This window comes from Lycium barbarum, chromosome 6 (genome assembly GCF_019175385.1).
Source record: "Lycium barbarum isolate Lr01 chromosome 6, ASM1917538v2, whole genome shotgun sequence".
NCBI classification, from domain to species: domain Eukaryota; kingdom Viridiplantae; phylum Streptophyta; class Magnoliopsida; order Solanales; family Solanaceae; genus Lycium; species Lycium barbarum.
Window position 1 is genome coordinate 124,801,119 of NC_083342.1, and position 121,896 is coordinate 124,923,014.

Sequence of the window (121,896 nt, forward strand, 5' to 3'; positions counted from 1 at the left end):
GGGGTAGTCCAACTTATTTTTTTTGGCTTATAAGCTGTTTTCAGCTTATAAGCTGCTTTAGATAAACTAAGTCAAATGTGTCCAATTATTTTTTTGAGCTTATTTTAAGCATAAAGTGACTTTAAGCTGGCCAGCCAAACACTCAAAAAAGCTGAAAACAGCTTATAAGCTAACTTATAAGCCAATCCAAACGGGCTCTTACACATTTTCTGCATGTGATAATTATTGTAAAAACAAATACATTTTTAACATAAAACTTGTTACTAAGTCTTTGGTCTTCACAATCACTAGGAGATATGTCCTTGTAATTTGAGTGTTAACTAATAATAATGGTTTTAATGTATTTGAAATGAAAGCTAACTCTCTGGAATGACGTCCTGTGGTAAAGAGCTTATACCACAAGAGCGAATGATGATAATTGATACAAATAAAGACTATTCAAGTGTGAAGTTTGATCATCAAAGGTATTTCTCATTATTTGAATTAATATATTCATAAGCTAAAAAAGTAATTTATAGACTCCAAAGAATTTTTGGACCCACCATGCTTAATTCAGGAACAAGCAAAACAATATAATAACTTAAAAGGTACTATAAAAGGTTAAACTTTAAATCAATATTCCCTTAATGGTTATATATCCTTTTAACAGTGACCAGGTTTTGAAATTTTTTAAGAAGAAAATCATGGTAGTTGTGGTTTTATTGTGATGGTAATGTTTCAAAATATTCCACTGACAAATCACTATGATGAGAATAAATGCAAGAAACGTGTGAACTCTCTTCTCCTTAAATAAGAATCCTAAATATTCTAAACTTTTATATTCCCCTGTTGAAGCAAGAAAAATAGCAAATTCTCTTTTGCTTATAATATACATACATACATACCATATTAATATACGTGCGATTTTCTGCAAGTGATGTTAGTCAAAGGCGGAGTCAGGATTTGAAGCCTGTGAGTTCGGGATTCTAATTTATTTAAGTTACTGGGTTCTAACGTTACAATTTATGCATATTCAATAAATTTTTCAAGACAAATGCAGAGTTTCAACCAAAGTTACTGAATTCAGTTGAACCCGTAAATAGTATGTTGGCTCCGCCTCTGAATTGTTATTTTAGTTTGTTATTTCGTACAAATGGCTTGTATGTGTGGGTTTGAGCTGGAATGTTTGCAGAGGTTATGAGGCCTATTATAGTCCCAAAATAATATCTAATATAATTTCCAAGTGCTATCGATCTATCATAGATGTACAATAACAAATGTTTTTTGCGAAGTGGTATGTATTTCTATATATACAGACACAATTATATCTTAACTAGACGGCTTATGCCCGTGCTGCGCACAGGCCCAACACTTTAGATTATAGTGCATCTATGTGTATGTAGTTGTCTTTGAATACTGATTATATATATTATGTTCAAAATACGATTAATATAACATTGTAGTTTGTGCTCCGTATTTAAAATTTTATTATATTAATGTTTGCTACGAATACAAAATCGGCAAATTTATTAATATTTTTTAAAAGAGAAGACTTGTTTAAAAAGAAACTATTTTCCTCTCTTTGAGATAAAACAATAGCAATATTTAAGCATCAGTTGATACTTTCAATTTTAATTCGATTAATTTAAAGGTGTAAAATACTTATTATTTTTTATGAAATTTTGATTTGGATAATTCTAATTCAAATTATTAAATTAATTTTACATGTTTAAAACGAAACAAAGTAGAAATTGATTTTCTATTTAAACGAAGAAATACTATTTTTTAATTTTTGGTAAATATTCTCGGTTTAGCTCATTTTACTTGTCATGTTGTCTTTTGCATGGTTTTTTAAGAAAACTTCGATTAGAATTATAATTTGACCAATTTACCTTATTCATTATTTGATCTCCATTTGTTTTTTTTTTTACGACATTAATCTCTTTTCACATTTATTAGAGTAAGAATAAAAATAAAAAGTTATTAAATTCTATCTTATTTTAAAATATAAATATTTTAAGTATATTTATTTTAGTAAACATAACAAATAAATGACATGGCGGAATAGCAAATACAACAGTTTAATATCTAGATTAGATCTCAGGCTAATATAAAAAAAGAAAGAAAATTGTATGGTTTGACTACTTAACCTTTTGAAGAAAAACAATTTCATTTGCTCCCACTAATGGATTGTTGAAGAAAAGCAATTTCATTTGCTCCCACTAATGGATTGATACGCACGTGGCAATGAATCCATCATTATTGACTTAATGAGACACTTTGGAAATTACATGAATATTGTTTAATTTTTTAATATGGAGTGCACTTTTTTTTTTTTTTGCATTATTAATTTGCACTATTTTTATGCATATATATATATATACTATCTTCAAAACACGATTAATATAACATTGTAGTTTGTACTCCGTATTTAAAACTTTATTACATTAGTGTTTACTACGAATACAAAGTCTGCATTTTTTTTTTTTGACATTTTTTTTTTTTTAATATGTGGTTCACTTTTTTTTTTTTTATATTGCTTGATTTTGTTAATATGGGGTCCATTTTTTTTTACTGTGAGTTTGGAGATGGTGGGTTCCACTTTTTTTTATATATATATATTGCTTGATGTTGTTTAGTATAAGGTCCACCCTTTATGGGGTGCACTTTTTTTTTTTGACATTATTAATTTTTACTATTTTTATGCATATAATATATATACATATACTATGTTCAAAACACGATTAATATAACATTGTAGTTTGTGCTCCGTATCTAAAACTTTATTATATTAGTGTTTGCTACGAATACAAAGTCAGCACTTTTTTTAATATAGGGTTTACTTTTTTTTTTTTTTTTGATATTGCTTGATTTTGATAATATGGGGTCCACTTTTTTTTTTTTTTCCCATGAGTTTAGAGATGGTGAGTTTCACTTTTTTTTTTATTGCTCGGTGTTATTTAGTATGGGGCCCACCTTTTTTTTTTTAAGGGAAACAGACGACGAAGCATGGGTCTAAACCCATGCTTTATATAGTTTCTTCTTTTATTTTTATTTTTAATTTTTATATTGCTTGATGTTGTTTAGTATGGGACCCATCTTTTTTGACATTATTAGTTTGCACTATTTTTATGCATATAATATATACATATATACACTATGTTCCCCAGACCCCACATAGTGGATTATACTGGGTTTGTTGTTGTTGTTGTTGTTGTATATATACACTATGTTCAAAACATGATTAATATAACATTGTAGTTTGTGCTCCGTATCTAAAACTTTATTATATTAGTGTTTGCTACGAATACAAAGTCTGCACTTTTTTTTTTGACATTGTTTGATTTTTTAATATGGGATTCACTTTTTTTTACATTGCTTGATTTTGTCAATATGGGATATTATGTTCAAAATACGATTAATATAATATTGTAGTTTGAGCTCCGTATTTAAAACTTTATTATATTAGTGTTTGCTACGCATACGCACGTGGCAATGAATCCATCATTATTGACTTAATGAGATACTTTGGAAATTACATGAATATTGTTTGATTTTTTTATATGTGGTGCACTTTTTTTTGGGACATTATTAATTTACACTATTTTTATGCATATATATATATACTATGTTCAAAACACGATTAATATAACATTGTAGTTTGTACTCCGTATCTAAAAATTTATTATATTAGTGTTTACTATTAATACAAAGTCTGCATTTTTTTTCTTTTGATATTGCTTGATTTTGTTAATATGGGGTCCACTTTTTTTACCGTCAGTTTAGAGATGGTGGGTTCCACTTTTTTTTTTTATATTACTTGATGTTGTTTAGTATGGGTCCACCCTTTATGGGGTGCATTTTTTTTTTTGACATTATTAGTTTGTACTATTTTTATGCATGTAATATATATACATATACTATGTCCAAAACACGATTAATATAACATTGTAGTTTGTGCTCCGTATCTAAAACTTTATTATATTAGTGTTTGCTACGAATACAAAGTCTGCACTTTTTTTTAACATTATATTTTTTTTAATAAGGGGTTCACTTTTTTTTTTTTTTTGATATTGCTTGATTTTGATAATATGGGGTCCACTTTTTTTTTCCCATGAGTTTGGAGATGTGAGCTCCACTTTTTTTTCTTCCTTTTTTTTTATTGCTTGGTGTTATTTAGTATGGGGCCCGCCTTTTTTTTAAGGGACAACGGACGACGAAGCATGGGTCTAAATCCATGCTTTATATAGTTTCTTTTTATTTTTTTATTTTTTTATATTGCTTGGTGTTGTTTAGTATGGGCCCCACCCTTTTGGACATTATTAGTTTGCACTATTTTTATGCATATAATATATATTACTACTATATAGAAGCATGGGTCTCAACCCAATGTTCAAAACACGATTAATATAACATTGTAGTTTGTGATCTGTATCTAAAACTTTATTATATTAGTATTTGCTACGAATACAAAGTCTGCACTTTTTTTTTTTTGACATTGTTTGTTTTTTTAATATGGGATTCACTTTTTTTTTTATATTGCTTGATTTTGTCAATATGGGATACTATGTTCAAAACACGATTAATATAACATTGTAGTTTGTGCTCCGTATTTAAAACTTTATTATATTAGTGTTTGCTATGAATACAAAGTTTGCAAAAAAAATTTTGACATTGTTTATTTTTTTAATATGGGATTCACTTTTTTTTTTATATTGCTTGATTTTGTTAATATGGGGTCCATTTTTTTTTCCCGTGAGTTTGAAAATGGTGGGTTTCACTTTTTTTTTTTTAAATATTGGTTGGTGTTTTTTTTTTTTTTTTATATTGATTGGTGTTTAATATGGGACCACACTTTTTTTTAATGCTTAACGGACGACAAAGCATGTGTTGAGACCCATGCTTCTATATAGTAGTAATTTATTTTTATTTTTTATATTACTTGGTGTTGTTTAGTATGGGGCCCACCCTTTTGGACATTATTAGTTTGCACTATTTTTATGCATATAATATATATTACTACTATATAGAAGCATGGGTCTCAACCCAATGTTCAAACACGATTAATATAACATTGTAGTTTGTGTTCCGTATCTAAAACTTTATTATATTAATGTTTGCTACGAATACAAAGTCTACACTTTTTTTTTTGACATTGTTTATTTTTTTAATATGGGATTCACCTTTTTTTTTTATATTGCTTGATTTTGTCAATATGGGATACTATGTTCAAAACACGATTAATATAATATTGTAGTTTGTGCTCCGTATTTAAAACTTTATTATATTAGTGTTTGCTACGAATACAAAGTCAGCACTTTTTTTTTGACATTGTTTGTTTTTTAAATATGAGATTCATTTTTTTTATATTGCTTGATTTTGTTAATATGGGGTCCACTTTTTTTACCCGTGAGTTTGGAGATGGTGGGTTCCACTTTTTTTACTTTTTTTTTTTTTAATATTGGTTGGTGTTTAATATGGGACCAGACTTTTTTTTTTTTTAATGCTTAACGGACTACGGCTTCTATATAGTAGTAATTTACATATATTAAGGAGATCAAATTTTAAATATTTTAATATCTACTGAATTATATGTTTAAATTTAATAAGATCTTTTTCTAGAGGGGTACATAGATGAGGGTTAAGATGTTATAACTTCGAATTGTATCAATTGTTTACGCGCCAACAAGCTTAAATTAAATAAAACTACATAAATTTGTTGTTTGACTACGTGTAACTTTGTAAATGAATTATTAAAAGGTGATTTATCGATCACAAACCAATGCAATCAATGAAAAAGAAAAATTACTATAACCCACAGATTAAGAAATTATCAACAGATGATAGAGACAACAATTAGTGACTTTTGAGCCAATGCAAAAGTAGCAGCAAAAAGTCGAGCCAATGTGACAAGTTGACAGAAACTAAACGTTTTTCTGCGCGGATTGCCCTTCCCTTGGGTGGTCTTTAATTTTGATGGTTTTTTATTTTTATACTTCGCTTAATACTTTAAGTTTTGGGTTCGAATTCAAATTCAGTAAAAAAAAATTATAAAGCAGAGGTTTAAAATCGCAAGACAGAATTTTATCTTCAAAACTCCGCCTTAAGATAGAATTTTGCCTGAAAATCTGTCTTAAAGTAGAGTTTTGAAGGTAAAATTCTGCCTTAAGGCAGAGTTAATTCTACCTTGCAAATTCAAATCTCTATCTTGTGATTTTTTTAAAAAAATTTGACTGAGTAGGGAATTCGAACCCCAAATCCAGAGATTCTAAAGAAGGACCAAAAGTTAAAGATCACCCGGAGCATTTCTGCTAATTGCCCTAAAATAATTAAATAGGAGTAATAAAAAAAGAACACGATTACCTTGTGGGCGTTCTAATAAACAAATGCGACAAATGGGTACGTATGGGGCCTGGCGATGAAAATATTCATCAAAAGCCAAAAAAAACATCTCGTGGCTTCTTCTTTTTGCCGTTCTCTTTTTAGGACTATAGCTAATACCGGGTGTGTTTGCTTCTTGTTTTTATAGCTACCTGTCAGCCATTTTGTATTAAGAAAATCAAAATATCCAAGTAGTTATAATATACGGAAAAGGGTCAAAATTACTCCTGAACTTTGAAAAATAGTTTATTCATACCCTTCGTTATATTTTAGGGCCAATTATACCCTTACAGTTATACTATGGGGTCAATTATACCCTTATGTCTAACGGCTGCCACGTGGCATCATCTCAGCCCTTCAAAATTATTTTACCCTCAAATAATTTTTTACCCACTAAAATAACTCAAAACGACCCGAATTTTTTTTTTCCAGCAAAAATAATACGGAATTATTTTTCCAGAAAAAATATAAAAAAATTCCGTATTATTTTTGCTGGAAAAAAAAATTCGGGTCGTTTTGAGTTATTTTAGTGGGTAAAAAATTATTTGAGGGTAAAATAATTTTGAAGGGCTGAGATGATGCCACGTGGCAGCCGTTAGACATAAGGGTATAATTGACCCCATAGTATAACGGTAAGGGTATAATTGGCCCTAAAGTATAACGAAGGGTATGGATGAACTATTTTTTAAAGTTCAGGGGTAATTTTGGCCCTTTTCCGTATAATATATGATGATGTCTTTCACGTAACTAAGGAAATAATTTATATTCCAAAAAGTTAATTATTTCATACGCAGTTCCATCGCCATTGCTAACCAGTACTCTCTCTTAATAATAAAGGATGACGACAATTAATAGTAAAAATGTATAAGCATACAATTATATCGAGTTTGAAAAGCAAATAAAAGAGTATAACAATTTTTTGAAATGTAAAAAAGGGACAAAGTTACTTCGTGAGATACCAAATCAAGTTTGAATTTGTATAAAGCTATGTCGGTTTATATTTTCTTATGCATTATTTTACGTGTAACGTAATGTTAAATAGGAATACTTGTATTAACAGTATAAAAACATAATAATATATTTAAAAACTAATAGCCCTTAAAATATGTCACTATACATAACATTTCATGCATTATTTTGAAGTGCAAAATAATCTGTATCTACGTTACAAATTTACAACTATTCACATTATGAGTATTTCCTTGTTATTATTTACCTTATAAAAAATTTTGACATTATACTTTCTACTAGTTTTCATGAGGCCCGGGCTTAATTCAAGATATAAAAATAGTTATTTTAAATAAAGAAGTACTATTTCTACAGCACGTTAAACATGTCTTGGCGATAATCTTCATAATTACTAAAGTTCTTAATCACATAATTGGTTAATTTTAAATTAAAAATTATTTATGAGCAAGGAAGTTTGGCCAAAGAATTAAAAATACCAAAAATCACAAGTAATTCGATATTTCATAAAATAATATGATTTAACATATGTAAATAATTACAATTCGACAAAGATCATAAATTGAAAATATTATCATTTTTATGAATTTGTGAGTATATCATTTCTTAGTTATAGATAAAAATAAATCTATTTTGATATTTATTGAGTTTTAATTTCACTCATAATTTCATATGGCAAGAGCTTTCGCAAAATTCATTTTTCATCTTGTAGAATCATCCAATACAACAAAAAATTTCAATGACTTCAAGTTTATACGATAATATTTATAACCCTGGCTTAGAGTTTTTACACAAACTTACTTAATAATGATATTAATAAATAATAATTAAAGTACCCCTCAGGTTTATTTTATTTTCATGCTTATTTTTTGCACGCTCCTTAAAAATATACCCTCTCTGTTCCATTTTAATTATTTATTTTAGCTTTTTTTATGCTCATTAAAAAATACAAAGTATTATTTATTAAGTTATACGATTTATTAGATGCTTTTTGAAAAGTGAGAAATGTTAAAATGAATTATAAGGGTAAATTTCTAAATTCATTGAACTTGAAAACTCAGAAAATGTTCCAAATTGATAACTTAAGATGGAAGTGACAGTGGGACCCATATATTCTACCTTTTTCAAACCAGCAAATTCCTTGGTAAAACTCAGGCACAACACGTGTACAACTACACACCCAAAAGCAAAATTACAAACTTAACCCCGTAAGGACGACCAAACATTTGGGGTTCTCGTTCATATACAATACTCCCTCCGGATAAAAAAAAAATAGTTCATTTAGCCATTTGCACACCTCTTAAGAAAATACTAATTTCTAAACAAAAAATAGATAATTTGACTAAACTACCCCTAATTAAATAGGCATTGGGATTTGATCATATAACACTTAATAGGGGCAAATATGAAAAAACAAGATTAATTCTTTTTTGATTTGCTAAGTGAACTCTTTTTTTATCCAAAAAAAAGCTAAGTGGATTCTTTTTTTTGATCCGGAGGGAGTATGTTTCAATTTGTTTGAACCTATTTTCTTTTTAGTCCGTGTCAAAATAAATGACCTCTTTCCTAATTTGGAAACAAATTCACTTTATGAATGATTTGCAGCCACACAAATTTTCAAGACTATTTTAAATCACAAATTTCAAAAGTCTTCCCTCTTTTTTAAATGTCATATCAGGTCAAATAAGTTCATATAAATTGAAACGGAATGGTAATAACTATCCCAATGAATCAGGCGACCCTATTATAAAAGTGCTCTAACTTGATAATAATGACAAGGGATGGGATGCGCATTACTTGAGCGCGATGAGACGTTAATGGTGGTCCCTAACACTAGTTTAAATTCTTTTATGCCATATTAGGAACTGCCTATGGCATTTTTCACTTATCTATCATGTAGGATATGTACAATCTATTCTCGACTCTCCCAAACGAGAGTCCGAAACCAAAATGACTTCAAAAAAAAGTGTTTTTGAACTAAAATATTTTAACAAAAAAAAAAGCGATAAAATTGTCTTTAGAGCAGTATTTTACTGCGCTAAACCATATTATTCCTCCCCTTTAACGCAGTAAAATACTGCGCTATAGGACCCCTATTTTCCGCCTCTTATTATATTTTCACACTTTTTTACGTACTTTAGCAGCATATTAATCAAGCTTTGAGACTCTGAAACTTCAATATTTTATATAAAAGTCTACTTATTTTTGTGCGATTAATAAGGTAGGCTCAATACATCTAAGGATACTCAAAAGTTCGGATTGTCATTTTAGTGGTTGAAAAGTGCTCGAACTCCATTTTTATTTGAAGGCTTGGTGTCATTAGCTTTAAGTATTTTATGATTTAGGGTTTAGATTTAAGTGTATTATTTTTTAGTCAAAATTGAAGCATTCATATCAATCTTAAAATAATTAAATTGCATCATTCGTAACAATATGAAAATACTTAAACTTGTTCATTAATAACAAACCCAAACTTTTTAAAATACAATCATCAAAGAAAGAAAAAAACTTAAAAAACATTCATCAATTAATGCCCTTGAATTGATCTTCCGCCACCACCACGAGATGTGCCACCACTACTATATCTGCCACCACCACAAAAGTTTCCTCCACCGTGAGAGGTACTTTCACCGTGAGATGTAGTTTGACCACCATGCCGTAACGGCCACTTGCGCTTATCATGATCAACATAATTGCAAAATCAGCATTTTTGAGTGTATCTCCCTGGTAGAACATCCATTTCATTATGAATACGGGAGTATGCTTTCTTTTTGAATTTACGGATAAATGCTTTATTTGCAACCATTGAAAATAGATCCAGTGGCCAATAACTCTCACTACCAAGTGGGTAGAACCTTCCAGCATACGTTTTTGCATAATTTTGAATTGTTATATTCCTCAGCCATGTACGGGGAGGTGTTCTTTCCCATTGCGATAAAACACTTGAAGGCATGAGAACATGGCATGTGATATGATTGCTACTTGCCGCATGTACATGCTCTTAGAATCTCAAAATTGTGTGGACGTTACCTCTTTTACCTTGGTTCACACTTGTTGTGAGTTTAAATATGCGCTCTGCATAGTTATACTCCATCCGGTCGTGTTGCTGAGCCTTAAATTTGTGGTACTCGAACAGTTTTGACGATTTTGGCATCCATCTTAGACCTTCTGCCGCAAGTGCTTTGGCCTCATTTGATCTATTGACGAATCGCTCCACAACCAGCTTAAAAGTCATTCTCACCTTTGCGGTGACGGGTAGTCCCCGTGCAGATTTCAACAAGCCATTGAATGACTCAGAGCTGTTTGTTGTCAGCATACCCTATTTCCTACCTTGATCCTGGTGTAATGTCCATTTATCTTTATCAATTGCATTCAACCAGTGGAAGGCTTCCTCATCCGCCCGCCTAATCTCCATCTGTAGGTGAAACTTTTTCTCCTGATGCTCTGTTGCAACTGCCCACATCCAATTGCAAAGTACTGGGCTTCGATATGCCTTTTGGAAGTTTTTCTTCAAATGCCTTAAACAATAACGATGGTAGGCAAAGGCAGTTGTCACCCATGCAAATTAAACATATTGTGCAATATGCCAGCATTTCTGTCTGAGATCACACATATTCCCATGCGATCCTTAATAACGTGTTGCCTCAAGTGGTCCAAAAACATATCTCACATACTAATGCTCTCATTAGCTGCAATTGCAAAAGCTAGAGGGAATATAGCTTCATTTGCATCTATTCCAACTGCAATTAGCAGCTTTATGTCGTATACCCCGTACACATGTACTACCGGGAGGAGGCTCGTACCGAGTGTATAATGGCTCTCCATCTACCCGCAATCCAAAGAGGACCTCCACATCCTGAAGTGTAATCATGGCCTCACCGGTGCGAAGATGGAAGGTATGTGTCTCCTGCCTCCACCACTCAACCATGGCCGTAATAAGCGCCTAATCATGCTATACCCGACCAACTGCCACGCAACGATAGATGTCACCCTGAAACAATATCTCTAAGACGCGGGGGTGTGCAGGGCACTGGTGTAAAAGAGTCCACGCTCTTTGCAGCCTACGGGGACGGAGCCTAGTTGATATCCCTATAGTACCAGCCCATAATAACTCTGACCTATGATTGTCTTGCAAAGACAATACTGATCTATCATCGGGCCCCGGGTGATCATCAGGCCCTGGGGGAACATTCGGATCCATGAAAGAGTCTGGTCTGTACAAACTAAATTAGTCATTATTCTTGAAATTAAAGAGAAATTATATTAACTAATTAATAATTTGTAGGGAATATGTGAATTATGTGGTATTATATCTTGTGAATAATTAACATGGGATAAAAAAATTCACAAATAAATAAAGTAACAATGGCATAATTAACATAATAGGAGATTACTAAATTTTGGGGGTATGTAGTCTCTATGTACGTGCGTTGCACGAATATTTCTTGTCGATTTTTATAATATTATTTATATTCTATTGATAAGCAACTTGAAAAAATAATATCTACTTATTATCTTGAATACAATATTTATTTTGAATGTATAAAAATCAAATATTAACTTCCTCGCACGATTCTGAATATTTGATTTGGTAATTTTTTTATCAATCTTTATTAGATAGTCTTTTCCAAAAATTATTTTCACTCTCCAACCAAATATTGGAAGAAAATAATTATTTTCATCATAACTTTATGTTATATCCCGTATTTTTGCATATTCGGGAAATTCGAAATAATGTTGACTTGTAAGAAATAAGGCTATGTTTTTATCTTATTTAATACAAGTGTGATGTTCATGAAATATTGATGTGGAAATATGGAAGAAGGCCGAGGGCAAAATTAGGAATTTTGGAAATTAGTTTCGGGAATTACAAAATAGGGCCCATAATTAATTGGGCTAGAAAAAAAAATAAGAGAGAATGAGGCCCAAGAGTATAGTGATGGCCGGCCATGGGCATTAAATAGCCCAAGCCCATAATTAAGTCATCCATGTAGCAAATAAATAAAGGGCCCTTCATCATTTTAGTTAGAAGTTTCAAGAAAGCAACAAAAAAAAAAAAGAGAGAGAGAGAGAGTGAGCAGGAGGCCATTCGGCCAAAGCTAGAAAAAAAATAAATCAAGTCCTTCAACTTTGATCTAAAAATATCTTTCTTCTTGAATTCCTATTAAGTTGGAAACCCTCTTCAATGTGATACAACTTTGGAAGCAAAAGAGTACTTTTTTTTCGAAGAGGGGAATTTGGAAAAGGTAAGATTCTACTCTTTTTAGCTTAGAAGAATTTTATATATATGTGGGAATGAATGTAGAGCATAAAAATCTTGTGTTATGGGTATGTGTGTGTGGCCGAAAATGGGTGGATGGAGAGAAATGATTAAAAATTTATTTATTATGTTAATTGTGTTGTAATGGCCTTTTTATGCAAATGGGAGAATTCTAGTTTAAGTTGGCATGAAAATTGTTGTTAAGTTGTTATGGGAAATTTTGTGATTTTATTGTAAATTTATGTAATTATGGAAATAGAGTTGTTAAGGTGTAAATTGTGGTTGTTGTTGATGAAATGGGAAGATGAAAAATGTGTTGTGAATGTTGTGTCAAAGGTTGGAGATTTCGGATGAATTCTAGTCTTGGTGGAATTTTGTATACTTTGTAAAATGGTATGAAATGCGTTGGAAATGCTTTTGAATGATCTTGAATTGGTAATGAATGTGTATGTGTCGATATTGGCTTGAAAAATTTGTAGTTGAATTGAATGTCGATGAATTATGTTGAAAGGAAGGTTACTAGTGTTGAAATGCATTTTAAATGGTTTTTGATGTTATTGGTTTGGTTGTTGGTATGGTTGTTGATGAATTTGACCGAGTTTAATTCTCAGGGATGTTGAATTTACAGGGGAGGTGCTGCCGAAATTTCGGTAGACAAATACTAATTAAAATTAAAAATTCTAAGTACTAGTAGCTAATTTTTGGAAATTGATAATATTATTGTAGATATTGGAGAGCCCGAGACTTGAGTCGGGATTTGTTTGGCAAGTGATCGAGATTTGGTAGTGAGCGATCGAGGTATGTAAGGCTTAGCGTTCTTCCTTTTTGGCATGACCCTTATGAAATAAATGAATGACATATGGCATGACCCTTATGCATGATTTTTATTTGCATGATATATATATACATATACTTTATGTACAGATTTTGATATACCCATTTTGTACCCATGTTCTGTACTCCTCACTTCGGTTATGATTCGGATTTCTGTATTTCATGCTTTGCATAGTCAGTACAATTTTGTACTGACCCCCTTTCCTCGGGGGCTGCGTTTCATGCCCGCAGGTACGGATGTTCGTTTTGGTGATCCTCCAGTATAGGATACATATTCCGCCACTTGGACCACTCCTTTTGATTCGGAGCTCATATTTTTGGTACATATCTTCTGTTATATATATTCTGTATATATTTGACTATTTGGGTACGGCGGGTCCCTGTCCCGTCATATGTTCTGTTATGTTTTGTAGAGGCCTATAGTCATATGTGTGGGTCATGGGTCATGTTTGTTCGTTTGTGATTATGATTTGCGTCTTAATGCGGCCCCGCTTACTATTATGGCCAAAACGGCCCATTTGATATATATATATATATATATATATATATATATATATGTGTGTGTGTGTGTGTGTGTGTGTGCATATTTGGGCGATGTCTATTCCGCCAGCCTACTGGATTTGATATGATGTTTACGTACGGGCGACCGCTTAAGATGATAATTATTTTCAGTATTTGCTTACAGTAACGTACGTTCAGTTGGAATGGAATTTTGATATGTTGATCTGGTATGTAAGTCCGTTTGGGTGTCCAAATAGGGCACCAGTCGCGGCCCACGGGGCTGGGTCGTGACACTTTCGTCATATTAAATGTGCATTAAATTTAATATGTGATAGTAAGGACACGGGGTTTTGAATTATGTTATGGCAAAGACTTTTAAGTTAGTTAGTTTGAGAATCAAAATTCAGCAGTAAGATTTGTTTAGAACTCTATTTTGAATATGTGATATATTTTTAGTTGACCAGATAGCCAACACAAATTTTCCTACAAACTTTAGATTTTATCGTTAACGTATGTATTTATGAAATTCATAATAATTTTTATTTTTGTGAACATAAATATTAAAAAAAGAACTTTAACTATTCTTTTTTAGATAATCTTTTTTTATTTAACATATATATTCATGCTTTTAAAACAATATAGATTTAACAATTCATAATCAATTAACAAAATAATAATTCATTAACAATTAACAAAATATCAATTCATAATCAACATTTAACAACTAATTAATTCATAATCAATATTTAACAAATAATCAATTAACAAAATAATAATCATTAACAATTAACAATTAACAATTCATAAATAATTAACAACTCATAAACATATAACAAATTAACAATTCATAAACAGTTAACAAATTAACAATTCATAAACATTTAACAAATAATGAGTTAGCCCAAAAAAAAAAAAAAGGAAACAGTGGCCATAGCCACTGCCCAGCTCGATCAAACAAAAAAAAAAAAACGAAATTGATTTATTTTTTTTGAAAATTAACGACGATTAAATGTTAGATATGCGTAGAATATAATGTATATAACAAACTAATAACAAAAGTTCACATTAAAAAACCTTAATCGAAGATTTTTGTGAGGTTGTGTTAATCGAGTTGTACGCCGCTTTTTTCCAAAATTCGAGCTTAGAATCTTGCTCTTTGACTTGAATATACCGAGAATCTAAACTTTTCCGACGAAAATGAATAGAAAACGACATATTTTGATGTGGGGACCACCTTAAAATCGCCTCCAATGCGGTTTTGATTTTTTTTTTTTGCCACTGGAGTACTAGTGGTGGAACCCGATGGCGTATTTTACTGCGCTATAGGTGAGAGAAATATATTGTTTAGCGCAGTATTAAAGCAGTTAACGGCTCCGTCACGGTTAACTGCTTTAGCGCAGTATTTTACTGCGCTAAAAGTACTTTTATACCTTTTTTTTTTTTTTTTTTGTATTTTAGTTCACTTGGATTTTTATTGAGTCATTTTGGTTCCTGACTCCCCAAAGGATGAAAGATAACAAATGTACTTCATGTTTTTAAATGTATCCTATTTAATCCTTAATACTTTATTACATTAAGGAACACTACGTAGACGTTTGGACATGCGATATAAAATCATAGTTTGAAATTATGAGATGACATCGGGGTTTGGACATGCATTTCATCTTATAGTTTCAAACCATGGTTTCAAAATTTTTAAATATAAATGTTGATCCATAAGTTTATATTTTGTAAAAAAAAGACCCATAAGTTTTTAGATATTTTTAACAATTACTCTCACCAATTATTTACCAACCTTTATTTATGTCTATCATGTGGGAGGATTATATTAAAGAGTAATTACATTATTATTCATGTTAAATTTTCTTTTTTATTTAACTAAAGTTTGATCAATTGATGTTGTATTTTTAGAAATGCCTTCTAGTAGCGTATTGATTTTGTTATGAACTATGACTTGCTCATTTGGTATTGTATAAGAATTGAGAATATTTTGATAGTTTTCACAACTTGTGGAGTTTTTATATCTATAAGAAAAAAAATACAACTTAAGAAATCCAAATTTCATGTCCAAACATGATTTCGAATCATGGTTTCATCTCATGGTTTAAAATCTTTCAAACCATGTACAGACGACTCCTAAAGTACGTCATAAACATGTATTAAGATTCCTTTGAATGAATATTGCAAGGATGGCATTTGAATTTTCTTCCAAATTCAAATTTTAATTAATATGTTATGTTAAGAAATTAAAGACAAGTCCTCATTTGTACATGGGGTTTATGTAAAAAATATTCAAATTATAAGTCTATTTCAACAAAAAAATATCAGTTGTCAAGTAACTTTTACTATGATTGAAGAAATTCTTAGCATTATGTACAAATGAATGTAGCTGTTAAGTTAGTCTTTGATATCCATGTTCTATGTTTGCACTAAATCATGAGAAAAATAGTAATTAATTATTGTTTAGTGATAAGAATGTATATGAAGGCATGTGTCACACGCGCGCGCACACACATATATATAATTTTTTATCATCTTTGATTTCATAAATTTTTTTCTGAGATATATTTGCATAGGAACAAAAGTTACACTTGCAATTTTTATAAAATTTATTACATTTAATGTGCTCAAACAAACAAGTAATAATTTTACATAATCGATTTATTTTTATATTGACCGCGCATTGTGCTGGTACATATATTGGTATTATTGTTTGTGACATTGGTTAATTATTTTGTTTTTTAGGAGTAATATTTAACATCAATTTGAAATAGGAAAATGACATAAGGTACCTAGTTAAGACTCTTTATTACAAAACATAACGATAGTTTTCCTTATTTACAAAACACAACAACAAATTTACAAAATATAACGAATTTTCATTTTCCATACTTTTTTATTTATTTATTTTTATTTTTTAATTTTTTTATTATAATTTTTTTTTTTGCTCAAGGTCTAAAAAATTCACTCAAACTTTCGTGTATGAAAAATGTATGAAATGTATATATGTGAGCAAAATGTTTCATACATAACATTTTGAGCGAACTTTTTAAGTCTTGAGCGAGATATACGCATTCATACAAAAAATTTTGAGGGATTTTTTTAAGCCTTAAATATTATATGAAAGTTGTACCAATGTTATTGTAGTTGTATTAATTTTTCGGAAACATAACTTGAACTTTATACACGAAAGATGTGAGCAAAATTCTAAGCCTCGAGCGAGATATACATATTTCATACACAATTTTGAGCAAATTTTTTAAGTTTTGAACCAGATATACACTTTTGATACATTTTCATACAGTTTTCATGAGCAAACTTTTAAGCTTGGAGCGAGATATACTCATGTCATATATTTTTCATACACCAAATTTTGAGTCATTTTTTTAGCCATGAGCAGGGAAAAATGATTTTTAATTTTAAGAAAATTATTAAAAAAAAATTGGAATGAAAATTATACATTTTGTAAGAAATATATTGTTATGTTTTGTAAACAGAAAATTTCTGTTATATTTTATAAATACTTTTTTATTATGTATATATAGGTCAATCGCCCATTTGAAAATAGCTTCCATCAGATCAATTCGACTGGTGAGCTTCCTTTCGGCCCAAAATAGCTTGGGCTTTATTTCAAACTTCCTTTTGGAAGTATAAAAATGAGCGGGCTTTACTCGAGAGAGGCTGGCAATGGGCAATTTGCAAGATTGTCATTCGCTGGGGGTGGTCTTCATTTTTAGACCTCAAAATGGTGGTCTTTAAATTGTGGCCTTCAGACGGAATTTACATAGCAAAGGCAGAATTTCTGCATGTGCGTTGCAAATTGGCAGAATTTTGCTGGACAGATTTGCAAAATTCTGCGACAGAATTTTGCAAAGTCTGCCTCGTGAAATTCTGCATCGCGATTTTTTTTTTTTACTGAGCTGGGGTTCGAACTCACAATATCGGGGTGTTAAGCGAGGGGTAAAACTTAAATACTACCAATTTGAAAGACAAAAATTAAAGACCACCCCAAATAAAGGCCAATCCGCGCAAAAAAAAAAAAAAAAGTAGCAATCAGATTGAGTGCACCAGTATCCACTTCTATAGCTATTATTGAGAAAAATATACAATATTTGCAACGTTTTAAAATGTAGCCACTTCCCTGATACTTCTTATGTGTTTTTGTTTTCCGCATACTTTTTTATGTTCCTGTTAACGTTTTTTTTTTTTTGAAATACGCAAACGTATTAGACCGTGCAGGCTGCAACCACTATACATGAAACATGTTTGCCATTGGGTCATCTGCCTGGTGAATTACGAGAGATTTAAAAGTTTGTTACAGCAATAGAAAAATTAAAATACGACATTCGCCAAACTTGGGTGGTTCTTCTTGCCACTATTAAATTAAAGTTTTGTATAAATTTGAATCGAGAACTAGGGGTGTCAATGATACGGTTCAGATGGTTAGTTTATAAAATTTATATCATACTGATTTTTTGATTATTTTATTTTGTATAACTAAAAATAGACTTTTCGAAACCTTTCCATCATCTCATTTTTTTTTTTTTGATATTGATACGGTTCAGTATTAAAAAAATACAAAAATATAAAAGTCATTAGTAAAAGATAGAACATGCTAACATGTATACTTGTGTGTGACTTTGGCAGAAACTCTCTAGGCAATTTTAGTGTTTGAAAATGATGAATCAAGAAAAACATGAAAGACAACAAAAATAAAGACTCATCACCCTATTTTACGGTAACGTAAAACAATGTCAAACAAAGACCAAAAATATAATTTTGATCACACGAGCGAGAAGAAATTAATCAAGATAAAACTCAAGAACCGAGTCTACTCAGAAGACTAAGTATCCAATAAGGAAAATTTAAATCATACCGAAGGAAAGATATCTAATATCTTATATCTTGCTATCCAAGATTGTTGGATTACTATGTAACTTATTAGTTGCTACTTGAAATGTCACAACTAATTTAGTTTTGATATGAGTATTATAATAGGTTTCAGTAATAAGACTTTGGGGTATTAATTATGTTGTCGGATTGTAGTAGTTTCTATCACCTAGGGTCTAAATCCAAAAAATTATTTTATTATTTTTAAATTAATATATAAAATATATTTTACACATGTATGGGTTAGATATTTTCTCAATTAATTTTTATAAATCTATCTAATTATTTGGTACAATTACAAATGTACATAAAAATTATCAATTTTATTAAAATAAATCTAAAAATCGATTTGATACGGTGCGGTCGGTTAAGTTGATTTTTAGAAAATACCAAAGTATTGAGTAGAATGATAATTAGATAACAGACGACGCCGTTGTTCTAACAAAATAGACGAAATCTCTTAAACGTGCGCCGCGGTATAAAAAGGTATCATCACATACCTGCGCAAATTAGGGTTCTTCCTCACTTTTAAACATTTGTCTTGTCAAAACTCGAAACGGATAATTAATCAATCACAAAGCTATTACGCGCGTATTTATAGATGCAAATACATTCGCCAACTTGATGGAGTTTCCACTTGAGACAAACATTTATGAAACGATTTATTAATTTCTCTGATTATTATGTAAGTAATCATCAACAAGTTCTCCTGTTTGAATTTTTTTTAATAGATGAAAATCGTGGTTCTTTGATCAATGCTTAACTGCATTACATGTTGAATTTTTAAAGCCTTAATTGCAAACGATTTTAACATAAAATTAGAGTTTTTGCCTTACTTGGAAGTATGTAAAAGTTGAGCAGTTTTGGTTGTAGATTTTGAGCTTTTATTAGGTTTACATTGTGCTTTACACCACTACCTTTGTGAATAGATGTATCTCTTTAAAGGGTGATATTTTGAGGATCAAGTTAGTTGGAGTGTGATTGTTGGTTGGCTATTTTCAAATATACCAATTTGCTTGAGATATTAGAAGTTCTTTTGGCGCGCCAATTTACGTTGTGGCAACCGCGTACATAGATATCAATGTGCATACATACATTTGTAGATATGTGTGTGTGTGTGTGTGTGTATGTAGTTAAAGTGGGGGCCTATACTCCTGACCTTTTGTCCTCTAGAAATACTTGAGGTCAGTAGAGATTAACTCTTAATTTATATGAATCCAGACGGAGAGTCAAAAGTAACTTCTTTGTTGGTTTTTGAGTGGAGTTAATGGTGAATACCAATATTTAGAATGTCAAGGTATATGTAATATTATCTGTAGAAAGTGGTCTTTTTGGTATTCGTTTGTTTATGCGTATGAATGTCTACATGTATCATTTTCTGCCACGACATGTCCATATTAGCTGCGATGTTAATCTTTTACAAAATGAACTTTGGGTTGTTCTATTAGTGTTTTTTTTTTTTTTTGGCTTCTGATTTGATTGAGTGCCTCTTCTATATTTACTTAAGCGAGGTCTATGTATCTGTATTATTGGTAACGTGATTTGGTACTGCATATCTATTGTAACATATTAAATGCAACCATTTTGTTGAAGTCTTACAATATTTGTATGACTTAAAAAATTAGACATGGTTCTAGGTTTGTAGTGAGCAGTCTCTTGACAAGTTTATAATGTCTGAAGAGGCTGAGCAGATGATGGTGCTTTATGGCGATCCCTCGGATCAGAGATCTCTATCTTTGGATGATACAAGCAGCACTGAAGAATCACCCGATCAAACAAGGCTGTCTCTGGAGACCACTAATGATGCAGTTCCATACATAGGACAAAGATTTCCCACTCATGATGCTGCTTATGAATTCTATGCTGAATTTGCTAAAGGCTGTGGCTTTTCAATCAGGCGTCACCGCACAGAAGGTAAAGATGGTGTGGGCAAAGGACTTACAAGACGGTATTTTGTTTGCCATCGTGCAGGCAACACTCCTGTCAAAGCCGCTAATGATAATAAGCCTCAGAGGAACAGAAAATCCTCCCGCTGTGGATGCCAAGCATATATGCGGATAAGCAAGACAACTGACATAGGAATGCCTGAATGGAGAGTGACTGGTTTCATGAACCACCATAATCATGAACTTCTAGAGCCAAACCAAGTACGCTTTCTTCCTGCATATCGCAGCATATCAGATGCAGACAAGAGCCGTATTCTAATGTTTGCAAAAACTGGAATTTCAGTGCAGCAAATGATGAGACTTATGGAGCTAGAGAAGGGTATGGAACCAGGCTATTTGCCATTTACTGAGAAGGATGTCAGAAATTTGCTTCAATCATTCAGGAAGGTGGATCCTGAGGATGAAAGCATAGACTTGTTGAGAATGTGTAGAAACATTAAGGAAAAAGATCCCAATTTCAAGTATGATTTTTCACTAGATTCCAACAACAGATTGGAAAATATTGCATGGTCATATGCCTCATCCATCCAGTCATATGAAGTTTTTGGTGATGCTGTGGTCTTTGATACAACTCATCGATTGACTGCTTTTGACATGCCACTTGGGATATGGGTTGGAGTGAACAACTATGGTATGCCATGCTTCTTTGGTTGTGTTCTTCTTCGAGAGGAAACTATGAGATCCTACTCTTGGGCTTTGAAGGTAAAAGCAGTGGAATATACAATTTCATGCAGCTGATTTCTGAACCATTGGCCAACTTGGAGGCCTTTACCTACCCCTCAGATCCCTACCCCTCTTTAAAAACCCTAACTCCCCCACCCTCTCCAGAAAAGGGAAAAAGGCAAAGCGAAAAATTAATTAAAAGAATAACATGGAATAAAGCTAGCATATTTTACGCATATGGTATCTGGATATCTAATATTAACTGTCCGATCCAAATTCATGTTATGATTCATAATGTGCCTGGTCACATGTTCCATGCTTCTAGGTAAGCAGCAGTTAGTAACTGCTAGATCATACTCTATAAATACTACAACTGCAATAACTACAATTCAATCCCAAGCAAGTTGGGTTCAACGATATGAATCCTCATTGGATATGTCGCTCCATTTATGCTCATCTTAGAGCCATATTATACATAAATAATAGTATTAGTAATAATAATATCAATGAAGTATGAGATTTTCTCTATATTTTTTTATAACCAAGAAATCCCGAGGGTCAGTTGCACACGGGTCAAAGCTGGTGGATAATAGGCAGTTCTCTATATTTCCTAGTAGTATATAAATCTCAGATAGAACTAAATGATTCCTAGAAAACATAAGTCCTAAAGTAAATGTACTAATGTGACTAAAATATAGCCCTAACTAATAGGTATTGCCTTTATAGATATTTTTCAGTTATTGCCTTTATAGATATTTTTCTTCCCTTTCCAAGCTATTGTAGGTCTTTCGAGACAATTTTCTTAGAGTGATTTTAGGTCTACCTCGTCCCCTCTTTTAACACATTTACTCACCATTGTTCCGCACCTACAAACCTATCCTGGAGGTGCACTACTCGCACCTTCTGCCGTATGTTATCATTTTTAATCTTGTATGACTGCACATTCATCTTAGCATTCGCACCTCAACAACACTTGTCTTGTGAATATGTTGGACCGGCCCAACATTCACTCCCATATAATATTTTTGGTCTTATATTCAAGGAAATTCAAATATATGTGGACTTGAAATAATGGAACTGCGTCTTGGAAGGCCAGGAATGTTAATAGTTTCTATTAGGAAAATGGTTCCTGTAATAGTTTCTTTTTTTGGCAGATCAGATAATATTGATATTGCTTTATTATCTCAGTTAATACTTTTAAGCTTTTATGGTACACACATCTTGACTTAGGAATATTTCAATGCCTCTCAGACTACTCGTTCCTGCTTCAATAGATGGAGAAGAAAATTTTGGAAAAAAGAGGAGAATATGCAAGTTAAATATGAAAATGGTGTGTATATATGACTATATTAACAATTTTTCAGAATCTCTGTTGATACTTTCTTTGTTTTCAAATGTGTAAGACATTCTTGGCGTTCATGAATGGGAAGGCTCCACAAACAGTACTAACTGATCAAAATATGTGTCTCAAAGAGGCAATTAACTTGGAGATGCCCACAACTAAGCATGCCCTTTGCATTTGGCTTATCGTGGCAAAGTTTCCGTCATGGTTTAATGCTGTTTTAGGAGAGCGCTACAATGACTGGAAGGCTGAGTTTAACCGGCTCTATAATTTGGAATCTGTGGAGGACTTTGAGTTGGGTTGGAGAGACATGATGAACACATTCGGACTGCATACAAACAGGCATATTGCCAGTCTATTTGCCTTGAGATCACTGTGGGCGCTGCCATACCTTAGGAGCCACACCTTTGCTGGCATGACCACAGCAGGCCACTCAAAGTCAATCAATGCTTTTATCCAACGGTTTCTGAGTGCACAAACCCGGCTAGCACATTTTGTCGAACAAGTATGTTATCTAGACCTTAATTGTGCTGCTTTTTATTTACTGGTAGTGCTATAATGTTCTTAAAAGTGCTAAATAAATGCTTTTGACCACTTCAAGGCCAGATGAAGGTTAGGGACTTGATATCCTAGGTGAAGCTTGATATCTGCTACAGCCCCAAAGTTACTCATAATGTTAAAATTGGCAGGATATAGAAGCACTCATTGTTGCTGTGCTCTTGTTTCCTCCCACCCTCCCCTTGAGTTATTGTAGGTTAGGAATTTAGTATAGTTTTATACACCTTTTATTTTTTTTAAAAGGTTTTATACACACATTACTTGTTGTGGTGTATAGGATACTTGAGGTGATTACTGAATGCAACAGATGGTTCAATACTTTGAAAAACTTGACGTGATTACTGCAACCACTCAAGGTGGTGATGATTGGTTCATTATATGTTTTTACTAAAAGTTTCTGCTTTACATCCCGTTTCACTGTCTTGTCATTGGTTATCACAAAAAAGAAAAGTTTCTGATTTACATAGTTTGGATTATCAGGTGGCTGTTACAGTTGATTTTAAGGATCAAACTGGAGAGCAGCAGACTATGCAGCAAAATCTACAAAATATATGCCTTAAAACAGGTGCTCCCATGGAAGCACACGCTGCTACAGTTCTGACACCATTTGCGTTCTCTAAGCTTCAAGAACAACTTGTTTTGGCTGCCCATTATGCATCATTTCAGATGGAAGATGGTTTCCTCGTCCGCCACCACACAAAACTTGAGGGTGGACGGAAAGTTTACTGGGTTCCAAGAGAGGGCATCATAAGCTGCAGCTGCCACCAATTTGAGTTCTCTGGAATACTTTGTCGCCATGCTCTCCGTGTTCTGTCCACAGGAAACTGCTTTCAAATACCAGAAAGATATCTGCCACACCGGTGGCGAAGAATCAGTACACCATCAACAAAAGCTCTTCAAAATACTCACAATGACCACATGGAAAGGGTTCAATTATTGCAGAGTATGGTTTCTACTCTAGTAACCGAATCAGCAAAGTCAAGGGAACGTCTTGACATTGCAACAGAGAACGTTTCAATCCTTCTATCGAGGATAAGAGAACAGCCAATTTGTTCACAAGGTGTCAGAGAGTTATCCTCAAATCAGAGAAATCTTTGATTATAGTTAAATACTTTTGATTACATCCAGAATTTTTGTAGAAAATAGGGACAAAAGAGATGAAACAGGGGAAATTTGTCTAGCTAGTGTGTAAAGAGTTGAGAGCTGGCTTGATACCCTTTATATGACAGATTTGCAGATTGTGTTTTCCAAAATCTGATAAACCGATATGTAAAGTTTTGTGCTCCAGGGAAAACATGAAAAAGGCAATATATTTATTAACTTTATATGCTGCTTTTGCATTGAAGGGGAAAGAAAAAGACTAAGAATCAGATTTTTCTTGTTCTGTGCATGTATTGGGTTTTTTTCTATAATTATTTAGTTATCCAATACTCACTGATTCGACTGGTTTTTCATTAATATGCATTTATTAGCTGTTACTCTTTTCTTGTGTGCAAAGTAAGTTGTGTCGTCTTGCTAAACCACACAATTTCTGTTGCTTTTTCATATTTCTTCTCTTTTTGTTTGAAGGTGTTTATAACCTTAGCTTTTTAAAATTAGCTTATTTTGAAAAGTGCTTTTTAAAAATATATTTTTGTTGAGAAGGGAGTTTGTGTTTGGGGCAATTAATTTAAAGGGGAAATTTCACTTATAAATAATTTATGGGTCAAAATTACATATTCATAGCTCATATTTTAAATTACAAACCTACAGCCCAACGGTTCATGGCCCAACTTGAATATTCACTTTTATACAACAATATACAACTTTATACACCTATTGTAGACAATGTATACACTTTATATAAAACTGTATAATAATGTTTAAGACTAGTATACAATATTATACAACAATATATAACTTTGTATATTTACTGTAGACAATGTATAAACTTTGTATAAAAGTGTATAATAATGTATAAGACTAATAAAAAAATGAAGAGGAAAAAAATGGCTATGGCGAGTAATTAAAAAAAGATGGGCTAAAACGGATAAATATTTTACCATAATTGGCATATAGTGTAAAATCCCCTAATTTAAAAGCATTTTTGAACAGTGTTTGATCAAGTTTTAAAAAGTGTTTCTATCTTCTATGTGTATTTTCTCAAAAATGCTTTTTAAAAAAAAAAAATTTTGGGGAAAAATTACTTTTTTAGCTTCTTCTACTTCCATAAGCAATTATTTGCTTTTGATCAAATACTCACTTTTTAGAAAAAAAATAAGCACTTTTGAACTCCAACAAACTTGATCAAACGAGCTATCAAGTAGACCCTCGGCACAACAACCAGCAACAAGTAAGGTTTAATACTGTATTACTTTAATACTTAAACTGTTTTAAAAAAGTAAGTGAATCAACATTCATAGATTCAATGAGATATTAATTTGTTTTAATTTTGCTATTAATTGTAGGGAAATAAAGTAAAGGAGTAAAACATTCCACATCAGAAAGAAACCAAATTCCCAAATACTATACAAATAGTCAAAGATAAAATTAAGGGCAAACGGAAAAGAGAGTCGGATCCCTAGTTTTATCTGCTCCTCCGATCAGGTAATTCTTATTTTGCCTTTTTTCAATACGTATTAGATATTAATTTGAGTGATTTGTTTGTGATAAGAGTTTTGAGATTGTTAGGGTTTTGAGTTGTACTAGAATATAAAGACTCTCTTTTGATAAACACAGTGAGGTCTTAGATCAGTGCAGCTGATAAAAATAATACTCTATTATATTACAACCATAAGCGCAATTCAAACCTGTGTAGACAAAAGCAACAAGTATTGATATGATGCAGCTAATTCCCCTTGAGGTAATTTATGATTTTCCTAGGTCAACCAATATATGATTTTCAAGGAATTAAGAGTAGGGAAATGTTTTCCAATAAATGGACGCGTTGAGTGGAAGACTGTGGGTACCTTTCGTGATTATTTTGGGGAGAGGGAGTTACACTTTCACTGTGATCTTTTAGATATTTGAGAAGGTTTGATCGACTGGACTAGTTGATTTGCCTGATGTCGCTTTAATAATTGGTTACATTGTTGATCAATGCAAAGTAAGGTTTGGTTGGGTGCAGAAATTTTGGTGCAATAGTTGTAGTTAAAATGAAGATAAGTAGAGAAAAAGACAGAATATGAAGTGCATTTACAGGCTCTTTTGGATGTGGAGCATATGGTGCGATGGGCTAGTTAAATCAGCAGAAAAGTAAAGAGTAGTTGACTTGGTTGGTGGTCAGAAGGGCCTGTTTGACACAAGAAGTATTAAAGAAAAACGGACAGATCATGGTCACTTTTCTTTAATGTCACTACAAAATGGACCATGCCTGAGAACACCGCAGATTTGTTGAGCTGCTAGATTAGAAGAGGAGGAAGGAAGAGCCAAAAGAAATGGTGGGGTAATAGTCCGACACTACATTTGGTGGGCAGTGTGGAAGGAAAGGAATAGTAGAAGCTTTGAAGATAGGTCCAATTCCATTCACATAGTTAAATGGAATTGTATTGTATCTTTTTACTTTTGGTGTAAAGAAAAAGATATAGGGGAAATAGATCTTGTAGATTTCTTAGGCTCTCTGTAAGTATTCTCTTTCCCTTTTTTTTTATTTTTTATTTTTTATTTTGTTTCCTGATGGTTGCCAGTATTTCCTTAATGCTGAGGAATACAACATTACCATTTTCCCAAAAAAAGGTAAAGAGTAGTTGCAAATAAGAAAGAAAATGTGAAATGCTTTTACAGAAGTGTCATGCATTGTTATAGAGGTTTCTGTTACTTGATCTCAAATGCTATTTGGTCGAAAGAAATCTAAGATACTTCGAGGGAAAAAGGAGATGTACTAGATTATTAGACTTTACACAAGATATTTTTCTTTTGTTGTTGTACGTTTAACTATCCTCCACCATTTCACTATGATCCATTATTTCTCAAGAAGTTTCCAGTACTTGACTTTTATTTGTAGCAAGTTACTTTTTTTTTTTCCCCTTAAATGCAGACTTGTTTCACTGATGATTTATTTTTTTGTCCTATTGTTTCTTGTTCTTTGTATATTTTTCTTAATTCATGGAGAAGGGGAAATATTTATTTGGAAAATTCTCTTACTTCTATAGGTTTTGAACTCAAGGGAAGAAGATGCATCCGCCTTTGACTCTGCATAGGCACCCTTTATGTGCTGATGTAAGTTCCTTGCATTGTTAAAATTAGAATCAGAGTTCATCTTGTGCTTCTGAAGCACTGATTGCTCATTTTACTATGTTAATCTATGGTCAGATACTTGCACTGGTGTTTGTTCCCTTCTCTCTCTCTCTTGTTTGAAATTGATTTTAATGGCTGTTCCTTTGCATGTGTTTATTCGCATTGACATGTAGTCTCAACGTTGTGGTGTATATCATAATTGTTGATTATTTCATTCTTTTTATTGGCAAACATCAAGAAATAATTGTCAAAACATCTCAAATACACTATAAAGAGGGCTATGCCTCTGTGTTGCAGATAATTGAAGAGTTTCAGAAGTGTCATACAGACCACCCACTAGGGAAATTCCTGGGGCAATGCACAGATCTGAAAATAAAGCTTGACAGGTGCTTCAGGCAGGAAGTAAGGTTTCTTGCTTTACCTAATATGAAATTGTATGTTTTTGAAAATATCATCTTCAATGTAATTCATGTATGAGCCACTAAAAGAAATGAGATGCCCTTCTGCAGAAAGCTATAAAGAGGAAAGCAAATTTTGAACAGAGCAAGAAGTTGAAGGAGAGGCTCCAGGCTTACAGGAAGGAAACTGCTGACCTGCAATCATGATGGTAATAAGAGTTTTTTTTTTTCAAGACACTGTTGTGCACTATTCCAACACATGAAGGAAAGTTTAACGGTTGGGGTTTATCGGAGAAAGATTGGTGAATAGAATTGTCATTTGTCTATTCTGATGTTTTCATCGATCTCCATTATTTATGTTAGTTGAAGTGGAATAAGATGTATAGACACAAGAATTGATAAATTATAGAAGCAACTGATCAGACCATTCTATCTGGGTGCCTGGAAAATGTCAAAAATCAAAGTAGTGAACTGATTGCGTGAACTGAATGAAGGTTCGTGCTAGTGGGAAGTAGCAGGTACCTGTGGAATTAGTCGAGGTGTACGCAAGCTGATCCTGCACTCGGTTATAAAAATTAATAGAAGTGCAGTAGTTTGGTTCTTTTGAGTTTTATCTTACCTTTTTGTTATCTACTTTTGAGGTTTGGTAAGACGGTAATATGGGAAAGAAAACGATGAAAAAGTCTTACATGAGAATAAATATAGATCTTGTTTGGATATTTTAAGATGAAGTCAATGCGAAGGGGAAAAGAATGCAGAAAATCAATAATGCCTTTTTTCCTGAATGATGGAGAACCGGTACCTTAAATGAATTGTTCTACTACAAGTTGTAAGCCAAGTTTCTTTCGGAACTTGGATCCTGTAGTGCATACGTTTCTGCTGGATGACCAATGTGGTCTTTAAATGGACTCTTGCTGTTATTTAAATGTAAGTAGCACTATTTCTATACCTATCAAAAATAAAAATGTGAGTAGTGCTCTACCTGCTGTGACACACAAAGGGAGAAAAAAAGATACTTTAAAATAGAAAGGGGGAGGCAAAGTGATTGTGCTGTTAAAGAGAAATGATTGTATTCCTAGAGTAATATGAAAAGAAAAGTTTAGACTTCCAGATTTGTTAGAAGTTCACAACTACTAGGAGGGGGGATTAGCACCAGTTCTGAAATAGGCATTGATATAAAAGCAAATATAAGACGCCAAAATTGGGACATATATTTATACGCAATCACCCCCATCGTAAAAAATTAAAGGGCACCATAGTCGAGCTGTCCAAAAAGGGCTGGCCTAGCTCATCCGGGCTAGCCCACGCGGGCTTTGGGATTTGATGGGTCAGGCTGGGCTAGCCCATCATTTTGATGGCCTTAAAACAACAAGCCCAACTCTTTACTACGTGGGCTGCGGGCTTGGTCGGGTCAGCCCACCTTTTTTTAAAAAAATCATAATTTTTTAATTTAAATTCTAATTTAAAAATGCTAACATAAATATTTACAAGACAATATTACATGGTGTTACTACTTGCTAATCAAGTCTCAAATCCGCAAATAAAGTGATTCTAATAATGCTTATTAAGTTTGGCTTCAAGTACATATTTGATTGTATGGCTCCGGTATAAAATCTTTATTATTCTATGCAAATATTTTGGGTACAACTAACCAAGAAAACGATCTTGTAGGACCAAACCTACTGCGAAAATGAATAACTTTTGACATTGTTACCACATAACATATTTATAACTGATATCTCTTGAACCAAATTGAGATATTAATAGCAAACTAAACAGTTAATGAGTATCAATACAACTACCTAAATAGGAATATTAACCTAGCTCTATTCCAATACATCTCAATAAAACGCAAAAAAAAAAAAAAAAAAAAAAAAAAAAATCCATCCATTTAAAGTAAAATAAACTTCTCAAAGAAACTTTCATGGCACTCAACATATCTAACAACAACACATCTGAATCTGCTTGTGACAAGGTTGTCTTAACATCTTCACATACTTTCTATTTTTTTAATTAAAATTTTTATTAGACCCACGGGCCAGCCCAACCCACACGCGCTCAAGCCCACGGGCCAGCGGGCTTACTTGGGCCTGGCTAAAAAGCCTCGTTCTTAAATGGGCTCCAAAAATTCAAGCCCAACCCTATCAAATCACTGGCTGGGTTGGGTCGGCCCACGGGCCTTAGCCCCATATTGAGTTCATATAGGACAAGTCGTGTGGGGCTCTTTGGTGGAGATAATATCTCAGATGGTCACCCAACTATGACTAGTTCACTCAACTTTATTTTCTAGTTAGAAAGTCAAGTTCACTCATAAAGTTACTCAATTTTATTTTCTAACCAAAAAGGCACTCAACTTTGTTTTCTAATCAAAAAGTCACTCAACTATGACTACTTCACTCAGAAAGTCACTCAACCAAAATATAAAAAAAGTACTCATTTTAACCATTTTATTGACCTGACCCGCTAAAAATATATTGACAAAGAACTTTTATTTTACCCTCATGGCAAAAATAAATATTTCAACATAAAGATGTTTTCAGCGAAAAAATCGAAATTAGGAATAAAGGCATGAAGCAGCGGACAAAAAGCATTCAATATTGAACAGCGATACTTATTAATTCACTCCCTGCTGGCTGCTAGTCTATATCAAATCCTACAATCCTAATGGGAGGCCAAACTTTGTTAATCAAATTTAAAAAATTAAATGCGGCTTTGAGGGTAAAATAGAAGGTCTCCGTAAATATATTTTTAGTGGGTGGGTCAATAAAATAGTTAAAATCAATTTTTTTTTTATTTATTACAATTTTAGCTTTAAATAAAAACTTCATGTTAATAAAATTTAATTTAAAAAATCACTTAAATATGTTGGGTGACTTTGTAGGTGAAACACCAATAGTTGAGTGACTTTCTGAGTGAATTAGTCATAGTAGTGACTTTCTGATCAAAAAACAAAGTTGAGTGACTTTCTGGTTAGAAAACAAAGTTGAGTGACTTTTGGGTGAACTAGTCATAGTTGAGTGACCATTTGAGATATTATCTCCTTTGGTGGTATCACATGTCTACAGAGAAACTTTCATGGGTTAAACTCATCTTCCTTTTTAAACTTTAAGGTTCAATAGGTCAAACTTAACCCATCATTTTGACATTTTTCTCACAGGATAGATATATATTAAAAAATCACTACAGTAATATACATGAATTTCTAAACCACAATTTCAAGAATGCGATGGGTTCATTGACAGGAAGGTAAAGGCTTAACTCATCAATAAGGGCAGATACAATTATTTAGTTGTGGGTTTATCTGAACCTAACACTTTTCGGTTGAATCTTGAATTCACTTTTGCTTATCAAGTTTAAATCTTGGATTTACTAAGATAAAAAAACGACTAGCTCATTTACCACCCGAAGGCGGTTAAGAGAATATCTTTTTCTCATGTCAAAAGAAAGACCGATATGTCCTTTTGCCAAATATTGTTATATAAAAAGAACCATTTGAAATAGCTGAAGCACATTTGAATTTTGAAGTCACATCGGGGGCGTCAGGTGGACTAAGAAAAGAGCACATTGTAAGAATAATTCTTTCTTTGATTAATAGTAAGTTGGTAACTTTTCTAGATTATATCAATTTCAATATTTGCTTTTGTAGTGCATGTTTGATGTTGTGTAAACTGTCTTTAAAAAATAACTAATATGCAATTATCACTTGTCGCTCCTAATTAAGAAAACAAGATATTTTGTCTAGGATTTTGACCACGACTATTTCAATTACCATTTGTCCCTCTTAATTAATAAAGTAAGATATTTTGTCCAGGATTTTGACCACGTGTTATGTTCGAACTCTCATTATGGCTTGAAAATTTAAAAAAAAAAACTATTATTCAAGTGGAAAGGGGTCGAGAGCCAATGCATTACCTGTCAAGCACGGATATTCATATACGCTATTGACCCTCGAAAATTTATCGGTATAGAAAGATTATAAGAAAGTAAAATATGAAAAGAAAATGCTAAATGATTAACGACTATTCCAATTATCACTTGTCTCTATTAATTATGAAAGTAAGATATTATGTCGTGTTATTTGTTGGTTAGACGCTCGTTAGGGTTCGTAACCAAAAAAAAAATGTTATTCAACTAGAAAGGGGTCGAAGCAGATGCATTACATGTCGAGCTCTAATATGCATTTGCGCCATTGAACCTCGAAAATTTGTTGGTATAGAACGGATATAAGTTCCTAATTAAGAAAGCAAGGTATCCTATCCAAAGTTTTTACCGGGTGTTATGCGTGAGTTAGACGCTCATCAGAGCCGGCTCAACGTCCTGAGTGGCCTAAAGCCAAATCTAGATGAGAGGCCCTAACTTTTATTTTAAAAAAGCTTCTTATATATTTTTATTATGAAGTCTATTTTTCTAACTGGTGTAATGAACACGGGTAACAAATATATTAGTTTTTCTTCCCCTTTTTAGTTAAAATCATACCTTTTTACTTTTAAATACTACTCTCTCCGTTCCAATTTATGTGATACATTTCACTTTTTGAGAGTCAATTTGACTAAATTTTGAAGCTAAATTTGGTTAGATTAACTCAATATTTTAAGATAAAATTTATATATTTGGAAACTACATGAAAAGTACTATAAGTTACAACTTTTTTCATATAAATTTGGTGAAAAAATACATCTTAAAATATTAGTCAAAGTTCATGCAATTTGAATTTTGGGAAGGAAAAAGTATCACATACATTAGGACAGAGGGGGTAAGTTTTATTTAAAAATAATATTCATAAATCTATTATCAGTGAAAAATGGGGGCCCCAAAATTAGGCATTACTTTGGCTGCCATGCCCTTCAGCCGGCACTGCCGCTCATTATAACTCGTAACAAGAAAAAGTGTTATTTAAGTGGAAGGGATCGAGAGCGGATGCATTACATGTCGAGATCGATATTCATATGTGCCATTAATCCTCGAGAATTTGTTGGTATAGAAAAGATATAAGAAAGTACAATAAGGAAAGAAGATGCTAAATGATTGGCGACTATTCCAAATATCACTTGTCCCTCCTAATTAAGAAAGTAAGATATTCTATCCATGATTTTGACCACGTGTATGTTATGTGTGCGTTGGACGCTCATTAGGTCTCGTAACAAAAAAAGTTATTCTTGTGGAAAGGGATCAAGAGCAGAGTCATTGGGTGTCGAGATAGGATATGCATATGCGCCATTGACCTTCGAATATTTGTTGGTTAGAAAATATATAAGAAAGTAAGATATGGAAAGAAAATGCTAAATGATTAGCGACTATTCCAAATATCACTCGTCCCTCCTAATTAAGAAGAGAAAATACACAAATACCCCCCCCCCCCCAACGTATACTCAGATTAATTATGACACACCCAACTTTTGCGGGCGACCTATTACCCCCACTTGCCTTATTTTTTCTGTATTTTTATACCCTTTTTCGGCTGACGTGACAAAAAAAAATTTGATGCCCAATTGCACAGTGGAGAGTGTTGCACACTCTCCGCTACATTGGCGCCATGTCAGTGCCACGTCACTGCCACATTGGTGCCACTTTTTCTTTCTTTTTTTCATTTGATTTTTCTTTTATTAATTGTATTTACACTAATTAACCATTAAACCCTCCATTAATTTTATCTTCTTCTTCTTCATTTCAAGAAATCAATCAACCCATTTTCTTCCTCCATTAACACACACATTCAATTTCATCACCAATCATAAAAAGCTTATTTTCAAGAAATCAACCAACCCATATTCTTCCTCTATTAACACACACACATTTAACCCATTTTCTTCCTCCATTAACACACATTCAATTTCATCATCAATCACAAAGAGCTTATTTTCAAGAAATCAACCAACCCATAATCTTCCTCCATTAACACACAAGAAATCAATCAACCCATTTTCTTCCTCGATTAACACACACATTCAATTTTATCATCAATCATACATATCTTTTCAAGAAATCAACCAACCCATTTTCTTCCTCCATCAACACACACGCATTCAACCCATTTTCTTCCTCCATTAACACATACATATTCTTCGTGTTCGGTAAATTCTGGGCAGCAGCCATGTTCATCACGTTCTTCATACAACTGCTCTGTAAATCCACCCCAAATACACTTCAATCTCAACCAAACAGCCCAAAATTTCAGTTTTCGAACTCCGGTCGTCGAGGCAGTTCTTTTGAGATATTACCCACTCAAAATGGAGCTCGTTTGCGACAACCCAAAAATTCGAACTTGAAGCTTTAAGCTTCAACAATGGCGGACAGCTGTGTTCTTTATGTTTCCAAACTTTATTTCGATGATTAAATACGTTTTCAGCAGCAAGGTTTGAAACCTCAAACACCCACCAATGGAGACCGTTGTTCACAATAGATTCAAATGGGTTGAATGTGTGTATCTTAATGGAGGAATAAAATGGGTTGGTTAATTTCTTGAAAAGATATTTATGATTGATGATAAAATTGGATGTGTGTGTGTTAATGAAGGAAGACAATGGGTTGATTGAATTCTTGAAATGAAGAAGAAGATAATGGATTGAATGATTGATTTCTTGAAATTGAATGGGTTGTGTTAATGGATTGATTTCTTGAAATTTAGAAAGTTCCAACGTGGCGCCGATGTGGCACTGGCGTGGCGTCGATGTGGCGGAGAGTGTGCAACTCTCTCCACTGTGCAACTAGTCTAATTTTTTTTGCCACGTCAGCCGAAAAAGGGTACAAAAATACAGAAAAATAAGGTCGGGGGGGGGGGGGGGGCAATAGGTCGCCCGCAAAGGTTGGGTGCTCATAATTAATCCGAGTATATGTTGGGGGGTATTTGTGTATTTTCTCAATTAAGAAAGCAAGATATTATGTCCAGGGTTTGACCAGATGTTTTTTTTTCTTTCAAATTAAAACCCGAAGGAGTTATTTTTATTAATCAAAGTAAAGAGGTCCAAACATCAAAATAAGAAAGTGCAGAAAAGGAAAAAATAAAGAAGAAATAAATGTTGAAGCAACAAATAATATTTGCAAGTTTCCAAAATGAATTGTCGCTTTTCTCTCTTCCATGTCGGTCGTCAATGGCGATTTTCACAGTTGTTTTTCGATCTCCTCTCATTGTTGCTTGTTCATGGTAGATCGATCTCCACTCCGTCATTTGAAGCTTGTATTTATTGTTCTTTAATGGAAAAGGTAAGTTCACCTCCTCGAACTGTTCATCTGAGTTCCATTTTTGTGCCTTTGTACCAGAAAAAAATGCCCCGTTGTGTTGATTTCCTTCAGTATTTCCTTGCTTGTGATGTTGCATGGTGATTTGAGGTTGTTCATCTGTTAGAAATTTTCTTTTTTGACGTTCAGCCTCTCATGTTTCTTTTATCGCTCATGTGCTTGTGTAATACTCTCATTTTGACCAGGTGTTACGCGTGGTTTAGACGCTCAATATGGCCGTAACAAAAAAATGTTATTTAAGTGGAAGAGGTCGAGAGCGGACGCATTATATGTCGAGCTCGGATATGCATATGTGCCATCCATCCTCGAGAATTTGTCGGTATAGAAAATATATAAGAAAGTAAAATATGGAAGAAAATGCTAAATGCCTGGCGACTATTCCAAATATCACTTGTCCCTCCTAATTAAGAAAGTAAGATGTTTTGTCCAGAATTAGAGCACGTGCACGTTATGTGCGGGTTAGATGCTCATATGGCTCGTAACAAAAAAACGGTTATTCCTTTTGAAAGGGATCGAGAGCGGATGCATTAGGTGTCGAACTCAGATATGCATATGCGTTGTTGACCCTAAAAAATTTGTCGGTATAGAAAAGATATAAGAAAGTAAAAATGGAAAGAAAATGTCAAATGATTAGCGACTATTCCAAATATCACTCGCCCTCCTAATTAAGAAAACAAGATATTATGTCCTGGGTTTTGACCATGTGGTTTTTTCAAATTAAAACCCGGTGGAGTTATTTTTATTAATCAAAAGTAAAAGGGTCCAAACAGCAAAAGAAAAAAGTGCAAAAAGAGAAAAAAAACAAAGAAGAAAATAAATGTTGAAGCAACAAATAATAGTTGCAAGTTTACAAAATGAATCGCCGCTTTTCTCTCTTCCATGTCGGTCGTCAATGGCGATTTTCACAACTGTTCTTCGATCTCCTCTCATTGTTGCTTGTTCATGGTAGATCGATCTCCACTCTGTCATTTGAAGCTCGTATTTGTTGTTCTTAAATGGAAAAGGTAAGTTCACCTCCTTCTTTCTCGAACTGTTCATCTGAGTTTCATTTCAGTGCCTTTTTACCTGGAAAAATGCCCCGTTCTGTTGATTTCCTTCGGTATTTCCTTGCTTGTGATGTTGCATGGTGATCTGAGGTTGTTCATCTGTTAGGATTTTTCTTTTTTGATGTTCAACCTCTCATGTTTCTTTTATCGCCCACGTGCTTGTGTAATACTATCATTTTGACCAGGTGTTACGCGTGGTTTAGACGCTCATTATGGTTCGTAACAAAAAAAAGTTATTTAAGTTGAAGAGGTCGAGAGCGGAAAAATTATATGTTGAGTTCGGATATGCATATGTGTCATTCATCCTCGAGAATTTGTCGGTATAAAAAAGATATAAGAAAGTAAAATAAGGAAAGAAAATGCAAAATGATTGGCGACTATTCCAAATATAACTTGTCCCTCCTAATTAAGAAAGTAAGATATTCTGCCCAGAATTTTGAGCACGTGCATGTTATGTGCGGGTTGGATGCTTGTATGGCTCCTAACAAAAAAATTTGTTCTTCATGTGGAAAGGGATCGAGAGTGAACGCATTGTCACACCACATTTTAACCCGGTTAAATTTAGGTTGTATGACGTATTGGTGATTCCTATTTATTTTGTTTTAAGGAGTCGCCACCTAATTAATTTAACGGTGAATTAGGACACCTAGAGGTTAACTAAGGCAAAGTTAAAACTAAACCTCAATTAATAGTCTGCTTAACCAATGTGATTCTAGGTAAGGGCTCTATATTATCCTAAAGGGAAGGGGTTAGGCATCCTTTAGAATCCGTTAACTTACGGTTATCCGGCCAACTTAGGTTAATTAATTGAGAGTAAAATATAATGTTTAAATTTTAAAAATGGAAAATAGCATTAGTGAAAATAATATTTACAGAAAATATAATATAAAAGAAAACTTAAAATGTCATTTTTTTAAATAGGACTGATAAATATTGCTAAGACTTTAAATGAAAGTAATAATGATGTCGTTTGAAATAATACTTGTAGAAAATATGATGTATTGCATAAAAGAAGATTTTAAAGGCTATTTAAAATAAAAACTTAGACATGCTAAAACTCTTGAATGAAAATGTAATAATGTTCTTGAAAATAAGACTTGCAAAAATATAACTCGCTATAGCAGAACGTGAACTTTAGACAAAATTTGTATTATATCAATATGGTGATGTAAAATACCTAAACTTATTTTCTTTAAAATGTGATGGATAGGGTATGAGTTTTCGTTCTTTTGTATTAACTATATTGGGCTAAAGTATGTAGATTATTGGATAAACTTTGAAAAAATATCCATAGAATGTATTTGAACTTATATTCGTTTATTAGTGACGTTTTGGAATTTCTGAGATACTGAGCATAAAATATGATTCTTTTCACTCAATATATGAGGTCATGCTATTTTGCAAATCAATTATGCTAAATAAAATAAATATTAGACATTATAAATAGTTTTAACATAAAAGGTGAAAAAAGAGAGGGAATAAATTTTAGTCTTCCTTAAACTAACTACCCATTACTAAAACCAAATCTACTAATTCATTAGGATTCATCTAAGTTAAGAAAATAAAATAAGATAAGGTTAGTCATACAAAGCAAATAAAAATACACAGCAATAAAATAAGAGAGAGAAAGAAAAAAAATGAAATGGATCCGGCCCATTTTAAGGCCCAACTGCTGGAACTGTTCACGTGATTGGGCTTAGGCCCAGTGAGTTTTCTTTATGTTGCTGCTACGGATTAATCATGCTATTGGACTTTGGCCCAAAAACTCATTTCTTTCTTTTGGATATAGGCTGCGGACAGAACTGGACAGAGGGAGGAATAGGGTTTCATTGGGCCTGGCCCCAACACCGAATGCGGAAGATGACGAATCTTGGACTCGTACGCGATAGACATGCATAAAAAAAGAAAAGGATTAATATAATGAAGATATGCAAGACACGCTAAAAAAAGAAAACAAGTAATCGAAACAAAATAGACCATTACGTAAATAATAAACAAGAGTAGGACCTTGACGTGCCAATATAATAGAGCAATCTCAACAGACGACTGATTTATATGTGTATATATGTATATATGTATATATTATGTATATACATATACATAATCAAACACCCCACACTTGCAAATGCTCATACATATACGGACTTAAACAAGGATAAACTCATCACAGCATCCATATAGAACTAAACTTTATTCCATTATTATTAAACACATTTTTAAGTATCAGCAGCTAACAGATGCACCAGCAACAGATCAACAAACCAAACAACAAGATAGTGACCCTTTTCATTTCAACAACTCATACATTTAAGGGGACACCAATATCACTGAGGCGAATTTCAATTCAAATCAATTTCTGGTTTATCAGAACCCACACTGAAGATGACAGGACACAAAGGTTACAAACATAGATCTCAAAGAAAAAATATACTTCAACCAAAATACACTTAGTTCTAATTTCAAGACTGGGAGTAACAGTCCACTCAACTGGTAAAACTAACATAACAAACAGTTGGTTTGCCTAATATATTTATAGAAAGGGATTATTTACTCTTGAATGTATTTAATCTTCAGAGATAAAACTAAAAAATGAGCAGCTAGACTGTTCGAGCAGCTAACTATTTTACCATTTAGACAATTGAACCAATTGGTAAAAGACATCTGAGATGGCACCTGAGGTAAATCAGTTCAGAAACTAAACTTTGTTTAGGCAAAATAAGGACATAAACTGACTTTCAAGTTTGAGTTATTTTGTAGTCTTTTACCAGAAGCCAGCAAGTACATTTCTTATTCTTTTCTTTAATCTCAACAATTTATAACACCTGACAGTATACAGCAAGTATAGCAAAACCAATTTTACTTTCCCCATGACAATTTGATATTTCAAATAACAACAAAGGGACTTAGACTTAAAAAAAAAAAAGGGAACTGATAACCATCTTATACCAAAAGAATATGATGTATTATATTTTTATGTCTTAATGTAAAGATAGTAGCCTCATTTTGTGAAAAACTTTGACATGGTTCATCAGTGATGTAACAAGTTTAAGAGATTTCTTAAAGAGAACTAAATCAGACATCATGATGCTACACTCAATTCTAGATATTATAATGATGGGTCAATGACCAACACTAAGTGACCAACCAGGACAAGAAGTCTTAAAGCCATTTTTTGCTAAAGGGGGGAAATAAAGTTCAGAATTCACATACTAACAGGGGCAGAGTCAACTTCGAATACCTTTACCCATTTAAAAGAATGTATTTTGGGATATTTAGACACTAAAACCAAATAGAAAATTAACAACACAGGCCACAGAGTCATTAAAAGGAGCATTCGAAGGCCTTGATCAGTTTAATAACTCAAGTCACATGTCTTTGACCTTCATGGGCACAGCCAAAAAGACTTACATCAAACTGGTACACAATTCATCATCATGGGTTTAACATGCAACAAAACTTAAATTTCCTAAAAGCCAAACATCATTCGAAATAACAGCTCTATATTGACTAGCAACCAGACATATGCATGCTTAAAGATTACTTTATACTTCCAAAATACCAAACAGCTACTGACAAGTCACATAGGGATCAGGTAAACCATCAAACATACTACATAAGTATTTTCAACGATTCTGACTAAACAAGATATTCAAGCTAGCACAATATGATCAAATTAATCACTTACACAAGTAAACCAATATGCTAACAGGATCGTAATAGGAGTATAGCAAATGCCTGAGAAAGCGATAGGCAGAAATAGAACCAATCATGTACTTAATGAAATTTAAGACTAATAACATCTAAATCATGCCATGCAGTAACTAAACTAAACAACACATAAAACATGCTAACTTAATACATAATCGACCACAAATAACCAAAGAGACAGAACCAAAAATGCAAAAGTGAGAAAAAAGGGGAATTACCAACCTTTTTGGGGTGCAGCGAAGTGAGGCTTTGAGTCTCCGATCTACTTCGAAACATTTCGAAATTCGAAATCGTGTGTGCTCAAATTTGAACGAACACTCGAAGCAAGAACAAAACCAGATTTGATATTTTGTACCGATATCGAGAAAATTGAAAATCGATGTTTTAAAAGAAGAACTGGAGCAATCAAAGACTCGTTTTTTCAAGGGAAAATTTGATGATTCGAGGACTTTGATTCTTTGGGGAATTTCGCGATTCCAAGGTTTTCAGACTTGGGGAATTCCCTGAACTGAAAATTCTCCTCTCAGTTTTTTTGGGGGGTTTTCTTGAACCCGAAAATCTTTTCCCCGGGTTCTAGGGGAATTTCATGAATCGAAAAAACCTCCCTTAAACTAGACGATTCAATCCCATTTTATAGGGCTTTTTGAATCCAAAAAAAACTATGATAAAAGGAATGGAGGGAGAAGAGGAGCGGGGAACAGAGCATGGTGGGGAACAGAGGGAAGTGGGAGCGGGTGTAGGCGGCGGTGGTGGGGAACAGGAACAAGTGGGGGGAGCGGAGAAGAGGCGAAAGAGAGAGAAAGGAGAGAAAACGATGGGGGTGGCGGCTTGAAGGAGAAAAAATGAAGGAAACCCTAAGTGAAATGGGCGGGTCGGGTCGGTGATTTAATGGACTGGGTTGGCTGAAATATGGGCTGGTTTGGCTAAAATATGGGCTGGGCAAAATTAAAAGAGTGGGCTGGTCCGAAAATGTTGGTTAATTATTTGGGCTGGGGTGAATTAAGTTGGGCTAGTAAATTAAAATGACACCAGGTAAATTAAAATGTGGACTGGTTTTGTGAATTGGTCCGAAAATAGTATGAGTTGATTGGGCTACTAAATTTAAATAAAATACCTATTTAAATAAACTTGTGTTAAAATATTACTTAATATAAAATATGCAATTATTGGTGCTCAGATAAAAATGGCGTTGTAATAGCCGTGCAATAATATTTCGAAAATCCACAGTAAATAAACACTATTATTTAGTTATGCAAAGATAAATGCGATGCATGTGCGTAAGCTGGCAAAAATGTTGAAATGATAAAATTGTGAATTATAATAATAATAATAATAATAATAATAATAATAATAATAGTAACTGTAATAGAATAATAAAATGTGAGTATTAATAAGAGGCTAATAATTATAGTAAAATATAAATATATATTTTTTAATTTTCCCAAAATATTAGAAGCGTAAATAGGTATTTCGGAGGAGAGGCGGGACAAAATTGGGTGTCAACACGCATTAGGTGTCGGGCTCGAATATGCATATGCGCCATTGACCCTAGAAAATTTGTCGGTATAGAAAAGATATAAAAAAGTAAAAATGGAAAGAAAATGCCAAATGACTAGCGACTATTCCAAATATCACTCGTCCCTCCTAATTAAGAAAACAAGATATTATGTCCTGGGTTTTGACCATGTGTTTTTTTTTTCAAATTAAAACCCGAGGGGGTTATTTTTCTTAATCAAAAGCAACCTTGTCCAAACAGCAAAAGAAGTGCAGAAAAGAAAAAAACAAAGAAGAAAATAAATGTTGAAGAAACAAATAATATTTCCAAGTTTACAAAATGAATCGTCGCTTTTCTCTCTTCCATGTCGGTCGTCAATGGCGATTTTCACAACTGTTCTTCGATCTCTTGTCATTGTTGCTTGTTCATGGTAGATCGATCTCCACTCCGTCATTTGAAGCTCATATTTTTTGTTCTTTAGCGGAAAAGTTAAGCTCACCTCCTTCTTTCTTGATCTGTTCATCTGAGCTCCATTTCTGTGCCTTTGTACCTGAAAAAATACCCTATTGTGTTGATTTCCTTCAGTATTTCTTTGCTTGTGCTGTTGCATGATGATTTAAGGTTGTTCATCTGTTATGATTTTTTTTTTGATGTTCAACCTCTCATGTTTCTTTTATCGCCCACGTGCTTGTGTAATACTCCCATTTTCCTAGGTGTTACGTGTGGTTAAGATGCTCATTATGGCTCGTAACAAAAAAATGTTATTTAAGTGGAAGAGGTCGAGAGCGGACACATTGTATGTTGAGTTTGGATATGCATATGTGTCATTCATCCTCGAGAATTTGTCGGTATAGAAAAGATATAAGAAAGTAAAATAAGGAAAGAAAATGCTAAATGATTGGCGACTATTCCAAATATCACTTGTCCCTCCTAATTAAGAAAGTAAGATGTTTTGTCCAGAATTTCGAGCACGTGCATGTTATGTGCGGGTTGGATGCTCATATGGCTCGTAACAACAAAAAAAATTGTTATTCATGTGGAAAGGGATCGAGAGTGGATGCATTAGGTGTTGGGCTCGGATATGCATATGCGCCATTGACCCTCGAAAATTTGTCGGTATAGAAAAGATATAAAAAGTAAAAATGTAAAGAAAATGCCAAATGATTAGCGACTATTCCAAATATCACTCGTCCCTCCTAATTAAGAAAATAAGATATTATGTCCTGGGTTTTGAGCATGTGTTTTTTTCAAATTAAAATCCGAAGGGGTTATTTTTCTTAATCAAAAGTAACCCTATCCAAATAGCAAAGGAAAAAAAATGCAGAAAAAAAAAAACAAAGAAGAAAATGAATGTTGAAACAACAAATAATATTTGCAAGTTTACAAAATGAATCGCTGCTTTTCTCCCTTCCATTTCGGTCGTCAATGGCGATTTTCACAACTGTTCTTCGATCTCCTCTCATTGTTGCTTGTTCATGGTAGATCGATCCCCACTCTATCATTTGAAGCTCGTACTTTAATGGAAAAGGTAAGTTCACCTCCTCCTTTCTCGATCTGTTCTTCTGAGCTCCATTTTTTCTGCCTTTGTACCTGAAAAAAATGCCCTGTTGTGTTAATTTCCTTCAGTATTTCCTTGCTTGTGATGTTGCATGATAATTTGAGGTTGTTCATCTGTCAGGATTTTTCTTTTTTGCTGTTCAATCTTTCATGTTTCTTTTATCACCCTTTGCTTGTGTAATACTATCATTTTGACCAGGTGCTCGTAACTAAAAAATGTTAGCTAAGTGGAAGGGGTCGAGAGCGGATGCATTACATGTCGAGATCGGATATGCATATATGCCATTCATCCTCGAGAATTTGTCGGTATAGAAAAGATATAAGAAAGTAAAATATAGAAGAAAATGCTAAATAATTGGTGACTATTCCAAATATCACTTGTCCCTCCTAATTAAGAAAGTAAGATATTCTGTCCGGAATTTTGAGCACGTGCATGTTATGTGCGGAGTGGATGCTCATTATGGCTCGTAACAAAAGAAACTGTTATTCAAGTTGAAAGGGACCGAGAGCTGATGTATTACCTGTCAAGCTCGGATATGCATATGCGCCATTGACCCTCGAAAATTTGTCGAACAAAAAAGATGTAAGAAAGTAAAATATGAAAGAAAATGCTAAACGATTGGCAACTATTGAAGCAGACTTTCAAACCGAGGGAGTTTTTTTGTATTATCATGGGAATACATTTTTAAGTATCTGTCATATTAATTATTAGTTAATCAACACATTAATGTCATTTTTACTACTCAAAATGACTATCAAAATGTTCAATTTTGCTACAAACATATTTTTCAAAAGTTATACACATTAATAGTGTAATAATTATATACACAATCAATATAAATATTTATTATTATGAGTAAATTGATATGTAAATATTTATCTAGAACCTCAACGCTACGACAAAAAAACATTTACACTATGTTCTACACTTATAATCTTCAAAAAACCTACATAACTGATTATTCTAAAGCGCTGCGACAAGAAACATTTACACTATGTTGTACACTCATAATCTTCAAAAACATACAAAATTGACTATTCTTAAACGCTAAGACTAAAAACATTTACACTATGTTGTACATTCATAATCTTCAAAAACATAAAAAAACTGACTATTCTTAAACGCTATGACAAAAGAGCATTTACAATATGTTATACACTCATAATCTTAAAAAACATATAGAACTGATTATTGTTAAACGCTACGACAAAAAACATTTACTATATGTTCTACACTCATAATCTTGAAAAACATACAGAACTGACTATTCTTAAACACTACGACAAAAAACTTTTGTAATATATTCTACACTCATAATCTTCAAAAAACATATAAATCTGATTATTCTTAAACGCTATGGAAAAAAAAACATTTACAATATGTTCTGCAGTCATAATCTTCAGAAAACATACAACACTGATTATTCTTAAATGCTACGGACAAAAAAACATTTACAATATGTTCTACACTAATAATTTTTAAAAAAACATGCAAAAATTATTATTCTTAATGCATTGATAAACAAATAGTACTCCATTATACTAAATAGTACTCCATTATACTCCGTCTAGTCATTTTTATTTGACCTGTATTAACTTGGCACACCCTCTTAAGGAGCCATTTTCACTATATCACCCTTAATTATTATTAAGCCATCTAATGACTGAAATGAATCAAACATACTTTAAAAGTTGTGCAATCACTAATAATTGATTGAAGTTTTCAACTTAATAATTAATATTCCCTCTGTTTCAATTTATGTGAATCTATTTTCTTTTTAGTCTGTGCCAAAATGAATGACCTATTTCCTAATTTAGAAATAAATTCACTTTATGAATGATTTACAACCACACAAATATTCAAGACTTATTTTGAACCACAAGTTTCAAAAGTCTTCTCTCTTTCTTAAACGTCATGTCCAGTCAAATAGGTTCACATAAATTGAAACGGAAGAAATAATAAGGATAAAATAAGTATGAAATAATAAATTATCTCAAGTAAAAGTGAACATTTAATTTTAGTAAACAAGCAAAAATGGAGAGAGGAAATACTATTTTACAAGACCAACAAATGTAAGGAAGTTCCAGGGTGTGAACTTTATTCAATTGTCACTATTCTAACTTTTTATTTTTCAATTAGCTACACACACAAAAAAAAAAAAGGTATGAAAAATCAAAGTTAGAACATTCACCGTAAAGGCCGCCACGGTCAGGTTGCCAAGTAGACTCGGATTATTCCAAACCTATTGGCTCGTAATCATCCAGCTGTATACAGCCTGTTATTTTTATTTCATTTTCTTTATTTCTCTTATGTCGCATTAAACTTTACTCCTTACATTACATTATAATTATAATAATCTGAATATATAATAATATAATAATAATTTCCATTTCTGGGTTTTGGTTTATTCGCTGGCGACAGCCTGTTTCCAACAAAGCTCCCTCTTCCCCCACACACCCCACCCCCCCGTTGTATCTTTACCCCCATTTTTCCCTTCACTCTTCTCTTCCAATCAATCCTCTCTCTCTTTTTGTCTCTCTGCTTAATTTTTTTTTTTTTGAAGATTCAGAATTTAAGCTCTCCAGATCAAGCTTCTCCTTCCTGTAAGCTTTTTGTTGATCTAATTTTTACATATATCTGTACTGTATTTATCTCTCTTTTTCTTGTTTAGGGTTAAATGCACAGTTTTTACTTTACATGTGTAGATTTTGATCATTTTGTATATGGTTTGTATGTTTTTTTAGGGGAATAACCTTGAACATTGAATTGGGCCAGAATATAGTTAGTGTTCATTGTTGAACAAGTGTGAAAAGAGGAGGGTAAAATTGGTATTTTGGTGTGTGTGATGATCAGATCTTGAGACTGTTTATATATGGTAGTTTTGAGGTTGAGAGGAGTTATCAACAAGGGTAAATCTGGTATTTCATGTGGTAGAGGGGTTGTTTCAGGTCTCCATGCTGTTGTCAGAGAGCATGCTTGCAATTTGTGGTTTGGGTAATGCCCCATTCGAGATTTGCAGTTGATGCACTAGGTGTAATTACTATACTTCTTGTTTCGATTTTGGTACTTTTCGGCTTGTTCTGTATCTTGTACTTGATCTATTTCCACACCAAGACTCGCGGCGGGCAGGGTTACGTTCAGCTTGGCTACTTTAATGGTCCTTGGATTATACGGATAACGTTCATATTGTTTGCGTTCTGGTGGTGTTTTGGGGAGGTTGTAAGGTTAAACTTTATCAGAGGCGACGGGAGATTGTTGAATGCTCTTAGCATCAAATGGCAGGAAACTGTTTGCAAGTGTTATGTAGTTTCGAGCTTAGGTTTTGCAGAACCTTGCCTTTGCCTCACGATCATGTTTCTTCTTCGAGCGTCTTTACAAAAGTCGGGAACTTTAAGCCAGAAATGGAATGGCAAAACAGTCGGATATATACTTCTTTGTTGCCTCCCCGTTTTTGCTCTACAGCTCGTACTTATTTTGGCTGGACCGCAACTTAAGAAGGTTCACATGAGCAGTATGCCGCATTATTTCACTAGTCCAGTCGCGAGATCTAAAGATGATATTGATGTTGCCCTGTGCACTTACCCTTTGTTGAGTATTTTCTGCCTTGGTCTTTTTGCCATCATGCTAACTTCATATTTATTCTGGCTTGGTGGAAGAATCCTGAGGTTGGTTATCAATAGGAGTCTGCAAAAGAGAGTATACATACTAGTTTTTACAGTTTCTCCTTTCTTTCCTTTAAGGATTCTATTGCTCGGTTTAACTGTTAGAACTCATCCAGAACATTTACCTTTTCAAGCTCTTGCATTTGTGGGTTTTGTTTTCTTCTTTTGTTGTATTGGGGCGGGCATGTACATGCTCGTTTTCCTGCCCGTGCGGGATTCTTTAGCATTGAAGAAGTGCTCAGAGAGGGATATAGAGGCTAGGAGAAGGTTAAGTGATGAACAAACTGATACTGTTTCTCTAATTGCAAACCAAAGCAACCTTGGAGGAAGCATGGTCAGTAGTCCTGGGAGAAATTCAGCTGCCTCGACAAAGAGAGGATCGATCTCCTTTCGAACAACAGACAAGGAAGGTACTTCAGGGGCGGCCTTTGTGGAACTAAGCGTATTCTCTCCTAGTCAGCACTCATCACCTCCTGGATCACCTCAACTTCTTGGCTGGCCTATGCTTCCACCCACGCCAGCTCAAGGTCCCTGATAGTTTCTTGAGCTGTATCTTTCTTGTATTCTCCTATTACTTTGATGGTGGTGGATTATAACTGAAAGGTCACTTTTTTGAGTTTTAAATTGTTTGTGTTCATTATCTTGAGTGATTTTGATGTTTGGTACATTTTTGGTTAATAACTAGGACTTGCAAACAAGATTGAGAGGAGAAATCTAACAAAATGTGCTGCTGTATAAAGTGTTATTTTGTTTTTGTAGCTGAATGGCAACCAATAGTTTGTAGTTTGCATATAGAGTATACGCCTATGGAGAGTGACTATTATATGAACTGAATTTGCCCCAGAAGGAATTAAGGCATAATGGCTGTTACTTGAGGATTATATTGAAACCACTGCAAGTTCACCTTCTTTTGTTCCCCCTCCCCCTTTCCCTTTTCCCATTTCTGTGTGGTTTTCTTGTGCCTTTCTGTAAAATGAGTCCTCTTTGTGTATACATTTTTCCTGGCTTTGACATTTATTCTTAGGTAAGTGAGACCCTGACAATTATCATATTTCCTCTGCCCACAAATTTACGGGATTCTAATTTGAACATCAATGAAAAGCTGGGGGAATCTTGACAAAAATGTTCTTTTAAAAATAAAATAAAAAATAGGGAGGAAACAGTGTTTCTAACGTTAAAGTGGTGATGATCTTGATGAAGGTGCAGTAAAAAAAAAGTGATTTCAAATCACAAAATTTTCAAAAAGGTATGATTTGTGGTTTTAAATTATGATTTTAATTTTTTTTAAGTGTAAGATTTTAACCCATAAATTTATATTTTGTAAAAAGAAAAAAAAAGATTCATAAGTTGATAGATATATTTATTAATCATATTTATCAGTCATTTATATCAAATATTAAAAAATTTGCAAGTTGGTAGTATTTTTATAACAAATTTACTCTTGCCAAATGCATGTGAGAGGATTATACTAAAGAGTAGACAAGTAGTTACACTACAACTCATGTGTAGTTTTTCTTTTTATTGAACTAAAGTTCGATTAATTATTGTTTTATTTTTTAAAAAGGTCTTCTAGTAGCGTATTAATATTGTTATGAATTATGGTTTGTTCATTTGGTAACATCGTATAAGAATTGACAAAAGTTTTGACGGTTTTCACAACTTGTGGGGTCGTTATACCTATGAAAAAAATACAACTAAAAAATTAAGATTGCATGTCTAAGTAAAAAATTCAACTTCAAATCATCATGATTTCGATTAGATACACATGACCTTCAATTAGAGGTCTATGTCGTTTAATTAAATCAATCCAATTTTAAATCCTAAATTAATAAAAATTTGACCCATACACCCTACCCACCCACCCACAACCATAATTTAGTTGGAGGCTACGTGTCATACCTGATAATATAAAATCGGAGTTTATGAAAAATGGCATGGATGAGTCATTTTGGTAACGGACGACGGCATAAATGAGCCATTTCCGATAGTTTGATGACATAAATGAGCCATTTTCGATAGTTCGATGACATATTTGAGCCTTTTCCGTATTACATATTAAAAGATTTGCAAGTTGGTAGTATTTTTATAACAAATTTACTCTTACCAAATGCATGTGGGAAGATTATACTAAAGAGTAGTTACACTAAAACTAATGCCTAGTTTTTTTTTTATTGAATTAAAGTTTGATCAGTTGTTATTGGATTTTTTAGAAAGGTCATCTAGTAGCGCATTAATTTTGTTATGAACTATGATTTGCTCATTTGTAAGATGGAATAAGAATTGACAAAAGTTTTGATGATTTTCACAACTTGTGGGGTCTTCATATCTATGAAAAAAATACAACTAAAAAATTAAGATTATATGTCCAAACAAAACTTCAACTTCAAATTATCGTGATTTCAAATTATCTCAAAACGGCTACTTAAGCTAAGTCCGAATTTAGAAGCTTCATTTGAATAATTGTAAATGCAAATTCTCGAAAACAAACAGTTGCTGTTTTACATGATAGATATAAGGGTTTTTTTTTTTTTTTTTTTACGAAGAAACAAAAAGAATTGTTTGCTTGTCGCTGTTTTGTTGGTTAGAACTTGTTTTACAGTCATTTGTAAAGTACATTTTTGATTGTTTAATATTGACTTCTTGAGTTATCAACTAACATCGTCAAAAGACATCCTGTGTATTTAAGATTTTTTGGAACTTCTATTTATAGCTTTTGACTTTTGTTATTCCTCATCCTCCTTTTTAAGTATTCGTGAAATTTACGATTTCCACCTACTAAATAATCTTCAAATAAATCTGCTGAACAATGATTTAAGAAACTAATGTGAACAGCTAACCATAAATTCCAAATAAGAAAAAAAAAATTAAAAAAATCTGTTGACAACTCAAAACAACTAGTATGACAAGTGCTGGTCAGTTCATAGACAACTTCGTTGTGAAGAAATACGGCTGGCTAGCCGACATACATAAATAACAATTGCCTCATAACAAACTTACAATTCTAGATCCTTGTTAATAAAATAATTGTGACCATAATATGATAAAATCTTTTATCATTTACCAAATTGATAATGCATAAATATTTACGGCATCAATTTACCTTCTATAAGAGCATTCATTGACATATTAAGGTTCGGGGCTGCTTAATTAGGTAAGATTTTTTTAAAAAAAAGTAGTGCGCAATGACTGATTGAGAGTTGTTTGCATCATAGTGTATCTGTTTTTTTTGCCCATTAAGAATTCTCATGCGTTATTTAATGAAGTCTCGCTTCTTGAAACAACCTTCCAATAGTAATCAATAAGAGATTATTATTTATTTAAGAATAGTATGAAGATAATTTTGATAGTCTCTCATATTCCTTTTGTTTGATTATCTCTCCAAGTTCAATTCTTTAATTTTCCATGTTTCCGCTTTTTTTTTTTTTTAACTTGTTATCGAGTTTTCACCTCCTTTTTTCGTTTCACGAAAATCATAGTACTTTTTGTCACTGACAAAATGTGGGACTTTTCGAAAATAAAAGTCAAAAGACTATTTGCAAATCAAGAACAAGGGATAAATATCACCTCTAAAATATTCTTCTAGTTAATCGCAGCCCAAAATATATGCACAGACCCATTGGCGGAAGGAATCGGCCTTTTGTGTTCTTGCAAGCCCATCCATTCTGGACCACAATCTGAAATAAGCTAGCCGGAAACTATAAAAGTTGTACTCCCACCTTGCAAATTATTTGTCATGATTATTAAAAATAGGTGTCTTAAATTATTTGTCATTTTAAAAACAATGAATTATTTTTTCTCCTTTAATTAATTTTATCATTAATGAAGATGATACATAAATAGAATAAACATTTAAATGAGAGAGATTATAACTTAGACATAAATAAATATAAAGTTAGTCAAAGATCACTTCGAATTAATATTTCTTAAGAGACGTGTAAACTAAAAAACGATAAATAATTTTTAGACGGAGGGAGTATGAACTAGCTACTAATGATTTTAAAAAATAGCTATTGTTAGAAAATTCGTTAAAAAGTAATTATTTTTATTCAAAAACAGTAAAATTGAGTGATAGTATTATGAATATCAAATTTAAACAAGTGAAAATTCATGATATTGTTAGATTTCAATGTATTTTACAATTATGTTTCTCTTTGTTTGTCCCCCTTATTGAGCAATTCAAAAATCTTTGTATGACTCTTCTAGATTTTGAAATTCATGACATTGTCATGGGTTTCGATTTTTATTTCATACATATGTGTGTTTCTCTTCGTTTATCCTCTTATATTGAGCTACTATAAAATCTTTATATCATTGCTACAATTATTAATAGATCATCTATATTTATTATCTTTGTTGCTGCTTATTTATTCTACTTACGATAAACAAAGGTAATATTGACGAGACTAATGATTTGTATATACATATATCATATATTCAATATATTACGAAGCGTTTGATTTTAAACGTTGCTTATTTCTCTGTTTAGGCTAATGAAATGAATACTAAAACAAGTCTTAAATCCTCCTTGTTATCTCGTGTTTTTCTTTTATCGCTCTTTATTGTTGGTATGATTTTATAAAATCATTCACAATTTTCTCTAAAAAATATTTAATCTAACACCGTTTGTGGAAAAAAAAAAGAAAGAAAGAATTTGACCACAAATGTTGTCTTAAAGTGTTTCTAAAGCTAATAAAATAAAGTCTTCTAGAAATTCAAAATTTTTTCACGTGACTGAAAAAGAAAAAAAAAAGAAAAAAAATTCACGTGAAGTCAATAAAACACAAGGGAGGGGCCTTTTCGTCATAAAAAGTATAGAGGCGTGCCACCGCCCTCGAGACACGTTCCGCTTTGCAAACCCGTAAAGCTAAATATTCATTGAATGAGAAAGGTCTAGAATCCGCTATTAATACAGAACCCTAGACCACTTAGAACAATTTCCCTATTATTATTATTATTCTCACCGCTAATAAACTTGTCATTCGCGGCGCGGGTGTATTGGAAAAAAGTAGGAGAAAAATGGCGTCGTTTGGGGAAGCACCACCAGGTAACCCTAAAGCCGGAGAAAAGATCTTTAAGATGAAGTGCGCTCAGTGTCACACCGTTGATAAAGGCGCTGGTCACAAACAAGGTATAAAATTTGTGTTTTCGGTGTTTCTATGCTGTTTTTGGTTCTTATTTTGTATTCACCGCTTTATTATTTATAGATCTGAGTTTTCTGTGTATTAGATTCACATGTTAGACGGATTTTTGACGTGTTTGATTGTTAGTTTCTTATATGAGTATATTGTCATGGTCTTTTGCTTGATTTTGTGAGTTCCTACGGAGTTATTACTCTTTTGTCGATTTGCAGTTTCTTATTCAACGCGGATCTGGGATATTATTAGTTGATTGACATGTGATTTTTTTATTTTTTTTTGAAGACAAGTTTGATCGTACCTTGTAGAGGACTAGAAGTAACTATTTGGTTTAGTTGAGGGCGGTGCTTATGTTTGTTTTAATTTTCAATGGATTTATGCTGATTGCTAATGCCGTGATGTTAGTGACCTGTTGATAAGGATTAAATTGGTTTAGGTAGTGAGTGGAGATGAGGAAAGGGATTTAACTCCAGGAGAGAAAACCAGAAGAGTATTAGGAGACGGTTTAAGTAATATTTTTTTTTGTGTGTTTTCGCAATCGAGGATGCAACAAGTGAATATTCCAGTCCACCAGTTTCCTTTGATGAGGTTTTCAATGGAGTAAAATTCAAGTATAAGTGTGAGACTCTACATATTTGGTATTGGTGCCTCTACACTGTGTCTATGTTATCAACAGTGTGGCATTCTCCATGTATATTGATTAGGTAGCTAGACATTTTTGATGGGACTTTTTATCCATTTAAAAGCAAGATTTTTGATATAGCTGTGAGTGCATTATATGTGTAGATCTAATTTAAAGAGGTGGTGATAATATGTCCGACAGATACTGCTTTGTTTGAATCTGCCGCACATAATTTTAACAAAATGGTAATAAAGCTGTAGTTTTTAGAAGTCAAAGGTGGATCAAGGTGCCACAAGGTGCTCTTTGAGATGCACATGCATGATTTTGCCTTATAGACGTGGATATTAAAATAAAATGCAGAAATCAAGGGAAATGCGTTTGACTATATTAAGGACTTTATATAAAGGGGGGCATTGGAGCAATTCTTAAAGTTGTCTCCGTGACTTGTAGGTCATGGGTTTGAACCTGTGGAGTAGCCACCGACCCTTGTCTAAGGTAGGTTGCTTCATCATTTTTCGGATCATGCGTGAACACGTGATGCTTCCTGCACAACAACCCTTTTATTCTAATTTTATATCATGTTATCGTATGTACCTCTTCAATTATTTGAAATATGCGAGGTGTTACAAATCAGTAAGAGGAGAAGAAAGAGAATTGTGGTTTTGAGGTATGAGAGTTGCTCTTTTAATTTCTCTCCTACATAAGAGTTAGGCAAGGATGGACATGTACCAGAAAATATGTGACCTACTGTAAGAGTGTAACCCTTTTAACTTAAATTCCTCAGGCGCGCATGGGTTATGGAATTGGCTTCAAGTGCTCGGATTGTGCATACGTGATAATTTAAGTAGTTCAGGGGGCGTAGCATTCAAATGTGTGGAATGTAGATTCTTCTAAGCTCGTCCTAGAGATTTTCAAACCTTCATCCTTTTTTGTCACCGTCCATCATTGCCTTCTTCCATTTTTTATTTGTTTTCTGATATGATTAATACTTGAGCAGGCAATTTACTTTATGCATTTTCCTCCCTGCACATATAATTTTGCGCAAGAGGTAGCTATTAGTCTGCGCTGTGCACATTCAACTTTTTCTTACACCAATTTATTCCAGGACCCAACTTGAACGGGCTCTTTGGAAGACAATCTGGTACAACTCCAGGTTACTCTTACTCTGCCGCAAACAAAAACAAGGCTGTGAACTGGGAAGAAAATACATTATATGACTACTTGCTCAACCCTAAGAAGGTAAGAGTCATTTATGCTTGTATATGATTTTGGTTTTGTGGTATGGTGAGTGGTTTTGGTGCTTCACTTATATTTGTTTTCTGTTTGCTTTTGAGGCCTCCTTAAAAATAATTAGTTTTGCGGATTTCAACTTTTCTATATAGATACTTCTGTATATTATCCAGATTTGTCTAGCCAACTTTAGCTCTTTCTCTCTGTGCTTCTTCTGTACACATGAATATCTTTTAAGGGTTAAGTATGTGTAACATATTAAAATAAAAAATTCCTCATCGTCTGAAGCTGCTGTTAGAATGACTGGTCTCGTGTGTGTACTTTTTAGTTCTTATGATATTCGAGTCTCTATACTGCATCAATTGAAATGAATGAAAGAGGTATTAATGAGATATATCCAGCTGAATAGGTGGGAGCAAGAAAGGAATAGCGAGGAAGAGAATTGAGTGGCAGCCTGTCCTGGTATTTAACCTGCAAATAACCTAAGGGTGAATAATTTTGGAAGGCTTCCCCTCATGTACGATTCGGGCATCCTGTTCCTTGGTCAATTCTGCTGAAGCTTCGAGTTGATGAGCTATTGAATCAACCAACCATGTTCCCCAAAAAATGATCCTCTTTGTTTTTCTCTCTTTCCCTTCCTGCATCTCCTAAGATCCCTTCTAAACTTTGGGTGAGCACTTCAATAACATAGTAAAAATTTAAGCTCTTCTGCTGGGTGAAGGTGCTAAACATTTTAGTGTAGATTATGCTTGCGAAATCCCCAACCTCCTTTACATACGACTTCAGCAGGCAAAACAAGCTTTCCCTTTTGTTCATCGATGTTTAGGGCTTAGAGACAGTAAATTCTTGAAAGTCGGTCTTAATATGGATCTTGGAATTTTTCCCTTGAGACGAGAAAGATCGTCCTAGCAAAATGTCTTTAATATGCATATTTTAAGTCGGAATGGAAGGTTTTTAAATGTCCATTTCCTACTTGAGTAGAGGATGCATGAATATCAAGATACTGCTAAGGTATTAAAAAAAATAATGGGATGGGTAATTGGTTAGAGCATCGAGGAAACCCTACCTTAATGTAGCAGTACTGTGCAGATTTATTTTCTTTCAGCAGAAAGTTGATGTCAACATCCTACTCTTGAAAGTGAATCAGATGAGATCCTTGCATCTGTAGACACAAGCAAGAAAAGTTGGATAGCAATTTGTAATTACTGCTGCACTTAGTTTGATATTGCTTTTCACATTGATGTAATAACTATTCACTCAAGTGAGATTGAAGATTAGTCTCTAGTCACTCTATTGTTTTAGTGCCTTCTATGACATTAGATGTGTTTGTTGAAGTGTGTGATGGCTTCGTCTTTCAAACCCCTCCTTAATTCCCCCCCAAACACACCAATAAAATAAAAAAGTTTGAATCCAAGACCTTGCTTTGGTGCCATGTTGAAGTGTGTGATCTTCTCATCGAAAAGCTTTAGTGGGTGGTTAGGGATGCTTTTTTATTAAGTTTTATCTTCAACAGTGTTCAGGTTGAACAATCCGAAGGTAGAATAAGACCATGAAAAGTTAGAGGTTGAATAACATGAAAATAGAGAAAACCTGAGCCCCTTGACCATTTTTAGCTTTTTGCACTCGAGGTCTTCAAATTTGTTGTTCACATACTCAAGTGTACCCAGAGATGTATGTGGTCCTATTTTGTGAAACTGTGCACAAAGTAAAAGTGAAAATGGGGCGGTCGGAGTGGAGTCTAGTTATGTCTCTGTCATGATGTCTTGTTCCATTTTGGTGGAGTTATTACTGTCTTATTTCAAAGGCGAATATAATTATGCAGAAGCTACACAGAGTCAAAGCACGCATAATGAAACATATACATAGGGAGTAATTTCTTTTTTCCCAAATGCACTAGAGTTTTACTTCTGCAGGTTCAAAGCTAGATGGAATCAACTGCTGCAGTGAAGTGCGTAGTCACTTTGTAGATTGACCCTTTGTGTTGATTTGAATATTGTAGTGTCTTACCATTTTTGCTCTTTACACTAGCCACACGGGTAGTCGCTTTTCAACTTTCTGTGTGTTTCAACATAAGCAACAATTTGTGCTAGGATCATATTGATACTAATATTTTTCATCCTTCACTATGCTTAATTGCTTATCAGAAACTGATGACCTGAGGCATTTTCTGTGCAGTATATTCCTGGGACGAAAATGGTTTTCCCTGGGTTGAAGAAGCCACAGGATCGGACAGATCTCATAGCTTATCTCAAGGAGGCAACTGCGTGAAGATCGTGTAGGAACCCTATGATACTTTCGCTAGTGGTCAGGAGTTTGTCCATTGGTAGCATTCACATTTTATATTCTGGAAGGCATCTTTTGTCCGTTTGAATAAAACCAAATACAGTGTCATGCCATTCTTCTGGTTGAGTTAAGCCAGTCTTAAAGGAATTTTGTCAAGAGTTTGTCATTGATTACTACATTAAATATTTACGTGCTTATGACTCTACCAGTTCGTTGTTATGCAATTGATTTTTTGTTCCATCGGTCTCCAGATGCTTGTTTCTTGGTACTTAAATAAAGTAGGAGGTAAATGCGCATCTTTTGGCACCATCTAGTCATGGAGCAGTTGTTTTCCCCGAGGTCATGTGCATGGCTGTTTCTGGGGTTCAGTATGTGGTTTTGTTGTGCAAAGATTGGCGGAAAGGGTCCTCTCAATCAACATTCGAACAGCTACCCCCTGCAATAAGTTTCAAGCTAATCTGTCTGAAAATCATCGTGTTTACTGGTTTCTCGAATGATAAAAAAGTTTTTCATTTCGACACTTTTGCAGGGGGTAGCTGGCGTCTTACTGTGGCCCACATTTGTACAATATTTGCCGAAGTCGTATTTGGTTATGAGGGAAATGGGTCAAAATACTTCTTGGAAAAAGAGCTAAAAATATACTCTGTTATAAATTTGGGTTAAAATATTCCTTCCGTCATTGAAGTTTTTGAATATATCTTTATCTTAACAGAAATTTTCAACATAATTCGATTTCATTTTGAAATTCGGTCCAACTATATAAAAAATCAATATGCGACCAATTTGGTTTGGAGTTCTACATCAGGAGTAGGTAACTCGTATGGTTTTTTTTATTTAGTTGGATCGGATTTAAATGAAACGGGTTTAAAAATAAAATCTGGTTATGTTGGGGATTTCTGTTAAAATAAAGGTGTATTTGAAAACTTTAATGACGGGAGGAGTATTTTTGATCCAAATTTGTGATGAAGGATGTTTTTAGACCTTTTTTAAAAGTAGAGGGGCATTTTTGACCCTTTACCCAAAAAAATATTAGGAGTCTCGGTTATGAATGTTATTTGGAAGAAAAAATATTAGGAGTCTTGGTTGTGCAACCGTTGTATTTTGTATTTACTTCCAAACGAGTTTTTAAGCTGGTGTTTGGATATGAGGTAAATTGTAGTTGGCACTTGGCAGTCAGTGTTCGTCTCATACTTTCGAATTTTTATGATCGTAGTGCACCTTAACTGCAAAAGATGGAGTAACGCACAGGAATCTTCCACAGTGGGGTTGTTGTCTGTTGATGGGTAATACCGAACGATTTTCGTATCGGTTTTCAAAGGAATCTTCCACAGTGAATAAGGCAAAGCAAATCATGTTACTACTTAAATGTCTTCTTCTTCTACTATCAAGTACAGAGTGAGTCTACGCACTTTATGTTGCTTTAAAGTCATTTTCCTTTGTTAACTGTATAATTTGTGCATTTACTATGGTATAAACATTTTCTCAACCTTTACTGCTAAAAGATTATTGTCGGTTTGTATTTCTTTAGTTCTCACCTACTACCACCAGGTACATGCAACAACATCGACAGAATGTTATAATGGGCAGCAGCAAACAAGGCCGACTAAAGTAATTAAGACGGTGGGACGACAAAAGGAATCTTAATTGTTAAAAATAAAGTGAGAATAAGTCAATGGATCTATGCTACAAGAACAAAATAAGTAGAAGCATGCGAGCAGCCGCCCAAAAAAAATGTACGTGTGATTATAAATGACACATTAACTAGGAGTAAAATTGGGTCTGTAATTTAGCAGTTGTAATCCTCTAGAGGGATTTCGAAGGAAAATATTTTATTGATAGACTCTATGAATCTCTACTTTATAATATTCATAATATTGATAAATTTTATGAATCTTTACAATATTTCTTGTTTTTTCTTTTTTTTCTCTTTTTATGAAAATAGCTAGCAGCACCCCTATTTATATAATAACATGAAATTTACTTTAACTCGAAACAGGAAGATATATTTCTATACTAATTTGACTATAAATCCTAACTAGACATGTCACGACCCAAACCGATGAGTCGTGACGGGTGTCTGACCTCTAGTGACCAAACACCCCTATACTCTTATCTGATCATCAAGGGCCCATACATTTACATACATACAAGCTGAAAGAACAGTGCAAGCCAACTAGGCCGCTACATATACTGTACACAAAAAAAAAAAAAAAAAAAAAAGGAGCCGACAAGGCTACAACATCTGACATACACATACACCTTTCTACAGACCTCTACTGGATGAGAAAACTGTAGAAAGGACGGGACAGGGCCCCGTCATACCCATATGCATATACATCTCCAAAGAATGGCATACCAAAATAGACTGCAGCTCCGGATCAAATGGAGCGCACTGACCACTGCTGAATATAGAGGTCCTACTGAGCTGGACCACCTGTCTGTCTACCTGAACCTGCGGGCATGAATGCAGCCCCCCGAGCAATGGGGGATTCAGTACGGATAATGTACTGAGCATGTAAGGCATAAGAGTAACATAAGTATAAGCATGAGAATCATGAACGAAATCTGGAACTCAAAGCTAAACTGACTGTCTCCATAGATTTGTATGAACAAGTATATGTATAACTGACCATGCCTCCGTGGGCGCATAATCTACATGCTCTCAATGATAATCATGCTCATGTATATAAATATAGGTCATAGTGCTGAGGAACGTTTAGCCCGATCCATATCCTATATAATAGTGCCGAGAAACGTACGACCCGATCCATATATCATATAATAATGTCGAGGAACGTACGGCTCGATCCATATATCATCCTCAAGGTGCACCAGCTGATCAGGTGGTAATGCGTATATAAAGTCTATCCATTTTCCAATACCCCATGTACATATAATATATACGTATATAACGCCTTCTGGTCATGGGTCAATATGCATATGTATATGAATGCAATGCGTAACTGAAATGTATACATAGAACTCTCGGAGTGACATAAGGTCATATTACCTCCGATGGACAACTTTTGAGCTTACATCATCAACATGAGTAATCTCAAGATCCATGAACAGAAGGAACAATCATACGGGGTATAGGGACATCAAAGACTAAAATACTCCTAATGCTTCTAAGAGTAGAGTAATATGGAAGCTCGTTCATTCGTTCGTTCGTTTATATCATAAGGATTATGCCAAAATGAAAAGAAGGATAGCCTTAACATACCTTTTGTCTTCTTAACGACTAAACGTTCTCCTTCCAATCTCGCGACTCTACATTAAAGAGGATTCGTACTAAGGTTAGGTCATTGAAAGCATGATTAAGTTTACTAAAGCAACTAAGGGCTAACGGAATTTGGGCAGAATTTCCTTCGTTTTATTGACTTTCTCCATATAAATGACAACTCCCAAACATCAATAGCAACATCCATAATATCATAATCAAGAGGCTTCTTTCAAGTTAAGCATTGTCCAATCCTCAAAACTCCTTTTTTTTAAGGTCATCCATAACAATAGCTACAACACAACACCACATTCGCTTACATACAATACTTCCTCAACATCATTAGTATCTCCCCTCAACAAGATTATACTCATAGCATACTAAGAATTATGACTCAATTTAATTTACTACTCACAATATCATTGAATCTATGTTTGAGTTTCATCTTCTACTTTCTTCCTTCACCCAAGTTATTCAACAACCAAACATGTTTAATAACATGAAATAGACATGAAAACTAACCTTTTTTCTCATAGGAATGAGCTTTGGATCAAGTTACCAACTTGAGTGAAACCCTAACTTCAACACCCAAGGAATTCTTGAATCCTACAAACCCTAGTGAGTCCCCCAACACTTGAATCTCTTAATTCTTGCTATTTGATCTTTGATTTCTCTTAGGTTTGGTCCAATATATGTATGGGAAGGTTCTAGAGCTCTCAAGGGTTTGAGAAAGGTGAAAAATGAAATAAAAGTGTAAGGGTCGGATATATATAAAATTTAGAAAAGCTGGCCCGACCCGGATATACGGCCAATTATACGGGCCGTATAAATTGTACGGTCCGTATAATTGGACCGTATAATCCCACCAGGGATTCACCCTTCTCTGGAAGTATTCTACGGACAATTATACGGGCCGTATAAATTATACAGTCCGTATAAACGGTCGTACAACCCATATTTTCCGAAACTTATTCTCGTCGATTCGTTCAACCTCCAATCCTTATAGAACCTTATTGACACTTATATAATACTTCATTCACCATCTAAGGGACCTCATATCTCTTCCTCAAGGTGATGCTAGGCAATGCATAACTCAAATTATACGAAATTTCCCAAAACATGGCTCGACCTTAACTTTCTCCGCCGAACTTACTTCTTTAGCCTCAAATGCCTTTGGAATCTTAATTAGAATCATCAAACATCCTTCTTCACCTTACAAGGGCTTCATGTCCACTTTAGATTTACATTGGCATGTTCATAATGCGAGCGACACGAAGTTCCAAGGTGTAACAAGACATGAATTAAAATACTAAATCTTAACCAATTTTGGTTTCCTACAATTTTGAAATTTTATTTCCAACATTCTCTGTAATTCAAAATTGTATATCTAATTCTTGATCCACTCGTCACCATCTTTAATCCGAGGCACTTGTTTCCAACCCATCAATTGTTGAAGCACTTTCTCTTCAACCGTCACTCATCATCTTCCAATTTGTTGAAGCACTACCATCTTCCATTTTGTTGAAGCACTTTCTCTTCAACCTTCACAATCGTTGGAGCACTTTCTCTCCAACATTCCAGTTTGTTGATGCACTTTCTCATCAACCTTCAATTGTTGAAGCACTTTCTCTTCAACCTTCAATTGTTGGAGCACTTCTCTCCAACTCCTATTTTTTTTTTCTTGGTTGTGTTGTAGCACATCTCTCTAACATTCAATAGTTAATACACTTCTCATCAACACCCATTATATTTTTTTTTCTTGGTTGTGTTGGAGCACTTCTCTTCAACTTCCAATAGTTGGTGCACTTCTCATCAACACCCATTATCTTTTTTCTTAGTTGTGTTGGAGCACTTCTCTCCAACTTCCAAAAGTTGATGCACTTATCAACATTCTAATTTTGTTGATTTCATAAAGTTTATCAATAAAATATTCTCGTTCAAATTGGCAGAGCTTCTACAATCCTGGTAGAGAATTAAAGAGCTTCTGCTGCCGGCGGGCGGTAGTAACTCACATATGACGCCCGTCTGGCCAATGATTATGTTGGCAAACGTCGGGCCACTAATATAGTCATGAGCAATAATCATGTTGAGAATATAATGATTGAAAAAAATATTGCATGTTTAAAAAGGTGCAAGCAAATATGGCACAGAGGCAGAGAAAAAATCAACAAAATTAGAATGTTAATGAGAAGGAAGTTGGAGAGAAGTGCTCCAACACAACCAAGAAAAAAAGAATGAATGTTGATGAGAAGTGCATCAACTATTGGAAGTTGGAGAGAAGTGCTCCAACATAACCAAGAAAAAAAAAATGAGTGTTAGAGAGAAGTGCTCCAGCACAACCAAGAAAAAAAAATTGGAATGTTGGAGAGAAAATCCTCCAACGATTGAAGGTTAAAGAGAAAGTGCTTCAACAATTAAAGGTTGATGAGAAAGTGCATCAACAAATTGGAATGTTGGAGAGAAAGTGCTCAATGATTATGAAGGTTGAATAGAAAGTGCTTCAACAATTGAAGGTTGATGAGAAAGTGCATCAATAAAATTGAAATATTAGAGAGAAAGTGCTCAAACGATTATGATGGTTGAAGAGAAAATGCTTCAACAATTGAAGGTTGAAGAGAAAGTGCTTCAACAAATTGGAAGATGCTAAGTGACTGTTGAAGAGAAAGTGCTTCAACATGATGGGTTGGAAACATGTGTTCCAGCCATTTGAAGATGGTGACAAATGGATCAAGAATTAGATATATAAATTTGAATTACGGGAGAATGTTGGAAATAAGAATTCAAAATTATAGGAAACCAAAATTGATTAGGATTTGGTATCTTAATTCATGTCTAGTTAGGATTATGGTCAAATTAATATAGAAATATGTTTTCCTGTTTTGAGTTAAAGTAGGTTTCATACTATTATAAATATAGGTGATACTAACTATTTTCATAACAAGAGAGAACAAGAAAGAATAAGAGATATTGTACAGATTCATAGAGTCTATCAAGACAATATTATTCTCTCTTGTTATAAAAATAGCTAGTAGAACCTCTATTTATAATAGTATGAAACCTACTTTAAATCAAAACAAGAAAATCTATACCTATATTAATTTAACGATGAATCCTAACTAGACATAAATTAAGATATCAAATCCTAATCAATTTTGATTTTTTACAATTTTAAATTATTATTTCCGATAAATTCTAATTTAAAGATCCTTTTTACCTTCTCTTGGTAATTGTTCATGGTCCAGTGCCACACGCACCAAGAGAAAAGAGGAAGGAAAAGCGACAATATATCTAACCAAAAAAAGAACTTGAATCACCAAGAACATGATTTGCTTCTTTGATGTGTCTGAAGTTGTCTTGTCTAAAGAGGCAAATAAGCAAAACATCACATAGCAGCCAAACAGGGAAAAAATAAAAAAGAAGGAAAAAAAAGGGGGACCATCTCACATGGTTCTTCCATTGAGAAGTTCTTTCTTTTGCTCATTTTCTTTTTGTAAATGTGAGTCCGTTATATGAGAATGCATTTCAAGATCAAGTGTAATATGATTCTAATAAAAAAAATGTGCAGCTGAGGAAATAGAATTTTTACAGGTAAACATTAAAATATAAAAAAAGTAAATACACAAAAAAGCTTAGGATATTTAAACGCTATCAAATTGCATTTACTCAGATACTGAAATTTCTTTCTCTTTTATTGTTTATTGATTAGTATATATAAAAAACAACAAGGTGAAATTTAAAAAATTGAATAATAGTCATGTGTCTTCAGATTAGCATATGTTTCAATATTTAGAATGAAAAGAATAGGAATATAGCCATACATATGATATATCAGAATTACGGACGATTCAAAGTTTCGTCAAAAATTAAAAAGATTCCGTAACGCTTTTTTTTTTATAACGCAATTGCACCTTGTACCTTAAATAATGCCATATCATTGTCAAGGTGATGAAGAACAAAATATTAAAGATTGTCGACCAAAATAAAATAAAGGTAGGAATTAGAAAATGTCTTGGGATATGCTAAAAAACAAAAAGCAAATAGTCAAAGGGTCTGATTCATCAAAGAAAGAAGTTTAAGGGGCAAAAGTCAAAACTTTAAGGACTTTTAACTTTACAGAGCATAAAGATCTCCAATAGCAGATGGCAAAAAGGACTACACAAACGTCTATTTTCCATGCTTGCTGTATCCTGAACTATGACTGATTCAACTTCTTTTTCAGGTTAGGGCTCTTTCTCATCCATTTGTTGTTCATGCATTTCAAAAAAACATCAAAGCTGATGAATTCAAACTTTAATCTTGTGCTGCATTCTTTTATTACTCTTTTCATTTGACTTCTCAATTTTCTGATATATGATTGAATTGCTCACTGTTGAATACTTATCAGGATGATTATCTTGTAAGTACAAGCACTATGAAAGTGCTTTCTATGCATTAAATAAACAATACTCATAAATCTGAATTTAAAAATTTAATCTTTTGCAGCCTTTTTTTTTTTTTAATCCTTTTGATTTGACTTCTGAGTATGTAATATTTGATGCTACAAATTTGAAATTGAATTGCTTGCTGTTGTAAGTACAGGCGCTGTTGTTGATCAGTGTAGATGGAAGTGCTATGTATGGAAAACTATATATGCATACTATATTTTTCGGCTAAAGTATCAATAGTATGTTTTATTAGAAGAAAAGAAATTTGCAATGAGAAATGAAAGGCTGACAATTGCTGCTCCTCAGATAAATTGGAACCTTATTTGTTGTACTGCCGGCATCAAATTTTTATTTAACCGAGTGCACCACCAACAACAACAACCCAGTGAAATCCCACATCGTGGGGTCTGGGGAGGGTAGAGTGTACGCAAACCTTACTCCTACCAAGGTAGGACGGCTGTTTCCGAAAGACCCTCGGCTCAATAAAAGCATAAAAAGAAGTCAGATAAGGTTAAGAGAATCAAAGCGATATGAAATGAAATAATGCAAGCGACACAGATAACACAGGATAATCAAAGCACAGGAAATAACAGATAATAGCAGAAATCTGAGCAGAAGAAATTATATTGCGATAATGCGACTACTAATAAGAACGGAAAACGAGACTATCTACTAGCCTTCTACCCTAATTTGGGTCCTCCAAACCCTCCTATTTAAGGTCATGTCCTCGGTAAACTGTAGTTGCGCCATGTCGTGTCTAATTACCTCTCCCCAATACTTCTTCGGCCTACCCCTACCTCATCTGAAACCATCCATGGCTAACCTCTCACACCTCCGCACTGGGGCATCTGTGTTTCTCCTCTTCACATGCCCAAACCATCTCAATCTCGCTTCTCGCATCTTGTCTTCCACCGAGGCCACCCCCACCTTATCCCGAATATGCTCATTCCTAATCCTGTCACTCCTGGTGTGGCCACACATCCATCTTAACATTCTCATTTCGGCAACTTTCATCTTTTGAACGTGAGAGATCTTAACTGGCCAGCACTCCGCCCCATACAACATAGTCGGTCTAACCACCACTTTGTAGAACTTGCCCTTAAGTTTTGGTGGCACCTTCTTGTCACATAGCTTTAACCGAGTGCACCATTTCTAGAAAATTTTGGTGATGTATGTGTGGAAATAGTCTCTTTGCATAAATGCAAGAAAAGCTGTATAGGGTATGTGTCCACTCTCTTCATCTGGTCAGGAGGAACACTTCTTACCCCGATAAGCCCCATTTTTTGACTAGGAAGGATAGGTGCTCTTAGGATATCATAATCATGTAGAAGAGTACGCTAAAATCAAATACTTCTCCTGGTATATCGAAACATGGTCTTGCACAACGTAAATCACTATTTCCATTGGCGATGTAAATATTCAAGGTCACTGAACAAGGTGTAGTTGTTGCTTTTGTGCAAATTGTTTGAAAATGGAAAGTTGCAAATCCTATAAAGCTTTTATTTCGAAAATGTAATTGCTCTAAGAAATACAACAGCAGCAGTTTGATTGCTATCACTCTGGTTGTATACCTAGATTGGCGAGATTTCCTTTCTCCTAACAGCACTTAGTGGGAATGCAGAAGCTTAAGGAGAAATTAGGTAAGGCTTCACATTAGCTGTCTCCAGCCAATAGATTATTTTACTTTCTATATGAATTGTTCCAAGATGATTTTCACTTTGTTTCAATAGAAACTTCATGTTGGACTTTTATTTATTAAGAAAAACTTGTTAGACTTTTGGAAAGTCGATGGTGCGTTAAAATTTTGTCCATATAGACTAAATAAGAGACATTCTTCTTCTGGTGAAGTGTGAAGTACATTAGAATATTGAACTAGTTGATAGTTCGTAAATATTATTTATATAAACTAATTAGAGACTTTCTTCTACTGATGAAGTGTGAAACATGTTAGACTATTCAACTAGCTGATAGTGCGAAATTCATTCTCCTCGCGGACTAGATTCTTGTGGTGAAATGTAAAACTTGTCAGACTTTCAAACAGCTGATGTGCATAAAGCTTTGTCAATATAGCCTAGATTTAAGACTTTTTTCTACTGCTGAAGTCTGGAAAATTGCTTGCAACTTGTTGGTAGATGGCAATATAGAGAAATGATGATAACATTTGATCTTATTGAAATATGTATTCTTTTACCAGTGGCATTAAACCCTGCTTCTTGCTGTAACAGAACTCTTTTTTGAAAAAAAAAAAAAAAGAAAAGAAGAAGGGCAGCCCGGTGCACTAAGCTCCAGCTATGCACGGGGTCCGGGGAAGGGCAGGACCACAAGGGTCTATTGTATATACTGACAATATACTGACATCATATTTCTTGGTTTAATACAGGAGATATGTTGATTAATGGATTTGATGAAGGAGAAGGAGAATATTGTAAGCATCGCGAGGTACACACTTGCTGTCCCTGCTATAGTGTTGCTGTGAGGGGCTTTTCATTGTTTATTGTAGCTTCTTTCTCTTTTCTCCAATTTAAAGTTGATAGCATGGGAAAATCGATGAACCACATATACCTCAGGTGGAAAAGGCACAATTGTGGCGCCTTCATTAGGTCCCTTAACTCACAGCACTTTACCATGATCAAGGCTTGTATCCTGTATTTGCTCTTATTTATGATTAATAACAATAGCCGTTGTAATACTTCTGATAGTGGCCAAAATCCATTGAAGCATCGTGGATTACTGGATTACTAGTTAGAAAGAATTATACTAGATGAAAACAAAATATTCCGTGAAGAGTGAGTGTTGTGTTTTGTATGATTTGGTTAGAAAATAATTGATCTTATGAGCTCCGTCAATTTCAGTTTTGTGTATTTAGAGCCTAAAATTTGGCAAATAATGAACTCTGTATGAACTATTTGGTTACAAAATTCTGTTTATGTTTATTTCTGTCACTTTTGTCACTCAGGTATGTTGTGTTTTAGGCTGCTACACATCAAGACTCTATAGTGATCATAGGCTTGTGTGATACCCTTTGGTAGCTTAATGTAGACTGCGCCTTAAATGCCTATGCCTTAAGATTTTTGAATAATTGATTAATTATTTGTTCTTAGTTTTGTTACTCAAGTTCCTTTAAGAAATTGTACCTGGACACTGGTCTTAAGCTTTTTGGTTTTGAATTGTCTGGTTTTTCTGTTTGAGTTTGCATAATAAACGCAAAGGTTTTTGTCCATGATTTATCTTTTAATTTTGCCTAGAAAAAATCTTCTAATTTGGGCCCATTAATTCTGAAAATGACTGCGTCATCTAGTGTGTTTCTGTTGCCTATGAGAAGCTACTTATACAACCATATTCGATATGAAAATAAATTGTGGTTTTGAGGCCTTTGTATGTAGCACCAACATGGAACCTACAAATAAATTCTCAACCGTATGCTTACATAGTTACGTGCAATTTATAGAACGCAGATACTTTGGATCTTTGTTGTCCATTTCCCTTTGATAATATTTTTCCTTTTTTTATTGGTTAAGTATCTTTTGTCAGTTATGTCATAGTAAGAAAGCTTGTCCATTATTCCAAATCATAGCCTGATGGGCAAGTCTAGATGGAGTTCATTAATTTAGGTAATTCTTTTAACTAGTGTTCTGCTTCCTTTCCTCCCTTTCTCCAGGTCAAGGTTGACCCAGCGAAACTTCCATCTTTGACTTGGCAGCGCAAGTTAAACTGCGATGATATTTCCCTTTCAGAATTCAATCTTAAGCTGAAAGAAATGGTATCTCTGGTATGTGAATAAACTCCGATTTTCATGGTTTAACTGTTGGTGCAAACCTTCATTTCACCAGATTTAGCGGTTGAACATATTGAGAAATAATTTAGAACTTCAGGAGCTTATACTTTTGTTTCCAGTGAAGCTGCGTGTTTTCGAGCCTTTAGATCAAATTAAGAGTCAAGTGATAACCGTTTTAGCTTTTTGGGAGTTTTGCTGATGTAATCCTAGATGTTGTGTCTAAGTCAATCCTACTCATGTCTCTATGACGCTGACTTAATTACCTGTCCACAGAAGTATTTGAAGCAAACTGTAATTTAATTCCATGCATGAACTTGGACCTAGTTAGACGCAGTGGCGGAGCCAGAAATTTTGGTAAGGTTGTTCAAATGTTGACGAGTATATAATTTTTTTTCGATGAATGAGTACAATGAAATTTTTTTAACACCATCACTGCACACCTGCCTAAAAATTTATGATCCATTTGATTTCGCAAGTTATTCTTGATAAATTTCATTGCTAGAAAACTCTTACGGTGATTACAGTATCAAATGACAGCAACAACAAACAACAACATACCCAGTGTACGTAATTCCACAAGTGGAAAACAACAAGGAGCATTCCGAGAATGTTACAAAGCGAAAGATAACGACTAATTAATTTTCTTTGCAAAAAAAAAAAAAAAAAAGAGAACAAAGTTGAATAATTAAAATGTTCACAGGAGCAATTTAAAAAAAAAAAAGAACAAAATAAGTGGTAGCTAACTTGCTATTAGATCTCGTTGTCTTCTTTTTAACAATACGACTTCTTCTTTTCTAGGAAATAAGAAGGAAAGAAGAAAGACTAAAGAAGCTTCAACAAATGAGTCCAACGTAACTCCAAACCAACATAGGAATAAACCAAATGCAAATCATAACTCAAATACAAATAAGTTTAGTCGGAACATGGAAGAAAATAAGTGCAAAGACAAATCAACCAAGTAGCTTCAGACATTGTTTGTATGTTTTCTTTTAAAGAAAGAAGATGACCAGCGTTTGATGCAAGCTTTAAACCGTGACTTTTAGGTAAAATTGAACACCCTTTACCTCTAAGCTATCTATCTCAATTATTTTAAGGGTGTTCAAAATTTAATTTATATCCAGTTAACTATAATATCTAATTCATATACTAATATCATTTTCTAGCCAAGGGTGTGCAGGTGACCACCCTTGGCCATGAGTGGCTCCGCCACTGGTTAGACGTGTTATCGAATAACAGCATAACTACATGAAAATGCATGCACCAGGGGCCTAAGTTGGTATTGTGATACCTGTGAAGATTTTCTTACTTTTCACCTTGAACTCTTTATTTGTTTTCTTGTGGTGCTTTTTGTTTCTTGTAGGCTCCACTAGGTTTCCGTCTATGGAGATATCTACAAGAAGAAAAAGCCAAAGGGAAGGTGAATTCTTTTGGTTTTAAGTTTAAGTATTATCATTTTTCTGATTAGGAGATGCACTCTTCTCAATATATTTCGTGTTGCAGGATGCTTTGTTTATCAATCCTTTCATAAAAAGGGTCTACTCATCATGCCAAGGAGTTCCTATTGGTGGTATGGGGTATGGTGCTAGATATTAAACAGCTTTTTTTCCAAGAGAAGTAGTTGCTGTAGCATCAGAATCTTTTGCTTAGTCAAAGTAAAAAGTTGCTGCATCTGCTGTTACTATCTTAAATATTCACATTTTCGTCATAATTGCATGATGATTCATTCTCTCAGTACAAAATTATAGTACATTTTCGTGTTGTCGGTACACTGTCTGCTCTCATTAAAATCTGTAAGATGGATGAGCAAGAATTTATTTGTCCAACGTGTCTATGCACTGTTTGTTTAAGAAGATATGTGATCTATTGCTGATCTGTTCCAGTCAGTTCAACTGAATTAGTATCTGTTGCATAAAAGGCGAAAATTTCAGTGCAGGAAGCATAGGAAGAAGCTTCAAAGGTGAATTTCTGCGCTGGCAACTATTTCCTAGGATATGTGAAGATAAACCAGTTCTGCCAAACCAATTTTCCGTAAGTTCTATGAAGTGTGACTATATAGCTGTTAAGAGCTTTGCATTTCAAACGTCTATGTTGTTTCCAGTAATACTTCAGATGAGCTACCTTTTAACAAGAAAAGATTTGATGGAGGAGTTCAAATGACCAGGTCGCATTCAACTTTAATTAATGCGATATTGCCACATCATATCAATAAAACATTCCAATCACTTTTGTACACTAAACAGGATATTTCTTGAGAAAAGGCCTTACACGAGATGCTGTTCGCAAAGGGTTCTGGCATTTTTTGCAGTCATATTCTGCCATTTCCTTTTCTTGAAAATTTATAAGAGCTGAGATAGTTCACGTGCATGATATCATGCTATCTTGTTATGCATTGTCCCAGAAGGCATGTGAACACTTTTTGCCTAGGATATGGACTTTGCCTTTATTACTTCTGACCTTGATTATCTATAACGGTCTTTGTTTGACTTATATATTTCCAATATTTGTTAATCCCTGTTTCCAACGCCCAGCTTTTGGGCTATTTTATACTTTTACTGGTTTTGGAATTTGGTTTGTCATGTAGACTTCACATTGAAAGTCATCTTTTTGAAGGGTAAGTTCCAGTCTTATTAAAAGCAATCACATCATCGTTTAAGGCGATGAATCAGTGTGAAGTTCAGGGTTATCGCTTCATAGGTGAAGACTTGTGTGTTAGAGAAGTTTGCACTTCAAACAAGTGCACAAAATGATTCCATTGAGAATCCATCGCTTCCTTGAATCTCAACTTTATGGAGAAGAATTAATAGCTGCATTTTTGTATATTGAATACTGACATTAGTTATGTTTAATTGAAATTTATTTTTGGTTGTACCAAAGCCATAGATGTTTGATATTTTATATATTCTTGTAAATTGTGCGCTTCATTTCAAAGAAGTGTGTGCACTTCTTGCTTTTCACTTTAAGCCCCATTGACCTTGTCGTTTTTGGCTCTTTCACTTCTAAAAATACTCGGATATGCTTTTAGCTTGGTCTACTTTAGTAGGATCCAATGTACATACATGCAAAAGTAGTGAACTTTGAAAGATCATGCAAAAAATTTAGTTTACCAATGAGTTAAACAGTCCTATGCATTACAGTTCCCTTGGATGATAAAGAAGGTCTAGGAAATGTGAAAATCGAAGCTTCACTTCATGATGGAAAGAGAAAAGAGAAATTGCTCAAGCAGGGACGTGTCCCTGCAGCAAATTTTGATAGTCATTAAGAGCCTGCATGTGCAGTAAAGAGGAAATAGCAGGGGTAAATCTGATCTTAATGAAGAATAGGAGAAGATACTGAGAGAGCAAAACAGAAGCAGGGAAAACTTTATTTGCTGTTATGTTTTCAGCACGTGGCCTCATTTGAATATGGATTACTATTGCAGGTATTTGTTACACGTCCAAATGGTGAAAAGTACTCTACTGTGTTATGCCCCGGAACTCCGAAGTAAGGAACTATTTTTTTCTGTGGTCATAGATGTTTATAATTTTCTCGCTGTCATCTTGCCTTCTCACGATATTATTTTAAATCTTTTTGATGATAAAGTTGTGTTATTTGTAAATATCGAAGAATCAGTCGAAGGAAAAAAAAGTTGTGTCTAATTCGAGTATATCTTTATGGAAGATATTCAGTAGTTTGTCATTGATATTTTGTGAGTAAACAGTGATCCTTCAGCTTCTGGAATAGGATCTTGGGACTGGAATCTAGGTGGCCAAAATTCTACATATCATGCTCTTTATCCGAGATCGTGGACTGTATACGATGGTAATTTTATGTTTGGCCAATATATTCACTAGTTTGATGTGCTTCATAAGGGTTTGTCTTATATTTTCAATATTTATCAAGGGGAACCTGATCCAGCACTCAGGATAGTATGCCGTCAGATCTCTCCTTTTATCCCCCACAACTACAAAGAGAGCAGCTTACCAACAGCAGTCTTTACTTTCACGGTTGGAAAATATTCAAAACCTCTTTTTAGCCCTCCATTTTACTGGTAGAGATGTATTTTGCAGCATTAACTTTGCGAGTTGAATTTGCTTTTGTTCAGCTGCATAACTTGGGAAAGACGTCTGCAGACGTCACTTTGCTTTTCACCTGGGCAGTAAGTTTTCTTGCATGACTTTGATTTATTCAGTATTTCATAATTCAAATTATGAATGCTGCTAATCCATCTCTTTCCATCTTTCGGAGTTCTAGTATTTACTCGTTCTTAAGAATGGAAGATAGTGAGTAGAACATCTTTTTCTTCTGTCTTTTTTGTGTTCCCAGAACTCTGCTGGTGGAGATTCTGGAATTTCTGGCCATCATTTCAATTCAAAGTTTAGGTCAGATCACTTTTAGCAAGGTTATGACTTAGTCTTTAAGTCCCAATATTTAGTTGTACTTCTGTTTTCAGTTATCAGTAGATGTTGCGTGCTTTTCTGAAGCTGAAACCTTACATTATTTGCTACCTCTATGAATGTTATTACATTGCTAATCAGTTTTACCATGTCCTAAAGATAAATGTGCGCCTTCTTCTCTGAGATCTCCCCTAGTCTCTTCTAAAACTGAAACCTTTTCCCAACAATTCATGCACAAATAGTTAGACGGACTTACTTTTACATTTCTAAATATGGATTCATCCTCTTTTTTTTTTTGTCCGTGAAAAATCAAAAAGTAGCTCGTAGTCCCGAGATGTTCCCTATTTAAGCAAAAGGTAGACATTTTGAAGCCTAGCCTGAAAGATCATGCCAAATCCTAAAGGGTAATATGATTTGGGACAACGTACAAGGGACACACTTCACTCATCAATCTGGGCTCTAGCTTTAAAGACACTTCACTTAAAAGTTTAAGCTTTATTCTTGAAATATGTGCCAATTAACCTTACATAAAAACATAGGAAACAGAAAACTGACTATTTTCTTGGGAATATTTACTTGGTATTAGGGAGACACTTCCCATCTACCAACGAAAATGTTTAACCTTTTCTCTAAAATTCTTCTTTTGTTTGTTGTCAATAACTTGTTTGTTTCTTCTTTTGTTTGTTGTCAATAACTTGTTAAATTCTTCTTTCGTGTGTTGTCAATAATTTATTTAATTCTTCTTTTGTTTGTTGTCAATAACTTGTTCTTTGATGATGGATTTTAGAACGGAAGATGGAGTCCGAGGCGTACTCTTGCACCACATGTAAGCTTCATCTTCTTGTTAAAGAAAAAAAGAAAATGAGAGACTTGGTTTGGAGTTTTTCACAGTTGAACATATTTGAAGAATTCGAGAAAATCTGTATTACCATACTCTATGAATGCAGGACTTCCAAAGAACTGCCTTCTGTAACTTTTGCAGTTGCAGCAGAGGAAAACGATGCAGTTCACGTCTCTGAGTGCCCTTTCTTTGTGATAGCTGGAGACTCCCAGGGAATTACAGCAAAAGATATGTGGAATGAAGTAAAAAAGGTGTTTGCAATTGCTCAAAAATGGACTAACTAGTTTATGATTTTCAAATTCATTTTCACGGAGTTCCAAATCTGGACCTTTTCACTACCAGCATATTACACATCATTGCCCACTTAATGAATTACGATGATCATTTGTGTTTATTTCTATTTTTAGCTAACGTCCTTGTGATTTAAGATACAATATGTCTTTGAAATATCTTTTGATCATTTGAATTTTGATGGGACTCATTCTTTCCTACCCCTCAGTTATGAGAACTTGTTAAGATTTTGATGACGTCGTAACTTGTCGACATCTTAAAACTCCGATTACTGAATTTCCCTTAAAAAAATTATTCAACTTTCAAAAGGTATACCTCTCTCTTCCCTAATTCCAAATTTTCTTGAACCATTTTTCTCACACTTCAAGAGGCAGATAGAGTGAGCAACATGCAAGAGAGAGAGAGAGAGAGAGGACTTGGTGGTAACTGTGAGAGAGCAAATCCTTAATATGATACTTCTTCCTCTTTAGCCAAGAAGCTAGAAAAAAAGGATAAGAAATGCTTTGTTGCCAAACCACCCGACACCTCCGAAAGGCTTCACTGATTTCATAGCTCCATTTATTCAGCTATTTGAATTACCAGAAACAGAAAGAAGGGAAGTGTCAAATTACTTTAGGAGGTTCAAACCCTATTTTAATTGCAGATTAAAATCTATTCTTGGTGCTTGCAGAAGTGGCTTCATAATTCCATTCTCTGCATCATACGCTCTGAAACTGTATTCTTGTCTCTGTGTGGCTCTTGATATTTTGTCTCCTTCGAGCTATCTTCCTGGAGGACTTGTGCAAATTCAAACATGCTTCTGGTGTTAGAAGTGTCAGCTATTGCTGGACGATTAGTTGCTTACTTTTCGTACCTAAAGCACTTTCTCACATCATTATTACTAAGGTTTCTGAATAATTCCTGAGGACACTATCAGCTGTATTGAATAAGATTGTTAGTTTATAGATTATAGAGTCAGCAAACAATGAGTTCTTTATGGTCTTTTTTTGAATTTCTTTTCGGTGTTGAGTTTATTTTACTTATGATTTTATATTGAAACAGTTTGAAGAAAAATTATTTCTCATTTGGTTTTCCTCTTTTTTTCCTTGTCACTATTTTAACATCATTCTTTTGTATGTTCTCTAACTTTTTGTATTCTGCTTGTATACAACAGATTTTCCCTTCACTGATAAAATTAAAACTTATCGAAGGAAAAAAAAATCATCATTCTTGACAGTCTTTGACCTATTTCTTGTTCTGATAGCATGGATCCTTTGACAACCTTCAATCTGAGGAAATGTCCATGCCTTCTGAACCGGGATCACTTGTTGGAGCGGCAGTTGCAGCATCACTAACTATTCCAGCAGATGATGTAAGAAGTGCGACATTCTCATTGGCATGGGCCTGCCCTGAAATTAATTTCGCAAGTGGTAAAACTTATCACAGGCAAGTAGTTATAACTTTCTAGACCTAGTTTGTACACATGAAATAGCATGTTTCTGGTGCTTGTCCTTATTAATGTTGCTCTATGAACAGGCGCTACACCAAGTATTATGGTACTATGGGTCATGCTGCTGCAAAAATTGCACATGATGCTATCCAAGGTAAAGCTTCATTAAAGCTCCATATTCTCAACTTGTGCTCCTAATCTTTGAAGATGGACTTTCTGATATATGGGGTTCCATTTATATTTTTCCTTATCTTCTTCAACTGCTGCAATTTCCTAAGATCCTCAGAATTTCATATCTGGAACACTATTTTAAATTTTATTTTTCTTGATGGGAACTCAGAGCACACCCAGTGGGAGTCACAAATAGAAGAATGGCAAAAACCTATTATTGAAGACAAGAGGCTTCCTGAATGGTGAGCTTTCATTTTCTTGTGTGCACCATGCATTACCAGACTTGAGAAATGTCTGCGGTATTTTGCAGGTACCCAACAACTCTCTTCAATGAGCTCTATTATTTAAATGCAGGAGGGGCAATTTGGACAGGTATGCTTTGGTTTAATGCGGTTTAATGGTGTTTTAAAAAGCTAGATGTAGCTGATTCATGTTCTTTTTTTTCTTTTTCTTTTTAAATTTTAGATGGATTGCCACCAGTTCAAAGTTTATCAACTATTGGGAAAAAGTTTTCCATAGATAGGTCTAGTTCAGATGTTAAAGAAAGTGCTGATCTAACCCATTCAGATGACACTGCTGTTCGCATTCTTGAAAGGATGGGCTCGGTGCTTGAGGAACTTCACACTCCTGTCTCAGTAAATGCTGCTGTCGGGACAAACCTTCTTCTGAAGGGCGAGGAAAATGTTGGCCAGTTCCTCTATCTTGAAGGGATTGAATATCATATGTGTAACACATATGATGTTCATTTTTATGCATCTTTTGCTTTGACTATGCTCTTCCCAAAACTTGAACTTAGCATACAACGAGACTTTGCAGCTGCTGTGATGATGCACGATCCAAGTAAGAGAATGCTCTTGGATGATGGAATGTCAGCGACAAGGAAAGTTCTTGGCGCTCTTCCTCATGATATTGGAATGGATGATCCATGGTTTGAAGTAAATTACTATTGCCTGTATAACACAGATCGGTGGAAAGATTTGAACCCAAAATTTGTTCTTCAAGTTTACAGGGATTTTGTTGCGACAGGTGATAAAAAGTTTGTCGAAGCTGTTTGGCCATCTGTGTATATGGCAATGGCTTTCATGGATCAATTTGATAAGGATGGGGATGGGATGATAGAAAATGAAGGATTTCCTGATCAGACATATGATGTATGGTCCGTCTCTGGTGTGAGTGCTTACTGTGGTGGCCTATGGGTTGCAGCATTGCAGGCTGCATCAGCCCTAGCTCGAGAAGTAGGTGACAAGGGTTCTGAGGACTACTTTTGGTTTAAGTTTCAGAAAGCAAAGGTAGTTTATCAAAAATTATGGAATGGTTCTTACTTTAACTATGACAACAGTGGCAGTGCCGTAAGCTCATCCATTCAAGCTGATCAATTGGCTGGACAATGGTATGCACCGGAATGCTTCCTTTGCTTCTATATATATATATATATCAAGACCAAAGGATAAATATTGGAAACAGAATGTTACCCTTCTTTTTTTTTCAGTTCCTTACTAGCAGCTTCGAGTCCATGTATCTTAGGTTGAGAATTATAATTATGCAAAATACGGACACAAAGATAAATTATTTTTCTATTTATGAGTATACGGCAAAAATGGGAAGGTAAATCTATTTCAGTTTCTGTATCTTCAGTGGCAAAGGCCTATGTAGCCTTGCAGGTCAGATTACAAGCATTCCCTGCTTGACCCAAATAGCTGAAGCCTTTTTAAACATTTGTATTTATGTGTTGCGTTTATCGAATCATTATTTTTCGGCACACTCCTTTTCGCGCCTGTAGTACATGCCTATGTATTCTCCCATGTGCACTCCACACTGGACATCTATTTATACCAATATAGGTAACGCAGTTGATTAAGCTAATGGTGCCTCTTCTTCTTTCATGATCACATTTGCTTTATTTGTAGGTATGCTCGTGCATGTGGTCTTCTACCAATTGTTGATGAAGAAAAAGCCAAAACTGCACTTGAGACAGTGTTCAATTTCAATGTCATGAAGGTCAAGGATGGGAGGCGAGGAGCAGTGAATGGGATGCGGCCCAACGGGGAACCTGACTCATCTAGTATGCAGTCAAGGGAGATATGGTCTGGAGTTACATATGCTGTAGCTGCAGCCATGATTCAGGAAGACATGGCGGATAGGGGATTTAAAACTGCAGCTGGAGTCTATGAAACCGTTTGGTCTTTAGATGGCTTTGGGTAAGTGAAGATCCTGTTCTTTCCTTCATTTGTTTGAGGTAACTTCAACTTTACAAAATCTATGTTCTGTAAGCTTTTGGTCATTGGACTACGAGAATTCGAGCAAAAACCTTAGCTAAGCTAGGGGTATGGAATATTTGCTATCGTGTTTATTTGGGGCTGTTAGATAATACGATTGTCCCTAGATCTTCCGTAGCTTTTGTTCAGTAGAAACTCTTCTCCGACATTCTTAAAAGGCTCCAACTCTATCATTGTAATTTTTCAAGTACCATTGGCATCAGTATTTGACTCTCGGAGGTCAATTGGGAACCATGGCCGAGGATATCTACGACCAAGAACTTCGGCAATATATTGATGATATTGAAGTTTTGGTAGTTTACTTAACATTCAAAGTATGTCCACTTCCTGGATAAATGAAGAAATGTTGACATCCTTATGGACATAGCTTGTCGAGAGCCTTGTATGAGAAATCATTTTTCTCTATTATATTTTGTTCTACTAAATAAATGTATGAAGCCTAAAGCTTAACATTTATATGTTCACATTGTGGGGACATGGTTTCGTTCTTTTCTTTCCCCTTTGTTTGTGAGATATTTCCTCATTCCTTGCTTACTAAATTGTTCTTCTTCGTTCGCAGCTATGCTTTTCAGACCCCAGAAGGTTGGAACACAGAAGGCCGATACAGAGCACTAGGTTACATGCGTCCTTTGGCAATCTGGGCAATGCAATGGGCATTAAACCCACCTAAGCTTCCCAAGCAAGAGGTGAAGCCAGAATTTGAGGCAGATTCATTGTCTAGGCAACATGCTGGTTTTCAAACGGTAGCTCGTCTTCTAAAGCTGCCCAAAGAGAAAGATGCTAGAAGTGTTTTTCAGGTCCTTTTCGATTACACCTGTAAAAGAATCACAAATTAAAAGAGGCTTTCTGAAAGAACCTGCATTCTCAGATACCAGAACAAATATTCTTGATCAATTCCTTGTGCATATTATAGTTATTCTTCTGAATAAGTGGTGGAAAATGTCAAGTTAGAAATGCTATATCTGTTTGTACTGGACAGAATTCATGTCGAAAGGCAGTTGGCAACTTTTGGTTTCATAGAAAGTGATTATATTTTTACATACTTTGCGCTTTTCTCAGTTTTGTATGTATGTAGATAGTAATAATTTCTAATATATGCAGACAAAATAAGCTGACACTGCTTGAAAACTACTGCAAACATTAGTTTACACAATCTCAAATCCAAACTCATGTACGAGTTAAGTTGCAACAATAAGTTGACACCATTTGCACAAAAACACTGCGTACCCACTAAAATACGTACTACCAATTCAGGGAGAAATGACAAAACTAAAGGGGTAGAGAATCCTTACGTTGTTAACAAGTAATTTGACCATAACCTTATATATGACTTAGTGGTTGAGACTTGAGAGTCCCTCATTTCTTCATTACTCCAAATGATTCACGTGGTATTAAATGATTTTCTTTTTTCACGTCAAATAGGGATCCAGACCCAGCGTTAAATTCTGTTTTCTTGACCATTAGTTGTTTTTTAAAAATAAATACTAATAATACAATCTTAAGTCTATATTATGTATTTATCTCTGTAGATTTTTGCACACCTTGAAAGACATTTAATAACATTAATCAAAGAGTATTTATCTAAACTGTCATTTATTTCTCTCCCTCTCTCTCAAACATCTCACTTGAATAACATTTAACTGGCGTACCAAGGGTGAATAATATATCAAAAAAAAAAAAAAGGTAAAATGCTTCTTGCTTTTGTAAAATGTAAAATATTATTTGAACAAATTCAGTTAGTCAAATGTAGCAGTAATAATTTATTACTCTATGTTTAGACACATTTAATCACAGTTTAAAGGTGTCCTAGAAACATCCCCCAAAGGAAGTTCCCCTTTAGTCAAAGTGCAAAGAATATGAAATTAGTTTAATGTGGCAGTTACTGTCCGTTTATTTCCAATCCAATAGCAACTCATAACTTCCAAAATTCTTGGATCACCAGACACCCCCTTATAAGTTGGATTTTTCATCCCAAACTCATACTCCCTCTTTCTTTCTTTCTTCTTTCATTCCAAGATAAATTCATCAACACTGCAAAAGAAATTCAATCTTCCTAGTTTACAAAGAGAGCGGTTTTCCATCGTATGGGAAACCGCTCTTTCAATATTATCCCTGTTGATCCTATTGAAATTTCTTTCAATATACCAGGATTGTGCTATCAAGATTCCTACTTTTGATTTTTTTGTAAGTTGTTTGGGACTTCCCGGATTTTCGTTATATGATATACTTGTGCATTATGCAGTTTAAGTCAAATTTTGTAGAACTTGAGATCTTTAGTCCTTTGATCTTGAGTGCACAACATAAAGTGAGGAAAAAAATATGGCTGAAATTTGCAAATGTTCATGTCCTCAACCTACTAAGTGGCTAAAAGGAAAAGTGATTGGATCAGGATCATTTGGTAGTGTTCATTTGGCTATGGACAAGGCGACCGGCGGACTTTTCGTGTTAAAATCATCAGAATCAGAGGCAGGATTAAAGTGTCTTGAAAATGAAGTTGAAATTCTTGAGAATTTGGATTCACCACATATTGTCAAATTCATTGGCAAAGATTTCTCTTTTGAAGCAAATGGTAAGAGAAAGTTGAGTCTTTTTCTAGAGTATGTGACAGGGGGAAGTTTAACTGATGTGGCAGAGAAATTTGGAGGGTCATTAGATGAAGAAGTTATTTGTTTGTATACTAAAGGGATTCTTCAGGGTCTAAAATATCTTCATGAAAATGGGATTGTGCATTGTGATTTAAAGTGCAAGAATATATTGTTAGGCACTAGTGGACAAATCAAATTGGCTGATTTTGGATGTGCAGAGAGAATAAAAGACAATAAGGTAAATGGTAGTACAAAATCTTTGTCAAAGTCTATTGGTGGCACTCCCCTATGGATGGCACCAGAAATTTTGAGAAATGAAGAGTTAGATTTTTCTGCTGATATATGGTCTTTAGGTTGTACAATTATCGAAATGGGGACGGGGAAGCCTCCGTGGGGAGGGGATATTTGTACAAATCCCCTTGCTGCAGTTTTGAAAATTGCTTGTAGTAATGAAATGCCACAATTTCCATCACATTTTTCTGATGTTGGTTTGGATTTCTTGACTAAATGTTTGGAAAGAGACAGTAAAAAGAGGTGGAAAGTTGAACAATTGCTTGATCATCCATTTGTCTCAAAGGGGGCAGAAAAAATCAACTTAGAAAAGGCAGATGTTGCTAGTACACCTGCTAGTGTTTTAGATGGTGGAATTTTTTCTGAGTTGGATTTCTCAGATGAATCATCAAATGATGAAGATGAATCTATGAGTGGAAATGCATTCTCAACGAGACGCGATCGCGAGTTTTGGATCTCAACAAGAGGAGGGAAAATGGACTTGGAGTCATCAGATAGTTGGATCAATGTGAGGAACTAGTTGAAAAATTTTAAGGAAATCAGCAATTTTTTTGTTTTGTTTGAGGAAGATGTAAATAGACTTAGGTGAATTTTGTATTGCATATGGAAGGAAAAAGATAGAAGTTAGTATTGTCCTGTATTCATGTGTATGAAATTGTAGCAGTTATAGACAATTTTCACCTGCCTTGGTTTATTTTTAGACTATATTAGGATTTTTCTCTTTAGTCAGTATAATACGAGGCTACTTAGGGATGTGAATTGTACTATTGGCACACTGCTGAGTTGCTTCTTCATTGAATAACATTACTTCTTGTTCTATTTAAATCAGTTAGCAAATGCATTTTCCCTTGTATATACTTTAATTGATTTGTATGGTCAGTAAACTATATATTATTTTACTTTCTTTGAATACTTTTGAGATTTTATGAAATATTTTTCTTCACGAAGAGATTTTCAGGTAGTTTATGTAGAAGAAAATCTACTCACACCTTATGGTTGTACTAAATTGTCTTATGTCTTGCTCTTTACTTGAACTCCTGAGTTGCGACAAAGTCTTTACAATAGGCACGGGGATTATAATTGGATGGTTTTAATTATTGAATTATTGTATTTACCATCGAATATTTGGTTCGTCATATCATATACGAACATATTAGATCTAATTTGAACCGAACACTTGATTTAAATTTGATAACGAATTGTTTTTCATAATACACTTGACCTATGTTAATATTTTATCCAAACTAATTGTGAGTTTTATTATCGTACGTGATTAAAAGTAATTAGCATAATATATTATTTGTCTCACATTGCTTTTCAAACATAAACCTGATCAATTTAATAAAAGATATTTACTTAAATTCTATCGGAACCAACCTCTCTAGCTTCACAAGGAGAGGGGGAGGGGGTGTAAGGGAGCGTCCACACCACCGTCCACAGACTCCAATTATGAGATTACACTAACCCTCCGTTTGGATGGTTGTTTCCCGTGGTTCATTAATGTACAGTACAGTATGGTGTTGTATTGTACTGTACTGTATTAATGAACACAATGTTTGGATAGACTGTATCGTTTGTTGTGGTTTAATAACATTTGTATTGTTTGGTTTGATTGTATGGTACTGTATAATAACTTATAAGTTTACTAAAATACCTTTAACTCTTAATTAGAAATTAGTTTATATATATTAATAAAATTAAGGTAAAGAATAAAATAGGAACTTTAAAAAATAAATAGGTAGTGGGTGGTAGGGTGGGGTGAGTGGTTGTGGGGGTGGTGGAGGGGTGGGTGGTTGTGGGATGAGGGTGGGGGTAGTGGGTGGTAGGGTGGGGATGAGTGGTTATGGGGTGGGGTTAGGCAGTGGTGAGAGGTAGTGGGTGGTGGTTGGGGTGGTGGGAGTGAGTGGCAGAGAAGTGGGGTAGTTGGGGATGGGTGGTAGGGCGAGGGTGGGGTGAGTGGAGGGGTGGGGTGGGTGGGGATGGGGTGGATGGTGGAGGGTGGGGCGGGGATAGGGTGGGGTATAATGGAGAAATAAAATACGTAACCACGGAAAAACCACCAAATCCGTTGTTACAAAAATTGGGACTTTTCATGGTTATATAACCATGGGATGAACCACAGTTTTACAACACCATACCACATAATTTTAAGAACAATGAAAACAAACATGGTTTCATAGAAAACCATACATTAATGAACCACGGGAAACCACCATCCAAACAGGGGGTAAGGGGTCGTTTGGTAGGAGGACAATTTATCCCATGTAGATGGGATTTGGTGGGATAAGATGGGATTACTAATCTCACCCTTTATGTGGGATTATTAATTCCACCTTTTATCTCATCTACATGGGATTGGATAGGATATTAAAAAGTTATCCCACCAACCAAACATAGGATTAATTTCAATCCATTGGATTAATAATCCAGCCCATCCTATCTCTCCTACCAAACGACCCCTAAGTATGTTTTTATTGTATCGTTACTCAGATTAACGTTTAAATTTCGAAAAATACTACTCCCACCGGTCCAAAATAATTAAGATTTTAAGCTTAAGCACATGGATTAAGGAATACACAAACTTCTAATAATTAGAAGGGTTTTGACTTATATATCCCTTAATTGTGATTTTCTTATCTTTTTAGGCAGGTGCGAAGCTAGCTCTTCAGGCGTAGGTTTGGCCGAACCCAGTAGAACAATATATTTGTATTAAATCTTTTCTCAAATATGTACAATTTAATAATTTAGAACCCAGTAATTTTAAAATATTAAAACATTAAAACCTCAAACCCACAAGCTTTCAACTCTAGCTCCGACTCTATAATTTTAGGTTGACATAGTTATTATGGGAATATGTGAATGTACCAAAGATAAATTTAAAGAGAGAACTAAATGCTTTCTTGACTTCGTAAAACATCAATTATTTTAGTAGGAGGGAGTAAAACTGACGAATCTTCTAGGCTGAGTTCCAACAAAGACATACTAAAATTATGGATGAAAAGAAATAGACAGTCATAATATGAATCTCGATAAACTCTTTAGTTCGCGAAAATTCATCAGTTGTGTTCCCCACAAAACGATCCATCAACCACAGGTCAAAGCGTAATTAATAACTTATTTAATACTACTAGACCTCCGTCTCATAATAAATGTTACCTTAGGATACCAATGTATATATTGACTAGTTTTTTTCATCTTTTCCCTTGGATAAAAAATGACAAGTTTCTTTATTCAAGGCCAAAAGTTGAATCACAATGTCAAATTTTGGATTTCACGTGAAAATGAAAGTTTTAGCTTATGGAAGATAAGATTAGTAAGAGGCAAAAGAAGTAGTAGTACTGTAAATGATGATGGTTGGATTTCCAATGTTAAAAGATGAACTACTTGTGCATGCTCTAATAATTAAGAGGAAAAGAATATTTTTTTTTACATAAGGGTAATTTGGTAAACTTTACACTTCATCATTGGTTTCTTAATATACGTGTTTTTTGCTAAGATGACACTTATTATGGGACGGAGGGAGTAGGCCTGTGCACAAATCGGTTCAATCCGAATTTCCAAACCGATTCGAAATAATTCGGATAATTCAATTTGGATAATACAATTAGATATCGATTTTCAAATGCAATTGTAAAATATTACGGTTTAATGGTTCGGATACGGTTGGCTTCAATTATCAACCGAACCGATCCGAACAAACCGAATTTATATGCCACTAGTGACTAATATGACTAATTTGGTATATGTAATGTGGTGTTGGCGGATTTGTATGCTTGCACAAGTTGTCAAGCTCTTGTTTTGCTATTTACATGCTATTATGCTTGCAAGTTTATGGTTTTTTCTTGGTTATAAGATTGCAAATTTAGGATCTCACTATTTTTTGTTATGTTTACCCTAAAACTGAAATGAAATAGTTACTTGTTTAAATTTCGAACAAATCGAACAAATCGATTTGTGTAACCGAACCAAAATAATAAAAAACAATTCGAATTGAACATAGAATGGATCGAGTTTGGGTGAGAATTTTATAAAGTCGAAATTCGAAATTTCAACTCGATGATGGCCAAAACCGAACCGAACCGACTCGTGCACAGGCCTAGGAGGGAGTACTAACGATTGCAACGTCAGTAATAACTACTTATAAGAACTCTCTTGGCTCTAATTTATGTAACACTATTTGATTAGGCACGAAATTTAAGGAAAAAAATTAAATTTGTACTTCAAAATAAGCCTTAAAATTCATGTGATTGTAAATCATAAGTTAATTTATTTTTAATTAATTTATTTTTAAATATAAAAATATAATATATATTTTGAGACAGACTAAAAAAGAAATATGCTACATAAACTGGGACAGAGAAAGTATCTTCCTATCTTTAATTACATCTTTTGAATTTAAATTTTGAGAATGAAGTTGTACTCATAAAATAGAATGAAGTAAATTTAAGTTAATCGGACCTTAATTTAAATAACGTACATGGATAAAATTTATTCGTACTGTGTGTTTACATCAAATCAATAGATATATGACATGTATTCGAATATATACATCTATCACTTAATCATGATTAATGATGTATGTATTCACTTAACCATGCTAAATTACATTAATTTAATGTAAATACCCGATGTGAATAAGTATTTAGCAATATAAGAATTCCTTTTTATCTAAATGTTCTCACTTGTAATTGACGGCACATCACTTTCGGCGGCAACTTGGCATCAACATCGGTTAATGCCAGTCATGACAAATACTTGAGTAGAAGCAATTCCAATGCCATTTGAAAAGAAGTCACATATATAAGGGTGAGTGGTGAAGATAGAGTTTTTATTAAGAGATAAATTAAGGAGATTCAATATTTACTAAGTATATAAAAATAAGAAATAGTTTTAATTTAAATATACAGTGTATTTTTTAACAAATGGAGTTCAAATGAGACCTTGCTCTCATCTGGTTCCGTCCTTGTAGGGGTTGTTTGATTGGTGGGATAAAGAATAATAATCTCGAAATAAAATGGGAAATTATTTTATGCCACATTTAATTATGGTGCTAATTAATCTCGGGAACTATCTAATCTCATGAAATATCCCAATTTGTATAATATTCTTGTCTATCTTATTCCAATAACCAAACAATAGAGTCCGCAACTTCATGCAAGTGTGAAGTTGCATATTCAAAATTTATTCGACTGATGTGAATACAAATTAACTTCAAGAAGAATTACTGCAAACTGACTTATATGGAAATACTGCCATTTTGGCAAATATAAACTTACCCCTGATATGAATACATGGCTGCCAACTATATTTACGAATGTATTTCTACGATCATTATTAAATATATACCTAAATTGGTATTTACGTGAAAAGCAAACGTAAACAAAAGTTATTTTATTTCAAAATGACTCATGTATTATAACAAAGATAACTAACGACAATTATTAATTGGGATAACATGTAAGAGATAAGGAGGTAATTAACCAAAGATCTACTCAAAACTTCAACTTTAAATATCTTTATTTTTTCAAACTCAATCGAATTTTGTTCAAGCTTAAAAGTCGCAAAAGGAGAAGGTTATTTCATTCAAGTGACAACATTCAAAGCTCTTTTTTTAATCGTAAATCCTATTAGCCTAATGTACATATGAATTTATTGTTAAAGGCGTAAGATTCAGTGACTAACGAGCCTTTGATTATGTAAATATTTTTACATAAGTAATAGTATAATTTAACACGTTATAATAAGTCATTTAACTTTATTTTTTATTATAAATTAATGCGTACTATAAATAAAATTATTTACCATTAAGTTACCTGATTAAAAATACTTTTTACACTGGTTCTTAAAAAGTTTTATAAGTCATGATAATTTATAATTCAAATAATTTATAAAAAAGCTAAGTAAATCGTGGTTAAAGAATCGCCTAGTAGACTCCCAAATAGTAATAGGTTCACATAAATGAAACAGAGAAATATTAAATAAAATTATTTACATTACCTTTATAAGTAACCTGGTAAAAAATATTTATTACACTGGTCCTAATAAAGAAAAATCTTTGTATCTATCTCAAAAGCAAATTTTTTGTTAAGCAATTACTACTCCTACTAAACATTGTTTTTGATAGTTGTTCCTAAACTGACAAATGTTTCCTTTCTTTTGTCAAAGTTGGTGATTGTGTGTCGGCAATTTGTAACTGAAGTTTGATATAATCCAAGAATAGATTGCTCCAAACCACACTTCTTGAATAGGACTCCTCTATTCAAGAAACCTTATTAGAAACCTCAATTAACATGGCTACCAACTATTTTTACGGATGTATTTCTACAGTCATTATTAAATATATACCTAAATTGGTATTTACATGAAAACCAAAAGTAAACAAAAGCTATTTTATTTCAAAATGACTCCTGTATTATAACAAAGATAACTAATGATAATTATTATTTGGGATAACATGTAAGAAGTACAGAGGTAACTAACCAAAAATCTACTCAAAACTTCAAATTTAAATATCTTTATATTTTCAAACTCAATTGAATATTGTTTAAACTTAAAAGTAGCAAAACTAGAAGTTTATTTCATTCAAGTGACAACATTCAAAGCTCTTTTTTTTTTAATAGTAAATCCTATTAGCCTAATGTACATATGAATTTATTGTTAAAGGCATAATTCAGTTACTAACGAGCCTTTGATTATGTAAATTTTTTTACATAAGTAATTATATAATTTAACACGTTATAATAAGTCACTTATCATTATTTCTTTTATTATAAATTAATGCGTACTATTAAATAAAATTATTTACCATTAAGTAACCTGATTAAAAATATCTTTTACACTGGTCCTTAAAAAGTTCTATAAGTCATGATAATTTATCATTCAAATAATTTATAAAAAAGCTAAGTAAATCGTGGTCAAAGAATCGCCTAATAGACTCCCAAATAGTAATAAGTTCACGTATATGAAACAGAGGGAATATTGAATAAATTATTTACATTACCTTATAAGTGACCTGGTATTACACTGGTCCTAATAAAGAAAAATATTTGTATCTATACCAAAAGAAAAACTTTTGTCAAGCAATTACTACTCCTACGAAACATTGTTTTGATCGTCATTCCTAAATTGACAACTGTTTCCATTCTTCTGTCAAAGTTGGTGAGTATGTGTCAGCAGTTTGTAACTTAAGTTTGATATAATCCAAGAATAGATTGCTCCAAACCATACTTCTTGAATATGACTCTTCTATTCAAGAGACCTTATTAGAAACCTCAATTAACATACCAACTATTTTTACGGATGTATTTCTAAAATCATTATTAAACATATACCCAAATTGGTATTTACGTGAAAACCAAAAGTAAAAAAAAAGTTATTTTATTTCAAAATGACTCCTGTATTATAACAAAGATAACCGATGATAATTATTAATTGAGATAACCTGTAAAGAGTATGGAGGTAATTAATATAAGATCTACTCAAAACTTCAACTTTAAATATCTCTATTTTTTCAAACTCAATCGAATATTGTTCAAACTTAAAAGTCGCAAAAGTAGAAGTTTATTTCATTCAAGTGACTCTTTTTTTTTTGTTTAATCGTAAATTCCATTAGCCTAATGTACATATGAACCAATGATAATTAGTATTACGCGAATCTAGCCGGGGGTTAATCGGAAAGAGCCTCTTTATCTCCTAAAATAGAGGTAAGGTCTGCGTACACTCTACCCTCCCCAGACCCATTTTATGAGATTTCATTGGGTATCTTATCGTTGTTGTAGTACTACGTGAATATAAGAAGTTAAGTTAAAAAATAGGAATATGAGAGCAAACAAAATTTACCATTTTAAAAATAGGATAAATCGGTTTAATGGCAATAGAGTCATCTTAGTGTACATTTAGCTGTCTTTATCTCATTAATCTATAATAGAACTATTTTGATATATATGACTTTATTATTAAAGGCGTAAAATTCAGTTACTAGCGAGCCTTTGATTATGTAAATATTTTTTACATAATTAATAATGTAATTTAACGCTAATAATATATTTAACACGTTATAATAAGTCACATATTATTATTTTTATTATAAATTAATAAGTACTATTAAATATGATTATTTACCATTAAGTAACTTGGTAAAAATATTTTTTACATTGGTCCTATTTTTTTTTATAAGTCATGATAATTTATAATTTAAATATTTAGAAAAAATGTAAGTAAAACGTGTTCGAAGAATAACCTAGTTGATTATCCAAATACTAACAAGTTTTCAAATAAATTGAAACGGAGGGAGTATTAAATAAAATTATTTACCATTACCTTAGAAGTAACCTGGTAAAAAATATCCTCTACATTGGTCCTAAAAAAAAGAAAAATCTTTCTTTGTATCCCAAAAGCAACACATTTGTTAAGTAATTACTGTTGTTTAAAAATAATCTGTATAAGTCTAAATAAAGTTTCTGAATCTATAAAACACTTAGTAAAAGCAGATTACACAATCTGTAAAAACTAAAAACCAGTAAATTACAGAAAATGGACAAATGAACAGAAACAGTGTTAGAAAAAAAAAATATATTCAGAACATAATCGAGCCCACTTAGTTCAAAGTGTGTCCTTAAGGAAATTATTCCCCTCACAGTACTCGAGGTTAATGGAATATCCCCTCCCAGGATAGAACGATTATCTTACCAAAATAGTAGTACTCCAAATTCTGGTAGCGGCGAACCACTCAATGGCAGTATATCACACAGAAAAGAAAACTTGTAAGAAGAGTAGAAGAATAGAGGATTTCAGAAAAATTTGTAAGTAATAATCTGAATATTAACTGGAATTTATAGCCATTAACGCACTGGTTGGGAAAAGGTTTGCACCTTTTCAGAAAGGTTTGCAACCTTTCAGAAAATGTACGTTTAAAAAAAAAACGGAGGGAAATTTAAATTAATCCGGGGAGAAACGGGTCGCGGGTCAGACACGCGGATCCGGGTCACTAACGGGTCAGAATCTGGAAATAATTAATTAATAAATAAATAATTAAATTAAAATTTAAAAGAATTTGGTCCAAAAAGATTATCAATCAATCAGATCATTTGACCAAATCCAAATCCAAATCCAAAGCCGAGCGAGCGACGACGACGGCGCGTGGGGTCCTTTCCCCCTCAACCCTTTTAGCAACTAGAGAAGGTGTAATGCAATATGTACACCTCTCTTTTTCTCTCTTTTTCCTATGTGGGACAGATGCTTTAACCAAAGCACAAGGAACCTTTTACATTTCCCAAAGCAAAAAGGGACCTTTTATATTCCCTTCACTTTTCATCCCATCATTTCCCATTCACCAATATCAAAAAACCCAACAATTACTACTCCCGCTAAACATTGTTTTGATCGTCGTTCCCTCCAAACTAACAATTTTTCCATTCTTCTATCAAAGTTGGTGAGCGGGAGTCGGCAATTTGTTACTGAAGTTTGCTATAATCCAAGAATAGATTGCTCCGAACCACACTTCTTGAATAGGACTCTTCTATTCAAGAAACCTTGTTACAAACCTCAATTAACATAGCTACCAACTATTTTTACGGATGTATTTCTACAATCATTATTAAATATATAACTAAATTGATACTTACGTGAAAACCAAAAGTAAACACACCTAAATTGGGATTTACGTGAAAAGCAAAAGTAAACAAAAGCTATTTTATTTCAAAATGACTCCTATGACAAAGATAATTAACGACAATCATTAATCGGTATAATCTGTAAGAAATACGGAGGTAATTAACTTAAGATACTCAAAACTTCAACTTTAAATATCTTTATTTTTTTCAAACTCAATCGAATATTGTTTAAACTTAAAAGCCACAAAAGTAAAAGTTTATTTCATTCAAGTGACAACATTCAAACTTTTTTTTTTTTTAATTCGTAAATCCTATTAGCATAATGTACATATGAACTTAAGATAATCAGTACCATGTGAATCTAGCTGAGGGTCTACCGGAAACAACCTCTCCACCTCTCAAGGTAGGAGTACGGTCTACGTATACTCTCTCACTTTGTGGGATTTCATTGGGTATGTTGTTGTTGTTGTTGTTGTTGTCGTTGTAGTAATAGTAGTATTACCTGAATCTAATTTAATACTTTATAATAAGTCACTTATAATTATTTTTTATTAAAAATTAATGCATACTATTAAATAAAATTATTTACCATTAAGTAACCTGATAAAAATATTTTTTACATTTTTTTTTTGGTAACTGATTTTGTATTACCAGGGAAAATATGTACATTATCTTTATAGCCTGAACCCAAACTTGGGCCAAATTTGGTCCCACCTACTTCCTCACTCTCTACTTAACAAGATCTGTCTCTATATCCTATCGATATCTATTTCCTCTTGCACACCGCAACTCACATAGGCCAAATTAAGGATAGTAATTCATTCTTCTTAGGTATCCAACAATTCTGGCCAGCCCTTCGCCTTTAGCATGCACCTCTTGAGTTATCATCCTCACCTCACCATCACCAGTATTAGCTTTTGCTTGAAAGATTCTCTGATTTCTCTCCTTCCATATGTGGTAAACGCAACTAGCCAAGATCATCCTAAACAACTCAGTTTAAGCAGATTTACCCTGTCCATATTAGATAGCCCACATGAGTTCATCTTGCCAGCCCCTTGCACCTCTACATACACCCAACCAGTGAAGTAGTCTTTCCCAAATTCTGGCAGAAAATTGGCATAAGAAAAATAGATGCTCCATGGTTTCATCCTCACTTTGGCACAACATACATTCAGCTTCCGTTTTATATCCCATTTGATCAACCTGTCCCTAGTTGTTAGTCTTGAATGAGCAGCTAACCTCAAGATAAATATCCATTTAGGACAGCCCAAGTTGTTACATATTAACTTCCTCCATGGGACTTTGGCAAAAACACCCCGGAACTTCATACACATGTGTCTGATTGAGAAATTATCCATAGCCAGTACATCATCAAATGTCATCCCAGCAGCCATGAACCATTCTTTAGCCTTCAATATCTTCCTAATGATCCAAGAAGCTTGCTTTGGGTTAGCTTCCCACACAGGTTGTCCTTTAATATAATAAGTATGAGTCCATTGAATCCACAACCTGTCCTTCTTCATACATAGGTTCCATAGAAGCTTACAGATGACTGCCTTGTTCCAGATCTCCATGTCAGTCATGTTCATCCCTCCAGCCACTTTGGGAAGGCAAACAGTTTCCCATGAGAGAAGTGCTTTCCTGGACTGTTGCAGTCCTCCAGTCCATAAAAACTTCCTGCCTATTGCCTCAACACATTGGGTGATCTGCTTAGGCAGTACAAAAATCTGGGACCAGAAAGTTTGCATAGAGAATAGGATACTTTTAATAAGTTGCTCTCTTCCAGCGTAAGATAAGAATTTTGATGTCCATGAAGTCACTCTCCCTATCATTTTATCCAGAAAAGGTTGACATTGCATTACTGTCAATCTTTTGGTACTAAGCGGCACACCAAGGTACTTCACTGGCAAGACCCCTTTTGGAAACTCAAGAAATTTCATAATTTCCTCCTGGTTGTCTTCAGGTATTCCTTCGAAATATATAGTACTTTTACTGCTATTCACCTTCTAACCAGAAACAGAGGAAAAGTGTTGAAAACACTGGTACATAAGCTGCACAGAACCCACATCCCCCCTACTAAATAAAAGTAGGTCATCAGCAAACCCGAGTTGGACCAAGTGTAACTTTTCACACCTTGGGTGGTAGTTGAAATCTGGAATATGCTGAAGAGTCTTGAGTCGTTCGTTTAGATACTCCATAGCAAGCACAAATAGAAAAGGGGACATTGGGTCCCCTTGTCTTAAACCTTTCCTAGCATTAAATGGCTTGGATGGCATTCCATTAACAAGGATAGAATAAGAGACACTGGTCAGACACTGCATGATCCAGTTCACAAACTTTTCAAGGAAAGCCAAGCCAACCAAGATATGTTCAATAAAGCACCATTCTAGTGAATCATAAGCCTTCTGCATGTCCAGTTTTATCATACATCTAGGAGATATTCCTTTCCTTCCATAACCTTTAACTAGTTCATGCCCCATGATTATGTTGTCTGAAATTATCCTACCAGGCACAAAAGTAGATTGGCAATTATCCATTAGACCATCCATTACCTCTTGTAGTCTCCTGGTAACTATCTTGGAGATAATTTTATAAAGAGTAGAGCAACATGATATTGGTCTGTACTCATTCATACACTCAAGATTTTTCACTTTCGGAATAAGTGTAACAGAGGTGCAATTTATTGTCTTGGTCATTTTCCCTGTTTCAAAAAACTGTAATACAGTCGCAGTAATGTCTTTGCCAATAATAGGCCAAGCCTTTTTAAAGAAACAAGAGTTCAACCCATCACAACCTGGAGCTTTCATGTCATCTATGGAATTAAGTGCTAATTGTACCTCTTTACTTGTCACTGGTTGTAAAAGTGCTAATTGCTGGACCCTTGATAGTATGGGACCATCTTTGATCACCTGAGGGTTTATGGCAGGAATTGAACTAGCAGTAGATCCTAACATATCTTGATAAAATCCAGTGATCTCCTTCTCAATGTCTTCGTCAGAGTGCAACATTCGTCAGAGTGCAACCATGTTCCTTGGCAAGATTTCGTGTTGTAATAGAGTTCTGACTATATCTGTTCGTCATATTAGCATGGAAGTATGCAGAGTTTGTGTCCCCTAGCCCAAGCCATTGAACTCTAGATTTTTGCTTATATATGCTCTCTCTGATTGTTCCCCATTTCTCCAGTTGTCTTCTAAGCTATTTCTCAGCAGCCATCATATTGTCCTGTGGCACTTGAGGTCCCATTGTCACTCGCATGTCATGGAGTTTTTGCCTTATGCCTTCTAGTTTTGTGTCCACACTACAGTATTATTTAGTGTTTAACACCTTTAGTTTATGTTTTACCCCTTTCAGTTGCTGCCAGATTGTGTGTATATTAGCATTCTCTTCTGCATTCCAAGCTTCTTTACCAGTGATAAGAAATCCTTATGATCCGCCAAGCAGTTAAAGAATCTGAATGGCTTGGCTTTTTTCCTTTGCGGGACATCTAAGCGCACCCTGAGAGGTGAGTGATCAGAAAAGTATGGTTCCATGGCCATAACATGAACATTTGGCCAGGTGTTCATCCATTCAGCATTTACCAGGACTCTATCTATTTTGCTATAGATAGTATTGTTAGTCCATGTGTATTCCCTCCCTATGGTGTGCATTTCATTCAATCTTGTATCAAAAACCAACTCCTTTAAATCTCCTATCTCCCTTTCTTGGACAGGGCTACCATTTTGCCTATCCGTTGCCTCTAAAACAGCATTGAAGTCCCCCATGATAAGCCAGGGGCCCTGTTGATTTTGGTGTATGCTTCTCAGAGTCTTCCAAAGTCCTTCCCTGTCCTGAATAGTGTGTAGGCCATAGACCACAGTTAAGTGAAATTGAGAGTTTGTAGCATAAATTCTGACTGCACCATGCATACTCTGAGTAGTCATATCCATCAGAGAGAAATCCAGCACATTTTGATTCCACAATAACCAAATTCAACTTTTATTAGAGCTACTAGCATTGGACAATCAGGACCAGCCAGGCGCAAGCTTCTTTATAATTTTCCCTTCATTATTAGCATGGACTCTATGTTCTAGGACAGTTAGTAGTCCTATTTTATTCACCAACATAAACTCCTTAAACTCTTTGTGCTTGTACACTTTATTCATACCTCTCACATTCCATGTTATAACACTCATTTGGAATTGTGATTGATTATGGCATTACCATCACCTTTCCTTCTACCACTTGGACCTTATTGAATAGTGGCCTTGGCACCATGGGATTGTACCACATTTCTATTCAGAGGATTAAACCCATTCATTGTATCAAGTACATCACTGTTAACATTTTCCAGTCTGCTGTCTATAGCAGTGGATTTCTTAGTCACATTTGTCCATCTAGCATTTTGGTTTGGTTACTTAGGAACCACCTGCATTTGTGTCAAGTCCCCTCTATTCAGGACCTGTGCTTGACCACCCTTGTTTGGAGGAGCTTGCACTTTTCCTTGATCCTGATTCTTCCCCTGGTCATGAATTTCCGATGGTGTATCTAGTGGTTGAGCAGTTTCTCGTAGCTGGACAGTCTCTCTAGGTGAATCGATAGCAATCTCACTCGTAGATTCCAAATGAGCATTACTAGGACCCCCTTGTTCATTAGGAGCCTGCTTTTGCCATGTCTGCTTGTGCTTGTAAGTTTTCTCCCTCCGAGGCTTTTTGTTTACCTTTTCCTGCGCTTTATCCTACACTCTCTCAGTTACAGCAGGTCTGCAATTGTGTCCTACAGTCAAGCAAACGAAGCAGTACATTGGTTCCCAATCATAAGCAACTCTTTTATCAAACACCCTACCCGTAGGGTTCTTCACCTTTACCATCTTAGGAAGTGGCTTTGTTATATCCATTTCCACTAGCACACGAGCATAAGAAATTCGAGCTAGTGATGATGTACACTCATCTGCGTAAATAGGGGTGCCCAAACCACTGCCTATACGACTTAATATTCTTGCACTCCAGCAATTGAGGAGAAGATTAGGTAACTTTACCCATATTGGAACAAGTTTCAATACCTCATCATAGAAATTAAATTTCAGAGTCCATTGCTTTATAATTACCGGGCGATTGTTGATCGTGTGAGGCCCAGAGAAGAGAACATCATTCCTCTTCTCGATGCTACTGAATCGTACCATAAAGTAGTCATCATTATGGTAAAAGATTTGGGGTTTTTGAACATATGTTCTTTGCGCCGCTAAGATTCGATCAATTGCCCCAATAGTAGGTGAATGCCCTATAACATACAGAATTAAAGCATGCCTCCACCTCGAATTTTCACAGTCTAGTTCATCCTGATCCAATTCCACAACCTTAACCCCATCCTGTATCATGAGTGCGATGTACTCCAGTGGCATACCTCTCCCAGAAAGTTTATTACCAGTTATAACATTTGCCCATGTTTTACCAGTATCATCTTCCTTATTTGCAGTACTTGGAGCTATAATCGGAAGAGTACTCACCGTTGTTCCACCAGAACTCGCCGCTACTGATGTACCACCACTAGGTGAACTAGTGTTGGTCGCTACCGGAGTTGCAACAACTTTCCTTTTTCCATCGCTTTCCATTTCCTGTTGAGCTTTCATATCCGGCTCCTTTCTATTAATTCCTGCCGATCGAGTAACCGCCGGAGTATTTAAAACCCCCTGTGTTCCAGATCCCTTCAGCAAAACAACCCCAGGTGATCCATGGAAACGATCACCGGCTGCCATAGCTTCCGCCAGGTGCCCTGGCTTGATGAATTGTTGCTTATGAGGGCGTCCTCTCCCCATAGTCGTCGGCGATGCACGTTAGTGGACCACCCTTAACATGCACCGAGAGGAAAGAGGAAAGTGTCTATACAGAGTACTTATTTTTTACATTGGTCCTTAAAAAGTTTTATAACTATGATAATTTATACTTTAAATAATTTAGAAAAAATGTAAGTAAAACATAATCAAAGAATCAACTAATAGACTACCCAATAGGTTAGAGTTTTAATTATTTATCATTACTATAAGTAATCTGGTAGAAAATATCTTTTACACTGGTCCTAATAAAGAAAAATCTTTCATTCTATGCCAAAAGCAAAACATTTGTTAAGCAATTACTACTACTCCTGCTAAACATTGTTTTGATCGTCGTTCCCTCCCAAACTGACAAATGTTTTCATTCTCCTGTCAAAGTTGTTGAGTGTGTCAGCAATTTGTAACTGAAATACACCTTTGCTATAATCCAACAATCGATTGCTCCAAAACCACACTTCTTGAATATAGGACTCTTCTATTCAAGAAACCTTATTAGGGAAAAAAACAAAACTCTCTTTTTTCTTTAACCCCATTTCTCTCTTCAATGGTTCGTGTTTCCACCTTTCTCTTGAACAAGGTAGTCATTTTGTTAGACAAGTAAACCTTTTTTTTTTTTTTTTTTTTTTTGATTTTTTCTTGAGCTTCTTTCAGTTGATCAAAACTACATTCTTGTTTTTTAGGTCAATGGGTACCAGAATTTTTTGAAAATCTGTATTTTTTTGGTTATGATTGTTGGGATTTCTTTAGAATTCTTGATAAGAGAACCTGTTTTTTTTGCTCTGTTTTCTAATGGGTTTCTTTGATTTTCTTTATCTGTTGATGTATAGACTGCTGCTACTATTTTTTTTTTTCTCTTAAAAGGGAATTTTGTTTACATCAAGTTTTTTTTTTTCCCCTTTGGACTAAACCAGAGGCTTTTCTTGATTACAGTAATTCAAGTTTGTGCTATAAATGGGAAAGAGGAAGGGCAAAGAGATTGTGAACAAAGAAGAATTAGCTGAAGATTGGTGCTTTGAATGTAAAGATGGAGGAGAGCTTATGATTTGTGATTATAAGTAAGTCCTTTTTGGTAAAAAAAAAAAAAATCAATTTTATTTTTGTATATTTGGTTGAACAAACTAGGTACTCGCGAGCTGGTCTGATTGTCCAAATATAAAAAGTATTTTTATTTTTATTTTTATTTTCTGTCTTTACTTTCTCAATGAAAACGTGGACATGATTTGGAATTTTTTTTCCTGGCTTGAAAAGGACGCCATTCCCAATTTTAGGTCAAAATTGCCCCTGTGTTTGGCGTTTTATCACCTGGAATGGTGGGGACATTTTTGTCTTTTCAGAACCCTAGGTTCTTAGATAGTGGAGTGTCCCTATTGATGATTTAAAAAAAAAAAAGGGACACACACTGATTTTATATCAAATCAAGCAATTTAACTTTAACACATGGAAGATATATGTAATCTTAACTTCATTCCCCCTAAATGACGGTATAAAAGACACATGTCATGCATTTATTAGTTTGCTCTAAACATTAAGTATTTACCCCCAAATGACACCATCCAACGTGTTTGAATTTTAAATATTGTTTCTCCTGTGATTAGCAATCTGTTATTTTATTGGGCATGCATTAACTGACTCTCAAGAATTTCTTGATTATTAAAAAAAAAAAAAAGTTTTTTTTTAATTTTTATTTAAGTAATAGCCACTGTTGGGTTTCCTGGAAAAGGTTATTTTCTTGGATAAAATCAAGCTTGCTTGCAAACATTGTTAGATGGCTCCTCATAATCCAAAAAATTAATAATGAATAATTGAAAAAAGAAACAGGTTAGTACCTTAAGTTTCCAGCTGTGATTTTCTATGAGGAACATGTCAATTTAACTTGTATGAAACACAAATTTTGTAGATTAACTTGACTTATATGACTTGGTGATTCTTTCTGTATCTATATGGACGTTTACTAAATAATATATTATTGAATTTGCAGGAAGTGTTTGAAAGCTTATCACCCTAAATGTGCGGGGAGAGATGACTCAGAGACAAGTGATAAACGTTTTATATGTGGTAAGCATCTTAATTTATCCTTCTTCAAGCTAATTTAGTATTTCATTATTTACTCTTTCTTCTTTTGTTTTGTTTGACAGATTTTTCCTTTTGCTAGCCAAAGTTAAGCATGACAAAGCATACTTTATATTGAGTGAAAAAGTCAATTTAGTTTGGAATTCTGTTATATTGAGATTTTCAAGATAATCACTGGAAAAAAAAAACTGTCTTTGTCATTTCTCCATGTATACTAAAATGAAAAGGGATATGGATTGCTCTGCTTAAATAACTTGCTTAACAACCTCGCATACGCTGTTAAAGGGAGGACAATACGTTATGCGGTAGTCGAAGTCCCTTGATACTATTTGTCGAGTACACGGGAATTACAAATATTTAAAATCGTATCAACTTGCTAGTTATGCTCAGCTGCCTCACTTATGCACTAAAATGTTGCTTTTAAATATTATCATTATAAATCATCTTTTTTTTCCTTCATCCAAATTTATGAGCCACAGCAGCAGTTCAGGTATTGATTTCAACTGTCAAATATTTCCAAAGGTTGGCCTCATCAGTCCACCGGACTCATCTTCCTTTAATCTCCTTTTTATAATTAAAGTGATTTTGTTGTTGGTTTCAAGGTAAATATGACTAGAAAATTTGCATCGTGGAACCAATTCATGTGCTCTCCATATAGAGTTCTCTAATTTAGTTCAGTTACTCTTGAGCTTTGTTACTATCTGATGGTCCAGAGTAGCATCCAGCCAAACGATGTAGCGAAACAGAGAGGTAAGTAGATAGGTGCACAACTGAGGCTGGTCAGCTACTGATTGGTGATAACTAATTGTATGAGAGTAGTTCAAAATGGATTTGTATATGGCAAGTTAGGTTCTCTCTCAACTGGCTTTTTTATGTGGAACTTTTTTTATTAATTTCATTATCCAGCCCAATTTTATTCATAAATGTATGGCTCAATTTAGATAGTTAAGTTCGTTTTAGTACATGGCTGATGCTTGTACTTCTTAATCAGCAAAGACGAGTCTATTTGATAAGTTTTACATTTTAAAATCTTCCTAGATATTATGCAAATAGTGTATAACCTTGTTCAACCATACTCGTTTTGAGTGACTGAATTAGTTAAAATCAGTGAACATATTTAGGACCATGTGTTGACTATTTTACTACACTTGGTTAAAGTTTTCGATCAAAATTCTGAAAGATCAAGACGAGAGAACATAGATCGTGTTACGGTAAAGCCACCCATGACATTCGGCTCGCCCACAATGCATCCATGGTGGAAGTGGGAATAGCCAAAAGATTCTTTTGTTGCTTTTAGATGGTGTTCATTTTTAGTAAGTAATAATTGCATGACATTATGGTGTGACTCAATGGTCAATAAAATAGGTGAAAACCTTGGCGACCAATGATTAGACAAAAACGCTAGGTGATCTTTTTGGACCTGCCTAAGCCTTGCTGGACAGAGTTACGAAGGTATTTGTGCTGGTGGAAGGTAGCAGGTACCTGGTGAAATAGTCGAGGTGCGCGTGAACTGAACGGAACACCACCGTTATACAAAAGCTAATGATTTCATTCTTCACATGTGTTCTCAGTTTCTACGAGAATCTTTTGGTCAGGGAGGAGCAAGTGTTTCCATATAATGCAATGTGGATTCTGAATGTGTTGAGGAAGGTGTGTTTTTTCACTTGGTTAGCCGCAAGAGGGGCGATATTGACAGCAAAGAACTTGAGAAAGCGGAAGGTTGTATGTGTATTGGTGTTACATGTGCAAGGAAGTGGGCAAGGAAGTGGATCATCTTCTTCTACATTGCGGGTTGAAAATAAGATTATGGTGGGATATGTTTAGCTGGTTTGACACTCCAAGGGTGATGCCAAAAACGGTGAAAGAGCTAATGTCCAGTTCGAAGAGTACGAGGGAGAAGGCGAAGACGAAAGACATGGAATGTGGTACCACTTGCATTAATGTGGGTTGTCTGGAGAGAGGGGAATAAAAGGGCTTTTGAAGGAGTAGAGTCGAGTTTTCTCCCTTTAAGGAGTAGCCTTCGTTCCTTTATTTTCTTTTGGCGTACCCAGAAAGTCCCTTATTGTGTAGACGATTAAGTGGGGTTTGTAGAGAATCATATTGAAATGAAATACATTTACTTGATAAAAGAAACAAGTGGTATACAAGAGAATCTAACAATCGTATCGATTCTATACGAATCTATGTTAATTAAACCTTCGTGGGTGTACCAAATTTTTTAAAAACAAAGGAGTTCTTTTGATTTATAGAGAGTTTTTTCATTCTCTCCTTATATATATATATTTTTTTTTGATGACATGGGAACCCGCAGCCGCTACCCTTCAGGTGCGCACAAGGTAAACCCAGCTCCTGTGCAATAGCTCGCAAACCACACAGGAGAGGTAACCCGCACTAGGCAAGCCCCGTGCGACAAGCTCGACCCAGAAGGAAAATCCCCTGCTATCGTAGGCAAGGGGTTTCGAACCTGAGACCTCCATTATGAAAGCCCCATGCTTAACCAACTGAGCCACCCTTGCGGGTTTCTCTCCTTCTATATTGTCAACATTAGTGCTAAGAATATCCATCCCATGCTTTGGTCATCATCTTTTCCCTCCCGAAGGCCTAACTAAGGAGCGTGTTTTTAACCATGGCACGCATGATCCATTGTATTACGGGGAAATTCAAAGAGATTCCCTCATAATTGGTGCATGACCTATTAAAGAAAAATAAGATGGTCCAGATCTTCCCCATAGCACCAATATATGTTACTTTCCTGCTTCTAAGGTTTTTGAGAGTTAGAATGATTTAATCAAGAAGAGTCCAACTTTCCCATCCTAATTTGATATGTCACTTATTACATTGCGGAGAAGAAAGTATTGAGAGCATGGGTATATATAGTAAACTCTTAATTGGTTTAGTTAATAAACTCTAGCAAATCCCCAAAAGATGACCGCCCGGTGAGCGCAAAACACACTATAAAATAAGCTCATGCTGCGTCAAAGATAATATAGAAAAGTATTGTATCCATAGGGATTGGTTCAAACAGGCTATGTTACTCGGACTCTTCAAAAATGTCAACGGGTGCGTGTCGGGTTCTCCAATAAGTAGTGTATTTTTGGAGAATCCGACACGGGTGCGGCATCGAATGTGAAGAGTCCCCGCAACTTAGCAAACAGTGTCCAAATGATACTTGGCTTTATATTATTGAGGCAAATAAATTCTTTAGATTGAGGTGGTTATAAACCACTAGTAACCAATTAAAATTGTAAACTAGTGAACTTGTTCACGGAGAAGCTGAGAGCTGAGTGACAATAATTAATTATCAAGAGGAGAAGCAAGGGCTGACGACAAGATAGGTGCAAGAGAAGTTATTGGGATCCAGCTATGTTCAAAGTTCATATCTAAAGTGTCGTTAATTCTCTTGAATTCAACAACTGATTAGGATTTTCTTGACTTTAAGAATCTCCTTTCGAATGAACTTAATATCTTTCAGAATAAACTAATGAAAAGCACGAAGAACATTTGCACGATAAAACGCTAATGGATTTAGTTTCAACAAAAACGTCTCGCGAGTATTTCCAATCTTAATTCAAAGAACAATTTAAGAAGTTCTTCGATTACTTAAGAGAATCGTTACAAACCATATTATGATGCATACATATTCAATGAAATATTTCTCTTTCAATTAAAATAAAATAATGAATAACCTTGCAACTCGTTTCAAAACTCCATTAACATATTTGAGCAATCAAACAAAGTCGAAACCATAATTAAATCTCAAAACACCATATCTGTGAAAACCCTAATGGAAAACTACTCCATAATCGAATAAAAACACATCATCAAGAAGGAATGAAAACTAGAAAGCATTACAGCCAACTATCGATCCAAACTCGCGTATTGAATCAATTCTTGATGACAGAGAGTAATGATTCCGTGAGTCTTCAAGCCTTCGCCGCTCTCTCAATCTTCCGAGCGTCAAAAGTCCTTTCAATCCTGCTTTGATTACACTTTTTTTGAGCTGAGGTTCTATTGGAGACAACCTCTCTACCCCACAAAGGTAGGGTCAGGTTTGTGTACATTGACCCCACTTGTGGGATTAGACTGAGTATGTTGTTGTTGTTATACCATAAACTGAGGGCCTCAGACCAAAATACCCTTAATTGGACGAAGTAGAAAAAAGTCAAGCCGGATTAGGCCCGGCGCGTCGCGCTGGGCAAAAGTTCAAAGGATCAGTTTTCGCCAATTCCACCAACAGTGGTGCCACCTCGTGCCATGCTTCGCCAGGCGCATCGGGGAAATTTCAGCACTTGCCCATTTTTTCTTCATTTTTCATATGCATACCCAGTCCTAGAACCCCGAACTCCATCCCGGTTGAATTTCTACTCAGACTTCGAAGTTCCAAAGTATCTGTTTTAGCTTCAAAAATGTTTCTTAGCTCTAAATCAAGTCCATAAAATAAAATATACGTAATAAGTATAGAATACTCACAGTATATCTCAAACACGATTCAAGTGTAGCAAATAAAAGGCGAAATGTAGCCGAAAGCCCGTGTTTCTAGCCTATCATCACCACCTCGCAGCTAGGAGCCGGAATAACAACCTTGGGAACCAAGGTTTAAATTCAAGAGGTGAGTAGAGTTATCCTGGTGCGAAGTAGTAGGTATTATGTCAATCAGCCGAAGGGCATGCAAGTTGGTGTAGTTACCACCATTGTATATATTTCAGAAAAAGGAAAAAAATGCCTTGACGACTAATAAATTTTTAGAAGCAATTTCATTCTAACTGCCAAAGTTTATATTTCTAATAATTAGTATTAAATTTTTTGAAGAAAATCTTTGAATTTTTGAAGAAAATCTTTGAGTATAAGTGTTATAAATTAAGGTGATTGATGTTTCAAAAAAAAAAAAAAAAAGAATGAAGAAAAATGTTTAAAAAAAATTAAGGTGATTGATTTGCAGTACATAGTATAGTGCTGTAATGAACTTAAGTCATTCAAGATCTCTTGATCTCCCTCCGCAACTCATGTTTCTTTACATAGATGAAGAATTATAGAAATAGAAAATTTAATAGACATTTTATTATGGTTCTCTATTTTTTTTGGTCTACTTCTTGTACGGGAGCTCTTTCCCTTTGTTAATGTAAATATTTCTTACTTGATAAAAGAAAAATGGACATTTTGCTATTAGCTTATGATAGCTCTTATTGACTTTGCATATTGCTAGCCCTATTTTTTGAAGAGCAAGTATAATCAGTATTGATTTAATCCCTGAAATTTAAACTACTTAAGGAATGGTATTTTCATGGTGTGTAAATAACTTATGATAAGAAAATCGTTAAGCTCAAGAACAGACTTATTCTTTAACAAATATAGCCTAACATGTAGGTTCAAGTTCGAATTTCATCACCTAACCGCAGCCTTAATTCTCTAGGGATAGGTTTCTTTATCATGCGTGTGTATGCTTAATAAACCTTGATAAGAATATGATAATATATATAAGCCAAGAGAATATACAACAACAACAACAACAACAACAACCCAGTGAAATCCCACAACGTGGGGTCTGGGAAGGGTAGAGTGTACGCAGACCTTACTCCTACCAAGGTAGGACGGCTGTTTCCGAAAGACCCTCGGCTCAATAAAAAACATAAAAAGAGTGTCAGATAAGGCTAAGAGATTCAAAGCGATATGGAAATGAAGTAACGCAAGCGACACAGATAACATAGAATAATCAAAGCACAGGAAATAACAGATAATAGCATAAATCAGAGCACAAGAAATTATACTAAGATAGTAATATACTAAGAAATGATTATTGTACTCACATTTTTCTTAAGTGTTAGAGTTTGATTTAGAAACAAATTTCGCCTCTCAATTGCAAAACAATATTAGAATAAATTTAATTGCTTAATTTGACTCCAAATTGCTACTGCGCCACTTTTTGAAATGACGAACCACAATGTTAGAGGATTAGTAGTCTGTGGTATCTGTTGCTGATATAGATAAGTATATCTCTCACCCAAAAGACATTAGATTAAAAGGGTAGCCTGGTGCACAAAGCTTCCCACGTTAACACAGGCTCCAGGGAAGGCCATGTAGATTGCATTCAAATATTTTTAGTTTGAGTACTTATATATTGTTGGTTTATTTTGTCTTGTTAGTTTCACTGGTCATGTGTTGCTTTTTTCATTTCATAGAATAAAAATAGTTTTGTGACAAGTAACATCCATTTTACCGTGCTCCAGGATGGCATACCTGCTTAGTTTGCAACAAAACTTCAAACTATCACTGTTATTGTTGTGTTAATGCTGTATGCTCTCGCTGCATTGGTCGTTCCCTTTTTGTCCTTGTTAAAGGGAAGTTTGGATTCTGCAATCACTGCCTAAAGCTCGCATTGCTCGTGGAAGAAGACAGGGATATTGATTCTGAAGGGGTATGCATGATTATTATTGTTACTTTGAAACTGTATTGTTCGGTTCAGTACTAATTAATTACTTACTTTACTATTTTGGAAATGTTTATTTTCACATCCGAAGAGAACTTGTCATGGAAACTATTAACTGAACTAGCCCAGGAAAACAGCTTGAACGTTAATAGCATGACATGTTACAGCATTGAGATATACTTATGTTTTATATTCATGATAGAAGGAGATCATTGAAGCCAAGTCGTTAAAGCATTTTGAGATGCAACAAGCTTGACAACAGAAAAGTATGAGATGCTCTACCCATCTCTCTATAAAACACTATATTCATTTGTGATCAGAAAAAGTAAAGATTATATCCGAAAAAGGACTAAGGTATCCTGTTCAATTTACAAGGTAAACTGTATCTTATGGAAGTTTAAAAAGTTAACTTTCTCTTAGGGAGTGGCTTCACACGGGTTTAACATGAGAGAAGCTCTGTAGACTATATTAATCATATTTAATGGGTGTGGGTTGGATCATCATTTTGTTGTTTCCTGAATTTATTCTTCCTCTAGGCTTCCGAAGATTGAATTGAATTTACCACAATTGATCTTCTTGTGTCAGAAACTCTATTTAACAGCTTGCTTTCCTCTGTTTGAGCATGTAAGATTACATCTTGCGGGTTTATCACTATTATCTTTTTGGCAATATTCAGTTAGAGGAGTCTTTTCTTTTGCTTATTTGTTTTATTTTTCCTCTAGTTGGTGAGTAATCTGTTCCATTTCTCATATGATATGATTTTTGCTTTCCAGGAAAGCGTAGACCTCAAGAACCGGGAAACATATGAGGGCCTTTACAGGGAGTATTACGAGATAGTAAAGGAAAAAGAAGGATTTGACAAAAATAGTCTTCTTGCGGCTAATGTTCGACTAGAAAAGGAGAAGAAGGGTCAAATTAGTTCTGATTCAGATAAATATAGTGAAGAAGGTAATGAATGCAGTGAAGAAGAGGATGAGCAGCTATCTTCGGACAATGGGGATTTCAGTGATGGAGAACCTAAGAAGAAAAGACTTAAAAAGAAAAGATGTACACAGCAAAAAACAAAGATGCAAAGAAGAGTCAAGTCAAAGAGAAAAGAATTTGTTGGATGGGGATCAAAAGCTCTAATTGACTTTCTTCAGTCTATTGGTCAAGATACCAGAGAAAAATTATCCCAATATGATGTGACCTCGATAATAACTAAATATGTAAAAGAACATAAGCTTATCCATCCAGCTAAAAAGAAAAAGATCCTTTGTGATGTTCGGTTACAAGCTGTTTTTGGGAAGAAACAGATAAACAGGCACAGATTATTTAGCCTTCTTGAAAGCCATTTTGTTGAAAATGAGGAGCGATTACAAAAGAATGAGCTTGATGATGATTCTGAAGACGGTGATACAGAAATGTTGGTGGCTCCTAAAACGGAGAAAATGGCTGAACAAAAAAAGATATCTTCATTTAATTATTATTCAACTGCAACTCAAAGTCAATTTGCAGCCTTGATTCCTGAAAATATCAAACTCGTTTACCTGAAGAGGAGCTTGGTGCAGGATATGATCAAGCAGCCTGAGTCAATTGATACCAAGATTATAGGAAGTTTCGTTCGGGTGAAGTTAGATCGGTGTGATTATGAGCAGCGTAACTCTCATCAGCTTATGCAAATTACAGGTTGTCTTAACAAATGACTTCATAATCTGATTTATCTTTGAATAATTGCTAACACCCGTCAGTAGACTGCTGTGAATATGTTTTTTTAACTAGCCAGAACACCGGTTTTTTCTAACATAAATGATTTATGTCTCCTCAACTAACGTTTTGCTTACACTTTTTGTTGTTATCATGACATTGATAATCTGTTCAAGCATATGAAATAAAGGTTGAAACTAGAAACTCGTTTTTTCATCTTTCCATGAACTGAATTTCCTGTGGGTTATTCATTGCTGTGTTGTTAATATTGCAAGTACAGTTCATTCATAACACCCTCTGTATTTTGTTTTGAACATATAAATCTTCTTTAGAATTTTATTATAATTCGTCTGTCCGTGTTGTACGGTACTATTACTATTTGGGGAGTCAAACTGCTTCTTTCTTTGACTACAATATGTTAACATAAGTTAGTTAGACTTGACCAAAGTAATTGTGATTAGAGTAGTTAATTTGTAGTTTTCAAATATGTAACTATTATTTTAAAATGCTGGAATTCACATAGAGAATCAGATGAGTTGATTCCGGATCATATCACTCTTTTAGGGACGGAGGATCACCGTTTCTAAACTGCAAAAGTTACTCTCTCCAACTCAGAGAAGAAGAGTAGAAGATCTAGTTTGACTAGCACCAAAGATTGAGAGAGAAAAGTAAATATAGGTTACTACAAATTAATTTAATAGGCTTTGGACTATTTGAAAGTATATATTTGATATATAAATAGAGTGAAATAGATTGATGAAAAGATAAGACGTGATGAAATAAGATAACTCGATCTATTAAAGAAGCTGAGTAAATTTGGAAGAGAAAAAAGCAAGCAGGTCAAGTAAATGGGATGAAGATGGTGAGGCAATGATCATTCAAATCTAATTCCAGTCTTAACAGTCTTAATATAGAATATTATCTTCCATTAAAATCTTAATCTTGAGCACCAATTTTGCTTCCAAAATGACATCTTTCTTGTTTAAACGAGTGTTCTCAGGGATCAAGCCCGGGTCAAGTGATAAGTGCAATAGCGAGAGTTTAATTCAAGTTTCAAATATGGCCAGAGATGTTTGCTTCGCCATGCTTTCTGATGATGAGTTTTCTAAGGTAACCTACTTCATCCTTTGAGGCATCTGTCTATTCAATCTCTACCTGTAATTTGACTTGATTTTGCAGCTAATCAGCTATTTATACAGCAAATGGCTGTCTCATAACTTCTTTTGCTCTTTTGAAAAGATCAAAGGTTTTCTCTTGTTTTGAGAAGTTGTCATTCGCTGTCTCAGGTTTTTGTGTTAGTGGCATTAAAATAGATTACACTCTGGGACAAGATCCCAATTGCAGCTAATGATAGGAAGTGTGGCATGTGGATTTGCTATCTTTTCTATTTCAAATGGAAGAAAATGGCTTTTTAACCCGTCTATTAGGTGTAATCTGCATCACAGAAATCGTAACTTCATACCTTTTCTAGTTATGGTAAAAAGCAAATTCAGTGACTGAAGAGTGACTTCATTTGGGTTACCAATATATCTCAATCTGAGCTTGTTTTGCGTGATCATCAAATTTAAGGCAATAAATGTTTGATTGCATTCTAGAGCTGCTAGACTGTCATGTGTAATTGGAGCACTCATACTATTGCACAGTCTTTTGAGCAACTCTTGGTGCTTTTACATTAATGGAAATTACTTATCCAAAAGCAATTATTATAGACCTAATAGGAAGGTACCTACTGATTGTTCCCTTCTCCATTTACTTTTCAGTTGAGAGTTCTGTGGATCACTTTGAGTATTTCTTAAACTGTGGAGGACAAAAACTGATCGAACTTTTCTACTTTTTAAAAAAAATTGTTGGACATTTCTACTTTTAAAAAAATGATTGAACGTTTCTAGTAGTCTAGATCTTAGTGGAAGCTAGTTTTTTGTTTCTTCAGAATACAACATAGCATCTCACCGTTAGTTGAGTTAAATATGTCACATGTATTCCTCTATACCTAAGAAATACCTTAACAGTGAGGAACTACCCAGTGACTAAGCTCTACCAATAAGCTTTTGTGGTTAACCCTTCTATTCAATATATTTTGACATTTTACTATGTTTTTCAGGAAGAATGTGATGATTTGAGAGAGAAGGTGAAAGCGGGCCTACTTAAAAAGCTTACAATTGTAAGTTTTTTTTTTTTTTTTTTTGCTTGCAGTTTGACATAACTACCATGTTGAAACTTAGTCTAGATATTATTGTATGACTGAAAGCTTTACTATGTTTAATTATGGTTTTCCAGCATAAATACCCCCAAATAAATGACTTGTCCAAAAAGCGATTTCTCTGTCCACACTGCTTAGTGCAAGTTCTGGTTTTCCTTTAGGACAACCCAATTTCTCTTTTGTTATATCGTGTTAGAGCTTGTAATAGGGATTTCGAGTGGGAGCTAGATTCTCCAATCTCACCTCTTCAGGCAGTGCTTTTATAGTTCCCTTGTAAATGGATGGAGAGCCTTCTCAATTCCCTTTTATTCTCCTCACTTATAGGCATGGATATATTCCCTGATCCATGGGAGAGTTTTCAGTGATGGGTTGTGGTTAGACTCAAAATGGAAAAAAAAAAAAATCTTGCTCTGACGTCATTTTGAATTGTGTGTGTAACCTCTACTAAATGTTTAAGATATAGTCTTCTACATTTCTGAAAAGACATAAGATCAATCATCAAATTTTACAGTTATAGATTCAGCTGAACTCCAATTCCGTTTAGTACTACCACAAAACTTAATCTCCTTTTTTTTTTTTTAAACAATGGTGACATAAAACTTAATCTCCTATTTGCAGGTGGAGCTTGAACAGAAGGCTAAAATCCTTCATGAGGACATCACAAAGCATGTATGGTTTCAATCTTACTAAGTTACTTGTAAATTTGGATAATTTATTTCTTTAGGAACTCTCTATAAATGTATACTCCACTGGCATGAGAATACAGAATATTGTCGTGCAACATGGATCAAATGTTGTAAAATGATTTCAGTTCCATTTCAGTAACATGAAGCAATCAATATATTTGTGGAACATCTAAATATCTAATGATACCTTTATTATGATTGGTTCTTCTCCTTCCCTTCTAATGTCAGAGGATTGCTCGAGAGCTGGAATTGACGCAGACAAAGATTGATCGGGCAAATGAGAAAGGATGGAGACAGGAATATCCTTTTTTCCTTCTTTTTTTTGGGTGACTAATAGCCTGTTTGGCCTAGCTTCTCCAAGGCCGAAAGTGTTTTTTTTCCAAAAGAAGTGTTTTTTTTTTTTTTTCAATGTTAAGGTGTTTGGCCAAGCTTTTAGGAGAAGAAAAGCTGTTTTTGAGAAGCTGGAAAAAGTAGCTTCTCCCTAGAAGTACTTTTCTGAAAAGCATTTTTTAAAAGCTTGGTCAAACACTAATTGCTGCACAAAAGTGCTTTTCAAATTAATTAGCCAAACACGAACTACTTCTCACCACAAGTACTTTTTTGAAAAGCACATTTCAAAATAAGTTGATTTTAGAAGTTTGGACTAACAGGCTAAAAATTAATGGTATTTGACAAAACACCAAACCAGTCCCAAGGATGTAAAATTTAGCACAGATTTAGAAGTAAGCGCATGACTTTCTACGATCACCAATTTCATCCTAACCCCTATGTTCCTCTTTTATCATCTCATCCTTCATGCCCTAATTTCGTCTTTATGTACTGCTGTCTCCCTGTTCTTCATCCTGCAAAGAAAGGAAAGTGTTCCTTAACCCCCTTGCTGTTTACGGTTTTCCAGCTTTTGGAGAAAAAAAAGCTCCTACGGCAACCTATGTACCTGTCATTTATGCTGCAGAATATTCCCGGAGTGGTTCCTGAGGAAGTAGAGCTTGAACCTCTGGCTAAGGACGGGATGAATGTCAATCAGATGCAGCAATGCTCAGATGAGACTACCTGTGCAAAGCAGAATATTCCCGGAGTGATTCCCAAGACAGTAAAGCTTGGACCTCTGGCTAAGGACGAAAGGGATGGCAATAAGATGCATCAATGCGCAAATGAGACAACTCCTACTGGAGTTGTCAAATGTGAACCGGAAGATTGAGCAACTTGCTCAGGAAAACTTTAATAGCTCGTCCATAATGGAGGGAAGATGTGTCTTATCAGTTGCAGGTCTTACCTAGGTATTCTGATTTTAGTTGCTACAAAGGTTATTTAGTTCTAGCTTTATTATCTATGTTACAACCGGTTAAACTTTTTCCGGACCGCTCTAGTTGTTATAAGGAAAACGTAGGAGGAGACATTTTGAAGTTGCATTTGCTTTTAGCCTTTATCATGATTCATGACAATGGATCAAGTATATGGTGTATTCTTTTCAACTTAATGCAACTGATCTCCGTTTTCCAGAATCATCTTTTCTGACATAATCAGGTAGAACTCTGGGTGAAATATCCAAACTAAATATTATCTAATATTTACAGTCTTTGAACTTACGTGTCTTCCCTTTGTGTGCATGGGGTTTTGTTGGGGGGGGGGGGGGGGGGGTGTGAACTTTTCAATGTGGTATCGTTCTCTCAGAAAAGTACCCCAGCATTTGCATATTCTGAAGAAGGAAAAAGTGGAAGTACTGTATTAGGATAGCTTCACCAGTTACTCTGAATGATCTAAACATGTCAAAAAGTTGCCTCCGCAAGAATTCCTATAGTTAAGCCAGGAGGAGGCAGCTTTGAGTTATTGATTTGAGTTGTGATGATAAGGGCGAATCGAGTGTGTTTCCGGAAATGTTAACAGGTTATATTTATACGTATATATAGCCACATTTACAGTTCAAACAGGGAAGCAAAAGTTAGTCCTCGTTCTTCTTATGAGATTCTATAACATCTAAAAGTGAGCATAGATATCTAAGGATTTCCTCTTTACACCACAAATGAAACATGAGTCAAATTCATCTTAATCTTCAAAACGTCTTGCATTCCTTTCTTTTCATATAGTCCACCAAATACATACATGGATTAGATTGCCTCTATCCTTCCGTCTGATGAGATTTGCCAAAATTATTCTAGCATGCTGGTACTTCTTCAGTGTTGTTCATCTAAGTCCTTTCATGCTTTTTAAAAGTAGTTGCCAGATATGGTCAGACGATGAATCTAGTGTTGCAACTGAGGGGAGCATAATATTGCTCAACCAACATATGGTGAATAAAATGAAGTCACTCTTGATGAGTCATGTAGCATATCGCACGAAAGCTAAGACCAATAATATTCAACTTGAAGGTATTTTGATATACTTAAAACAGAGGCAGTAGTCCTTCGATATCACTGAAATCCAAATAGCTTTGATGTAATAGCTGAATTTGCTACTACCTCGTCTATTATAAGTTTAAAAAAGCAAATGATGGCATAACTCTGCATCCGCAATAACATCATATTACACACTGACGACAAACTCAAAAAACGCAAAACAGCACGAGACCACATCACTATGATTTATGATTTGAGGTAATTTGATGATGTGAAAATACATATTAATTAATCATGCTTGAGTGGGGAAAAAAATAATACAAATACTGTGAATAACCTTTATCAACTGAAACCTTTTTAAAATATATATATATATATATATATATATATATATATATATATACAACCACAAATGGAGCATCCCTCTTACAAAGAAAAAATCTTTAAACTACCATATGGGTTGTGAACTTGTGATTTTTTTCTACAAGTATTTTGCACTCTGTTTGGTTTGGATTAGCTCCTGTACTTATAGTTGTGGTTCTTTCTGTTTTTATATTATTAGTTTTTTTGGACAACCCTCTCTTATCACACACATTGTTTGACAAGAAAAAGCACAAACTCGGAAGCACGCAAAACTGATAACTCTTCCATCAGACGGGCATAAATCTGTCTTTAACTGCATAAACCGGAGCAGGAAAAAAAAGATGAAAGAGAACGAATGGAGATTTATGGTCCTGTCTAATACATAAAAAGGAGAGAAAGTATAACTGCATAAACCAATTTCCATCAGACATGAGCATAAATCTGATTCAAGGGTAACTTCAAAAAAGCAGGAACACCTGAACCAACATCACCACACAAACAAAACAAAAAAGGAACGGAGTTCCTGCATTAAAGAACAGGGAAGAAGATGATCAAAAAGACCATCTAGGCAAACCATGGCCATGGACGAAACTGAAGGTCCAGGTGCATTTTCGGCCTAAACATATACATAGATCGCTAGTTTGTTGATCTGTTAATAATCCAAAGCGAACCTCTCTGAGACGCAACAAGAAAATATTCTTTCTTGATTTTCCACTATTAAATAGCTGTTGTTAATTTACAATGCCTTTGTGTGAGCTAAGCTTTCTAGAAGTCCAATAACATTAATTAAAGAATTCCGTCTCTGTAAAAAATTTCCAAAGGCAAGCAAAAACCATTCCACCAAGCAACCTTCAATACATGGCTTCATCTGCAACACAGGTTGCTTAGCGTCAATTCATAAGCATTGCAAAAGGGCAATAAGAAGTAATGAATATTGCTGCGTCAAATAAAAGAAGAAAAGAAACTGCAAATTAGATCAAACCATTATTATCTTCATTCATGTTGTAGTCGTCTTCGTCGTCATCGTAATCATAAAGATTCTGTACCATTGTTCAAGAGTTTCAATATACATGAGCTCAGTTGATATACACTTCTTTATAGAGAATGTCATTTAATGATGTTGATCTAGGCATACAAACAATTGACAAGCAATGCATGTATAATTCAATCTAGAGGAGCAAAAAACATTCTGATTCAAGTTCCTTAAATATGGCTGTCAAGGTAGGGAAGCAGAAGGTTTTCCCACATACCTGATTGTAGTCTCCATCATCGCTAAATTCTTCTTCTTCCTCTTCAATCTTCTCCTCTTGTTCTTCCTCCTCGTCTTCACCATCCTTTTTCTTTTCACCCTCGTCCTAAGCAGTTTGCAGTGAAAAGAAACATAACAATCAAAAGATAAACATTGCAGTAGACGAGCTATTCTTTTTTACTACAACACCTCAAAAGAAACATTCTCTGTAAAAGTAGAGGTTTAACCTTAGACTTTTGATCAAGCTTCTCAAGAAGATCCAATTTTTTATTGTCTGTCACCAAAAAACAATTTCATGAGCTTGATAAATTACAACAAACGAAAGGCAAAAGAGAGAAAAGCTCTACATTTCTTTTCAATGTGATGTCAGCTCTTGTAAACTTCTTTAGGTAATTGTAGTCCAAATTCAAAGAACTCACATGACTTACAAATAGGGGTGTTCATGGGTCGGTTTTTAGTTAAAACCAAAACCAAACCAATTTAGTCTGTTTTTTAATTATTAAACCAAATATAATATATATCCATCGGTTTGGGTGTTGTCAGTTTGGTTCGGTTTTTCAGTTTTTAAGAAACCTAATGCTATTCTCTTTTTCATTTTTTCCTACGATTAGGAAAGGCTTTTCCACCACACAGGCACATACCCACTTAATGAAATATATCCCAGGTGGAGAAGAGCTTTCTTTTGTGTAGGGTGACGTAAATAGCTAATGTTCTACAATCATTTCACAAAATTGTCAATGTACAATGACACCGAGAATATGTCTATTGACAAATTTTCAAAGGAAAAAGTTGTACCAGATCTCTTGCCCCAGCAATAGGATAAGTTTGTCAGTGCTCATTAATAGAGCGACCTCACCATATCATGAACTTCTTGGGATGTATAGAACCAATGCTATCTCACTTTAAGAAATCTTTCAAGTAGAAAAGATATAAAATAAAGTTGAAGAAGAAAAGGATTAGTCTCCTTTTTGTTTTATCTTCTTTTTCTTTTTATTGTCTGGCTTCTTTCTTGGCATTTCAACTTCTTTCAGGTACATAGTTGCAAATGACCATTATTTGGTGTCTCCAAGTACATTTTGTACACAGCCAATGTCTGTCAGGTAATGTGCTCATGATGATTTGCTAGAGGTTCTGAACTAGGTTAGCATTCAAAGAGCTTTGCCATAAATCAGCGATTCTATTACCAGAGTGTAAAGATTTTATGCATGGTATGTTCAGAGAACATGATTTGCAACTCAACAGTCAATACTTCAGAAGACCTATAAAATGTCCATATATGAAATAGAAAGGAAGGCAATTATCCTAACCATTGCGAATGAGGCGTAGTTGTTGTATAGAAAGGAAAATCTAACAGGTTTTAATATACTATTGGATAGATAAGAAAGAACAAAAAGACACACTCCAAAGATTCCATAGCAACGTTAAGAGGCCATATCAGAAGCTTTAAGTCAAACTTTGAACAGGGAGTGTATTTGTGCTTTGTGTCACAAACATAAATTTCTTCAATAACTGTCCTTGGCCTATACCATCAAACATCCAATCCATGACCTTTAATAGGATCCAACTCAAAGGCCAAATTATTATCCACAAGAATGAGACATAATATTAGGCCCAGAGGGTGGACAAACCAATTTATCAAGCTAGAAATTTTGCAGACAACAAAGATCAAACAGCAAGAAAGAAAGATAAAATCATGGTACTTTTACCTGACTCTGCATTCCAACGCACTCTTTTTGCAGCATGTTTCTCCCCCCTTCCACCTGAAATATTTACAATCACAAAAACATCTAACTAAGCAAATAAAATAGGTTGCAGAGACCTGAATAAGCAGCACGTCCAAAGAATTTAAGAATTAACGAATACAAAACCTTTAGCTAGTTCTGCAGGAACATAGGCAGGATCCATCCTTATGAAGTGCGCCAATGGTGGCTTTGACTTGGCCCTCTCCGAGGTCCTATCCGAGAACCTTTGTATATCCATTCCTTTCGTTTCTAGAAGCATAATTTGTCATGTACAGAAGATCAGAAATCTGAAACTTTCAGAGGTTTTATCAAGTAACATCTAAATAATTGAAGTAATCTAAAGCTCCGATTGTCAGACACAAAATAACAAGACATTAAATGTCAAATCAAGCAGAGGAAGAAAATTGAGAATCTGATAACGCAGAAGGAGAAATATTAATTTTCAAAGAATGCAGAAGGATTGACCAGTCTAACAGAAAATGTTTTCCAATCTGTACTTGAAATAAAACATGAACCTCATGCTTTTTCCTTCAAGAATTACGTAGCTTCCCTAATTTGCATTGTGGACCTTCATATATTCTCACGAGGAGAATAGTAAGAAAAGAATAGTCAAAAAGAAAAAATAAATCCTCTGAAAGAACTGTCCATGATGACTCCTTGAAACGACAATCTGCTAATATTGCAGCATGCATAAAATAAGTATCGGATAAGGTTGAAATATAGTGTATTGACCGTGCGTTTACTTTTTTTTTTTTTTAATGTTGATAATTGCATTCATAAATAGCACAAAGGTTAGTGCTGAAATTACAGTACAAGTGAGCAAAAAAACAAAAGTATAGCCCTCTTCTATTCTTAGAGGGATCCATGAATTCTGATAGAATTTCTGTCTCATTTACATATTCCTTTTTTCACACCAAAAAGTGAAATAACACAATACAATCTAACTTAGGAGTTCGCTCTGAAAACGCCAGGCTAGTCATGGCCCTCCAGGTTTGGTCGTAACACAACGATAATGACAATCATTTACAGATAGCTCAATAAGTGGCTTTATCCATTCCTAAACAAGTGGTATGGCATTTCCTCAAAAAAAGTAGTATAAGTTTCAAAAAGTTGAATGCTTACTCTTCAAAACATCACTTTCCTCTCCCAAATAGTAAGGAGAGGAGTTCCAATACTTCTGTAACTTTGAGTGCCAAATTGCCAAATTTATCCTTTCAGTGACACTTGCTGCATTACCCAAGCTCTCAACTTCCTGCAAATGGTAGAAAGGTTCAAATTGTGTTATCTGCAAATCAACTGACCAACCGCATTATGGAAAATGAAGAACATTTTCAACCTTTCTTCTTAATAAACTTTAAGTAGTAAGAGATCTATCTATATCAAGCTTAATAGTTGATCTCAGCTGACAGGCTTCTCGTGATTGCGGACATTAATCAGCTTGGATTACATCTACCAAAAAATTTATTAGCCAGGTTAAATCAACTAAACTAACTGAGTAACCGTGGACATCTCAACATCCAGTAACACATAAGACACATTAATTAGGGCCTACATCAAATGTTTTCCACTTAAATATGAAATATACTGTATGATAACAGAAAGTTTTGCACGAACTTCTTATGTCAAAGGCACATGCACAATAGTTCAATTACTAAGTAAATCTGGCAGAAATAGTTAACCAGGGGACCAAAGGTAGCAGTAAAATTAATGTAATTTACAAGGAAAAAGGAAATCATTGGGCTTAAGATATTCTCCAGTTACCAATGTGTAAACGTTTCAATTATATTAACATACAAATAATGTACAAGGCTATTTTTACAGTATTACCATATTACACCTACTGATAATGCTAGGCAATGATTAAAACACGTATTACACTTGCATAGAAAGAGAAATTTTGTCCAGTATCTCCTCCTAAAGGTGGCACCACAAAGTGCAGGCCAGCCAGTACTGCAATAAATTCTATATTCATCCTTCAGATGTTATTGGAGCATAATACTCCAGATGTAAGGGTGAAATCACATACGAATTCTTCTACACGGTTCAATTTTAACGTTCCTGATATATTGCAGTTGCTGAGCTTCCTATGATTAACTTCAGTATGAGAAAACCACTTTTCCTATCCCTTCACAAAAAATTAGTCTCTACATTAGCACGTATTTTTACAGCTTCCAAAGTTGGAAAAATTCACCCATTTCCCAAGACCAATATGTTGATCAACTATGCGTCAATTCCAAATTAGTCATATCCACTATATGACCCATACGGCTTTCTTTATTTGTTATACAGATGATTCAATGTAGTTCAATATCACAACCCTCATCCCTTATCCAAACTTGTAACCAAGCTCATTAAGCAATGCTACCATCCAGAAACCTATATTGTACCATAATTTGTGTGAAGAATATAACATTAACGAGCCAAAGGAATTAACTTACAGGGAAAAGTTCAAATGGGTCTTGCTTAGCCTGTGGAGCGCCATATCTACCACGCCCCCGACCCCGCCCTCTGAAGGCCATTAAACCGAACCCTGTATCATGGCCCATAGAAAATATTAATACGGTATTACCCAAAAAAAGAAACAGTAAAATACCACAAATCTTTTGTTGCTTAACCAGTAGGATAAATATCAGTGTATACATGGTTCAGTCTGCCTCATGCCATAGAGCATGTGTACCTAAATTCAAGCAAATTTTGATGGCGATGTAAAGTATTTAAAAAATCTTTTGTATTTCTTATAGCTAACCTTAGAATTAACATTTGTAGCACGAACGGTAAAGTTCTGTAGCAATTCTGCCAAAGATATGGTATCGAATGAATTTCTTATGCAAATGAATTCCAATGCACCAATAATTGACATGATCAAAGTTTTCAAGTACATCCTTATATCGAAAACTGTAGCGGGGATCAGACAATCAGAGCACCAAAAACAGTCAGATAAAAAAGAAGCTCACCAAATTTGTAACTGATATAATGCAATAGAAAATTGCATTCGCAAATTTAATCAGTTTCTTCTGCTCTATTTTGTAAAAAATAGTCTAGGATTAGATGCATATCGCATATGGGCATGAAAGCAAAAGCAGACAATAAAACATGCGACGAAATTCCTATTCAATAGAAAAGTAGCAGGAAAAGCCAAATAGACAACGATAATCGATAAACTATAACCCAATACAAGCAAACATGAAGATCACAAAGATATTTAGTTGGCGTAAACCCAATAATCGTACTCTACCTACCTTTGTGCTATTCTGCCAAAAAATAGTACTATTTCAAATAAAATGAAACACGTGGAATATTTATTCTTTTAGCTACTTATTATGCAGTAAACCATAATGATTAACATGCATATTTTTGGGAGAGGGGTGATTTGCGAAACTAAAAAGGAAGAATAAAATACATCAGAAGAAGACAAAATAAAGATTGTATAGTAGTAATATTTCAGCGGAAACTAAAAAGGAACAATAAAAGACATCAGGAGAAGATGTTTTGGTCCAAAATCTCACTAGAAATAGAAGCCCTAAAATAATATCAACCTTACAAGGGAGTGTTGCACCGTAGAAAATTATTTAGTGGGAGTAGCTTAGCCCCTTTTATACAGTTATTCTACGAAACAAGATGAAAAAAGATACTAGTAATTAATGGAACGGAAAAGGGCCATATATACCCCTCTACTCAGGGATATTGTTGAAATCCACCCTCCGTTATACTTTTTAGCCATTCGCGCCCCTGCCGTCTGGGTAACTTTTAAATATATCCCTAGTTTGACGGAGGGGATACGTGGAGGGCTTTGGGAGGCTGACCCGTGTTTTTTAATTTTATACATGATAAAACGGGTTTGACCCACTACTCGAATTAAAACCCACCCCAAATAAAAACCCCACCCACTCGATTAAAAACCATCCCCCATACACTCTCTCCACAGCTCAACCTCCATAGCTCCACCTCCATAGCTTCTTCATCATCTCAAAAAACGCGACTTGTAAGCATAAAAAAGGTAATTTTGTTCACTAAATTCAATTTCTTTAAATGAGTTGAGCCCTCTTAAATTCTATTCCCTCCGTTTCAATTTATGTGAACCCATTTGACTGGGCACGGAGTTTAAGAAAGTAGAGAAGACTTTTAAATCACCTATTTTTGGTGTAGCTATAAATCATTGCATAAAGGTAAATTGTTTCCAAATATAGAAAGAGGTCATTCTTTTTGGCACGGACTAATAAGGAAATGGGTTCACATAAATTGAAACAGAGGGAGTAATATTTAGGGTTAATATAAGTTTGTGAATCCATAGCTCCACCTCCATAGCTGCTCCATAGCTTCTTCTTCATCTCAAAAAATGTGACTGGTAGGCATAAAAAAGGTAATTTTGTTCACTAAATTCAATAGCTTTAACTGAGTTGAGCCCTCTTAAATTCTAATATTTAGGGTTAATATAAGTTTGTGAATTATAATGTCTTTCTTCAATTTTAAGGGTTTAGGAAATGCCGGAGGTTAGTGTTTCGTCTGCGAGGACTTGCCATTGCGGGCTGGCTCCTCGACAATTCACTTCAAAAACTCCTGCAAATCCAGGAAGGAAATTTCATAAGTGTGCTAATCTTGATGTAAGTTGGGTTTTTTTCGGTGGATAGATGTTGAAATGTATGTGTAAACCTTAATTAATTTCATTTATTCTGGTAAAAATCATGCGATTATTGGAAATGGGGTGATGAAGATTTTCCTGATGGTGCGGTTATTGCAATTAACCAACTACGGTTAGAATTGGAAGCGGCAAAAGGATCGATCAATGTTTTGAATATGACGTTGGATCAAGTGAAGATCAAAATGGATGGTTTGAATGATAAAGTGGAAGCTTGGGAGGCCATGAAAAACTTTGAAGTTAATAAAGCTATGAAGTTGGAAGAGAAGGTGTTGAAGATGAAGATGTGTATTATAATGTTATGTGCGTTAATTGTTGGATTTGCATTTCCGGTGATGACAAAATGAAGCTCATTATTGTGTTTGTATTTTAGTTTGAAGGTATATTAAGAATGTTTAGTGTGACTAAATTGAAGTTTAGTTTTGAATGTGTAATGTGCATCTTGGATAGTGTTGAATGAAATTCATTGATCTTACTCGTGCCTATTAACTTGGACTATATTGTTGTGCAATTCGTTTAACTAGATGAGCTTGTGTAGTTTGTATATGGTGTGTAGTTGTTGGAGTATATTGGTGCATATTGTTGAAGTGCATTGGTGCATATTGTTGGAGTATATTCGTGCCAAACTGCGTAGAAATATAGTCCAAAATGTCCAGATTTTTGCGTGCAAACTGGACATTTTTTGGCCATAAATTTTACGCTATAGCTGGATAGTTTTGAGAAGAAATTAGGCCACTTTTGTGTACTAAAAGGGATACTAAGACAGAATACATACATTAGTAATAATGCACAATAATTGATCAAAAACAAAGGCAATTTAACTACTAAAACACCTTCAATAGATTAAGCAAACCAAACCATACATCAATTTCTTAACTAGAAAAAGGTACAAATAGACCTAAATCTCCTCCTTCATATGAACAATGAAGGTTAGGCGATCCTCAACATCACAGACTTGAAAACGCAACTCATTTCCTTCCTTCAACCCTTTCGCATCGACAAAGTCTTTCCATCCTTTATTGAGGTGCGCTTTTGCGCCAAATTTGTATTTCATAAAGAATGCGCCATTGTCAAATATAAAAACGGCTTCTTTGTCATATTTCGGAAGAACATCCAAAATGTTAGTAGGAAGTTTCCCTTCGTCAAAGATTTGAACAAATATTAGGCACTAAATCATTTTTTTTATTTCAAAAGAAAGGGACGTTTTCTAACTTCTGAGTTATCCTTTCTGATTCCAAAAAAAGAGGAGGGAGTGATAGGCATATAATTATCATAGTTAGCAGCCATTCTAACAACAATACTTAGAACCTAAAACTCTAAGATGCAAAAATAGTACTACACATTTCAGGAGAGACCAAATACACATTGTCGCTGACGGCTAACCAGATTTCTAACACTTTTTCAGCACAACTAAAAATAGAAGGAAAGCAAAATAAAAAAAATGTAGAAAGGAAGAGCCAGCCCGAAATAAGTTGTCAGTTGAGACTTCTAGACTTACATCTTTATAAAATGATCAGCCATTTCAAGCAGATAAAGGACAGCAATAAAAGAAAACTCAAAGTGCAACAAAAGAGCAGCTGTATTCAAACCCAAAACTGCAGTAGAAACATGGCAGATTGTAGCAGCAGGCTTAACACGCAGCAGTGGTTTCGACTATAGGACAGTGACGCTTTTAGAGTTAAAAGAGGTCTTAAGGGTTTAGACAGGTTCATATCAGACCCAAAAGCTTCAATCACACCGGCCTTGGACTAAAAAATGACTTATCATGCACATTTGATTTCAACAACTAGTTTAAGAGATCGTTCTATATCGGATTCTATCAAAATAAGACTTTTCATACCACTTGTATTCATGTTTTACAGATCCGCAACAAAACACGTGACATCATACGTATCATCTCTAAATAAAACTAAGATGCCGGATTAAAAGGGACTACTCATTTGGCTAATCTTTCTCACAACAAGATCATCGTTAGTTTCAAAACTAGAGTAAACAAGTTCGAAGACTATGTTAACAGAGCCACAGTAGCTAGACATCAACGTAGGAGCCACGTTATAACATTTGGACCAGAATCTTAAGAATCTATCACTACCTTAGCAAGCATCAGCACTCTTCTTTCGATTCTTAAACATATGATGGGTTAATATGGACGACCACAGAACAAGTTCAGATTTCATGTTTCATCAACTGAAGGAGAAATAAAATTAAAAGAGGAGAAGGACTGACTTTTCAACTGAAGACGAGGACAGATTCAAATGAAAACAGGAATATGAAACTAAACACCTACGCGTTTGAAGGCTAAACCATATAATCTACAGCCCACACTAAATCATTTTGAACAGATGGAAAAAAAATACTAAAGCTGTAAATGATTCATGCTTCTCAATTCGCATACTGAAACTACATAATACTAAGACGCTTATAAAATCAAATCGACCAAACCATGTCGCACTTTAAACAAGCAGCAAACAAAGCTAAAAATTAATTGGAAACCATCAAGATAGCAACAAGTTTATACAGGCAGAAAACAACAGCAACTTAACACATGATTTCTAAAAATGAATTTAATCCATACGACACAGGTATCGACAAGAGGAATGCTCGATATCTACTTTCACAATACATCAACATAACAGATGTCCGAATATCAACACAAGCATCCCATATACGACATTAACATATTCCGAAGGCATGATTTTACACTAGAGACTCAAGTTCATGTTTTTATTTCAAATAGGCATATTCATCCGTGAAAGTAAAAAAAAAAAAAAAAAAAAACAGAGAAAAGGTTAAAGCTTAAAATTCACCGACCTTTTGTGGGTGCAGTGAACGGAAGTCGTCGGGGTCTCGAATCTACCCGAACTCGAACGAATAGACCCGAATCTTTTTGAGTTCTAAACTCAACAAATCCGCAGAAGAAAGTTTTAAAGCCAAAGAAATCAAATTGAATTTTGTTGGAAACCCTTTGTCGCGGCTAAAGTTCACCGGAAAAGGAAAAATCAAGTGTAGAAGATAGGTGGGTCTCTCCAAACACTGAATGATTCCTCTCAAAAATACTCCATGAATCTCCCTTAAGATTCAATTCACACCAGATTTATAGGGTTTCGTTTGGTTTAAGAAAAGAGAGAGAGGGAAGAGCGGAGGGGAGCGTAGGGTAGGGTCGGGAGTGGGGAGTGGGGAGCGGCGGTGAGTGGAGAGGAGCGGGGGAACGAGTGGGAGTGTAGGGTAGAGAGAGAGACAGAGAGTGTGGAGGAAGAGAGGTAGGGATTAGGGAATAAAAACAATTGGGCCGGGTCGGGTATAAAGGGTTGGTCTGGACCGGGTATTGTGGTGTGGGCTGGAGTATTTGGGTTTAAAGTGGGCTGGGTGAATTAAACATATGGGCTGGTCTGAAATATTGGGGTGAATTAATTAGAGTATGGGCTAATAATTTGGCTGAAAGTTATTGGTCCTTCTATTTAATTATTCTTGGGCTTCTAATTTAATAACTAGTACACTTATTTACT

The 121,896-nt window shown here is 34.4% G+C and overlaps 8 protein-coding genes across 20 annotated transcripts; 7 read left to right on the top strand and 1 right to left on the bottom strand.

Annotated features, from left to right (window-relative positions):
- The first annotated feature begins 12,363 nt into the window (after positions 1 to 12,363).
- LOC132598614 (protein FAR1-RELATED SEQUENCE 11) lies at positions 12,364 to 24,802 on the top strand. 5 transcript variants are annotated; one of them, XM_060311595.1, is made up of 6 exons: positions 12,364 to 12,572; positions 13,313 to 13,384; positions 13,652 to 13,740; positions 20,492 to 21,459; positions 22,824 to 23,267; positions 23,801 to 24,802. In XM_060311595.1, the coding sequence occupies exons 4-6, from the start codon at positions 20,503 to 20,505 to the stop codon at positions 24,416 to 24,418; spliced, it is 2,019 nt and encodes a 672-aa protein (XP_060167578.1). In that variant the 5' UTR covers positions 12,364 to 12,572; positions 13,313 to 13,384; positions 13,652 to 13,740; positions 20,492 to 20,502; the 3' UTR covers positions 24,419 to 24,802. The 5 variants fall into 5 exon arrangements, with proteins under 5 accessions (XP_060167578.1, XP_060167575.1, XP_060167576.1 ...); XM_060311592.1 differs by lacking the exons at positions 12,364 to 12,572; positions 13,313 to 13,384; positions 13,652 to 13,740 and adding an exon at positions 19,280 to 19,496 and having other exon boundaries at positions 20,503 to 21,459; XM_060311593.1 differs by lacking the exons at positions 12,364 to 12,572; positions 13,313 to 13,384; positions 13,652 to 13,740 and adding an exon at positions 19,281 to 19,496 and having other exon boundaries at positions 20,437 to 21,459.
- Positions 24,803 to 25,547: 745 nt separating this feature from the next.
- Positions 25,548 to 28,363, top strand: LOC132598615 (COX assembly mitochondrial protein 1). 3 transcript variants are annotated; one of them, XM_060311596.1, is made up of 5 exons: positions 25,548 to 25,652; positions 25,768 to 25,906; positions 27,451 to 27,517; positions 27,833 to 27,937; positions 28,045 to 28,363. In XM_060311596.1, the coding sequence occupies exons 3-5, from the start codon at positions 27,473 to 27,475 to the stop codon at positions 28,138 to 28,140; spliced, it is 246 nt and encodes an 81-aa protein (XP_060167579.1). In that variant the 5' UTR covers positions 25,548 to 25,652; positions 25,768 to 25,906; positions 27,451 to 27,472; the 3' UTR covers positions 28,141 to 28,363. The 3 variants fall into 3 exon arrangements, with proteins under 3 accessions (XP_060167579.1, XP_060167580.1, XP_060167581.1); XM_060311597.1 differs by lacking the exon at positions 25,548 to 25,652 and having other exon boundaries at positions 25,720 to 25,906; XM_060311598.1 differs by lacking the exons at positions 25,548 to 25,652; positions 25,768 to 25,906 and adding an exon at positions 25,963 to 26,920.
- A 17,058-nt stretch (positions 28,364 to 45,421) lies between these two features.
- On the top strand, positions 45,422 to 47,262 carry LOC132598617 (uncharacterized). The gene is made up of 2 exons (XM_060311599.1): positions 45,422 to 45,579; positions 45,721 to 47,262. Exon 2 carries the CDS (start codon positions 45,974 to 45,976, stop codon positions 47,171 to 47,173), a length of 1,200 nt encoding a protein of 399 aa, XP_060167582.1. The 5' UTR covers positions 45,422 to 45,579; positions 45,721 to 45,973; the 3' UTR covers positions 47,174 to 47,262.
- Positions 47,263 to 51,532: 4,270 nt separating this feature from the next.
- On the top strand, positions 51,533 to 56,146 carry LOC132598618 (cytochrome c). The gene is made up of 3 exons (XM_060311600.1): positions 51,533 to 51,766; positions 53,501 to 53,634; positions 55,801 to 56,146. Exons 1-3 carry the CDS (start codon positions 51,655 to 51,657, stop codon positions 55,891 to 55,893), a joined length of 339 nt encoding a protein of 112 aa, XP_060167583.1. The 5' UTR covers positions 51,533 to 51,654; the 3' UTR covers positions 55,894 to 56,146.
- Positions 56,147 to 63,247: 7,101 nt separating this feature from the next.
- On the top strand, positions 63,248 to 77,750 carry LOC132598619 (uncharacterized). 7 transcript variants are annotated; one of them, XM_060311603.1, is made up of 21 exons: positions 63,259 to 63,347; positions 65,128 to 65,192; positions 65,933 to 65,991; positions 67,211 to 67,321; positions 68,688 to 68,744; positions 68,828 to 68,901; positions 69,256 to 69,355; positions 70,746 to 70,807; positions 71,025 to 71,125; positions 71,207 to 71,310; positions 71,409 to 71,462; positions 71,630 to 71,685; positions 72,488 to 72,526; positions 72,648 to 72,792; positions 74,076 to 74,257; positions 74,348 to 74,415; positions 74,602 to 74,674; positions 74,743 to 74,804; positions 74,898 to 75,822; positions 76,340 to 76,630; positions 77,268 to 77,750. In XM_060311603.1, exons 2-21 carry the CDS (start codon positions 65,168 to 65,170, stop codon positions 77,542 to 77,544), a joined length of 2,865 nt encoding a protein of 954 aa, XP_060167586.1. In that variant the 5' UTR covers positions 63,259 to 63,347; positions 65,128 to 65,167; the 3' UTR covers positions 77,545 to 77,750. The 7 variants fall into 7 exon arrangements, with proteins under 7 accessions (XP_060167585.1, XP_060167586.1, XP_060167587.1 ...); XM_060311604.1 differs by lacking the exon at positions 63,259 to 63,347 and adding an exon at positions 63,500 to 63,524; XM_060311602.1 differs by lacking the exon at positions 65,128 to 65,192 and having other exon boundaries at positions 63,248 to 63,347.
- A 933-nt stretch (positions 77,751 to 78,683) lies between these two features.
- Positions 78,684 to 80,409, top strand: LOC132600130 (mitogen-activated protein kinase kinase kinase 17-like). The gene has a single exon (XM_060313238.1). The coding sequence runs from the start codon at positions 79,028 to 79,030 to the stop codon at positions 80,102 to 80,104; it is 1,077 nt and encodes a 358-aa protein (XP_060169221.1). The 5' UTR covers positions 78,684 to 79,027; the 3' UTR covers positions 80,105 to 80,409.
- Positions 80,410 to 95,307: 14,898 nt separating this feature from the next.
- LOC132598620 (uncharacterized protein At5g08430-like) lies at positions 95,308 to 109,569 on the top strand. The gene is made up of 10 exons (XM_060311609.1): positions 95,308 to 95,578; positions 95,932 to 96,056; positions 96,980 to 97,056; positions 103,296 to 103,483; positions 104,269 to 105,163; positions 106,182 to 106,291; positions 107,283 to 107,342; positions 108,000 to 108,050; positions 108,296 to 108,366; positions 108,953 to 109,569. Exons 2-10 carry the CDS (start codon positions 95,953 to 95,955, stop codon positions 109,263 to 109,265), a joined length of 1,869 nt encoding a protein of 622 aa, XP_060167592.1. The 5' UTR covers positions 95,308 to 95,578; positions 95,932 to 95,952; the 3' UTR covers positions 109,266 to 109,569.
- Positions 109,570 to 111,260: 1,691 nt separating this feature from the next.
- On the bottom strand, positions 111,261 to 121,625 carry LOC132598621 (DNA-directed RNA polymerase III subunit rpc31-like). The gene is made up of 9 exons (XM_060311610.1): positions 121,202 to 121,625; positions 116,193 to 116,284; positions 114,877 to 115,006; positions 113,881 to 114,003; positions 113,719 to 113,772; positions 112,240 to 112,286; positions 112,014 to 112,118; positions 111,746 to 111,803; positions 111,261 to 111,631 (listed from the first exon to the last, which is right to left on the bottom strand). The coding sequence occupies exons 2-9, from the start codon at positions 116,271 to 116,273 to the stop codon at positions 111,615 to 111,617; spliced, it is 615 nt and encodes a 204-aa protein (XP_060167593.1). The 5' UTR covers positions 116,274 to 116,284; positions 121,202 to 121,625; the 3' UTR covers positions 111,261 to 111,614.
- Between the last annotated feature and the right edge of the window lie 271 nt (positions 121,626 to 121,896).

Excerpts from the sequence above, each read along its gene's own strand:
- LOC132598619 (XM_060311602.1), top strand. The coding sequence starts at position 63,323 with ATGACTGATTCAACTTCTTTTTCAG. Across the intron at positions 65,992-67,210 it reads AATATTGTAAGCATCGCGAG|GTCAAGGTTGACCCAGCGAA; the intron begins GTACACACTTGC and ends CCCTTTCTCCAG. Across the intron at positions 76,631-77,267 it reads TGGTCTTTAGATGGCTTTGG|CTATGCTTTTCAGACCCCAG; the intron begins GTAAGTGAAGAT and ends CTTCGTTCGCAG.
- LOC132598618 (XM_060311600.1), top strand. The coding sequence starts at position 51,655 with ATGGCGTCGTTTGGGGAAGCACCACCAGGTAACCCTAAAGCCGGAGAA. Across the intron at positions 51,767-53,500 it reads AGGCGCTGGTCACAAACAAG|GACCCAACTTGAACGGGCTC; the intron begins GTATAAAATTTG and ends AATTTATTCCAG. Across the intron at positions 53,635-55,800 it reads ACTTGCTCAACCCTAAGAAG|TATATTCCTGGGACGAAAAT; the intron begins GTAAGAGTCATT and ends TTTTCTGTGCAG.
- LOC132598617 (XM_060311599.1), top strand. The coding sequence starts at position 45,974 with ATGCCCCATTCGAGATTTGCAGTTGATGCACTAGGTGTAATTACTATA.
- LOC132598621 (XM_060311610.1), bottom strand. The coding sequence starts at position 116,273 with ATGGCCTTCAGAGGGCGGGGTCGGGGGCGTGGTAGATATGGCGCTCCA. Across the intron at positions 113,773-113,880 it reads TCCTGCAGAACTAGCTAAAG|GTGGAAGGGGGGAGAAACAT; the intron begins GTTTTGTATTCG and ends TAAATATTTCAG. Across the intron at positions 112,119-112,239 it reads AGCTTGATCAAAAGTCTAAG|GACGAGGGTGAAAAGAAAAA; the intron begins GTTAAACCTCTA and ends CAAACTGCTTAG.
- LOC132598620 (XM_060311609.1), top strand. The coding sequence starts at position 95,953 with ATGGGAAAGAGGAAGGGCAAAGAGATTGTGAACAAAGAAGAATTAGCT. Across the intron at positions 96,057-96,979 it reads CTTATGATTTGTGATTATAA|GAAGTGTTTGAAAGCTTATC; the intron begins GTAAGTCCTTTT and ends TTGAATTTGCAG. Across the intron at positions 103,484-104,268 it reads GGGATATTGATTCTGAAGGG|GAAAGCGTAGACCTCAAGAA; the intron begins GTATGCATGATT and ends TTTGCTTTCCAG.
- LOC132600130 (XM_060313238.1), top strand. The coding sequence starts at position 79,028 with ATGGCTGAAATTTGCAAATGTTCATGTCCTCAACCTACTAAGTGGCTA.
- LOC132598614 (XM_060311591.1), top strand. The coding sequence starts at position 19,464 with ATGAAACGATTTATTAATTTCTCTGATTATTAT. Across the intron at positions 19,497-20,448 it reads TTAATTTCTCTGATTATTAT|GTTTGTAGTGAGCAGTCTCT; the intron begins GTAAGTAATCAT and ends ACATGGTTCTAG. Across the intron at positions 23,268-23,800 it reads TAGCACATTTTGTCGAACAA|GTGGCTGTTACAGTTGATTT; the intron begins GTATGTTATCTA and ends TTGGATTATCAG.
- LOC132598615 (XM_060311596.1), top strand. The coding sequence starts at position 27,473 with ATGCATCCGCCTTTGACTCTGCATAGGCACCCTTTATGTGCTGAT. Across the intron at positions 27,518-27,832 it reads GGCACCCTTTATGTGCTGAT|ATAATTGAAGAGTTTCAGAA; the intron begins GTAAGTTCCTTG and ends TCTGTGTTGCAG. Across the intron at positions 27,938-28,044 it reads ACAGGTGCTTCAGGCAGGAA|AAAGCTATAAAGAGGAAAGC; the intron begins GTAAGGTTTCTT and ends GCCCTTCTGCAG.